Source organism: Phaethon aethereus, assembly GCF_964289735.1.
Source record: "Phaethon aethereus genome assembly, chromosome: 1".
In the NCBI taxonomy this organism is placed as follows: Eukaryota; Metazoa; Chordata; class Aves; order Phaethontiformes; family Phaethontidae; genus Phaethon; species Phaethon aethereus.
The window spans coordinates 96,960,817-97,104,995 of NC_138575.1; positions in this window are offsets into that span (position 1 = coordinate 96,960,817).

The following is a 144,179-nucleotide window of genomic DNA, read 5'->3' on the forward strand; positions in this document are numbered from 1 at the left end:
AAATTACTTGAGGGATGAGCAGTGAAAGGGCTATATTTACTGTAATACAGTGATATGACAACAGTTTGGCCTCTCTGAATCTCTAGATTGAATTGCATCAAATTCTTTCTACCTTTTTTTTTATTTGAGTTATTCAGATAATGCTCACTTTGCCAGGTCATATACTAGGATGGCTTATGGGGGAATTTAAATTAGGAAAAGGTTATGGTTTGTTGAATTGGAAGATATTCCCTACATGAGCAGCAATGTGGAGTGTTTGAGCAAAATGAGAAACTAATGCACAGCTGCTTTCTGAAGCCTAACCTTGAATGCTTTGATCAGAGATCAAAATATTGAAAAAATAAAAAAAAATTTCCAAGGTAATGCTGTTATTCATTCTGTAGATGTGGACTTACCAGGACATGTGGAGATGCCCAAAAGCTGGGAGTGCTGGTGTTTCCTGAATGCTGACAGTTGCAGATCTAACAAAAACCTCCCGTAGTGGTAGAATACATCCCAAATGCGGGCATGCACCAAGCTGGCGTGAAAGCTCTGTGGCTGGATGGCTTTGCCAGGCGCCCGGAAGCAGCACGGGCAACGGCACTGCAGCGGCACTGCTCCGTGGCAGTCTCACTAATACCGTCTCGTGTCCCGTTGGGGAGGGGAGCACACTGAGTTGGGTTAATTGCTGTGATGCCTCACGAGCTGGGCTGAATTTGCAGGACCACAGTTCTGAAAGTTGAATTGCTTCGCAGGGCTGCAGATGTCTTTGGCTCACCACATTAGATATGTGTATAAATTATGTCATGAAAGCCTGTAGTTATTCATTCTAGAGCTGCTAAGATGCTTTGATGTGCTTGGATTAGATGGTGAAGAAACCCTAGCTCAGCTGGCAATATCCCACAGAGGTTAGATGCATGCATATAGTATGAATATAAATTCTCTTTGAGGCCTTACAGAGAGCAGGGTTTACATACAGATCTGACTAACTATTTTGGGTTTCTGTAGGAGGATCTGAAAAGTGGAGTGTACAACAGAAAGACTGTATGAGGAGTGCCGCTTTGAAAATCACAGATAAAAACCTGCATGTGCTCTTACGAAGAATGAGTAAAGTATCATTTTGTTCATGGTGGACATGGGCAAAGAAAAGGTCATGGCACTTAGCATGGAATTTGCAGTGGCTTTGTTTGAAGGTAGCGATGAATGGATGGGACTGGGATGCCAGTGATTTGTCTTGAGTCTGAGGGAACTGGAACGGAGCCCTGGTCCATGCCCTGCCCTCCTCTCTGTGCATTGTCCTTTTCTTGTGTCTATAAATCACTCATAAGCGAGAGGGAAGGTATATTTATAACGCAGATAAATCAACACTTATTTATACGTTTATAGGCACAGGGTTATCTGAATGCTGACAGTTGAGGGATTCTGTGTGAAGGAGCACTAGTCAATATGTTTATTCTCTTCTAGATAACAGCAGAAATAACAAGCCCACCATGAATTTTATTAAGCCACATTAATTTTCTGTCTATTCTGGGAGCTATAGGTTTTTGATGGTGTTTGTTGGTTTTGGTTTGTTTGAGGGGGAGGTGTTATTCTTTTTCTTGGAATGATTTCTGTGTCAGCTTCAAAATGAGAGAGATAATTTCTTCTTTTGTGACAACAGTTAAATACAGTTTAAAAGATCATAGCCTGGATGTAATAGCCAGATTCTTGGAATTTATTAACTGAGGAACTAAGCAAATAATTTGAAACGAATAGCTTTTTTGTCAAATGGACCCTCCAGCATTCTTAATTTTTTCACTGGGCAGATCATATTGTTGTTGTCATTGTTTCTATCAGAGTAGATAATACTGCTTTCAGCTGAGAGTTTTTTAGAGTAAGCACTTGTCCTCCCAGAGCAATAAGAAATGTGACTGCATGGCTTGTTTTGTTTTATTTCTTTTTGGTGGTTGTTTTGGTCCTCGTTTTTTTACATGTCCTCTTGTTTAGAGGGTTGGTTTGCTTTTCAAAACATACCTGTAGCCGTGTATGCAACAACATCTTGAGCTTGTTGGACGGAGAGTGATTTACTGTGTGGTCTTGGACCAGCACCTCAAGAAAGCTCTGCCTTAAGCTTAGATCAGTTCTATCCTGCTTTGTAAGGAGTGTCCCTGTGCCAGAGAAGGGCAGACCTCAGCTGCAGTCTTTATCCCACTTTTTAAGTGGTTTCTTAGGAAGAGCGTGTTGAAGAAAAGGAGGAAGACTTTTAGTTTCACGTTTTATTGCAAGCAATGCGTAAAGTAGAGCTTTGATGTATATGCAATATTTCTGAGAAGATGTACTAGAGAAACAGTATGTAAAACTCAAGTTTTTCAAGTGATGTGACCCTCTTTACCAGAAGCTTTGCTTTGTTGTAGTCCAGAGATAAAAAAATGTATGTTTGAGGCTATTCCTTTATCAGTACTGTCTCCATTGCCGTATTCCCTGTAGGCAAGATATTGAAGTCAACAGGTGAAAGGAAAAAAATAGAAGGGAAAACTGTTACTGTCACTGGTCAGAGACATGCAACAGGCAAGTGGTGGAGAAGGATTAAAATTTGGATCACTGACAATTCCCTTCAATATTAAGTCATGGACCACATGCTTTTCTTAAAATGTTTTTGGTATTTACTGATATTCTTCCAGTATTGCTATTTATTCCAAACTGTATATTGTATATAGTCTCTGTAGCTTTTATTGAACAATAATTCTTTCTGATTAGCTTATTAAGTACAATACTGTGGTTTGAATGACATAGAGGTATATACTTACTACTTTTTTAAATGTACTCAAATTTCATATTTGGCTTCTTCAAATTTTGTCAATTCTTCCTGTGAACACTTGTCTCTCCAAATGTTGATTTCCTAGGTCTTGGGGGGAGGCGGAAGGTGGATGGAAAACATGTCAAAGAGCTTCACTGAAAACGTGACAATTGGTAGGGTTATTTTGTGTAGAGTTAACTGTTACTTGGCTCTCTCTAGGACTGACGCACTGGAAGCAGGGGAGAAAATTACTTACGATAGGAAATAAAAGGTCAAAATATAAACTTTGACTAACTAAACACGTAAAAAGCCGCAGCAAGAACCCGATATTTATACTATAACAGTTCCATTATAATCCTGGCAGAGGCAAAATCAGGACAGTTTTGCTTCATCTGTACTTTAGAGCCACAGAGTGTCATTTTTCACTGCAGGTTAGGGGCTTTTCATGTGCTGTGAGAATTAGTGGTTTGGGGGGTGGCAAAAAACCTGCCAGGCACTCCAAGTTTGCACAGAACGAAGTGCAAAATAATGTTTCTTCCTCCTACCAGCTTAAACCTAAAAACAGCCAGCATTTAGTCTGGATCAGTTTATTTCTATTTAAGAGGGTTTGATGCCTTCCTCCGTACTCCCTCTGAGCTAACTCCTGAACTGCCTGCAGTCATTTAGGGGACGTGCAATGAGAGAGCTCCCAAATGAAAAGGGAAATCATTACATGAACATTTAATAGCAGTGTAAAGAGACAGCAAGCAAGGATATTTGTGCCAATGTATACAACTATGGATCATGTTTTTAAAAGCACTTATTTAATGATTAAGTGTTTTAAAATGGTGTATTTTTTTTCCTCTCATCACTTGCAGATCTTTACACGCTGTTTACTTAATAGAAAGTGTTGACAACTTACCTAAGTACTTTGGGGATGTGTGTATGCTTATCTAAGCATGAATTCTGGGTAAAAGTAGTGGGAGAGCTAGCTGCAAAATGAGTAGTTATTTAAGAACGTGATGCTGCAGGTCCCAACATCTAAGGTTGCAGAAAATTAACCAGTGCGGCAAGAGCAGGATCAGCACTAATTTCAGGTTATTTTTCATTACTTACGATTTTGAACATCCTGAATTCTTGTATGAGAAGCAAAATCAGCTTCCAAATGAAAAGAGGGGAAGTCAGAAAATGCATTTTTAGATTAAAAATTATCTGAGTCAGCGTAGATTTGTCCAGAACAGTCAAAAGCAAGTCATTCCTGCCTTTCAAGTTAGCAAGATCATGCAAACGCTTAACATAAAGGGAGAGAAAGAGGATCTTGACTAAAGGACAGCCTTGATGATGGTAGAAAGTAAAGAGTGATTGCTTGTTTGAAACAATAGTCCAAATTTGACCAAGGTAGAAAGCCAGGTAAATCAGATGTGTTTAATCCTAGTTTGGCATACATTCCCCCTTTTTAAATTTAAAAGCAAGATAAGATACAACTACTTTAAAGATAATTAGAGGATTTTCATTTTGTTGGGAAGAAAACTAATGGTTCTGTAATGTCTGCAGATGACTAATTGTGTTGTGTTCCTGGAGGAACCAAGTTACTCCTCTGCTTTTAAAACTGGAAAGATAATAAAGCCATTTAATGTTGTAAAACTTAAACTCTGAACAATATCTTTACCTATGATTGCTTCAAAGTTATAGAAGCCTCAAGCTAGACACCTATCAGTGCTATTAGTTTTTTATGGTGATTTTTGTTGTATGTAAAAAACCAACCAAACAAAAACCCACAAACAAACCAAAAAAAACCCCACACAAACCAACAACACCCCAAACCCAAAACAAACAAGCAAAAATAACCCACCCCAAAACACCTTTTTCCCTGAATTGTACTTGTGAAACATCACTTCTGAGATGTAACACAGACCAAGATTTATCTCTCGGCCATTTGTTCCCTGCATTAATCTTCAGGTCTTTTAATAAAGGCGGGGAACAAAGGGTCGGGATGACTCAAAGAAATGATAATGGGATACACAGAGCCTTTCACCTGTAGGTCATTGGATCAAGTCCAGCCGGGATGAATGTTACCTCAAAGCTTTTCCACCCCTTTATTACTCTGTGGCTCTAAGGGATATAAACTGAAGGATCTTTTTCTGCTTTCTAGTAAGCTGGTGACCAGTGCTGAAAAAAGCTACTGCCCTGCGATCCAGGTCAGTGGCGAGGGCAGAGGTATGGGATTTGCCTTCCACGTCCGGCTGCTTTGACGAGTGACTGAAACACGTTGATGAGAGCAGCAGTGGAACGTGCTTTATTGCTGCCTCCACTGTGGTGGTTTTCCTCTTCATCTATGAAAGATGTTAGTTCAGCCCTCCGAGCTCAGTAGCAGCATAGTGGAGGGGAGAAGAAATAAAAATAGAAGTGGGATGTATCTAGATCTCCAGTGACATGGAAAAAGTGCAAAAATAAATGAGATCTCTAGCACTTGCTTTGGGGGATTTCCCACAAACATAGAGCTGTGAGTATGTGTAGCCCATGGGAATAGGGAAGTGATATCAATGTACACTTAAGTTGCTCTGTAATTTTCAAGACTTACTACAAAAATGTATAGAGTCTTGTAGAACCCGCTTTAGAGGTGAATTAACACAAGACTTTCTGGCTCCCGTAAACTCTTACTCAAATGAAATAATGGACATAACTTTCAGCTATGATAATTGAGCGTCTAACACTTGGTTTACAAATGGTTGAAAGTATGTGGGCTTTTATATATGCATGCAAAGGGTTTTTTGTCTCCCCCGTTTTTTTAAAGGACCCATAAATATACTCTGTAGCTATTGAATAAAAGAATTCCAGAGTAAATATAGATCTAGGAAAAGGATTTTGCCATGTCAAGAAACAAAGTTGATTGCTTTGCATATTCTTCTAACATAAATGTCATGCTGTCTCCTGTAAAAAATTGTCATATGTTTTTCCTGCATTTTTTCCTCTTTCTTTTAGAAATGGGCAATTGTACGTTCAGCTGCCCTTGACTTATCAGGGAGAAAACGACACGTAGTTCTACTTCTGTCCACTGCAGTAAGGTCTATCCCATTTTGATTTCTCCGTTACCATCTCTCATCTCTCTCACTAAAACTAGCATAGTAATACAAGTGTAAACAGCTCAGGCACAGGGCTCTGTGTTTCATTTGGCTCTATTGGATGAGCGCTTTAAATGAAAACTTCTTCCGCATGTGTTAACAAAGAAACCAAAACAAACGGGGGGGAGAGAAAAGAGCTTCATCTACTTCTTTGTTTCATCCATTGGTTTGTCTAAAACTCCAAGGAACTCAGAACTGAATGTGAATTTTATGTTAACTAGACTATCAGCAACTCTTTACGCTTTCTGATGCTTGCAAAATGATACAGTAATTGAATTACAAAAGCATTTGTAGGTTGGTTGGTTCTTTTTTTTTTTTTTTTTTATGTGACTGCATTACCTGCGAGTGACTCTGCCAAATCAAGGCCTGTTTGGTGTAGTACCCTGTCTCACAAGAGCTGAAGGTGGGTGCTTAGGGAAGAATATAGGAAAAGGGTAGGCATGTGATACTTGCCCTGAATATTTCCCCCAGCCCCCAAAGTATCTTCCCTCTGACTCGGGAAGCCAAGGACTTCCCGAGTCAGAGGGTAGTTTCCATGTACTTAACAGCCCTTAATGGATTTCTCTTCCTTGATCTCATCCAGTTTCATCGTGAGACCATGTAAGCTTTTAATGCATCCCAGCATGCTGTGGCATGGTGTGTCACGGTGAAACTGCGTGTGTAGAACCCGCAACAGCCCCCAGCCATGCGCACCTTCACTTGGGGTTACCTAGCTCTTGTGTTGGGAGAGGCAGGGGACAGCCCATGTGGGGCCATCCTCTTCATGTGCTGTGGCATACGTACAGTGAGGTACATATCAGGCCTCGGTGATAAACTCCTCTAAGACTTTTTTTTAATTCCCCAGACTAAGGACTGGACTTCGCTCTTTTGCTTCTGGTTTTCCTGTAACACTTCGATTTGCCTATTGTTCCTCAAAATTTCTTTCAGGTTTTAACAAAATCGAGCCTTGTGGTTAAGCCTTTTTAAGCTGTTATTTTAAACAGGAGGCCTGCCAACAAACAGCCCAAAGCCCAAAGAATCTAGGGTTCCTCAAAGGACTTATTTAGCAGAGGGTTTGCATGTACCTATTTCTGCCCAAATACATGGTCCTAATATTTTGAAAATGCCCTTCATGAAAAATTGTGGGGTTTAGATGCCTAAAAATGACTGTAAGATATTTTAGATAGAACAGATTTGAAAAAATGCCTCTTGGGACAGTTCCTCATTGCTTTGCTGGTATAGTTGGTGCCTGAGGGAAGACAAATGCATTTCCACAGTAGAGTTCCTTCACAGAATCACAGAATCTTTAAGGTTGGAAAGGACCTTTGAGATCAAGTCCAATAGTCAACCCAACACCACCATGCCCACTAAATGATGTTCTGAAGCGCCACATCTACACATTTTTTGAACATTTCCAGTGATAGTGACTCCACCAACTCCTTGGGCAGCATATTCCAATGCTTGACCACTCTCTTGGTGAAGAAATTTTTCCTGATATCTAGTCTAAACTTCCCCTGGCATGACTTGAGGCCATTTCCTCTTGTCCTATCGCTAGTTACTTGGGAGAAGAGACCAACACCCGCCTCACCACAACCCCCTTTCAGGTAGTTGTAGAGAGCGATAACGTCTCCCCTCAGCCTCCTCTTCTTCAGACTAAGCAACCCCAGTTCCCTCAGCCGCTCCTCATAAGACTTGTGCTCCAGACCCCTCACCAGCTTCGTTGTCCTTCTCTGGAGACACTCAAGCACCTCAATGTCCTTCTTGTAGTGAGGGGCCCAAAACTGAACACAGGATTCAAGGTGCAGCCTCACCAGCGCCAAGTACAGGGACACATTCACTTCCCTACTTTTGCTGCCCAACTATTTCTGATATAGGCCAGGACGTTCTTGGCCTTCTTGGCCACCTGGGCACACTGCCGGCCACTGTTCAGCCGGCCCCCCAGATCCTTTCCAGCCGGGCAGCTCTCCAGCGACTATTCCCCAAGCCTGTAGCGTTGCATGGGGTTGTTGTGACCAAAGTGCAGGACCCAGCACTTGGTCTTATTAAACCTCATACAGTTGACCTCAGCCAATCTATCCAGCCTGTCCAGGGAAACTCCTGGCCAGGGAAAGTTGAACAATGAGTCTACTGACTGTAAAATAATCAGTAGGTCCCTAAGTACTGGGAACATTACCAAAGCTACGTATGTGTGTGGCTGTGTACTTACAGATAGTCTTCCCCACTGGAAAATGCATTTCTACCTTGATAAGATCTAGTAATGTCCAGCAGCCCCCATCACCCCTCAAGGCAGGTCCGGTTGGTGGTGAGGCAGTAATGAGACACAAGCCCTGAGGACTGACTCTCACTTGATGTCGGCTGCCAAGCCTGCTCCCTGCAGCCATCCCTCTGGCTTCCCTCAGAAGGAGGGAAGCAGCACCCGGATGCACGACCTGGAAAACTTGAGTGCATGCCGAACTGGAGATACCCACATACCGCAGGCACGGCTGGTACCTCCTGCAGCATGTGCCCGCCTGGCCAGCAAGGACCCTGGAGTCTGCCTGCCTGGAAGGAAGGAGCTGTTGGCACCTGGTGAGAACTGTCCTTGCAGCATCCCTACCTGACTTGCCATCCATTTAGTGTTTAATCTGCTAGTAGATTTTTACTCTCACAGTTAAGGTTGTTAATGATTGATTAACCCAGCTTGGTATGGACAGAGCACACCAGGCAGTTATAAACAAATTGCAATGATTTCTCTGATGCTACCTTCTGTAAAACGTACTGTCTGGTGCACAGATGAACAGCAGTGGCTCCATTTCTGGTCTTGACCCTGAACTAATTAGGACACTTTTTTTGCCTGGTGCGGTGGGTGTTTTTGTTGGCGTTGGGTTTTTTTCCTGTTGTGTTTTGTTTAGTTGTTTGTTGTTTTGCATTTTTTTTTTAAAGGAAAACATGTTATGGGACTTTCTGCCCTCTGCAGCCATGAGGGATTAATCAGAGGTGTGAGAGCCTGCATACTGGTTCTTGAGAGGAATACATTATGTTTGCCAGTGTGCATGTGTGTGATAATGAGTTTTGTTCTGAGGTTTATTTGGGTTTGGAGGCTTGGTTGGTCTTTTTGTGGGGTTTTTTTGAGGAGAAGAAGGTAGGGGTGATCAGATACCCTATGCCTTTCCAGTCTACCATGTTCTTTAGTGCAATGTGTAGCTGGTCGCAAAACAGAAATGCGTGCTTATTATAATGCCTGTCTGATTTCTAAGTCAGGAGAAACAAAAGAAAAAGATTTGAGCTGGATCTAAAGCTGCTTTCCATGAGGGTATTGTAGAAAGAAGGGTAAGCTCTGCCTGTAGAGGTGGCAGAGGTTCCTTCCCTTTACATGTTCCTGCTATATCTTGCTCTTGTATGTGTAGATTGTGCATCTTTATCAGAAGGGATCTCTTCCAACACACGTGGGCTTGTTCAGCTTGTACAGAATGCAACCTTCAATGATACACTGATCATAATAAAGTTTAAAAACAAGCTTCCTATTAGAGTCCATTTCTGATGATCACCAGGAAGCTCTTCTGCATCCTGGCCACTAAAGAAATAAGATATTAGGAAATCAGTAGCTAGGGAATTGGGAATTGTGCAGAGGCAAGATTTTGCTGTTCAGTCATCAGCAAAACTTACTAGAGAACTTCTTAGCAAATAGAAGCCAATTTGTGCTTACAACTGCATGCGTTCATTTATCCAAGCCACTTGGTGTTTGCTCCATGAACATCTGGAAGGAAGATGAGGGTGCATGTGGGGAGGAATGCTTTCAAAAGAAACAATCAACACTAGAACAGAAATCAGAGCTTTTGCATTTAAAACAGCTTTTCTCTGAAACTGGAGACTAATGTGATTCCAGGCTGCTCAGATTCTAATGTTAACGCGTCTCTTTAGGTTTTGATGACAGTTAACATAAATATTAATGACAATTTCATTAAAACTTGATTTCATACAAAAGTGGATTATTCTTTTTATTCGTTCCCTTGTGTTAACTGTTGTTCCCTGCTGAATAGATGCAACGTCGTGCAGAATTGCCATGTATAACAACTACTTTATTACGTGTGTGGAAAAACAAAACATTCTTCAGATTACAGGCATTTGCACAGAGCAAGAGTAGGGTGAGCCCACATCTGATGTAATGACTATCAGTTATCTGGCAGAACAGAGTAAAAATGTCACAGAAGAAACTGGAGAACAAAGCTGAAGGAAAACTAGTATAGCAGGTGAACAGAAGACTAGTAAGTTTTTAGTAAAACATTTTGCCTTTTGCTGCCTCCCTTTTTTAAATATTTATTGCCGTGGGTTTCTTTTCCTCAAGTGTGCATATCATGACAAAAGTAAAATTAATTTCCAGCTATGTGATTAATATTAGGTTCACAGGGTGTTTTTTATCTTATGTATCTTGTTTGTGTTTATGTAGCACTTGTTGATGGGCTAGCTAGTTTTCTTCACTTTCTCTAATAGCTTTACTGTAAATGATTCTTTTACAGAAAACATATAAATACTATGATTCCCAGCATTATGATGTCATAGCACCTATAAATACTCAAAGTACAGAAATGCATCCTTCTAAATGGAGAGTTTATAGTACTCCTGTGGATACCTTCCAGCCAGAGGATGAGCAGCTCATAATTCTTTTTTGACAGAATAAATAGGAAATCCATGATTCCTATCAAGTTGTGTAGCAAGACCCAGACTCCCCAATCCATATGCCATACTTTGCCTTGTACAAGTTTGAAGCGCTAGCAGATTTAATTGTTATGCTCTGGGGAATCTTCAAAACTACTGTTGGCAGATACAAGTGATATTAACAAGACAAATATGTCTCAGTATATTTACCTGGTGATTACTGCAGTTTCAAAAGTAGTAAATTATTGTATTTATTCATCTATGATGCTTGCATGGGAACAGGAGGCAAGCTGGATTTTTTTTTTTTTATTTTTATTTGAGGGAGTATTAAGGATAGGGAAAGGGGAGGAAAGAAGCAGGTTTGGATAGTGTTAATGGAGGCAGTCAAGTTGCATAGTTTACCATTAACTCTGTTTCAACAGCAACATTTAAAATCACAAGGTTTTCGTTCTGTGTCTGCAAGTGATTTATAATGCCACATACCCTATGTGATAGCATATGTAGTCTCCAAATGCTTCATCTGTGTCTAGGCGTTCTGGTTTTTAAATTACTGCAATATGTTGAGCAGGCAAAGGACTTACGTATAACTTGATTTTGTGTGTGTGTTTGTTTATATTTACAAAATGTTAAATATCCTATCTCCTTTCTCTCATCTGCACTTCTCTTTTCTTCCTGTTTATTCTCATCTCTTCCCCAAGACATTAATAACTAACACTTTAAATTGTGCGCCCCTATATGTTTTGACTTTGGTGGTAGTTGGCTTAATGAAACTAAATTAACCATACAATTTTCAGCATAAAATCTTCAACCTAAAGCTGTTCATGAGAATGAAACTCTCTTTCCCCTTTCCCTTCCAGCCAACCCTGTTAGGGCTGGGTTAGCCCATGCTTTTTGAATACCAAGCTTCATTTGAGTATGAGCAGATGTAGTCCTGACTTGTTGCATGGAGGCTGAGTGTGGGTAATGTGACCACTGATGTACTAATTCTGCTTTTGCTTATTTTCTCTCTCAGATGGATTATTCCCTAAAAGGTGTATATTATGTTGAAACCTTTTTATGGGATTCAGGAATTTATGGCAGCGAGATGCTAATTTTCCAATAATGTACAGGAGATCACAACTGAAATTGCAAAATCAAAACTGCAGTTACTAGGAAATTCCAGAGTTAAACTTTAAAAATTAGTTAGACCTCTTTGTATAATATCTTAGAAGGTGGTATTCTATAATGTGTCTAATTTTTTTTTTGTCTGTGAAGCCTCATCTCGTTTGCCAGATGGGCAATGCTTGCTTGATGAGCAGCTACTTTGTTTTCTGCCCATCATTCAGTAGAGGTCTCTAAACCTCACCTGTTACATGCTATTTAAAATCATCTTGGGAGACAGCGTTAGTGTTTGTAGTGCTTATTCTAGTATCTGCATACTACAAGATGCTTATTTTCAGAAAAATGCTGTGAACTGAGGTGACAGTACTGGAAATAACACAAGAAATTACCTCCTTTGGGTGTCTATTTTGTAATGCTTAAGGAATTTGGTTTTTTCTTCTCTTTTAGCATACTTAGCATTAGTTAACACTATACATAGACAACATGTTTATAGCACTTATTCTTTATATATAGAAGCACGATTCTCATTGAGCAGTTCCCAGAGTATAAGCACAATTCCCAGCTGCAGCTGTGAGGGCTCAGCACTTCTGCAAATCATGTTTCAAGCTGAACATGAAAATGGGGAACACATGATGAGTAACCAGCAGTAAACCACTCAGTTTAAGTGACTTGCCTAGCTTGACATAGGAATATTAGTTCTAAAAGAGTGAGAACTAACATTGTTGGGTTTTGTTTTTTCCTCCGTAAATTTTCCCTTCCCTTTCCCCACCATCCCTTCTGACCACAGAAGAACAGGGAGACTCCAGGAAACTTTCATACTAAATCTGGAGGGGTGAGAGCTCAGCTAGCACAGACTTGGCTTCTTCTTCCCATCATAACCATGATTCTTCTTTACCCATTGATCCTTGCTTCCACCCTGCTTGTTGTGAGATTTTTTGTTATTGTTGTTTTTCTGATAGATCAATTTTTTTTCTCCTTAATCTTTTTACCCCATTACTTGTTTCCCTTGTTCAGCCTGTTCCTTCTCTGGCTGCCCGGTTTTTCTGACATATCTGCAATTATAGAAAGAACATCTTTTTTTTAGTTCTGCGGGAAATTTCTACACAACTATGCAGCATTTTCAGCTAACTCAAGACTTCTATTAGTCAAGAGAACATTTAGAATAAAGGTCTCATAGAACTGCTGGAGACAGTGTAGCTGCAAGGATAAAAATCAACGTAGAACTTGGCTCAGTGTTAGTGATAGGACGCCTGTGATTGCTGGGCTTACAAACACTTCTGGTTTTTCCCCCACTTGCGCTCCCTGGGCATGCCTGTTTTGAGGAGGAAAGAAGCTTGAGAAATTTTTAAAAACTTTCCCTTCTATGGCAATGGGCAAGCCTTCAGATTTCTGTGTAAACAAAATAGTATTAGGTGAATGCTGCTGGCAAAGCCTGGAAAAACACACTGTGTTTATTGTTCAGTATAGGAGAGTATTCTGTTGGTGTGATTGGTAGGAGGCTCAAGAAGGGATAAAAGGTTTTAGAGAGTATTATCTCACATGGTAATGTTTTGGAAATATCTGCCCTCAGTCAGATCAAGTCCTTTGCAAAGACAAAGAATTTGTGGCTCAGAAATGTTTTCAGGAGCCTTGGGGATAAATGGTTTCTGTCAGAGATGATTTAGCAGCACCCAGAGGGGAAGTGATTCCAGCTGATGCACCATAATCATCATCCAAAACACCTCCTGAATTTTTTTGTGCAGTCCCAGGGGGCTGCCGCACTGCCAGCTCTCCCCACAGACACCCAGCCAAAACGCCACACGCCGCTGCCCTTTTACTGCAGCGCAAATCTAGAGCGTCTGCTCTAGAATCGCAGAGACGTATCTGACAGCAGAGGATAGCGACGGGCTTAAATGGGTCTTGTGGGGGGTTATCCGGTGAACTGGTCATCTCTTTCTGTTCTTCTGTTCTTATGGCTACTTTCTGGTAAACTGGGGGGGGGGGGGGGGGTTGTGTGTGTATGGCGGATGGGGCAGAGAGCAGATAAAAAGCATGAAAATTCTCAATTTTTTTTCTGATAAGCACCTGGTGTTTTCTTTCCTTTCTAAGATGACTGTAGTTAACTAGTAGATGCCCAATAGAGGATTTGGAAAATGTAGTATCTTGCTGCAAAGTCTTTCCTATAACCACTGTACTTCTACTGGGGAGAACTCATTCTACATGACTGTTGTCATCTGGTGATCATGCTCTTACTTACTATCTATCATCAAAACACCAAGTAAACTGTCAGATCTATCGGTCTCATAGCTCTGCAGCTGCCCATTTTGAAGACCTCCATCTTACATACTACTTGCTTTGCATCAATTGTCTCTGTATCTTGGAAGTCATATACTTCCACTTGATGCTTTTGACAGACAGTTGACAAATAGCCTGGTGAGAAACTGCAGAAGTACATAACCCTGACTGCGTAAGGGACCCTGTAAGAGATCTGCAGCCAGCAGAACTACATGGAGAGGAATAAAACTGTCTGCACACTTAATCACTACTACCATTTAAAAAAAAAAAAAAAAAAAGAAGGATTTCTGATTTCCAAAATCAGCTTGTTTGGTTTTTCCCCTACATGTAATTTTTACCATGTTTACATTCTTGCACATACTGTTACTGCATTTCCACTAGCATGCTTTAGCACACTTTAGCCTTGCCTTTAATACTGAAACCTTGCCCAAGTTTTACATTGCTTGCCCTCTGACTCCAGCTGAAGGGAAGGAACTGCCTTTGCTTACGTGATCAGAATTTACATTGCTTTCTCACAAAACACAGTGGAGACATTGGGAATCTTGATTTCCAGCTTAAACAACACTACTTGTTCATTCATACCTTCTTCACCTGGTGATTAGCCTGACCACAGCATCCAGCCATGCACTTCCTTTTGTATCCCCCAGTTCTTAGGGGAGCAGCTCTTCTGCCTCCTGGCTGTGTAGGGATCAACAGACCCAGGCTCTGATGCGCATCTGGCTGTGTCACAGGGCTCAGGTCTCGGAGAGCTTGTGAAGGGTGAGGTGAAGAGCTGGAGCAACACAGCAATGTAAAGGCACAAAGCCTAAGGTACTATCTACTCCAGCAATTCTTAGAGAGCAGCTGAGGCCACTCCCCAAATTGTTTGTTGTGAGCACTAGGATGGGACTTGGTGTAACTAGGTGTGGACATTTTGGACAGGGAGGTAAGCCTCACTGTGCAGTTACAGGTTGTTTTATAAAAGAAGCAAAAAGAAGTGTACGACTGTACTCTGATCCCTCTTTCAGGTTTTTCTGACTCAGTGGGCAGCTAGTCTATGGTGTTAGAAATTCAGATTTCCATTGGTTTTTCTGAGAAGAGGGAGGTAATTCTGATCATATAATTGGTGGTATGGTATGCTCACTTTATATATATAGTACTCATACATCTATGCATCTGGTAAGTCAGGCATCTGTATTTAAAACTTACCACTTCCACTTGCAGCAGATATAGCGGGTTATGTACTTTGTAGAAAGTGCTAATTAAAGGTCTTAGGTTGCTGTCAGATGATTTGAGAATATTCTATTCCTTCCACTGAAATAAGCTTGTGAAGTAGTTCATAGAAACTTTTACTTAAGTGTTTAAAAGACTTATCCTGTTTATTATGCATGCTTTAAACCAGTGAACCTACAACAGGGCATTTTACCTTGGATGGCAGTTGTCCTTCCTTTTGTGAAGATCAATCCTAAATGTCCTACATGGGTTTTGTGTATTGTAACATTTTGCGCAACCTTATTTTTTATTCAGCTTCAGTGATATGAGTAATTCTCTGAATTAAATTGAGATAACGCTAGGTTTGTGTGGAATAAACATCACTTTAGTATAGGAAAAGAAGAATAATTGAAAGAGATGTTCACTGACATTTTCATATCAAACAAAGTAATGCTCTGTGACTCTGCCAGCAAATATTATTTTCCAGCTCTGTCAAACAATGCCTCTAATGTAGCGAACTAACTATTAATCCTAGGTCGATAACTACAGTCCTGTTTTTCTTGTCTCTGTCCCCAGTGAGTCCAGTCAACAGTTTCTTTGGTCCCACACACGCTTGTTGAAAGACCATGTGTTCTTGAGGCCTTATCAAGAATGTATTTGAGCTTATCTGTGCTCTCCAGTGGCTCCACAAACCAGCACATTGTGTTGGGTGTTTTCAGGATGTCGTCTTTGGCATCCAGCTGTGGTTGGACGGTTCTCCCTAGCGTTGGCAGTAAGTCGTACAGACCCCTCTCTTTCTGCTGTTCCTCTTTTGTCTGACTTTCTGGTTTTCTTGCCTGGGTGCCTACAACAGGTCTTATGTAGCTGAGCTGCCCTTGCATAGTCCCTGGCATGGAGAGCTGAGCTCTGCCTATGTTTTGGCATCTGTGTTGCTGCCTAGCCTGTGAATCCATGCTTTGCCATAAAACTGCAGTTTCTCATCCTCTGATTTTTTTTTTTTTTTTTTTTTTTTTTTTAAATCTAGTCTGGTATCTTTTTGTCCTCAACAAACCCATAGGTACAACAATACTTACGGAAGTGAGCATAGGTGTGATATGTTTCCACTTCCTCTTAACTCTCGAATCGCTATGGCCTGTGCCCCAATGGTACAACTTTTTTTTTCCCTGCAATGCTCCCTTTTTCTTTTCTGAACCTCCTGTTATAGCCTGCATAAAATGGCCATCTCAAAATTTTCTCAACCCTCACCATCGCTGTAAAGCTCCTACCGTTTCTCAGTTATGTGATCAGGATGCTGCTTCTAGCCAGTCTTTTTTCCCCTCTTTCTTTCTTTCTTTTTGCCTACTTAGTTCTCTGAAGTGCCATGTAATGAATGGAGTTAGAGACAGAAAAACACTCCTTTTGACCTGAAATATTGTTTCCTACAGTATATTTTTTTTACTACTTCATTGAGTCTTGTTCTAAACATCTCGCGAGATGGGATTCCTTCTGGAGACAGTTCTGTGGTCTAATTCATCTTGGTTTTCTCCCCTGCTGTTCAGCCTCAATGGCCCATTTTTTTTTAAATGGCTTCCCATTACTTATAGTTATATCCTCGTAGACCATTCAAGTGCTCTTGCATCTTCTGGCTTTCTACACTTGCCATGCCCTTTCAGTGCTCCTGTTGACATTTTTATGCCTGATTCATTATGGCTGTGCCAAGTTGCATATTGTTGAGGTCAAATTTGCCTTTGAGTTGGTAATTTGGTGCAGAGGTGTAGCAGAGCAAAACTGACACTTGGCAGTGTGCAGGTTTCGGCTGTTCTTTTAACTTTTTGAATACCCATGCTCCTTCCCGTTTCTGTGTACTCACCCCCTCTTCTGTACATTTCTTTCCTGTTGTACTCCAGTGAGTTCCCCGCCACACTAATAGCAGTTTTTTCTCTTCCTCCCAGCTTCCTGCTTTAAGGTACAAAGTGGACTTCACAGAGCTTTTACTTTCTTGTGGCCACGAACCTGCTTATTTTAAAGTGGACTAATCTTAAGGAATTACCAGTGACCTTCAGTCTACAGAGTTATCATAATTGCTTTTAAGTATATTTACAACAAAACTAAAATCCTTTCTAAATGACATCCTGAAATACTCCAGCTCGGTGATAAGCATGTTCGTCTTAAGAACTATTAGAATTTCTTCTTTCAGCAGTGTTTTCTCACTTCAGATTTTTATCAATTTAAAAAACCACATTCTTAATGCTCATGTAATAGCAAGTGGAATTTGGCTTCTACTCCATCTTCCATCTTCTCTGTTTAATTAATTTATTTATGTGTATATCTAATTTAAAGGCAGGGGCACCAATCCCAGACTACTGGAACCTTAGAAATTATTAAAATTATAATGATATAAAAGATGAAACTAGCTGTATTGGGTTTGCGTGGCAAGGTTTTGGTAGCAGTGGGGGCTGCAGGGGTGGCTTCTGTAAGAAATTGCTAGAAGCTTCCCCAATGTCTGATAGAGCCAACGCCAGCCGGCTCCAAGACAGACCCACCACTGGCCAAGGCTGAGCCCATCAGTGACAGCACCTCGGGGCTGACAGAGTTAAGAAGAGGAAAACATGGGCCCACGGCATTTGCAGCCAGAGAAAGGAGGGAGAATGTGTGAAAACAGCCCTGCAGACCCCCCGGCCAGGGCAGCAGGAGGGGCAGGAGGGGCTCCGGGCGCCGGAGCAGAGGTTCCCCGGCAGCCCCTGGGGAAGCCCGTGGTGAGGCCGGCTGTGCCCCTGCAGCCATGGAGCTCTACGGGGGAGCAGATCTCCACCTGCAGCCCGGGGAGGGCCCCACGCCGGAGCAGGGGGATGCCCGAAGGAGGGCGTGACCCCCTGGGAAGCCCATGCTGGAGCCGGCTCCTGGCAGGGTCTGTGGGCCCGTGGGGAGAGGAGCCCAGGCTGGAGCAGGTTTGCTGGCAGGACTTGTGACCCCGTGCGGGACCCAGGCTGGAGCAGTTCATGAAGATCTGCAGCCTGTGGGAAGGACCCATGTTGGAGAAGTTCATGGAGGACTGTCTCTCATGGGAGGGACCCCAGGCTGGAGCAGGGGCAGAGTGTGAGGAGTCCTTACTCTGAGGAGGAAGGAGCAGCAGAGACAACGTGTGATGAACTGACCGCAACCCCCATTCCCCGTCCCCCTGTGCTGGTGGTGGGGAGGTGGTAGAGAAATCGGGAGTGAAGTTGAGCCCAGGAAGGAGACGGGAGCAGGGAAGGTGTTTTAAGATTTGATCTTATTTTTCATTGTCCTACTCTGATTTTGACTGGCAGTAAATTAAACTAATTTCCCCAAGTTGAGTCTGTTGTGCCCGTGACAATAGCTGCTGAATGATCTTTCCCTGTCCTCATCTCAACCCATAAGCTGCTGCTGGTACTTTCTCTCCGCTGCCCAGCTGAGGAGGGGAGTGACAGGGCGGCTTTGGTGGGCACCTGATGTCCAGCCAAGGTCCACCCACCACACTAGCCAATACTCTGTTGCAACTGTTAACTGCTCTCTTGGTCTGTACTAAGCTATTACACAGTCTTGTCTCAAAATCCAGGGTAAAGAGAGAATTTGTAAAGGTAGAAACCAGTAGAAATGGAGGGATTTGGAATAATTTCCCAATTTGACACAAGAACCATTACAGTCCCTGGTATTTTACAAACTTTTACTGGTCCTGTTGGTCCCTTATGTCCAGAAATACTGCAGATACTCTGGCAGTAGATTGGCAGATGAGGGAAGGAAAGCAAGCTTCTAACTTCCACTCCTCTTTGTAAATTTGAGTGATAACCTCTGTTAAAGCAGCATTCCAACCTCAGCAGAATTGGATTGATGCAAGCATTATGGCAGAGTAATACGCAGTTGTAAAGAATGTTTACAGTCTTTTGGCCAGCCAAAGAATGTAGGGAGAAGACTCATTGGTAGTATTGCTATAGGATGATCCAGTGTTTCTTGCAGCTCCAGATGAGAATCTAGAAAGCATAAGGAGACACTGGTGCCTTGGGCTGCGTAAGAGTAACATAATCCTTGCTTCATCTTTCCAGCTAATTGTCCCTCTAGCACCAGGTTGGTAAAGTGGCTTAATATAGGGTAGGAAAAATTTATGGCTGCATGTGGTGAGCATACTGAGAAGATCAGAGTGCTGTGGGCCACTTGGAAGAGGAAGGAATAAAGTAATCAAATAGCCTCCCTTGAAGGTTTTGAGACCAACTATGAAGCTGTGATTAAAAAGTTGTCGGGCTTGCTTTCATTTTAACTTTTTTTACTCTGGGAGACAGTCTGTATATGATACCTGATATGAGACAAAAGATCAGAAACTACTGCAAGAAGTGTGTGGGTGCAACCCAAATAATCTTATGAGAAACAGAAGATTAGATTCTGGGTGGAAGTTGCCACCATCAGGAGATGGGTATCCTGGGGGGCAGGTACACACAGCTACCTTTGTGGGGGTTGGCAGCCTGAAGAGAAACCCTCATGTTCTCCACTAACACAGGACTTTGTCTATTACACTGATCTTTTCCGTAAGTTTGAATCACAAGTTTTGGCACAAGCATGTCTGATGTGTCTCCGAGGGAACAGGGTCTCTCTGCCTGTGCACATCCTATGAAGGTTACTTACATGCAAGGACAGAAGACCTCTCTGCTCCAGATTTTTCCTCCAGACATGTCACATGTCTGTGACTATGAAATATTCTTCTCTCTTGAGTGTAGTGATATACTGTATGTCAATATATCATATCACTGGCTTTTAAAACACAGTGTACCAAAGCATAAATACACAGGGGGATCTCTTTTTAGTAGTGTGTGACTTTTAGTAGTGTGCTACCTTTTTATCTCTTTCTTATGCTTAGAGGGGTTTTGTGCAGGGTAGGTTGTTTTTCTTTTTAGGTGGGTTTTTGGGGGGTTGGGTTTGGGTTTTTTGTTTGTTCCCCTCCTCCACTGGAAAGTACCAGGCAATTGTCCATACTGGCAAGAAATAAGAAAGAGAGAGGTGATGATTTATGATGCAACCAGACTTCTATCCTTCGCCTGTATGTAGTAAGCCTGGGGCTGGGGTGTGCAACAGAACAGCTACCGATGGTGGGCAATCTCCTGCTGTGATACCTCAGAGCTTAAGGTTGTTACTTTTGTCTGCAAAATAACAGTAAGAAAGATCCATGTAAACTTGATTGAGTGGTGTATAATTTTTCAACATACTGAATATATCATCCTTTGGGAAGAATCTCATGGTGTAAAAACAAATCTCTGACATATTTAAAAGGTTTGAAACTGGATAGCACTTAGCGAGTCAGTCAATCATTTGCCTGTTTCTGTCAGAGATATGTTAATGTCTGATTAGATCCACTGGGGATTTCACGGTGAGATACTGGTCATGTGCAATGCATCCATAGGTACTGAAAGCTGTATTGGTCCTCCTCCTCCATAGCACTGGAAGTAGGAATTACATTATAGGGCATAGGCTTTTTATTATTTACTGGAGTAAAATACAGATTTGAATAGAAATGTGGTTCTATTTTATTTCGCCAGTTGGGGACATTTCCTTTTCCCTGAAAAAAACCCACTGGTACATATCCTCAGCTGGAATAAATTAGCATGGCTCCATTAAAGCCACTGGAACTGAACAAAGCTGTGTGACATGAAGTGCTGACCTTTGGCGTCTTTAAGAGGTGATGCTAAAATATAGCAGAAAGCACAAAATTCAGAGTAGCCCTGTCTGCTGGTAAGAAGAATGTTATTGGCTGTGAGAAACTGTCTAAAGTTGGAGTGGAACTATATCCAAACATACATGTACCCTTTCAATTTTCTGAAAGGAGAGGGAGGGTCAGGAAGTCCTGAGGGGTCATAGAATCATATCATAGAATGGTTTGGGTTGGAAGGGACCTTAAACATCATCTTGTTCCAACCCCCGCTGCCACAGGCAGGGACACCTTCCACTAGATCAGGTTGCTCAAAGCCCCAACCAGCCTGGCCTTGAACACTTCCAGAGAAGGGGGCAAGCAAAAGGTCGCACGCAAAAGAAGACAGCAGCTGTGCGTGTGACATGTCACGCTTACTGGAGATCTGCTTTGGAGATGTGTCTAAGAACAAGTCACAAACTCCTACCTACAGCTTGTCTTTGCTGAGGTAAAAATCTCATTCCAGGCACTCTTTATACCCTTTGGTCAGTGTGTAAGGCTGCATGGGAAGGTTAAGAGAAACAAAGGCAGGTAACAGAAAGAAGAGAAAAATCTGTGCTTCTGAATGTGAAGATTTACATTTTGGAGAGACAAGAGTGTCAGCTGATTCCATATGGGAGGTGAGGGTATTTTACAAGGGAAAGTCAACAAAAATGAAATGAACTGGACTTGGACTTCTAATTTGCCTTGTTGGATATGGCTTTGGTAGAAGCTGTATGATGGGAACACGTGTGAGAATTTTGCATTTTTTGCTTCTCCAGGCTTTGTTCTTCAGCTCTGCCTGCAGTATTAATCTTTGATTTACTAGAGTTTTCTGAAGCTGGTGTAAGTGATTAGCATTACTTGCAAAGGAAATGCACCTAGATTAGTGTGTTTGCAGAGGAGACATTATTAAGCATGAAAACAGATGAAGAGAAGCAAGTTACTAATGACACTGCTTTCAGTGTTAAAGCAGTCTGATAAGGTATGTCTAGAGCAGGGAGCATGTCTATCCTCATAGTTTGCACATCATTTAGCACACGGATTATGATAATTAATCGTTTGGTGGAAGACAACAGGATGGGATTTAAACGTGCATTTCATAAACAGATTTGAGTTTCAAAAGGATGGTCCAGATCTACAGTACTGTAAATCAGAGTCGCTTCACTTTCTTAAGAGAAACTGGGTGATTTTGTGCCAATTGCAGGCTTGATACCATATTTTAACAAGTGACTGGTGTTGAGAATTTGTTGTTGTTGTTGGTTAGTTGGATGGGGTTTGTTTTTCCTTTTTTCATTGAGAAATACAAATAGGAAGAAAGGAAATGTGGAAGTGTGAGCACTTCTGAAATGAGGATCTCTCTGATCTAGCACTCGAACACACCTAAAAGCCACTCCTTGTAGATATGGCTCCTTGTACGTTTGCAGACATTAAATGTCAGTCTGTGTTAATACCTGCACAAGCATTTTTAGGTATATCCAGATAAAGGCTACTTTGGGGCTGATGAAAAATTCTTGTGCATTTTCCCCATGCAGCTTTAGAGCTAACAAATCAGAAGTGTGCTGGTGCCCCAAAGTCTGGTATCCAGAACTGCTTCTGAGGTTGTCATGTGTCAGTCTCAAGTGGACAGTGAGCAGCTCCACTAGATTTTGTGAGACCAGCTTTGCTGTGTCTCATGCAGTACAGCACAGCATTACCTTTCTTGAGAAGCCCTAAAATCAGTCCAGTTTTTAGGTAACTGTTATTTGGTTTTTTTATGTTCTCCTATTTCTGTTACCTAATGAACTTTCATTACATAATAAAAGGTATAACAGAAATCACCTGTATCATATACTGTTCCTTCATTTGAGCTGTGTCGTGATGCTGTGTCATGCACTTTAGTAAAAATTCTGATAAAAAATGTTCCTCCTATCTTCTGGAAGTCAGGTCACATCACTTAAATCTATACTTCTTGCATAGTAAACATGCAGAAAGTTTTGGTTATTCAGTTCTGCAAAGCTGCCTGCTTTCAGAGACTTTTAAAAAAGGGCATTTCAAAATCTCAAAAAAGACTACCTGGTGGTTGCTGTATCTGTTACTAAGGTGCTGCAGAAGTGCAGGTTTCATTCTTACATCCACATTAAGAGTATCTATAAGTAGCTGAGGTCAGGGGGGACTTTCTTCTTTGTTTCCTGGTTTTATTGGGTGTGTGTATCTACATGGACCTTCAGAAATGGAGAGAGAAATCTGACTTAATGGCAGACCTGGAAAATGATTTTTAGAATACTGTAAAGCATCCACTTACCAAGCTTTTCTTTTGAGAATAGAGAGGGCAATGATCATAGTCGCTGTATTAGTTATGTTGGACATTAGACACAAGTCAATATAAACTCATTAAGTTAAACCTGATGTTGAGTTTCGCGTCTGTATTGCTTGGAAGAAAACTCCCTGGATTTAGGACCTGAAAGAGCACAGGCTTTTAAACAATACTGGATCTGCAGATCCTCAAAGATTTTCCAGAGACCTGAGCAAACATTCAAAAATTTCACAAGTTGTAGAACATATATGGACTAAATTTTATTAGTTATCTTTCAAATGAAAAAACAAACTGGCCTCGTCTCATTAGAAATTAGTGTAAAACCCCTTATTTAGCCTGTTGCACAAACCTGTGCAAGTCCACAGGGTTGGAGCAATAAATTCTTGTGTTTATACATATTCTGTGAATTTATGTATCAAAGAAACATGAGAATTTCTTTAATTTTCTTGTGCTTTTTTGATTTCTGGTACTTTTGACAACTCAAGATGTTGCTGACTGAGTTGCAGGCTATAAATGTACTTGTTTCAATTATGCTTCTTGGTGGTTGAAAGGAGTTAGCTAGAAAATGCTGAAACTTGCCACAAGACCAGTATTCCCAATTCTTGATTCGCATGCTTTCCCAAGTTTTCTACCAATGTTGTGGTGTGTTTTGATTCACAGAAGTTTTTACTCAGATTTTTTCCTTGGCTTTTGAGTTTGGTCTTTTAAATTTGCTACCAAAATCCAGAATTTTGGTGTAGATCTGTGCCAAGTTGTGCTGCTCAAAACTTAGTCCATGTTTGGAAAATGTACCTGTGCTGAGGTTTTCAACAGAGCCATCTGAGTTTCATGATTAGAAAAAAGTAAGCTGCAGCCATAACAGCTTTTGAAATAAATTAAGATACCAGAAATTCTTTAGTACTCAGTCCTTGAATAGGGCTTCAGTGAGTGTCCATGGCGTGCAGAGGTGTGCAAACTGCCTAACAGTGTGGCTAATTCCTACCTCACCTCGATTCAAGCACCTGATAATAAAGGAGAGGGGAGTAAGCAGAGAAAGACTGCTGTACAAGAATATGACCAGGGCATAAATACCTAACTCTGGATCAGTAAATATTCATGAAGAACATATTGGGCATTTATAGGTTACCCCCAGAGGCAAGTAGTGACTCACAGTGATCTGCCAACCCTACAGACATGTCCTTAGAGCTCCTAGGAAAATAATACCTCTCTCAGATAGCTGCTTGGCACCAGTGTATTCTGGGCACAGTGCTTCTGCCAGCCGCCTAATCTGTAAAGCCAGCTATCCTCAGATTTTTCCCTTCCTGGCAGGTGAATAATGGAGCATCTACCATACAAGTAGTCCATCCCATGTCTTGGAACTGCTCTTTCATGACCAAGGACCTTCACTGGCTTTTGGGAAACTAGTTTAAGTGTCATACTGCAAAGTGACTGTCAAATGAGTGTGTGATGTCCATGGTTTATGGCTTTAGAATGATCTAGGGGACTGTGAAGCACGTAGCTCCACAATTTTTATTGTTCTTGGCTTTTACTCTTTTGGCACAGAGTGACTTTCTAGGTTTTTTTTTTTCCTTGTTAATTCTGATTGTGGTCAAAAAGATGGTAGAAAAAGACTTTCAACAGTTGAATAGTCACCAATAACATCTCCAGTTCTTTTGCCTTCACCCTACAGCAGTCTCCTGGTTGCCTTTGCTTCTATTTCACATCAGGGGTCCCCTAACAAAATGGATAGCATCTGTCCCATCCCCAGGAACGTTTGTGTCTCTTTTAATACTACTTGTACCTCACTTCAATTTATGTTATGTTTCATTTACTTATAATATCACACAGTGCACCAGAAGTACCACAAACATCTCTGGTACAAGGCAGGTGGCCAGAAGCCGCTGTCTGCTGAGGTACATGTTTTGAATTATCTGCCGACAGATGGGAATTGCACAATTCTCTGAGCCTGGGCTATTAGCATATACTTGTTCTTACAGGGGGAAAAAAAGATACTGTTTTCTTTATCTTAACTTAAAAATAGCATTATGTACACTTTGAAGAAGCAAAATGTAAATGCCAACCCCAAGAACAAAGATCTTGTTCTGTTCTTCGTGCCATTCTGAACTGAACGTTTTGTAGGGCTTTAAAAATTGTGTTGTTCTGGTATTTGCATGTCTTCTTTTGCAACAGATAGATTTAACATGTTAACAGCCCTAAAGTTTGCATTTTTTCTATGCTGGTGTGTAATAAAGTATTACATTATATGGCCTGTTGAAGGTAGTGTTTTCTGGTCTTGGTAGTCTCAGCTATTGCTTCTGTCTCTCGCCTCTTTTTTTCTTCTTTCTTTTCTTCCTCCCCCTTTCTTTATGATAAAAAGAAGTAAATGTAGTTTCTTAGCTCTTACAATACCTTTGACAGGTAGCTTCTTGGCTACCTGTCAAAGTATTTAAGTGCCTCACCATTTTAGCCATGCACTTTCCTAATTCACTTGAATAAAGTTTATTATACAAGATTTGATTAGTGACTGTCAGCAGGTGATTTTCTACTTGCTGTGTAATGATGGGCTGTTTTCTTAAGGGTTCTCACGTGGTAGTGGTGCCTGAAGTTCAAAAACACCATGCCACTGCTGCTTATTCTCTGATATTATGATAGGGTTGCAGTCCTTAAGCTGAGGCTTCAGATGACTGCCACAAAACATGCATACTACCAGAAAGAAGAATTCTTTCAACTTAGTTATTTAATGACAAATTGTTTTAATATCTTATACTTCTGTTAGGGTTTTATATGTAGGTGCCTATGGTAAGAAGCTACTGACCCTGCTCTATCTTAAGGGTGAGATATAATGATAGTGACTGTGAGGATGCATGAAAGAGATACTTGTGTGATGATATTCCTCTTTTTGAGTACCATTTTTAAGCGTTTATAGCTAGAGTGTGGAAGTCCACCCTGAACTGAGACTTGTCTTTTATAATAAGATTTCTTGTTCAAAGGCTCTTTTATTCTTTCCCAATTAAACTATACTGCATATTTAATAGGCTTAGCTATGCAATAAATTACAGGTGTTATGGTTTCACTTTTTTGTTAATTCAAAAATTATGATATAATTTTTAAATTGAGCTTTGCAAGTCTCTAAATTGAACAGCTCCCTTTGGATGTATATAATTCAGGCTTGCATAAAACATGAAGCCCATGTTCAGCCATATCGTCTGAATCTATGAATAATCTTTTATACCCTTTGTGGCTGTTGCCTAATATTTTGAGGTTGTGATCCAACAAAACACTTACATGCTCATAGAAGTTAATATTTCTGTTGAATAAAACACGTGAATCCTGTCGGGTTGGAGCCAAAACAGCAGTTAAATGTGAGGAGAAGATTCTTTGTTGTCACTGCATTTCTTCACTGGTATAATGAGATGATACATTGCCCTTAGTACATTCATAAAACAAGCACAACCATTTCAAATTCTGATGGTTTATGATGTTCATCTGAATGTGTGAGTCTTTAGAGTACAAGATGGGAATGACTTCGAGCTTTAGAGAAGGATGAATTTTGGACAAAATTTGAGGATTTTCTGTAGGATATAGTATGAGGTTGTCTTTTTGTAGGAGCTGAGGAAAGGATGTTCCGTTTTATTAATGGTTTCTTTATGTGTTGAATAAGGTTGTTGATTTGCTCTGAGATTGGATTTTCAATTTATTTGCCAAGGATTTATAGAAGCACATTATATAAAGTCAAAGCCGGAAATCGGATAAAGTACAGCCCAACCCAATTAACACCACTACGGTTCTTCTCCTTTGATCAAAGAATGAGAGAAAGCTTTGCTGCTACACGTCTAGTGATATTGAAAAACTGAACAGGATCCCCAAACATCTTGCCAGTTCTTTTGCAGAGAGAGCTGTTTACTGCAGCTCCCTCATTTCTAAGATATTAGAGAGACCTAGTGTGCTACCAATGATGCCTCCTAATGTACTGTGAGTACATTGAATCCCTGCTCTGATGTCCGTACAGCAGGCCTGCGACCGGCTTGATTTGAAAGCACTTTCACCTCTGCAATGACAGAGAAATGGTCTCCTTTATTCTTAACAAGAGCAAAATGTAGGGCTCAGCCTAAACTTTTCTCTGAGCTGTATGTTACGCAAATAGATTTCCCTTTAGAGAAGGGGGGTGCAGCAAGCAATGTACAGACTGGGGTCTTTTAATGTTTCTTCAGGAGGTTGCTTGTAGCAACTGAAATGGAGGGAGGGTGACTGCATTGATCCTCGAACTCTGTACATATATGGCTCTGGGGGAAAACTAGCACCTGCTGTCTACGTTTAAGGTCCTGTTTGAGATGCGTAATTGGAGTGATAGGAGTCATACATTACCTAATGCTAGTGGAGTCTGTTAGTGGATCATCAGCAATCAGTGTCTGTGTCAAAATTTGCAGAGGTCAAAGAGTGTATAGATTTGACCTCTACCCTGAGTCACAAGGAAGTCATTGATCCTGTGCTATTAGCATTGTCTCTTTGACATATCCAAGCCTGAAGCTTGTTTTTTAAAAGCTACTTAATGCTGGCAAACAGCATGTGCTGGGCTCTCATTTTTCACTGCCAAGAAAAGGGAAGTAGAGCACAGAGAATTAATTGGTGAGACATTCTTTGAATGTAAACTTTGAGTAGCTCATAGATAGTCCTTCCTAGTAGAGAGAAGCCCTTTTTTTCCCAAATATATACCTTTCTCAGAATAGAAGCAACAGTGGCCAGATTAACACAGCATCCTCTGCACAGTCTGCTCTCTCTGTGTTCAGGGAGGGCACGATGAAGATCATCCTGACTGTGTTGTGACATCTGTCACATGTAGTTCAATGCATATGTAGTTTCTCTATGAACTCTTCATTCTATTTTTTCATGATTTGCTTGTGAACTCCTGCTGGTCCAGTTGGATTTGGTAGTTCACTTGGGAAGGTGATAGTTACTCCAGTCCCAGCATGAGGGCTGCCAGAGGGAGAAAATAGTCTTTCCCCCTGTCACTTGAGTGACAGAAGTTTTGGTGATGCCATTGCATAGTTTCCCTGTGAGCTGGGTAGCACCAACCTTCTCAACTTACGTGCATACGTGTGATAGTCAATGTCATAAGCCCTATAGAGTTTTGGATTCTTACCAGTGACTATTCTGGACAACTGACTTAGCTTAGTCACAATATACTTTTCTCTAAAATGGGGAAAACACTATTTTATTGCTCCAGAGGTATGGTGAGTCATAATTACCATTTTGTAAAAGTTATGTGAATGCATACTGTGAAGAGGGTATAATACCAATGGCACTGATGGGACTGGAGCATTCTGAGATTTAGTGGCTTTCTGATTTTGTGAGAAATTAGAAGTAGGGGTAAATATATCTTGCCAATGCCATGCTCTGCAAGATTTCAGAGTTTCTCGTCACTGAATCAACTTCATGGGAAGTCAGGAACAATCTAGTGTTGTTGCATTTGCAGTATCTTTGCAAGCCACGTTTCTCATTTAGTGCCAATCTGCAGGGACCTTGCAGCCCAACCATCTAAAATACAATGATGGTTAATGGCTCTGGGAGTTGGAGTTGATATGGCAATGGACTCGCAAAAGTCAGCTGATCCCTCTTCAGCCTTTTGATGCCTTTTCTGAGTGATTTGATTTCAAGTGAGACTGATTCCTACCTATAGATGTTTTTAGAATTTCTATGGAAAGTAAGAAAAGAAAAAAACCATGATGATAATTTAGTTTTATCATGTGAACTTCTTTTCTTCCTTACCTGTATACACAGCTGGCTAATTGGCCACTCTTGTACCTCCTCATGGGGGCTCTCAAGGTACAACACAAAAATACCTATAGGCATTTTGGATACAAACATATCTGCATTTACCTCATTTTCTTCACTAGAAAAATAATAGAGGAAGGGTTTGGTGAAAGGTCTTTGGTTGTAAAGGATTTTGATAAATTTAGGAAATAAATTACAGTTGTGTTCAGGGCGATTTAAGTAAAATAGAGATGATGAAGATGATGACAAATCTAGCTTTCTTCATGCTAGCAGAACAAAATTCAATTCAGCATCAAAGGAGGATAAATAGGGATAAATGTAATGGCAACCTTTTGTTCTGTGAATGCTGTCACAGAGGGGTTGAAAGCCTGAGCAAATAATGAGGCAGAAAGAGAAACAGCAAGTGTATGAGGGAGACAGCACAGCAGAGAGTAGCAATGGCTAGAAGGAATGTCTGTCGTAATAATCGTAGCAGAGACAAAGGGAAAGCCCAGGAGCCAAGACAGCTTGCTGTGAGCAATAATCTGAATATAAAAGTGTAAGGTCTAGAATAAAAGATGGGATTCAGCAATATCACTTTCCTAAAACATCCTCATTCACCTACTTCTCACTTAAGTGGTTTGATTACTTTGCAGCTAATTCCCCCCACCCCCCACCATCTTTTCTTTTCCTGTTTTGTTCTCTTTCTCTGTAACTCTTTAAAGTTATTTGAAATTTTAGCACAGTGGAGGAGCAGCCAGGCCTTTTTCTACCTTCCAAAAGCTCAAGTCTTGTTAGTTGCTGCAGTTAGTCTTTCCACCAATTCCAAGAATCATGCTTTATAGGGTGAAAAATAAATAAAAGAGCAAGTCAATAGTTTCCTACACAAGATATTCATTCAAGAAAACATAAACTCTTTTTCAGTCCTGAAGTGCATATTTTGGATTTAGTTACAAATACCCAGCTCAGGACTTGCCGTTGACTGTAAGTAACAGAGCAAAGGTGATAAAAATCATCAGTTTTATAGGATTTTTTTTTTTTTTAAGTTCTACAAAGAACTTGAGAGTGTCGTTTGTTGGGTTTCCCTGTTGCTCAAAGACTCTCCATCATACAGCAAGTATGATGTGCTTAAGGAAGTTAAAAGATGGCATGGTTTGCTGATCTCAACAGGTTTTGACAGCTTTAAGATCCGTTTTGATGAAATGGGAAAAGACCAAAGAGCACCACTCTATTGGGGAAATATGACAACAGGTAAGTATTTGGAGAGTGCATAATTACCTGGGAGCATTAGGCGTGAAAAACGCACATCCCAGTTAGCAGAAATGGCAGAATGACCAAAGAAAGGACTACTGCTGGTTTGCAGTTAAAAGAGAAGCCATCCCCTCGGATTTTCGAGAGGTCAGAGAAAATGCTGCCAAATTTGTCATGCACTTGGATTTAATTTTTTTAAGCTGTACATGGTTAGTTTCCTGTTATATCCATGTGGTCCCAGAGAATCACCCTGAAAGGATAATTATGAAGCATTTATTTAATGAATACCACCAAAGCAGCACCAAGCAGAATCGGGATCACTTTAAATGGGAGGCTGTCTGGATCCTGAGAAACATGATTACAACGAATATTTGGTGAAGAAAAATGTGAACTTGCAATTTTCCCTTGACTAACGATGTAGGTGTATTTCCATATGTGGGTATTTGTGTGAGGGTGCAGCAGAGCTCTAGGTAGCCATGTGATGAGAAACAACTTGTGTTAATGGGGCTGGAACATTTGCCTTGACAGCTGGGAACATGTATAAATCTTTATTGTGTTTTATCCTATTTTTTAAAAAAAAATTAGTGAGTGACAAAATGGCTAATTGCAGGTTTGATTTTATTTACAAACTTTATAAAATCAAATAAATTACAGCAACTGTTTAGAGCTATTAACTACACTTATTGCTGGCAGCCATTGTTCAATGATGGCAATATATTCCACCTTACAAAAAAAAAAAAATGCTAATATATTCAAAGTCAGGGTTATCTGAGGTTCTAATTACCTTAAAGTACCTCTGTTAATTTGCAAATTAATCACATACCTCAAACTATACAAAGCAACAACAGCCCATAACATGATCTCATACTCTTAACTCAGTATAATCCTTAAGATGACACAACATAGAGTTTAAATGTCTCTATCTAAACAATTTGACTTCAAAACTGCCCGTCTTCAGTTGGTTTCTTTGTGACAACCTTCCTGTTTTACCTTGAGCAACTTGTTCTTAACATGGGAAATACGAATGGCAGCATTTTTCCACCTTTTTGAAGTACCGATGGGAAAGACATATGAAAGATAGTCAGGTGCTTAGATAATTCAGTAGTATTATAAAGTCCTTCAGTATCCCAAGGGAAAAATACATTTGTCTTGTCAGAAATAGATGTCTAAGGTACTATTAGATGTAGAGAAATTACTTTAATTCCTCAGTGATATTCATGTGTAATACATGATACTTTTTGGACAGGAATAATATTGTATAATTTCCAGGTCACGGGAAATTTCACTTTTTAGAACTTCCCATGGACTGAAAATGCAGGTTATTTTGTCAGAGACATGGATGGTCATGTTTCCAGACCATACAGCAAGGTATGTTCCCCAGATCCTGTAACTGCAGCAAATCTGACAAAAAAACATCAACATTTGTAGGAGAATGTTAGAGATGGTCCAAAGGCTCACTTAACTGTCTTGGAGCTGTACACTGAAATCCCACGGACCTGGGAGAGTCTGCCTGGTGGGCTTGTTCCAGAGCTGCCCATCCTGCGAGGTTGAAGAGCATTGACTGAACATTGCGAGTACTGCACCTAGAGCGGTCACCTGGCAGGCTGTCCCTGCACTGGGATTCAATTTGGGTGATGTCAAAGCAGAAATACTCTTTTAAGACCACCATACTACTGGAACTGGGCTTCTTCAGAGTTGCGTGTCCTGCTGGGAAAGTGTGCAAGCCCCTTTCCAAATTTATACATCACTCATACCTGGAATTTTAGTATTTTAGATATTAAATTTCGCTATTGGCCTCATCACTGAGCAGAGTCTACACAGCCCAGGTTGCTGCAGCCCTGCCCTGCATGTCCTCCCATCTGAGAAGACCTTGGAAGGCAGCAGCATGGCCCCCTTCACAATGCCTGTGTTTGTGGAGGGGATTATCTCATGTTTGATACAAGGCCCTTTCCAGCCTCTTCTGCTGCTCTTGCTCTTTGTAGCCATGGAATTGGACTGGATCTAGAATGAACCTATCCTGGATCTTTCTTTTTTTGTAATAAATACATTTCTGATCTGTTGTGAGCAGACTGGAAAAGGTATCGGCTTTCTAGGTGGGGTTCTACAGTGTCTTTTTTTGCTACTAATGATGTTTTCTAAATCTGAAAAAGAGTTGGGAGTATTGGGAGGAAAAAAAAAAAAAGAAAAAAAGAAAAACTCAGCTTGTGCGAATGTCATGGTTTAGCCCCAGCAGGCAACTAAGCACTATGCAGCCCCTCACTTGCCCTGCCCCCCCAGAGAGAATCCGAATAAAAACCACCTAGGCTGAGATAAAAACAGTTTAATAGGACAGCAAAGAAAGAGGAAGTAATAATATTACTGATAAGGAACATACAAAAACAAGTGATGCACAATGCAACAATTGCTCACCACCCGGTGATCAATAGCCTGTCCCCAAGCAGCCATGTCTGCCCCCCAGCCAACTCTCCAACTCCCTTTTTATATACTGAGCATGATGTTATATGGGATGGAATATCCCTTTGCCTGTTTGGGACAGCTGTCCTGGCTGTGCCCCCTCCCAACTCCTTGTGCACCTCCCCGCTGGCAGAGCATCAGAAGCTGGAAAGTCCTTGGTTTAGTATTAAACACTGCTTAGCAACAACTAAAAGATCAGTGTGTTATCAACATTATTCTCATGCTAAATCCAAAACACGGCCCCATACCAGCTACTAGGAGGAAAATTAACTCTATCCCAGCCAAAACCAGGACAGTGAATTATGAAAAAGTCAGCTTGTGTGAATTAAATTTAAACGTGATAAAATCACTGAACAGGTGCATCTCTGGTGCAGGTACATAAATTTACTTTGTTTGCACATAACATATAACGATACTAATACATGTCTCTTAAAAATATATGTTTAATGCTATAGACTGCAAAAAAGCATACTTTATCTAGCAGCATATACCATTCAAAGCAAATATTTTAAAGGTAATAGGCATGTTTTGCATGCAGAGAGGATACACACAAACCCAATCTACAAAGTGGATGAATCCATTATGTAACTCTAAAGTTGTCAAAGTGATCTATTGTAACTGTTTCTACTGTCAGCTGTTCCACATAGCACAAATTCAGCAATATACTCATCCTGATAGGGGGGAGTATTTAGGTATTATACCAACTATTTATTAACTTTACTGATTTCTACAGCACCTATTGCAATGACAATTTTTGTTACGGGGATTAATGCAGAAAAGACGAAAAATGCAAAAAACAGAAGATGAAAATCAAAAGCTAACAAAAGAAGTGTCGTGTTCATGACCTGAATATAAATCAAAAGCCGTGAAGGAATGACATGGCTCAGAGAATTGCTGCTGGAGGCCAGTCTTTCATCAGGGGGTCATGTTTAGAAACTAGAGCAGGTGGGAGGGAACCAAATGTTATTAGTGGTGGCTGCTTGTAACTTATGTGAAAGAGATGTGCTCTCCATTCAGTCCCTAGTATGCTGCAGACAAAAAAAAAGATCTAAATGGGCACTAATTTGAACCTCAGTGGTATTCTCTGCAAAGAGTTTGTGGGCTACTTTTGTGGCACCCAGAACTAGCTACTGAGTGTTTCTTCCCTCTTTTCCCACAGAAGATACTTCTCCAGGCTTAGGAGTGAGGCAATGTTTGAAAAAATTTTCCTGTCATTGGTGATGCTACTTTTTTTCTTGGCATGCTAGATATGAATTTGCACTGCTAGAAATCTAGCAGTTCAATACAAACGCTATAAAAACATTTTAACAATATTCTGGCTGTGAAAGTTAATTATCTCTTGTAGTGTCCACTTTCTTTTTAAAAGGCAAAGAAAAATATGTTACTGCATCCTGACAGTTGTGCTTCTTCCCAAACAGTAGGAAAACTCAGAGTTTGAGCCAAGTCCTGCAAAACTTATTGTCCATATCATGTGTGTTAGGATTTCACAAAAAAGAAAAGGTGCATTAGACAGCATAGTCAATGTATGCAAGTTTGAAAGGAATAACCACTTTCATGCCACGAGGCATAAAATAATAGTAAAACCAATGGTTTCTTTGCTTCTTTTTTCTGCATTTTTAGTGAGTGACCCATGCAGATTTCTTCTTTTGAACACATTTCCAGTTTCAATAGATTTGGGTACTGGCACAATCCAAAAATACATACAGCACTACAGTTTGCTGTAGTTGGTTGGAGAGCAATATGGTTCTGTAGAAGTAGTAAAAGAGTGCAGCTTTCACGTTTGTTCAAAAGTGGAATCAGAGGGAGAGAGCAAAGCATCAAGGAGTGCCCAGTGCCTCGGGTGCAGTACCTAGAGCTGAGTCCATGGTCTGAGGTCAGGACCTCAGTGGCCTAATCAGTGACTGCTCTGAGCTCTCTCTCCTGTGTTTTTTGGAGTTGGGGTTGGGTTTTGGGGGTTATTTTTGTGGTTTGATTTGTTTAATTTTACTACAAAGTTTGCTTTGGGCCTGTAGAACCTTCCTGATGAGTGCATTACTAAAACAGATAAAGAGGTTTCTACCAAAAGAAGTGTTTTTCCAAGACCTGCCATTTTTTTCAGAGTAGCATTTAACTAGATAAAATAGACAGTAATTAAACATCCTTTAAGCATCTCATATTTGTAGATAGTGAATAAGAATAACAAAAGGTGTCACTACTGAGCAGTTGAATGTTGCTTCATGCTATCATTGGCTCATATGAGAGATATGTTACAAAGGACGTCTTAATATTTTTAGTCTTTAAATTACCTAACTTTGCTTTGTAATTTCCATTAATTTTTCTCTGGATTACTGTTCGATGTAGAGCAAGGTTCTCTCTTTTGCTTTCTGCAAATGCCAACTCAAAATGTGTCCTGTTCCTGATTATTTTTCTTGGACCATGGGAGCAGAAATCCTAAACAGTAGTTTGGGTTCGTAAAAGAGCAAGGTGAGGAGTAGGAACCTGATAAAAGTCTTGGCTGGATTTCAGGAAGGAAGGCGGTTTTATCTAAGCATCAGTCAGCTACACCTCTTAGGAGATCTCTGGCTTCCAACAGCACTGATGTCTTCCCAGGGAGCATCCCAGGGTGCTCGCCATTCTGGTAAAACTTCACAGCCGTTCCTGGTGCTGGGATCTCAAGTTGCAGCCTACTGGTTGCTTCACAGTTAGAGAGCCAGACCTACTATCCGTGTGTCAAGTAGCATTACAGACATTAGTTCTTGTCCATCTCTCTTGTGGAGATGGAAGGGAATTTTCCATGAATCCTGATATTTTGGGACTACACACTGTCTCCTGAAAAGTAACTCTGTGCAGGGGAAGGACAAACCGGACAGGCTGCACGGAGGTTGGCTTTTTGGTGATCTCCTTCAAGGCCAGGTTTTTCAGAGCTGTACTGTTGGCATTTTAGAGGAGGTGTGATGGCTCCACGTTTAATATCTGTGAACTTGCCTCTGTAGACTGGTGTGCGTCTTGGCAGAATTGGAAGGCTAGGCCAAGAAAAGGGCCTGCCAGCTGAGTGCCGGATGAGGGTAAAATGCACCCATCCGTGCAGCCACAGCATGCCGCTAAATTAAGTGAGTTTGTTAGCATACATGGAGAGCGATATTCCTTGTTATGGTTGGGAAGAAATGTCAAGGAGTGAGCTCTGTGTTTCAGTGGCATTTTCTGCAGAGCGTGTGGAAATTGCTTTGTAGCTGAGTTGTTGGTTTGCTTGGTGGTGTTTTGGTTTTTGCTTTTCTTAAAAGTTATTTAATATAAAGACATCCTGAAGAGTTTATTTCCAATAAGTTCCGTTAGGAGCAAAAAATATATGCCCTGCACTTTAAGTCCTGAAAGGTCCTTCTTCAAAGCTCCAGATGGGAACCCCTGCATGAATGTTAATGCACGTGTTTTAAAGTGTGAGGGATTCTGTGCTTTTTAGTGAATTCACCTTGACTTTCTTGAGTATCGCTGTGAACCCTTTTTTATTGCCTTAGTGAGAAGTAAAGCTGGTTCATTACAGTGTCTTCCTGAAAAGCATTATCCATCATGGTATTACTGCTGAAAGGGAAGGAGGATCCTGCTTACTTAGAAATATTCCTTTGGCTGTGTTTGAATCACTGTTATTAGTAAGGCTGCGTTTGCAGAGTGCCAGTTTATTCTCCTCTCACTTTCTGTGAAAGGTATCTGATAATTTTGAGATTTGTTGAGCATCTTGGGCAAAAAAATATGCTTTAAAGCCAAAAATATATGATTCAATGAAATGATGTTATAAAAAATTTTCTGACTAGTTTTAGTGATTGTAGAATCATGTGCTTCAAAAACTGAAATTTATCTGTGAAAAAAGGAACTTTTTCAGTGAGGACACCAGTGGTCCACTTTGTCTCATGTACCTTTCCAGAGGCATTCTGGGGATCTCCAGCCCTCTGCCAGCTGATGTTGAGAGACAGACCTACACTGAACCAGGGCTTTGCTGTTAGTCTGTTCAAACAAGGAGTGTGAGTTTAGTGAACTTGTTGCTCTATTTTTGTTCTGCAGCAGTTTTGTGTGTATCTTGTGTTTGTATTACTGATTTAGATCTGTAATTTTTTGCAGGATTTTTCATTATGTGGTTATGGTCCTTTGTGTTGCCAGCCACTAACAGAGGGCTTATTTCTTTAATAAAACAGTTATTTGATCTGTGTATCTATCTAAACAAAATACATGCTAGGTATCTGGTATTGGAAAAACAAATTGTTCCCAGTCATCCTGTGGGTAATAGAAATATTTTAAAGTAAATTTTATCACAAGAGTATTGAATTTTTACATATTACAATTTTTTATATTTTAATATTTATTTTTTTAAAAAGCTAAGCAAAAAAATTCAGGTATCTTTTCTACAGATCTGTGCGGAGGCTCTTCTAAGCACTAGTATGTGTTCCTTGCATCTTTCTGTAAAAGTAAAAGCATGAGCATTATGATCAGTTGGAATATCACCAGGTTTCATCCAGAGCACGTCATTGCAAAAATGGTGCAGTTCCTCAAGAAGTAAATGTCAGCTATGCTATGCTTTTATGACTTTTATTGGAGAGAGTCAAGTTCCACTAGATAGTATTTCAGAACAGCAGACAGTTGTAGTCACAGTATTTTGGGATAAGATGGTTCCTTTCTGAAACTCTCTTAAGATTGGTAACCATACTTGAAATTGCCTTTATAAGTCTGTTTTTGATAAAACAGTTGCTTCTAAACTGCATCTAGCTTAGAAGTTTTTTATATTAATAAAGGTTCTTTTAATCCTTCCTGATTATTGAAGAATGTCATCCTAAGACAGAAAGAAACTGCATGCAGTTCAAATAGATTCAGTTAATTTTCTTGTGTGGGCTAGCATAAGGAAGCATGTGGTTCTCCTGGTAGTCTGTATGATATAGGTCCTTCAGTGTACAGGAATGTAATTTAAAGGATGAAGCATAAGTTTACTTAATGGGTGCTGTGGTCATGCTGTAATGTCACCAAAATAATTTGTCAGACTAGTGTTTCTATGTTGGCAACTGACTACTTGTTCCTAACTTGATAATTATCCTAAATGATAATGTTTTCAATTTAGAGTATCTGTAACATTTATTACTAACATTCCAAAAGACTTTTTTTTAAAGAAATTGAATGACAGTAGCTCTATTAGATGCTCCATAGGATCTCTGAAAAACATTGTCTCTTTTTCTTCTGAGTCTGTGTTACCTAAAGCCATGTTTATATTGCAATCATCATTAGGCCTTCCTCATTTCTCTGATTTCCTTCTCCCTCCTTCATCTGTCGTAATAGTCACAGAATTAAAAAAAAACTACAAACACCAAAACCCTTTCAACTGAATTAGATCACAATTTGTGATGTATTGTTGGGAGTTAATCATATGTTTTTATATTCTGTTCCATGGAAATCTTCATGTGAAAAGCTTTTCTGATAATGGGTTGTCTGTAATAACCTGTGGTTCTTTAATCCCATATCACACTCAGTCATTGCTCTGTCCTACCATCTCTACAGAATCTTCTTGCTCCATAGAAACTTCTTCTAATACCAGAATAATTGTGTCCAAAAGGTTTAATCTTGTTTTGATATCAATACCGTGAAGAATTGAAATATTGACCCTTCTATCTTATCTACTATTTCATCTGCTAAGAAAAATGACCCACTTATTAGATGGATCTGGAAATAATTTAAATATTTTTATTAATAAGCTGAATGTAATTAATAGAAGTAATTGTGCAGCATGAAGTAGTAAACTATTGAACATAAAATTTTAAAGAATCTATAGATCGTAGAATCACAGAATATCTTGAGTTGGAAGGGACTCATAAAGATCATGGAGTCCAACTCCCTGCTCCTTGCAGGGCTACCCAAAACTAAACCATATGACTCAGACCATTGTCCCAATGCTCCTTCCACTCTCACAGGCTTGATGCCATGACCAGTTCCCTGGGGAGCCTGTTCCAGTGACCAATCACCCTCTCAGTGAAGAAACTTTTCCTAGTGTCCAATCTGAACTTCCCCTGATGCAGCTTCATCCCATTTCCTCATGTCCTATCGCTGGTCACCAGAGAGAGACCAGCACCTCCTCCTCTGCTGCCCCCCTTGAAGAAATTGTAGGCTGTGATGAGGTCACGCCTCGGCCTTCTCTTCTCCAGGCTGAGCAAGCCAAGTGACCTCAGATGCTTCTTGTAAGTCTTGCTCTTTACTAGATTTTACTGTTCATGATGCTGTTGTCACCAGTAGCAATATCTAGTTTTTCCTCATAAAACATATTTTTTTTAATGTGAAAAATGCGAAATTTGGAGCCCTTCAAAAAAGGGGGTGTTGATATTCTCCTTTCAGTGAAGGAGTCGTTTAACCTCTGCACTGACTTCAGTCCACAAGGAATCGGAATCCAAGTGCTCACCTTTTGGGTGATTGCCCCAGCTTTCCACAGGCTTTTAGAGTTGAGTATCCTTACAGATACATGTCCCATCCTTTAGACTCATGAAAGCTGTTGTTCTCACTACTTGGTTATTTCTTTCCCTCTCAATGACTTGTTAAGTATTTTACACAAACTGGAAAAATAACAGCAGGAAACAAGAGAAAACCACCTCAGAATAATGGTTGTGAGCACACTCCGGGGAGATGTAACCTATAGGTTCAAATCTTCCCAATTAATTGTGTGGCTCCCAAACGCCAGACAAGTAACTGACTAAAAAGCTAAAAAATAAAGTTTTGAAATGTTTCCAATAATAGAGGAAGGTGAATGCCATTTGTGGTTTCAGTAATGGTAATTTTACCTGAATTTATGAACAGGTGATTTAGCTTGCTGTGTCTGATACAGTTGGCTCCTTTGGTGATTTTACTGTTTTTCTAAATGGTGATGTAACTGTACAAACTTTTTTTTTTTTTTTAAACATCTAAATGTCTTGAATAACCTTTATCATGAGATCAGACTGAATGTCCCCTTGGCTATGTTCCCTTCAGCTAGGTCCTGTACACTGTGGAGTTCATGAGAACCTGAGGGTTAGTCATTCAGTTCTATTTCCTGCAACATGCCTTCTTCCAAACTGTTTACCTTGATCACAATTTTGGCATGACAGGTCTTCATGGGTGCCTGAGTTTGTGGGGGACTGGTGTGCTGCTTTGGATCATTTCTTTAAAGTAAACACCCTAAACAGTGGAAAGGGCTTTGAATCTCAAAATACAGGAATTAGCAGGATTATAAATTGTAGACATCCAGCATCATAACTCTGAACTCTTATCAGTATGGAAAGAGCTCAGAGTAAAACCAAATTGAAATAAGAGATTTGTAAACAAAGCTGCCCCCTACCATTTTTTTGTCCTGGTGGAGTGAGTCTTCCTTCCAGATTGATTCCAAATATAGCAATGTTCAGCAGCTTTCAGTTTGCAAAAACTCTGTACAACCCCCTCTGGATCCCAAGGCTGATCCTTCTGAGACCCCAGCTACCTGGCTCTCTGCTCCCAGGTTATTTCAGCAGCTTCCTGTTCTCCACGTCTGCCTCAGATTCCTTTCAGGCTTTCACTCTTGGCTTGCTCTTGCCTATCCCACTGCAAACAGGTCCCCACAACCGAAGCAGGCTCATTCTGCTCTCTGTGGCAGCAACCTTCTCCTGCTGCTGCAGAAGGGTACACCTGACTGTGTGGCCAGGGAGCCTTCCTCTTAGCCGTGGTCTTCCTCCAAGTCCCACAGCCTTCCCTGTGAGCGAAGACAATCTTTTTCCCAACAGCTCAGGAGAAGTGAAAGTGAGCTGTAATCTGTTGAAATGGATACTGCCCATTAGAGGCTTAAGTCCAACAAGCAGAACACTGTTCATTTTACTCTCTTTAGCATCTCCAACGTTGTGGTAAACTTGATGGTTTTCTGAGCTGCAGTCTGAGGAGGAGCTTCAGATACTTCTGGAGGTTCACTGAGTTGACACAAGAGTGAACCAGATTTCAAAGCAGACAAAAGAAAAATAAATATAGAACCATGGAATCACAGAATCATTGAGGTTGGAAAAGACCCTTAAGACCATCAAGTCCTACTGTAAACCTAACACTGCCAAGTCCACCACTAAACCATGTCCCTAAGCACCACCTCTACATATCTTCTAAATACCTGCAGGGATGGTGACTCAACCACCTCCCTGGGCAGCCTGTTCCAGTGCTTGACAACCCTTTTGGTGAAGAAATTTTTCCTAATACTCAATCTAAACCTCCCCTGACACAACTTGAGGCCGTTTCCTCTCATCCCATCACTTGTAACTTGGGAAAAGAGACAGACACCCACCTTGTTGCAACCTCTTTTCAGGTAGCTTATTTCAGGTATATATTTCCCACATTCCTGAGCATACTGCAGTATTCTATATTTCATGTTCAATTAGCAGATTAGCAGAAGCCCAAAGTCTAATTTGAACTAATCAAGCACAACTGACAACTGCAATAAAAAAAAAATCTCCTAAATCAGCTTTATGCTCATTACTAGAGCTTAAAGGCCCCAGCTGAGAAGCCCAAGTGCACTAAAGCCGTTGTACAACCACACAGTAGGAGACAGTTCCTGCCTCAGAAAGCTTGGGGTTGAAATGGATGAAATACTGTTGAGCATAGCATTATCACTCTCTGATAGAACGGCTGAATTTAACTGACACACTCCCTATCTCAAGGTCAGAGAAGGACTATGACAAGACTGGAAACTGAACCAAGATCTTCTGAGTCCCAGCCTAGTGCCTGAGCCAGAAGACGATCCTTCTAACCATGCAGAACATCACCATTTGTTTTCATATGAAGTGCTCTCTTTCATGACGGTGGTTCTCCAGCACCTTTTTGCGTGGCTTTCCATTTCTGCCACAGAGCTTTCCTCCTCTAGGTGCTATTCTGGCAACACAACAGCTATTAAAGTAAGCCATGTGCATCTACACTCTCTGTAAGCAGTTTTCAAAGGGAAAGCTTTTGAGAACAGTATCCGGCACCGACCAGTCCTGCACATTTTTTTTCTCTCTTAAAAAAAAAAAAAAAAAAAAAAAAAAAAATCCTTTCTTCCCCTATTCTGTCCTTTCTCTTTGCTTTCTACAGTCTTACAATGTCAAATTCAGTGCAAAGATGAAATGTTTGGGGCAAATTAAAAAAAAGTCAGAAATTCGCAAAAATACTATGTAATTGTTGTAAGTAGATTTTGCTATGTGCTGCTCTTCTGAAATCTTCCTTCCCCAAAACAAAAGCAAAGCAAGATAGAGCAATGGCATTGTTTAGTGATCAAATTTATTTCCTTCTCATTCTGACAAGCTTTTAGGTGTTGCTTATGTTCAGGCAGTGAGCATAGAGTTTACCTTTATTATTAAAATGCTAAAAAACCATAATTGGTTGCCAGAATCTGATTCCAAAGTAAAGTTGATGTTATCAGAGGAAAAAAAAAAATGAGGGCCATTTAATCCTGTCTTCTCTATTTCTTTCTCCCAGATACAGAGCTTTACTTGCCCTTTCCCTAGAGATAATGAATTCTTGCAAGTGTGAGATATACAATATGAATTCAAGAATAATATGGCACAAAGGTTCTTGAAATCAATCCTGAAATTCACAGTATTATTGCCATTTAAAAACATGGACAACTGTGAAATAGTATTTGCTGATCAAATATTATATCACCCATTTTTCTTATAAGGAAGGGACAGATGTTTGTTCAAAACAAGTCTAATGGCATCTTGCAGAGATAAGAGGACCATTGCTTAAAGAATTTTGGGGGAGGATGAAGTAATGAATTTAATTGACTTGTCTGCATGCCTAACAAATATTTATCTTCCTGTCTTATAAATGCTGTAACGGGTTTTCTGCCTAGGAAGGAAAGCCACAAAAGTGGATATAGGGAATCTTGACAGGGACAAGTTTTATTAAATAAAACAAGAATGAAAGAGAATGAGCTTCAGTAGTTTCTGGGGGGAGACATGTCTAAAAGCAACATTTTGTGAACTGGAGTGGTCATGAAAAATGAGATTATCTTTTTATGTTAAAAACGTATTTGTAAGCAAAGCGATTCTTTGGCTTTTCCTATAGTTGATTTAGGAAGAAAGGGAAGCGGTTTTCAGAGGTACTTAAAAATAACCGATCCAGCAGCTACGTATGGTGTCGGGGAAAAGGTGTTAATCCATTCATACCATCAGAAAGAGCTACAGGAAGCAGAGGGAATACCAGTCATCCCGCTGCCCTCCTCAGCTCTGGCCTGCTAGTGACACTGCTACACCAGGGACGAGACCCTCCGTGGAAACACGGGCGGCAGCAGGAACGGGAAGCGGTGACAGGTGAGCGAAGGGCTGACGTATGTGGGGTACGTATCGGTAACGTGTCCAGAACTTCGTTGCTCAAAAAAAATGTCAGGTTAGAAACCTGGCTCTAGTAAAATTAATCAAGATGGTGTATGGAAATGTGCTACACAGCTGAGAGCGTGGGGAAAATCCCAGTTGTAGATTAACCACAGAGACGGTAAAATGAGACCAGTCAGGATCTGCTTAGCTCACCCTTCAAAGTGATGGTACACATAGATGTTTACTTTGTGGATGTGATAATAAAATTAAATTTTATTTTTCTGGTTGTAAACAGAAAAAAAATGCAGTGTTGATGGATTGAATCTCTGGTTTAATCCAGCAGGATTTAATTCCAGCCATGTATATAGTAAAGTATAACCTTGCCCTTACTGGAATTTTTTTTTTTAGAATTTTGTAGACCTGCCCATTGCCTGGTGCCCCACTTACCTCAGTGGAGCAACTGGAAGCCTTTTAGCTTTTAGCATTTATTAGATTTCAAGCACCTAATCCATAGCATACACAAGCAATTGCTTTTCCTAAAGAGCACTCTTTCAAGGTAATCATGATGGTCAATAGTCAGTTACCAATGCATAAACTATGCAGCTCCTTTTATTTACAATAAATCCCGAGTAATAAGCACATTTCAGAAACATTGTCATGTTTAGCCCCAGCCGGCAACCAAGCCCCCCGCAGCTGCTCACTCACTCCCCCACGGTGGGACGGGGGAGAGAATCGGAAGAGTAAAAGTGAGGAAACCCGTGGTTTGAGATAAAGACAGTTTAATAGGTAAAGCAAAAGCTGTGCACGCAAGCAAAGCAAAACAAGGAATCCATTCACCACTCCCCACGGGCAGGCAGGAGTTCAGCCATCTCCAGGGAAGCAGGGCTGCGTCACGTGTAATGGTTTCTTGGGAAGACAGATGCCATCACTCCGAACGTCCCTCCACCCCTTCCTTCTTCTTCGTCCCAGCTTTATATACTGAGTATGACGTCGTATGGTAGGGAATATCTCTTTGGCCAGCCTGGGTCAGCTGTCCTGGCTGTGTCCCCTCCCAGCTCCCCGTGCACCCCCAGCCTGCTCGCTGGCAGCCCAGCACGAGAAGCTGGACTGTCCTTGACTGCTCAGCAACAACTCCAAACATCAGCACGTTATCAGCATTTTCTCATCCCAAATCCAAAATACAGCCTCACACTGGCTTCTGTGAAGAAAATTAACTCTATCCTGGCTGAAACCAGGACAAACATGAAGTTCAGCCATGGAGCACCTTAGATAGAAAGAAGGACAAAACCTGTTGTATAAATCTATTTCTTCAAATGAATCACCTCCCCGTTGGCATACTGTCCCAAGTGGCTATGATGGGACTACTCAGTTTATTTTTGCTGAATCCCACATGCTTCTGGCTCTGTTCAGCCGGAAGCAGGTCACTGGGTCCAGCCCTGTACATCTGCAGGAAAACGTGGCAACTGGGTCCAGGCGCTTCCCAAAGTGGGCACTGACTGGCCATTCTACCAGGCAATTTAAGACTCAGCTCAGTGGCCTGGGAAAATAAGCGGTAGTCCTGGGATCTCTGCCAGGAGTGGAAGAGAGAATGCAAGAGGGATTTTGGTGAAGCATGGAGAAAACCAGCTTGTATGCTAATCAGCCATTTTAATACCTTAGGCTATTATCTATTATCATATCTAAAAGAATGTAGAGGAAGTTCTTTCTACTCTGTCTCTCTCCACTTCTAATATGAAAGCTTGGTGCATCCTTATTTCATTATTTTCAAAAGGAGGAAAGGAAGAGGCAGCTAAAATCTGGAATTTCTTACTAATAGCTCCAAGAACTTGTTTCATCTGGCCTTTCTACCTCCCTACCTAGGTCCTGTTTGTGAATAAGTTGTCCCAAATAAAATATTATATGGTATCTAAGCATATGATTAACAACACCAAAAATAAAGTAAGATTAAGGATTAGTTGATATTGTTGTTTTCCAGCCATGTGATAAAGCTTCGTGAGCCATATCACTGATTAGTAAAAGCATGATGTTTGCTTTGTTGTGTACAAAATAGAAGTATCCTACACAAGAAGAGGAACATAGTCAACTTCTGAGCAGTAGATTCAAATGGACAGTTTGAAATTTGTACACCATTTTCCTCTTCCAAAAACTGAGTACTGTAGTGCCTCAGTGTGAAATGTCTTACACCAGAGTGTGAACTCTGCAGAAAGCCAGCAGTTTAAGATGGACCCTGCACCAGCCAGAAGGCCAAGAGGAAAGGTAGCTAAGGTCAGCCCATGCAGTGTGCAACCCTCTAATCCATGAGAAATCATGGGGGAAAAAAGCAAGGAGGAAGTCTTGTATTTCTCAAGAGCTCACTGACTCATTTAGGGCTGTAGGAAGCACCTCTGCTTTCTCAGGTCTACATGCAAGCTACTGTATTGCAAGCATGTATTGCCTGCATGGAGATGACTGGTGTTCAGCTCTGCTTTTTAAAATGCAGACAGCGAAAGAAGGGTGCTGGTCATAGCACCAAATTTTATGTAAAAGTCTGGATGCTTGTCAGATGGATGTTGCTACCAAATGTCCAGATGTGAATCATGGGTATATCAGTGTTTTTCATCAGATGTTTGCTGACTTTAATTTGAACTAACTTTAAGTTATCTGGTTACTTGCCAACATCAACTTAAAAATACTGAAGCTTCTATTCTTTTTGTGCCATGGTAGGGCTTCATTAAGAGAGATAGAAATGGTCCTCAGACAGAAGAGATGCTCTCATCAACTGCCAAAGAACTGACCTTCACATTTCTGTGCTGTTCATTATATATCAGGCTATGATTTCCACTCCTCTCTGTTGTCATTTTTGTTATTGACAGCTTTTCTGTTCCTCTAGCCTTTCTCTACTCCCAGGCAGCAGCTGGTTCAGAGTCACTCTCTTTTTAAACTTTTGTGAGAGGAGGTTGGTAAGCTGCCTCTAGTGATTTGCTCTTCAGGAGTGGCTGCTGGAGAGCTGTTCTGAAGAAATCAGTAGCAGACCTAGGCCAAGTACAAAATCTCCGCTCTCCTGAATCTAAGCCTACGTAAGTCAAAATGTTACCCTCTCTTCCACATGGTACTGTTTGTTGACCATTTCAGTAATATGTTCCCTCCTCCCATGTCTTTCTATCTGGTGCTTTGTTTACATGCTCCTGTTGTGGGTTGTTGCTGTATAGCTGATCTCCGAGTATCAACTGAGTTTGTGGCGTTTAAGTCACTGGCTGAGAGGTGCCATTCTCGGCACTAAAATCCAAGATCTGAGTGTTTTCATTATGTCTTATTTTAGAAAACAGCTTCCAGTTTAGATTGTTCACTTTTGACAAGATAGGATAGCAGCTGGAGGAACTATTTAATATATTTTAACATGAAGTTGAAAGGAAAAAAAACCCCTTTGTTTCAGCCAATTTCTGAATCCTAAGAGGGCATCAATAATGTTCATCTTCATTTTAACAAGAGGCTAACAGAATCATCAAAATGTACATATTGTCTAGAGTGACGTTTCATGCTTACAGATTACTACAACATTTCTTCTCGATGTTTTCCTTCTTGTTTGCAGAAGGATTCTTCTGCTTCCTAAAACTAGTCTGAAATCATGCAAGAAGAAATAGGTGCCTGTGCAAACAATTTCTGTGAAAACAATGGACAATTCACAGGAGGAAGGTTATATATGGCCTTCAGGGCTGAGACTAGATATCTCGTAGTAATCAAAATCCAGACAGATTATTCATTACTGTGTAGTAAACTAACAAAGGAAATCTTTCTGGGATAAGGATTTAAAGCAGAAGTTCTTTGAGACAGGGCCTATTTCTTCCTATATCTTCTGTAATGTGTCTGCTTGTTTCACAGCACATACATGAAAACATTTGTATAGTTCTCAACATGACCTTTTCAGGCTTTTGCTAGAAAATGGTCTGTAATGTGCCTCATGCTGGTTTGCCTTTTAAAAATAAAAATTTTCAACTGACTTTGATCCCATTCACTTAACTGTTTTGAGCAAAATGTTACCAGAATATTTAGGACACGGATTTACTGTCTGTGCATGGTATCTGTAATGACCCAGTAGACCAGAACATCTTCAGAAGAGCTGTCACAATCTATCAAGTCAATGATCTGTGAAATATAAATTCTCCATGGAAGTTGTTATGGGCCATTAAGTAAATAATAATACCTATTTTATAAACTCTATATTAACTTTATATTTATTACAGGAGATCAAATTGATCTGATAAAATAAAAACCAGCCTGAGCCTCCAACTAAAACTTAAATTTCTCTTATAGTGAAAAATCTGTCATTACATTTTCACACACATTCTTGTTATGAACATCTAGTATAAAATGGTGTACAATTGGTATAAAATGCCAGAGTACCCAAACAGTCTATATTCATAGCACCTTGAGCCTAGTTTTGACAGCAAAGTCCTTGTCTAAATTAAAATAGGTTAATATAATAAGTTAAAATAGTCTTCAGCTGAGCTGAAGGAGAAACTTACTGAAATGTGCACAAAATTCCAAAATACAGCAATTAACAAAGCTATTGCTCTGAATTCTCTCTGAGTTCTCTGTAAGGGGAATTTTGAGAGTTCCATTCCAAGTGCTGTATCAGAGTGTTTCTAAATATTTAATGTTTTTTTCCCCCTGAGGTACAGGGCAGGACTCTGATCCCCGTGTTTTATGAAGGAGAATCTGAATCACAAAAGTTAGAATTAATGTCTCCTAATAATAATCATCTAGAAGTTAGGCGCTGAGCCAAATTGACTCTCTTTATAGTCTCAAAAGGAGAGAAACATCCCCATCGGCAGGATTAAGCCTAATAGAGGTGTCTGAAGCATACGTTTATGCTTCTGTTGAGAGCTGTGCTTGAGTTGACAAAGCCTCTTGTCTCCAGGCTGTTCCTTCAGCCTGCCTGGCTGGTAAGTTGGTTTCTACTTGTGGCTAAGTTTCCTTGGCAAATAGAGTTGCTTTGCTCCAGAAGGGTTCCAGAGTACAACCCAACACACATTACCAGGGTCAAAATCCAGAGACCCTAAGCTCACAAGAAAGGTCTTTAAACAAATGTTACAGTGTATGGAAGACCCAAGGTGTTTGGGGTTGTTCTACCACTACCTGCTGGTAGGTAGAGGTTAGTGTGATGAATGCCACACAGTATTTATCTGAGGTAGCACAGGAAGTCTTGAGTACAGCAAACAAATGAGGTGGCTATACCAGGTTGCATGATCTAACTACAGTATTTAACCTTAATATTTTTAATAGTGGTGTATTCTCTTTGGAACATTTTTCCTTTGATGGCATTGTAGAGCCCAAGTTTGATTCAGACATCAGAACCTTCTATGGGTGTTCGGGTGGGGAGAATCATTGGAAGATTGAACTGAGTTTGAAGCAACCATAGAAAAGGATAAGGGAAAAATAGACAAAGCAAGCACTAACAGATTACTAGAATCAGCTAGTATTAGCAATGTAAGGTCACTGCCCGATGAATTAGCTGAGTTTCTAACAGTACTGGGAAGACTTAAATTTCTTTGGTACCTGATGACTGACAAATATGACAACCAGTCTTTACAGCAGTGTAGGGGGCCTTGAGGCTTGATCATTTTCCCAGGCTAATTAGTGGAAACTAAAAATGAAGTATATAAACACTGAAAAACTTGACCTACTTCAGAGGAGTCATCATGATTTCTTTAAAGGGAAGTTCTGCTTTATAAGCCTGTTGGTCTTCTTTGAAGGGCCCAGCAAACATGCATAAGAATGGATTTATTAATATAGCCTGCTTTAACTTTTAAGGGGCTTTGCCAAAAGCTTTTAAGGAAACCAGGCTGGCACTGGGTAAGATAAATTATCATGGATAAATAATCAGTTAAAGATGGGAATGGAGTCCAGCAGTCCAACAGTCCAGCAGGTCAGTGGAGTTCTGCATAGCTGTCTCTTGAGACCTGTGGTGGTCAACATATTCATAGAAGACATAGAAAAGGGGATGGGAAGTGGTGATGATACAAAGGTTTGTCAGGACAAGGGTAAACTGAAGAGCTGCTGAAGGATTTTGTAAGGCTGAAAGACTGGGCAATAAAATTGCAGATTAAATTCAATGTAAAATGTGAAGGGGTATACTGAGGAAAGACAATCTAGATTCATGTGTGAAATGGTGGACTCTGAACTGACCATTACCATTCAGGAGTGAGATCTGGGGTTGTGATACCTGTAGAAATGTAGGTATTTTTCATGCTGTGTAAATATTTTGTTAGACAGTTAATTCTTTTTGTAGCCTTTTCGTGAATGTATCAGATGGCACTGCCAGTTTGAAAAATAAATCATCATATCTTTCCATCCACAGTGGATAATTACTAGCATGTAACTTGGATTCCATTTAGAACATGACTGATTACAACTAAAATTGTATAGCATGACTCATCAGTTGATAATTAGATCTCCCCTCATACCGTACCTAAGTCGTGTCACCATAATCTATAACGATAAAGGAAAGAATGACTGATTTCATGCTTTTGGCAAGTAGGAGCTACAGTTTTCTAATACAGTCACAATAAGGAAATTGATAGATTTCTCTTGTATTGACTTGCATCTTTTTACACCTTTTATTCAAAGCATTCTTGCTGTCCTTTAATTGATTCGTTTTCCTAATTTCCCCTTCAACTTCCTGTCTTACACTCATATTTCCCACCAGCAAGCAAAGACAAATGAGAATCAAAAAGGGAGCTACGGCTTCAATATGGACAGAATTTTTAAAAAGAATTATATGACAGAACACCAGCAAAAACTCTGCTGCCAGAAACCACACCATATTACAAGTATTGCACTAAGAGGAGCTGCTGCTGTAGGTGCTATGTTGAAATAAGGCTGGTAAATGTTAGGGGGTGATGTGCTATCTCAACAGAGTCTGGATCTAGAGCTTGATTAACCAAAAGTGCAGATGAATTTAAATCTTGGGGTTTAGCTTCAAGCATGGATAGTCAGTTTGCATGGTTCTGCATTTGTTTCCAAGAAGTAGGATGGGAACTGTGACGGTAATCCTTTAAGCATTTTGATGCATATTTAACTTTGTGGGTTCTTTTTCTCTCATTAGCACAATAAAGCATTTCAAGTAATTAAAAGATGAACGTTGATTTGTGTGCAAATTTTGCATGTCATCCAATCTGTCTTAGAAGCAGTGAAATAGCCAAACGATATTAGTGTGTTGAAATACTTAGGCAACAGAAGCAATGAGAATTAAACAGATGAATACTTAACAACATCATAACTTTATAGCATCTGCATGATGCAGTCAACGTGCAAATATTTATATTCTCCTGTAAGCATGAAGAAAGATGGCCAAGGAGATCACTTTCAATCCTACTTTCCGATGTTTACTAAGAAACAAATTTCATCTGCCCACATCAGTCTGAATCCTGATCCGCATACTGAGTCCAGTAGGTCTGCTTTAAGTAGCAACTGTAAAGCACGTGCGTGACTGCCTGGAAGAAAGGAGCCTTTGTGTTTGACTATACAGTTCTCTGATCTGGTTGCAGATTGGAAGGAATATTAAGGATCCCTTTCCATCTGACTGATAGCTCAAATGCAGAGTCAGGGGTTTTGAAGGATGAGAAGCTTATTTTCATAACTAACCTTCAACTGTAATCCCAATGCAAACTTAAAAGATGTATCTACACATTAATAATACTTTAATCATTTCCAAATGCAAATCAAGATGCATAATTTTTCCATAAATCAACACTGCTATGCGCTTTATGAAACTGTATGTTCAATGCTATTCTCTGGAAAAACTAATTAAAATTGTCAGTTGATAAAGTTAACAAATGATACTATTTCCCACGTAACACTTGGTATAAAATATTTAGAAGCTAAAACTAGTACAACAAATACATTGAGAAAATCCACAGGTCAGAGTTAAGGTTATACTGTAATGATGAAAAATGCATTCCTTTTATGTAAATGTGAATAATATATGAATAATGTATGTTTGTTATGTAGGCAATGTAAAATTTATTATGTTCTTTAATATTCACCGCTTGGGTTTTAAGTGCTTTGCTTTGTAAATGATGCAATAGGTAAGTACATCTGTGTCATTTAACAGCCTAAGTATTTTGTGTTAGAACAGAGCTGTAGTCATCTGCAAGGTTTAGAACTGTTTTAAAGACCCTTAAAGTTTCTGTGTGGCAGAAATTTAAACCTGGTGTTTTGTTTGGGATGCTTTGAAACTTTATGAAAACCTCCCTAAAGAGCCTGACACTTGAAATAGTTGAAAGATAACATGTATTCCACTAGTTTCAGTGAATTCCTTTGTGTATCTAACACCTACACGGAGCCGTGAAGATCTGTTTGTGTGTTTTCTGAGGTTCCTCCTACTGGTTTAGTGCTTCAGGGCTGCTACAAGCCGCTTCCTCTGTTCCGGCAGCTGGTCAAGGGCAAAGCAAATTCTTCCTCCCTGCGATGGTAGTGTGTGTCATATTGGGTATTATTTTAAGACGTGTACTGTAGGAACTGGAGACTTTCTCAAGAAGGCAGTAGTTTAAAGGGTTGTCGGCTTATGATGTAACAAGTTAGTAGTGGAGAGCCGGTGCCTAGTCCAAATCACAGTCTAATGTGAAAACTGAATGAGGTGAAAAGCGTATTCTCTTTCTTCCTAGTATGCTTTCTTCCTAGTAACGAAGGGCTCTAGGGCTAGTCCTTTCTTTGCAACAGCCTTCAAACAGGAATGAAGGAATGAATGAATGAATGAATGAAGAAAGAAAGCTTGTAGCTGCTTAAATGAGAGAGTCACTGGGCTCCCTGTGATCTCCCAGAGACCTGGGACTGTGAGCCCTGGCAGCAGGGTGTGGAGTGGCTCAGCTCCTGCAACAACCCCTTTTCCCTTCTGTTTTTGGAATGAGAATGGGATTGCTGCTTTGAAAGCTAACATATCCTTTTACACATACGCTTTTGGGAAACAGCCTAGGTGAGTAATGGTTGTGAAGCAATGAAGCACCTTTGGAGTGCTTTAAATCCAATTTCTGTCAGACCAACAGGGGAATGCACAAGAGCCCGGTTCACCTGACATGGGAAATTTAGGCCAACGTGGACTTTTCCATGAGGAGAGGTCTTTGTTGCCTTGCAGATCCAGCGTCCAGCTTTCACCTGCAGATCCTGAAGAGCTTTAAAAAAGGAGGCATCAAAATTGCCACGTATGGGTGCTCATGCAGCTTTGGGAGAGTGAGATGGCTTGTCTGGGGCCAGCATTACAGGCAGGATTAAAGACCAGTCTCTGCAAACATTTGGATGTGGTTCTAAAAGTTGTCTATGGGACACCTTGTTTCCTTTTTGAGTTTTGCTTCTCCTAGAAACATAGAGGTTTTGAAGCTGAACAACGAGGCTATTTGTAATGTATTAGAAATAAATGGACGCCATTTATGCAAACCCCACAGAATATGTGGACTGTTTTACAAGTCCTTAATCATTCAGTGTTCAAAGTCACTCACCAGGGTGCCATATGGGCGGCTTGACAGGAAGAAATCAGGGGTTCCTTGCAGTTACAAAGTCAGTGTAAGATACATGCTTACAGCTCTGTTGTGCTGAAAATAGTCCTTGTTAGCCAGCTTTTGTCAGGCTGAACACAACTGCATTTTTTGCTTCTAGTCTTGTATTCACACTGCCAGATGGTACTAAAAAGGAAAAAGAGGAAATGAATCACTCTAATAATTTTCGTTGTTGTCCCTGCCACTGCGTGTCTGCTTCATCTGGACGAACGTTCCCACGGGGGAGCTGGTGATCTCCAAACTATTTCAGACTGATCTCTCTTTCAGCCCAGCTTTACCAGTCCTCAATTCCACAGAACTGTTTTGTCCAGAGGTCCGCATAGTTATGCTGCAAATAAAATCAATGTCTTAAAATCTTCTGAATTTTCCTCCCATGCAAGCCCTGATGAGACATCTGATTTATTTAAGCACCTGCCCCTGGCAGAGTCACGCTAAACTTTTTCTGGCTTTAAGTGCTGTGAATTCTAAGGCCATGAGTCATTTTTCATACCCAAGCATGGATGGCTCGACACCAGCACCTGAACACTATCACTGAGATAGCGAACGGTGCCTCTGTTGTTAGAAAGGTTAGCTATTGCTGTGTAATAGGAACCATGTTTGATGGCTTTCTTATATTATTTACGTTTCCAATTAGAGTGATGCTAAAACTTTCATTTATAAATTAAAGCCAAACAGCTGTCCCTTTGCAGCATGTCTTATTTTTCCTGGTGTTACGTTGGTCTTGTTATAGGCTTGGAAATACCAACATTGATACTAAGTGCAAAATTCAAACAATAACAAGATCCTCTTCATTCCCTAAGCGCTAAAGCAATAAAAGTTGCATATCAAGAGGAATTGAATGGACTAGGCTGTACGTATTAACCTCCAGAAAGTGCATCTCATAGCCACTTGTAGTAACAACCAGAAAGCTGGAAGCAGAATTCAAAATCGATACGTGAGACTAATCCCGCTCCTCCAGAACAAAGTGGAAGTGTCTTAGGTACTTGAGATGAAACCTGCATCAGAGCAAAATACAAAACTACCTGAAAAATCCAATCTGTCCTAGTCCATTATTGTTGCATCACCCTTGCATGATTAAGATATAAATCCAGTACTTCATAAGAAGTATTTGTTGAGTCTTAAATCCTTGACATCAACGCGCTCAGCCTAAAATGTAGTATTACCATTTTTGGTTTTTTCCCTTCCGTAACAGAATGCAGTCAGTTGGGAAAGGAGCATTTCTCAGTTAAGTTCAGTGTTGCTTGCTGTTTGCATTGTACTGGGATCTGGAAGTCTCAGCAAAGACTGACTGCAGCCAGCAAGCCGTATGTGGTGGCAAGTGTTGCACGGTTGTGTGATTCCTGTTGTAATTAACTTGTGTGTCCTTGTGTGATTCCCACTTTAATGAGGTTGTATGTTCTGGGTAGAAGAAAGAGGAAAAGATGATATGCCCATTTCACCAGCAGGGACTTCACACAGGTCGAAGGGCTGCATCTTAAACTACAGCTCTTAAGTTTGGTTGCTTCAAGATGATCCTCCCTACCTGGGTTTTTAGCCTCCTGTTACAGCCGGCAATTTCTCTGATGTCTTACCTGCATGCAGCTCCCTGCGTAACAAGGTCAGGCTCGTTTGGAAGCAACCCGTGGAGGGGGTGTTCGAACCACTGCGTGATTGGGTCTGCCTTCGATTCCAGCTGAGGCAATTCTGAAACCGTTGATAGGAACACATCAGAGTGGATACGCCTAGAGAAAGAGAATGATCTGCAATATTCGGCAACCTTCTTGACACTTTCTGACACTTGCTATTAAAGCGTATTAGGCTCAACATGCATATGCCTCATTTTCAGAACCCTTTCTCAACATGTTCACTCAATAACAGTTTCCAGCATATTGTACTCTTGTGTGCTGTTAATAGCTGTAAATCTTTTCACAGCAGAACTGCCTGCTTCAGTGGTAGCCAGGGCATTTGATCAAAGTTTTCTACCGGTGCCTGCTAAAAAGCCACAGACCTCCATTAGTAGGCAAGGCACTGGCTTCCACTCTTTCGCTCTTTATGGCCGTATACAATGTGCTGTCTTAACCACTGCTCCAGACAAGATAGGTTGTTTTGAGGCTTTTGAAGTGGCACAGAGCAACTTTGTCAGTTCTGCTGTGGTAGTTTCCCGAGTAGCAGATAAGACGAGACTGAGAGCTCTGTGCTGTTCCCATTATCTCCTCTCGCATCCCTGCTGCGCGCTGGCAGTTGTCCGGTTGCATTTGCAGACCCGCTACGAGACTGAATGCAGCTTCTTTAATACCTTCTTAGACCACAGTGGCTGACAGAGCCCCAGGTCATTTAGCTAAAACATGCAAAGAAGCAGGAACGAGCCAGCTGTGTTTTCCGGCTCTCTTTACAAACGTTCCCAGCACTGCAGGGAGCTGTTGCCAGCCCTCGCCCCCCCCAGCCCCCCCCCCCCCCCCCCCGCTTTCCCCCAATATTTTCATTTGCTTTAAAAACAACAACTTGACTTAGTTGCAGTCAGCCGCTGTACGCTAATGTGTGGAAGTGACAAATAACGCCTAGTGTGTTCTTTGTAGAGTGCATTCTTCTTTGAAAAGGTGAATGCAGGGTAGTTTGAATATTGTATGAGATCAGGCACCAAACTTGGAAAAATAGAGGGGTTTTTCCCTCACTAGAACTCATAAGGGGAGACAGTTCAGAAAGCAAGTCTCAAGTACGTGTGGGAGAAGGAGAGAATAAGCAGCAGGCTGGAACTGAATTTAGCTGTGGAGCGAAGCACCTGAAGTGATCATCCCCTCCTGTTCCTTTCCCCACACCTCACGGATTTCTCTCTTCGCAATGACAGTTTTAAAGCTGCTGCTGCTGCTGCAAAAGCTGCAACAAGCAGCAGAGAGCAGTACCGAGCTGCTTGTCTCTGATGGAAATGGTTGCCGTAAGGACAACTGGTCTACAGAAGAAGCAGAGGCCCAAAACGCAATGGTAATGCCCTCTCTTCGCTTTAGAAACGGTTGTGAGGGTCTTCCCTTCTGGTAGCTGTGCCTGGACGGGAGATGGAGGGCTGAGGCGCCGGGAGAGTTTGTCACCAGTCCCCTCGTGCTCCGGGGCTGCGTCTTGTTGGGCTGAAACTGGGCTTTGCTTTTCATCAGATTATTCCTTGGTAAAAGCTTTCAGGGTCAGAGCAGAAAGGAGGTGAATAATAAAGATCTAAAAGGGGAGGGAATAGAGAGAGTGAGATGGGGGGGGGGAGGAAGGTGTGTTTTAATTCAGAGGTTAAATTGCCACTTACAAAGCCATATTTTTTTGTCTGTTTTAATGGAAAGTAATCAACAAACATCATTAAACTGATGAGGCTGCCTTCTTTAAGATCAAGGCATTTTTTAAGTGGAAGTGCTGAAGAGTGTAATTTTTTTTTTTTAACAAGAGTTTTGTTTTTCATTAATGAAATAAAAATCTCCAGGGGAGGAGGCCGTATAGAATGAATTATATATTCCAGATTTCATATAAATGGTTTAGTGCTGACACATGCTTTGTGCTTCAGATGGAATAATGAATCTCATGTGATTTAGTTCAAATGTAGTTTGGGACCACTCCTGCTTTCTAGGGGTGGGAGGAGGGCTGTTCATCAGAAGCACTAACCATTTTAGTTGTGTTTATTTCTTAGCTCCCCTCAGCATTTTGTCTCTGTGCGTTCCCCCTGTACTGTATAGCACTGCAGATACAGAAAGAGGAAATTAAGATGTTTGTATTTTGCTTGTCTACATTGCATTTTCTCCACAGATGAGCTGTTTCCCATGAGAAATTATTTTGCATAACTCCCTTAATGCATACTCCTAAATTCACTGGCTATCTTCCAGTGACAAAACACATCTCAGGTTCAAGTACGTAGTGAGCCTGGGTTTATACTGATTGTATCTGCAGGTTGTACACTCTGTTAGTGAAAATCTTTCAGATGCCTAATATGATGTTAATGTTTTTCCTGTAGTGAAAGAAAATAGAAATCTGCAAACTTCTGTCTTGTGAGTTCCGACCTCATCTCTCTTTTTCCTCTATCAGACAGTTAGGGATTTTTTAATTTTTTGTTTCCCCCCAGCACAAAGAATTCAAGAAACCAGGTGTGAACTTGCCAGTCAGCTGTCTGTACATCAGTTTATCTGGATGTTGTGTTCTTTACACTCTTATCTATGTATTAAAGGGATAAAGGTGATATATTTGTAAGAGGTTTGATGTGATTTTATATAGATTTAAAAGATTTCTAAGGGCTGTAGTTGTAGTAGATCCTGTTGAATGCAAATATATATAGAAGTGTCTTCCATGTTCTAGTATAGATTTTTATAAGCTACCCGTTTATCAGTTTAGTAGCTAAACTTACACACATTGAGACACATTTAAGCCTAGGCAAGGGTGAAGGGGTAGCTACAGTAATCACCTCAGCTAAGGCCTTTGGACGTGTTTGGCATGTCAGCATCTCTGCTTTTATTATTCGTACTAAAAGAATGGTGCAGCCTACCTCATTGTGGAAGCGGAGAGTGAAGTGAAAGTTCTCCTAAGTCTGCAAGCAGCCCAGAAAACAGATTCACAGAGGCTTAATGTCTCTCATTCAGCTGCATAAATAGTATCTGAATCTTTCTGGTCTGCTCCACTGCTATTCCATTGATACCACTCCAGAAGCAGACCTTGTCTGCAGCAGATGAGAAAACCACTTTGTTTTCTTACACTACATGGCATTACCCTCTTGGCCAGTCTGGTCTGGCTGTTTGGTGACATCCTTGCTAAGCAATGCTCAGGGGCTTAGTTAGGTAACATGCCTTCACCTTGCTTTGTACTCACGTGCTCTTTTGGTACTCTGTGCTGCCAATCACTCAGCTAAATTTGACAACCATAATCTCCAGCATGAAACAAAATAAGAGAACTTGTTTTATCCAGCTAACACTCAATACCTTGAGAACAAGCTATGTGAATTTAGCCCTGGTTTGTATTTAAACTAATATATTGTTCTGCCTTTTAAATTTCAGAAAGGTTAATGTATATTTGCCCAGGATCCACAGACCAGAGCAACAGCCACCTGCTCATTAAATGAATAACTGACGTTTATGAACATTACATTCGTAAGCTGAATTTTTATACTATGCATATATGTAGGGAAATGAGCTACAAAACAAGCTGCTTGTAATACTGCATCTATTTAAGTTTGCAAGGATCAATAAGGCTTTACCTAGACACGGTATGCATCATCTTTCATGTGCTTCTGCAGCAATAAGCAATAAGTTTTGGTATTTTGAAAACTGCTGGCCTAAAAAGGAAAAATAGATGAGCTTTTTATTATTATTATTTTAAAATATTCCTGCAGATTTTTCTGTAGGTCAAATATAATGTGCTCTGAGCATCACCACTTGGTTTCAAAAGCAATTTCATGTAACACTTTTGCAAAATGCAGAACTTTCTCAAGAAAATTAAACAGGAATAAAAGCCAAGCCTCTAAGGAAGATTAACCTCTGCTCCAGGAAAAGACTAGGAACCTGGAAGTATGCCAATTCTAGGTGTAGGAGTGTATGAAGAAGCAGGTGGTGTATTCCGGGTAAGACTGAGCTGGGAAGCAATATGCAGGTATGGAAAGAATTGTTTGGAAAGAATATGTCTCCTATGAGGACAGGCTGAGAGCGCTGAGTTTATTCAGCCTGGAGAAGAGAAGGCTGCAGGGAGACCTTATTGCAGCCTTTCAGTACTTCAAGGGGTCTTCTAAGAAAGGCGGGCACAGACTTTTTAGCAGGGCCTGTAGCGATAGGACAAGGGCCAATGGTTTTAAACTAAAAGGGGTAGATCTATGGAAGAAATGTTTCACAATGAGGGTGGTGAAACAGTGGCCCAGGTTGCCCAGAGAGGTGGTAGATGCCCCATCCCTGGCAACATTCAAGGTCAGGTTGGACGGGGCTCTGAGCAACCTGATCTCGTTGAAGGTGTCCTTGCTTATTGCAGGGGGGTTGGACTAGATGGCCTTTAAAGGTCCCTTCCAACCCAAACTATTTTATGATTCTAATAAGAGAACTGTATTGAATTCATGCTGGAACATTTTGCGTTGATTTTGCTGGTCTCTTTTATACAAGGGCTAGGATGTGCTTAATAAACATTTCTTCTTACCAATGATTTGTCTCTTTTTATGAGTAGGTTTCTCTGAGCATCCAGCAGCTTGTCTAGGAGTGGGGGATTGTCTCTGCCACACCATAAAAACTATAGTTATCTGCTCAGAGCCAACGTATTCTCTGACTTTCCCACTGGGCATTTGTTTGGCTTTGGTTATCTGTGTGTTCTGGTATGAGTTAGAAGCAGCAAAAGATAAAATTGTCAATGCTCTTTCAGCTGTTATTTTGCTTGTAATGCTGCCAGAGGCTGTATTTTGTAAGGCCAACAGTCTGACCACCTCAGGATCCTGTGTCCATCATTCTCCAATCACTGATGAGTAGGACTGATACTACTTCCCTAGTAAACTCTGGCACTCTGTGTTTTGATGTCTTTCTCCACTACAACTGTATTTTTGAAAAAACAAGTGCCATGCTTGAATGCCCACTGCAAACTACCAGCAGCAGTTTTCAAGTCATTTGAACAGTGATCCCATTAAAAAGACTAACAAGAGGCACAGCAACATCCTGCCTCACCTCCACACCCCTCACTTGCTGTTTTTGGAGATAGTAGTCCAAGGGAATCTCAGACCTAGAAATACCCAACCTACTGTCTCTCTTCCTCTTTGCAGCTAATTGTAAATTAGCTTGAAGCACTGTGTCTCCATGAGTAGAGTAGTGAAGGGATAGTTCTTAAACCTTGGTAGCTTTCTATCTTCGACGCCTCTTCAAAGTGACAGAGCCTGGAGGATGGACAAGATAGACATCGAAGAGGAAAAATGGGATGGATTAGATGGATAAATCATGATTTGGAAATTTGGCCATCTGCTCCTCACCTTCTCGTGTGAGACTGCAGATAACGAGTTCACATCATGTCTGCAGAATGGAAAGTGAAGGTATGGATTCTGAATGGAATCTCTGAGTAAAGACTGGCTTTCTTCAAGGATATCAGAACTATTTCTTCATAGTTTTTTCTCAGTCATTCAGTTGCTCTTGATGCTACCCTGTGCCTGTGTGTGTATATACACACACACATATATAAAAACAAAAAAGGATTTTTATAAATGGTCTGTGCACATAACCATTGAGAAATACCCATCCAAACCAAATCTCACAGTTTTATTCATAGTCTTTGTGCGCCTGCTGCCTAACAAAGGCTCAGTTGCGTACTTGTTTCCAGACTGGATGTATAGCTATAAAGTACATTGAATCTAAATCATATTTCCCAGTAACAGCAATACGATACTTGAATGTAATGGTTATATTGCTGAGATAATAATATATTGTGCAAGTCCTGGTGTCTTCAAAGCCTAAAACATTTACCTGCAAACAGAATGACAATTCTGTAGCTAATCCTTCATAATTATTTGTGGAGAGATTTCAGCAGTCATCAAATGCCTGTCTTAAACCATTCTGTGGGTGGATTCCCTCTGATGACTCATTTTCCTTGATCATGATTTTCTATACAAAGTCCTTTTCCACGTTTTGGCAGTAGCATGTCATGCTATGTTGCATCTGGTTGTGTGTCTCAGTCATCCAGGATTTACGCTACATATGTATTGCTTGTGTTGTAAGTAGTAAATGCAGAATACATTTCGCTTGTAGGGAGAGAGAATGGGAATTTGACTAAAACCTTTTTTTTTTTTTTAATTAAAAAAAATACAAGAAATTATTCTTTGTGTCTTTAAAATGGCTGGAGGGTTTTTTTTAGTTTTTTTCAGCGTGGAGTGGCCTGAATTGTTCACAGTGCTGTTGACTTGCTATGTGAGTAGGAAGATTCTCTGCTTAACTCTCCGATCCTGACTAGATGTCACCAGCGGCTATCAATTACCTGACATGTCAAGAGTATAAGAAGAGTTATCTCTTCAATTTTTATATTTTATAGATGCAGAGAAACTAAGAGCTTCAAATTCCACTTAGAGATTTTTATCTCCAAGGTCTTCTGTACTGTACAAGAAGTCTGTTAGATCCTTTTCACAGTTCTCATCACCTTTGTTCTGTTCCTGATACATTCTGGTCCTCCCTGTCAAATATTGTCTTCCTCCACCTTCAAGTTATTACAGGGCAGCTACTGTGTATTTTCCTGAGTGACTAAATATGAATCACTTCAAAGAGTATGAATGTTCCCCAGGCTTCTGGAGGGGCCACTAATGAGCAGTATATGTTTTTTTTTTTCCTTCTTGCCTCCATTTTGTAGCCATTGTAAGAAGCATGTCCATCCTACACCATTCAGCTTATGTAGGAACACCTTATTTTGCATGCAGGTAGTTTGCATATCTGTGGAGCTTTGTGCTTCTAGTTCTGAGTGAGCTCTGCTATACATCTCTGAGGTTTATACTCATGTTTGTTGCCTTTATAATCTTTTCTGTCTAAACTCTTAAGCTAAATTCTGACTGGGAACTGAATACAGCTAGAGTACAGGTAGTTAGACCTGTTTCCTTCTGCCACGCTTGTTTTTTTAGGGAAAAAAAGTCATGTTTCAGGCAAAAATTAGGCCTACACTGTAAGTATTGTCACTGTAACAGAAGAAATAGAAGAAATCATTAACCGTGGAAAAGATCAGTACTGGCTCAAACTTACGGTGTTACGTGTGCTTGTACAGTCAAAGCAAAATGGTGCATTGTCTTTGTTTCACAGCTTGCTTTTTCAAACTAGGAGCTGGATTACATTGTTGAGACAACAGTTGGTATCCAAAGTTGCTAGTGAACTTTTCAGTTATTTGCCACCTCTGCTTAAAAAAAAAAATCAGTTAAAAACATTTCTTGTTTAGCAAAAATTGTCTTCTGCTAGATTTTATCTGAGAAGCAGCTCCCAGCGTGTATTAAGTGCAGCTGGTGGAGAGATTCCCTCTTTCAACTTTGTACAAAGTAACTAAGGACTGGTATTCAAAATCACCTGAGATGAGCCTGTCTTGTACCCAGTGTGTATGCCCTTGCATCGGAAGGGAGGTGTGTTGTTCAGCAAGAACTTCTCCTCCTGTTTACACCCACAGAAGAGGGGTTGTATCCCTTCATCCCTGTTCATCAATATTTGCACTGCACCGTTCTTCTGGAACAGCTGTAGCTACCAGGAGGGAGGAGAATCACATCTCCTCCACCCACATACGCATGATAGCAGAAGTATCAAGTTAAAATAAAATTCTGTACGTAACGTCAATTGGGGCAACTTGTTTTGTTCGACTGGAGGGAATGTCACTGTGATACACGGACTGGTCACTAAACTGGAATCTACACTAAGAACATCTGTTGGCATTCTCTTGCTGGTAAAGCCATCATGGCACGGTGAAAGCAGTGCAGAAACTTAGGGTAAACATTGCTGTAGCTGCTTAACTCATTACTGCCCTCCAGCTACTTGTTGACACTCCTCTGCTGAAGGTCAGTGCCCCATATAGTTAGCGCAAGGGGTATATGCTGCTTTGATCAGTTGCTTCTTGGCTTAAACCAAGACTGAAAGTCAAGTAGGCACTCGAACGGATGAGCTCACAGGAGCAGCTGAGGCTTGTGTGCGTGAGCTTCTCTGATGAATCTGCCATAGAAACTGTTGCTTGAGATAGGCAGAAGGGGTTGACCACTGAAACATGGCAATGGAGCTCAGAGAAAATGTTAAGTGAATTTGTTGGTCATGAAAGCAGCTGTTGAGCATCAGTATAACCTGAAGTTTATTAGCAGCTAACCTGTCTTTCAAAATAGTATTTATACTTCTAAATAGTACAGGCACTTTTGGAAATATTACCCTTTTCTTCATGAAGAGAAGAAAACTTTCTGACAATTGTATGATGGTCCTTTCCAAATGTCTGTCGGAGAATTACCCCATCATGTAAACAATGCTACAATTATCAGAAATCTTGCAGTTTTGCCAAACTAAAAATAGTGAAAAACAGTTTAAATATTTTACAGCTGCACCGCATTACACAGTAGTCTCATACTTAAAAACACAGGATGTACATGACTACTTACAAGGAAAGTTAATTAATTTGCTTTTTATAGTAGTTTTGTCCTTAAAAAAAACTTGTTGACTACTTCATAACTTGTGTATGTTTATTTCATGTTACTGCTAACAGCTTTAAGTAACAAGGTTTTAATTTGGTAAGGATTAGAGTATTACACAATTAAACATAATTTAAATGACCTTTAAACAGTTCTGAGCGTGTTTCTTTTTCCTTAAAGCTGTTAATTTGTGTGTCCAATAGTGATATGGACACTCAGAACAACAGAAAAAAACCCCCAACAAACAAACAGAAACAGGAGAAAGTCAAAATAATCACCTCTTGCAATTAGTGTGTACACTTACAGCTGTTAAAGGGAGTGGGATACCAAGAGAAAAGAAAAATTGAAGTGCTGTTACTCTGCTACTTGAAAGCGTATGGTGCTGTGCACATATAAAGATTTTTGATCGGAGTGTTTTGTTTTTTCTATTCTTAAGCTGGAAATTATTTAAATTTCGTTTTAAGTTGATTTGAAGTCATTAGGACTAATCACTTATTATTAAGCATGTCTTTAAGTGGTTTCTTCACCAGAGGTAAGTTGAAGTACTTTGTTTTCCTGAAATGGAGGCCAAAGCTCTGCTGGTGCTTCTCACAGAAGCCAGCTCAATTCAGATCTGCTTTCTCACCATGTGTTGTGGTGTCACCTAGGTCTGGACATCAGTCTTTCTAACTAGCATATTCCTAAAACTGTGAGTTTTCCTCTCCCAACCAAACACAACGTGATACAGAATTTCTAATGCTTGTAACCTCTGTGTGCCTCAAACTCATGATGAAATTTAGATTATTTTCTGGGATTCTGTGTGCTTTTGCAGGCTTAACATGCTACCTACTGTAATGTCAAGAATTATTAAGACTATTCTTTTAGGGTGTGCTGTGTCCTGGGATTCAGCGGGCCCAGCCTGCTGCGGTTGCTGTTTGCCTAGGACAAGTCAGCTCTTTGCCCATTTTCATCTGTCATTGGAATTTGGAAAAAACGTCTTTTTGCTACTCTTGGGCTGGGATGAAAATCTCGCAACTCCCACAGGCTTTCTCTTTTACTTCCAGTTGTGTTTATGACCATTACTCTTTATAGTGCTGATGAAAAAGCTGTGGCCATTTCTGGGACCCCAATCCAACTGGGATTTTTTTTTTCTAGGTATTTTCATTTTCATATCTTTTAGGGACTGTGATGTGAACATCTAACACAAGCTGTTTTGGGGAAGAGAATGTCAGCAGAGGCCAACTCACACTTTATTATTGCTCTGCAATTGTGTGACCTAAATATATGTTAGAATTTGCTTCTGAAGCCATTTTACAAAACTCTCATACATTTTGAAACTGTTTTCTGTCAATGCTTCAGATGGGTAATAGTGGATAGCAGTGGTGACATGTCTAAACCTTCATTCTGCTTCAATTCATGCTCATTAAACTGTGTGCTGTGGTCAGAGATTGTGAAGATACAATAATAGTGAAAGATTTGAGATGCACAAGTATTTCTTTATCTGTAGCATCTATCTCTTGGCAGAGAAGGACAATATTGCTACAGGGAAACTCTTGAGCTGTTTATTCAGGTAGCTGGTTGAGCATTTTTTTTCTTTTCACCTATTTAGTTTTGCTGCTTTTTTTTTCTTTTGAGGAGGGAGGAGTTGGGAGCTATGGGGGTGGGTGTTGCGTTTTTTTTCTGTCAACACTAGCAACAAGTCTACACCTACTTTTGTTCATTTTTTCTTCTTTTTTGTTGGTTTTTGGGGGGTTTTTTTGTTTGTTTTTCCTAGTGTCACTAGTCTTAACGATCTTTTGCTTAACACAGAATCCTTGCAAATTCATTTCATATCCTTCTAAAGTTAGCATGTTTTCTTTGGTATACCTTTCAATAAAAGTTAGCTGCCTCTCAATAAAATCAAACCTACTAAGTAAAAAGCACTAAAATTGTTGATAAGTCTGAGGGGGAAACTATCAAGCTACTGTGTGATCAAATTTTTAATTACTTTTCCCCTTATTTGGGATTTTCAATATAAATGAATTCTCTTCGTGACCTGGAAAGCTGGGCATTTCTATCTCTGTCCTCTGTTCTGCAGAGGGCTTCCCAGTTACGGGAAATAGGACCTTAAAATTCTCATGGGTTTTGGCTAGCCTTCCTGGCAATGCTTAACTACCCTGCTGAGATGGAAGACATGGTACTGTTTAGCCAAATATTGGATATATTGACTTCTGGTTTCGTCTAGGGGAGTAGGATGATGCCTCTTCTATGCCTTTCTGCTTTGTTCATCTACTGATTCATGGAGATCATCTCTCTCTTCTACATGCTCATTCCTTCCTACCTGTAGCTTTTATATTTTTTCATTGAATTGCATTGGAAACCCTTCTTGATTTAAAATTAATAGAGGCCTTATTGGTTATTCGTCTTCTACTGAACCATATTCTTTGCCCCTGTGTACATCTCTTGTGTAAATCCCCAGTTATCTTGTCCACTTGGTCCATCAGTTGCCTACTGTGCTATTTCTCGACCAGTTGAAAAGCTTTATTATTTAATGTGGTTGTTGCATAGGTGTTGCTTTCCCCCCCCCCCCATTTTGTAGTATTACCTTGGCTTCTGTTATTTGCCACTGATTGCCATTCGTAGGCTGTGGAGGGAGTCTTTTTGGCAAAAGCTGACCTTTTGGCAAAAGTTCTCAATGTCTGTCTTCCTTAGGATGTTTTCCTGTAATGTTTTGAGTTCTCCATCACTGTGACAGTGTCAAAATATTGTGTCAGAGCACTGTGACTAGACTAATACAGAAACTTCAGTTTGCTTTAAATGACTGCTATTGCAAAGCTAATTTCAGCTGGCTGTGCCAAAAACAGATTCTGGGTCTTCCAGCACATCTGAGGGTTTTTATCCCAGATCCATCACAACAGCTACTGAGTCTCTTGCAAAGAACTCAGTTAACACCTGCGAAATTGCAAGATAGGCTTCTGTACTTTCTGTATATTCTATTTAAAACCATGTGTCTCTCACCCTTCCTTTTACATGGAATGCAGTTCTCTTCAAACTTGTTTAATACAGTTTCAATACAGCTTCTTCTGCCAAGTTAACTGAAAACTATTAAAATCATCAAGTGCTTCAGAGTCAACTATTGTCAGAAATAACACCCCTCCCTTTTCTTTTCTCTTTTCACCCACTGCTTGCAGACAAACAGAGAAGCAGCGTTTAAATCTTTTTCACTTGCCTTCCATGCTTCTGGAGAGTTTCGATTCTACTGTCGAGCTTTTAACCGCTCTATTTGTGGAGTTTTCTGTGGTTTACTTCAGCTGTAGCAGCATTTGTTGTTCAGAAATGAGTTGCAGTGAAGAGAAACATAATAAGGCTCCTTCATCTATCGTTGGCTGCTTTCTAACTGGCCTCCATTGCTTAACGCCTAAGTCTGCCTTCTGATAGACCACACTTCAAATTATTTAGGCCAGGATCTAAGTTTATTATAAAATCCACCAAAGTTTTCACTGAACACCTCAAGGGGAATAATAGGGAGGCTCAAGTCTAAACTACAGTATCTCGTGCAGCATCCCTTAGCCGTGCCATGCTGCTCTTCCCTTGTTAGTCCCACACCTGTCTGCCAGATCTTACACAGCACTGATCCATCCTTCCTTCTTTCTTTGGAGAAGCGATTTTTTCTTTTTTGACAGTTTCAGAATGAGTTGGGATCCTCTTTCTGAGGAAACCACTTCAGGGACATGCTTTGAATATAATCTCTGGATATACAGTATCTTTGGACAGAAACCCAACATTTTCATTCACTTCTCCTGCCCATCTTGTCCCTACAGATTCATACAAGTAGCCTGAAACTGGCAACCAGCACAATCTTTTCACTTTATATACCCCAAAAATAGTTCAGCCAAAACGTATAATTAAATAAAAAATATTATAAATTTTAACTAGCTTTTCAGATTTCTCTGTAAAGTGAAAGATGGGAGAGGTGTCATTTGTCTTCAGAGAACTTATGGTAACTTGAATAATAAAATTCAGAAGTAGGAAAATTGCTATTATATATGAATAATTGTGCTGAGTATTTCCCAATTTGCGTATTTGATGCCATATCAAAATATATTGCAACGTAAGCCACAGGATTGAATATAAAAAGAATATTTTTAATTAGAAAAGAGCTTTTATTCCACTTTCGATAATGCCTATCAAAAATATATTTTTTAAAAATCTGCACTTTATTCAATTAGAAGAGCTCGATTAATCAACAAGAGCCAAATGAGTTCTGTTCAAACTAATGAAACATAACACCGTTTACTCCCTTCATCCATTCATTTCTTTGGAGGTCAATTTTGTGACTATGCTGCTGTAAGGCTATTTCAGTATTGTGGGTTTTTTTTTTTTTTTTCTTTTGTAATGCATTCCAGTGCCAGTATTTAGAATGGAATTGCAGAAGGATTAGTCCATCTCGCAATTAGTGCATGTATAGCCACCAGAGTGCCTGGTAATAACAGCTTCCGACAAGAATGGATGGTTATTGAAATAGAATTCTATCTCCTGTAGAAATAGTGGGGAATCAATAAATTATTATTCTATAAATTATTAAATCTATAGACATAAGATGACCATAAGTTCAGTTCCTTCTCATTAATTAATTAAATGAGGACATACGCCCATTGTTACCATCTGTCTATTAATTTAATAATTTATTGAATAATGGATACTGCTAATACAAGGTTGAACATGATGATATCCATCTTCAGTGCTACTTCAACATTAATGAACTTGACACTACATCAGTCTACTCCACCCTTTTGGCAAATGTCTGTCTTTAATATGGTCCAGCACAATGTGTTTTCCGGACTTGTAATCTGGCAGGTACTTCTTTTCTGACAAACTTCTGTTCTACAAAAAAATTGGCTTCAGAACAGGCACTTTTTCTAGGGCAGTGAGGTACGGTGAGGCCCTAAAATGGTACCATGAAAATAAATAAAAGAAAAGGAACAGGGCTGATGTGTTTAAGCAGGCCAGCTAAGTAACCCATTGTAAAACTGTAGACTTGCTGGGGACAATTGGCTAGCTCTTGCAAGAATCACTTCATAGATACCGTAGTCTTGAGTTTGATGGTAAATCTCCAGATTTGTTATTAGCTCTTCATACAAGATTAAAAGAGTTGGTATGAGCTCTCTTAATGCCATCTTGCCCTATTGCTAAAAAAGGAGACAAGAATTCGTTTCAGTCTTTTCAAACTCTGTTGCAGCTAGGATTTTGAAAAGTTGTGTACTAAATATTACACTTTGTTGCTAGTAAGGATGTGCCTTGTCTCAATTTCTTATCCAACTTTCTGATTAAACCAAATTTTACTTAAACACAGCAACTCTTGAATCTAACAGAAGTCATTAGTGTTGTTTTCAGTGCTCTGAAAAGAACACTTTCTGGTGAAGTCGACTTCAAGATAACTGTGCTGATGTACTGATGAACATCATTAAAAGCTAAACCAAATCGAATGAACACTTGCATATCCCTGTGACCTCCTGGATTGTGTTGTATAGACCTTCAACTGGCTCTTGCAGGCTATATTGATTATATATTATCACATACACGAAATGATCTTTGAGAATCACATTAACTAGATAAAGGGCCTAAATACATTTAATTGAATTCACACGCTTCTCTTCAATGAAATGAAGGGATGTCAGAAAACAACTTACATTTGAATTTTTTTCTCTTATCTACAATGATTAATCAAAATTTTATTTTTACTGCTAGATAATCACAGTCATAGAGTCATGATGATATCAAATGGAAGATTATATTTGGAAAAATTCACTAGTGAGAAAATTAACTGAGTTATAACTGGTTTGGATCTGCATGAATAAAATGGATAGAAAGCAGCAAGCCTGTACTATCATACAATGGAAGTAGTTCAAATATAACAGGCCATATTTTGATGCATTTAAATTTCCTTTAGTTAAATGGAGATTTGTAATGGCTACAAAAGAAAAAAAAAGTTATTTCATCGTACAGTGGTTGTTATTAAGACTTCATATACAGTTACCTGTGCAAGATATCTACAGAAGTAAAAAAATATTAGTTTTCTTTAGTTAGTTGATCTCTGTCGCCAGGTCTGTGACGTCAACAAAATATTAAAGCTTGCAGATTTTATCCAACAAAGGAAAATTAAATATTTACCTACAAGAACAGGCTTTGGGAATTTAGCATATGCTTTGTTATTTTGCTACCTAAGGATAAATTGCAAAAAAAAGATACCTTACCCTAAAAATGCATTGACGTTTTTAGAAGATTTATCTTGAGCAAGAGCTTCAGAATCTGACTCCTATTGTACGGTGGTGGATACTGAGTCTTGTGTGGTGCCTGCAGATACGACTAATGGCATATGCATAACGATATAGCTACAGCAGTGGCAACATCAGCATAAGACTAGGCCTATAGTCTTCTTGTAAGGAAAACTATTGAATACATTCGATAGAAGTTTTCCTTATAATGGAATGCAATTTTGTACCCTAATTTGGACTGAAATACAGCTCCTGGAACCTATGAAAAGACTTGTAGGAATTTCAGTGGGAGCTGGAACAAGCTCATGACATGCAGCAATATGTGAGGGTCCCCCCTTTTCCCTCCAGAAAAATCCTATCCCCCTCTAAATCCAATCCAGGCAGTGAATGTATTAAACTTGAATTATAGTATTGCATGTCACCAAAAGAACTGGATGAGACTGTGTTTTGTAACCTCATCATCAGACTTCCAAACAAGCACGTATTTTTCTAGATGTGGCAACAGATGGCTCCACTTACCAAAAGAATACAACCTTATTCATATTTATATTCTCTTAGTCACTCCTTCAAGCCAAATTCACTTGCAACTCAGCCCACTAGGGAAATTAAAGCACAGCCTGAGACAGCAAGACTGGGGGTTAAAAGAAAGGCATACCTGCATTCATAAGAGGTCCTTGCCAGTTTTACCCTGTGCAGAGAACTGTTGTAAAACCTGCGCTACAGGTTAGCCCTCCAAAAAGGGTATTGAAGGAGTAATGAAGTGACATGTATGCTTTGTGCTGTCATTTCAAAGAAAGATGAGTTTTACCTTCGTGGCAATTGTTCTAAATATGCAACAGAAGCTTTACCTCTCAATCAAAGATAAAATATTTTAACCACTAGAGGGTTAGCTTTACTGCTGCATATGCATTTTAGAATTGTAGAATGTATAGAATATTTCATGTGAAATGTGCATTATACTCTTTTATATGTATAGATACAGATGAAGAAAAAAAAAATAGGAAGAGGAGAATGAAACATGAATGAAGGAGTAATACCCAGATATGTTACCCATGAAAGGATGAGTACGACGTAACATCGTGATTTATTAGAATAATGGCATAGAAATAGACTTACCCTGTCATAAACTCATGGGCAAGCTATTTTTCTCTTATGCTAATCATAAATCACCATTTTGCTGTTATGCTTGAAGAGAAACACCTCAGAATACCTCAGGCAGTAAGTGGGCAAAGTGGTTTTCATCCAAAGGTCAAGACTGAATCTTACAGAAATTTCCATTTTTATGCCATCTGGATGCAGATAATACAGTATAGTATTTAGATCCAGATGACTCTTAATAGCTCTGGTGATAGAAACTCCCCTAAGGGTGAGAGTCTTTAACAAGAAAATGTCAATGCCCCACTCAATAAGAAATAATTTTCTGTGAGACCTAATAGTGATTTAAGTGACCATTGCTGGGATTTCATGATACAAGTATGTGATGTATCATCAATACTGCAACCACAAGTAAGATCTGTCAGGGAGAACTGGTAACCAGATGGAAAATACTGAGTTTCTCTAACTCCATTGATTAAGATGGTCTTGGTTAAAAGCCAGGAAGTCTTACATAGCACTTTGAAACATAGTCCTTGGCTGCTGTTTGCCCAGTTGTTATATTCAGTCTAGATCTTGGACTCTTATCTGGCCCCATAGCACTAATGGAGAAGACCAAGCAAGAAATCTTACTGTTCTGAAGATGCAGTCTAAATGGCCTGTGACATAGCTACAACACAATGAATTTTGGATTGGAGTTAGTCCTATGCTTATTTTGTGGGCTGTCATGGAAAATACTTGATATGGCTTGTGATGTTGCTCTGCTGTCTTACTACTTCTTAATGATGTTGATGACTATCCTTGCTTGATGAAGGAAGGACTGTTGAAGAGGTCATAGAAAAAGGCATCTCTTTCCTCCTCCCATCAGAGACTGTGTGGGGTGCCCTGAGCCCAACCACTCAGCCACAGTGACAAAAGTCAGAATCATGCTCCAGTTCATTTTTAGGATATATTTTTTCTCCTTTTTTTTTTCTTCAGGAGCCTTGAAAGGGCAGCTACATGCAGGAGAGTGCTGGGACACCTCTGGACACTGCAGGTATGAGACATATCTTTTGGGGTCACAGTTTTATCAGGAACTCAAATGGGCAGAAGGATGAGAGACCCCACACAAAAAGCCGGTGACTTTTATTTGGGAATCAGTCTTATTGATTAAACTTTCTGCTTCCACAGGTCATTTGTTTTCAGTAATGATAAGTTTTTTGATATTTTTGTGAATTCTTGTTGTTGCTAATAAGCTACTGGATTATCTAGATGCTACCGGATCAATCACAGCTGGTCCCATTCACAGCCTCATTTTCTTGTAAATTATTTGTACCTTCTCCTAGACTGAGAACAATTTTTCTTCCTGTATACCACTGCTACAGCTTCTCTCAGAGGAACTCTTCTCAAGGTCACCTGCCTACCCAATTTACATTACTTATTAAATTCACATACAGCCAAGAATTTTTAAAAGAAATCAGGTTTGTGACAAATTTTTGGCCATGTAGAGAAGTGCATGGAAAGATAGGACAGTCCAGTTACCATATTGTGTGGTCTTCACCTTTACTGATGCTGTGGGATACAAGCAAGTCTAATTTTGGGATGCCTTCACTTTTCTGTTCTAGAATTGTGGATTTTTCAGAATTATATATGTAATTGTTTTTAAGAGATTCAGGAAAGCCTCTATAAATTTATTTTAGACGTGAAACAGGAATCTTATTTTAGATGTGGTCTGTAAACTGCGTGAAGAAAACTGGTTTATATTTAAAGTCATGCAGCCAGAACAGCAGGCACTGGAGCAGGATGTAGTCTGTGCCTGTAAGCTGCGCTCCCGTGTCGGATGCGACTGTTCTGTTGCTTACCAGGAGCGCTCCCCGGAGACGTGAGTCACCGTTGTGCTATTATACCAGGCTCTGTACAAATATGTCTCATGGTACAGTTCATGCTGTCAGTATTCACTCTGGGAAAGGGAACATTGTAAGTTCTTCTCAATAATAATAACTAGTTAACTTAGGGCTGATGTGTCTCCTGCCTAGCTCAGCCATGCAGGTTAGATGGAGGAGTAAAGTTTCTTCCCTGAATCTGCACAGCCATGTAACGTATGAATAAATCCTGCTCAGCGGGTGGGAGTTACAGAAATGCTTACAAGCAAGTATCCCGAGAGAAGCTTAAAGGAGGAGAAAATGGCTCCCTTTCCCCTTGCACACGTCAACCGCAATGTAACCCACTGGGACCAGCAGGATGTTGGGAGCCAAGGAAGCTGCCCTCGTCTCTGCTGCCCCAGCAGCTCCCCTGCTTCTAACAGCCTTTTACCGGGGGGACGTGCGTGTTTCCCGAGTTCCTCTGAGGGCTGCTTATGGACTAACACAGTTCATGCATCGCCCTTTACTCAGTGCAATGTCTAAGGGCACCGTCCAGTTCTGAAACTGCAACAGTAGTAATTAAAAGGAACAAAACTGAAAGAATGTAATGTTGCTACTAACCATCGTCTAAAATGATACCAGTCTGTAATGTACTGTAATTAATACTAATAATTGTGAATTAATGCATATTTTAAGTTACGGGAAAGAATGGCCTCAAGTTGCGCCAGGGGAGGTTTAGATTGGATATTAGGAAAAATTTCTTCACTGAGAGGGTGGTCAGGCATTGGAACAGGCTGCCCAGGGAGGTGGTGGAGTCGCCATCCCTGGAAGTGTTCAAAAAACGTGTGGATGTGGCACTTCAGGACATGGTTTAGGGGACATGGTGGCGCTGGATTAATGGTTGGACTTGATGATCTTAAAGGTCCTTTCCAACCTAGTGATTCTGTGATTCTGTGAATGTGCTTTCAAAGTGCTACACTATCAACTGTCTGTCTGTATCAGTGATTTGACACTGAAAATGCTCACCAGAAAAACCACCTCTTGTCAGTAGCACAACAGATGCCCTAAGGGGCACGCAGAAGTCAGAAGACATTGCTTTCCTGCAGTGTCAAGGCAAACCTTGAAATCACTTGAAGCAGCAGTAGAGGAAAGACTGTGTGCATTTTCTTTCTGCCATGAAGGTGCTTTGGATAATACACTAATCATTTACTTCTATTCACCACTTTGTAAATTTGTTCAGAGTTGTTTACAAATAATGAAACTAAAATGTCTCTGCAACAATGTGAATATATAAGCCTTCTGTCTGAAAACAGCATAAATATTTGTCTAAGCTGGAGCAGTCTTTTTTTCTTAAATATAAATTTATTAATAGGAAAACCTTCTGATAGGCATTTCTTTGTCCTTACATAGGAGAGCCTCTGACCTGCTGGAGTATGTGTGTTTATCTCTTCAGTGTGTTTCAAGTTCTGTACCTTTTCTACATAGGATGAGTCTCTTCTAGCCCTGCAAAAGCAACACTTCTTTCCACTTGTAGTTGCAACAGTCTTATGAGAGTGGTATAGCAATTATACCATAATACCCCTCAGAGACATGAGTGGGGATGGTTGCCCCAAAACCAGTCATCACTCCAGAATGATTGTTCCTTCTCATAAGCAAGAGCCGGTTGGGAACTGCGTATTTGAATCTCAGTTATGCCATTCCATGAAGTGTGAAATCACATTACATCTATCTGTAACATATAGGGTTTACTGTGTGAAGAAGCTTCAGACAGATTCAATGCTGTGCTGCCTGGCAGTAAGGAGCATTCTGTCTTGCCATGGTTTAGCAATTTGTTTAGGTCTTACCCAGGTGCTGCAGTAGTCACTGACAGCCTCTGATTACTGTCTGGGCAGGTGATGGTTGTCATGGGCCGTGCTCAAGAGAGAGTGGCATTTCCAAAGCAACAGGAGAAAGTCAATAGATGAGCAGGGCAGGAAAGGAGACCCTTGGTTGGAAATAGCCTTCCCCAAAGGTTTTGGGATATAAAGAGAAAGATGAATACCCAGCTTATCAACTCTGCATGTAACATAGTGGTGTAGGACTTTTTGTAGAGTTGGATCTCCAGCCCTGGGTTTGTGAAGTGCCTGCATGAGCTTATCAGTAAAGTACTGGAGGGGAGGAAAAGCTTTGGGTCTAATCTCACTAGTAAGTGGCTATAATATATCTAGGGTGGGTTGTTTTTGGGGTTTTTTTTTTGTTTTTTCCAATTATGTTCACCAGTTTCTATAGCTTTGCAAACATGCTATAAGCATTTGCTTTCTGCTCATGGATATCTTTCCTCTTTCATGGTAGTGATATGCACAAAGGTGTTCAATTCCTTTGCACCTGAGGAAGCTTTAGTCTGGGCTTGCCTGCTGTGTCCAGCACTGCCCTCTGAGACCTCCAGAGGTTAGGAGAGTGCTCAGGCCAGTTTAAAAGCAGACTGTGGCTGAGGAATAACAATTTGCAGTGATCACTACTAGTCAGTGTCTGCTTCTGGCATGCAACAAGACTAGGGCATAGGGCTGAACCTAAAGAGTCCTAGGGGAGCAAGTAATGTATGATAAGGAATGAATGATGCCTGGGAAAAAGCATTAAGAAGGTACCTGATTTAGATTAATCACAGGTAAGCTCAAGGATGTCACCACAAAGGGATGGTGGAACTGCCAATTTTTGTGGATAGAATGTCAGAAACTTTGTTCAAGAACACTTGTTCTGTGCATAAAATTGAGACTTAAACTTCTTTAACTACCTGTCATGTTTACTAGAAACCTGGGCTGGGTTTTATGTTCAGTGGGGGTTGTTTCCTATTTTCTTATTTCTGTGAAAAGTTAGGTGTTTATAAGGTATTGAAAGTACTCTTAATAGAAAAGAAGAAAAAACATTCAAAGTGCCAGCCCCTCCTCTCCCTATTCTTTCTCACCTAATCAGTCAGCCAGTCTTAGGTGATTGCATCTTAATTATACTTAAGCACACTGCATTTAATCAAGATTAAACTTGCTTTTGTAAGTCGTAAAAATTAGTTAGTGGAACACTTAAAAATAGTGTAATTTTTAGTTGGGCACTGTATTTACCAACAGCTATAGAAAAGGAATAAAACTGTTTATTAGGCATCAAAATATATTTGTGAAAGACAGGCTCTTTCACAAAGCTCACAAGCTTTCAGCTCAAGGAAAAGGTACAGATTAGACTGACGGGAAGTGGGGAAACCAGAGAAGGAAAGAAGCAGGGCAGGGGATTTTATGTATATAAATCAGGAAAGAAAAAACTTTTTCAATACTGTTGGAAAGGTGAATAGATGTTCATTTGGAATATGGGTATACATAAAATTCACAAAGGAAAGAGAATATCATCATACTGAATCCTCTTTTATTAATCATGGGCCTTCTACTTTTCCCTGTGGTTAAAAAAACGCATAGGATCAAATCAGTAACCTCAGTAACAAAAAATATTTCTTCCATGAGCAGTTGTAGCAATTCAGCATAGGAGCTCTGTGTAATCATTTCTCGGTTTCGGCAATCATCTGAATTTCTGGAGGTGGGTAAGGCGGGTCAGTCAGGGAATGGAGCTCCCTTGGGAGAGCTTGGGAGTCTTCCCCTCCGAGCTCCAAGTCTGGCAGCGTGCTGCCTTGCAAGCTTGGTCGCACCTGAACTCAAGGCGTGAAGTTCTGTTCTCCATACTGCTCCTAACTTTCTAGCTCTCGTTCAGCCATACTGGCAGGTAACGGAGAGCCTGGAAACCCTTGAATACATATGTCCCTTAGGAAGCTAGGGACCTGAAATACTTTGACCTGTACTCAGCACTGGTGAGGCTGCATTTCGAATACTGAGTTCAGTTTTGGGCCCCTCACTACAAGAAAGACATTGAGGTGCTGGAGCGTGTCCAGAGAAGAGCAACGAAGCTGGTGAGGGGTCTGGAGCACAAGTCTTATGAGGAGCAGCTGAGGGAACTGGGGTTGTTCAGCCTGGACAAGAGGAGGCTGAGGGGAGACCTTATCACTCTACAACTCCCTGAGAGGAGGTTGTAGCAAGGTGGGTGTTGGTCTCTTCTCCCAAGTAAGAAGCAATAGGGCAAGAGGAAACGGCCTCAACTTGCCCCAGGGGAGGTTTAGGTTGGATATTAGGAAAGATTTCTTCACTGAAAGGGTTGTCAAGCACTGGAACAGGCTGCCCAGGGAAGTGGTTGAGTCACCATCCCTGAAGGTACTTAAAAGACATGTAGTTGTGGTGCTTAGGGACGTGGTTTAGTGGTGGACTTGGCAGTGCTAGGTTATTGGTTGGACTTGATGTTCTTAAAGGTCTTTTCCAACCGAAACGATTCTATGATTCTGTAACTTCCTTGTAACTTCCCGCTGAACTGAATTTAACGGGAAGCTGGAGGAAGAGAGGAGGGCTCATGTTTTTTCCATGGAAGATTTGGAAACTTTGTGTGAGCAAATCTTTACTCTCAGCGTGGTAAACGTTTGAGTACTTTTGGTAAATATTCAGAAACACTGCTGTGCCACGGCTTCTCCCAAGTATGACTGGGTCACCGTGTAGGTAATCCTGGTAGCAGCACGGTCGTGGTGGAGGAATGCTCTCCTCGTCAGGCTGGTGTGGGCTGGCTCTGCGCTCCCTCCTGCTTTAAATCCCAGGCTGGCTACTAGTAGCCCCTATTTATCCCACATGCCTGTGGCCAGCATCAGCACAGCGCTCTGGGTGCAAGTGGGGATGCTTTTGTTCATGAGAAGCGGAGCATCAGAGAAAGGACGTGAGCATTTCTTTTTTTACTCTGTATTTAATGAGGTAGGGAAGAGTGGCCACGTGTATATGTATTTTTTACTTTCTTGGTGTGTTTACCCTACAAACATCTGAAGCAGCTTTGAATTTCGTCTGTTGTTTGCATGGTTCGGGCAGAGATTTCTGAGGCTCTGTGTACCACAGCTCAAATATGAAACAGCTGTTATGCTTCTGGATTTTTGTAACATTGTTAATATAATTAGGTTGCATACAATTCACTGTTCCAATCTAATTTTGCAAGGATGCTGCTTTTGACATTCTGTAGAGAACTTCATCTTCCCTCTGTACGGTTGAAGTTTAAACATCTTTTTCTACCACCTGAATGGTTTTCTTGTGTTTTCCTTTGGAGAAACATTTCTTTTAAAAATTTCATCTCACAAGAAAGAGCATCCCCAAAACATTCCCTGCTGCATGCACATTCAAAGGGTTCTCTGTTCAGAAGCAGAAGCCTAATTGTTAGTGAGTCACTTTTAATGTCTGATTCAGTTAAATGTACTGCAGATGAGATCTGAGCAAAGATAAAAGGAACTTTAATTCTGAATTCAGGAGAACCGCTTTACGGTAATAGCTTGACCAGGCACGGGAGGAGACCCTTGATTTGCACGTGAAGTTATTGTTTTAATATCTCTTTTGAAACGAACAAATTTCACTGTTTAATGTAAACTTCACTCCGGTTGGGTTTAATTCAGGATAAATGTTTTGGCTTTCTCTCTGCAGGCATAATTTGCTACTGACACATGTACAATGGATCTAGTGCTGTTATCCTGTTTTTCTTTGTGTCCTTTAATCGCCTGCTGATCCAGTATTTCCTCCATTGTTTCTTCTTGTGTAAATAATCACTGACCTCATCTCACCTCTGTGCACACTGCAGGGCAGCTGGGAGGTTTACACGTGGGGCTTCTCTCTCCCTCCCCTCTCTCCCCTCCCCGCCCCCAAAGTGCCGTGGTCTGAATAGTGGTTAATGAAATTTACATATTCATGAAAATAAAGTCTTAAGCGCAGGAAACCAACACGCAGTGTTGCATTGATATTACAAGTTCGACAGTTCGCTGTTTTAATGCCCAAACCATTCTCATAGCTGTGTCCATAGTGAAGATAAGTCTTCCAAGAATGCGCCCGTGCTTTTACGTGCAGAGCAAGGACACCTTGGGTGTGTGTTTTGGCCTCCGTCTAGTGATGTCAGACTACTTAGGAACGTAAGTTTCATAACCCTTTCCCATCAGTTGTATGAATGAGGTAAACGACACAGTCCTCTCTTCACAGATGCCGGCAGATGAACTGACTTCTTCACAAACATACAGCACTTGTGTTGCAGAGCCAAAAATATTTCCTCTATTAACCCAGTCCTTAATAATGAGATTAAGAGAGGATTTTGCTGGGTACGTCTTCTGTGGAAGTTTGTAGAGAAGCTTTGCACAGAAGCTTTAAATTGTTCAAGGACATATTCACAGCAGGAGTCTCCTGATTCTCAGATTACACCCAGTTCGCATATGTGAATTGCGTGACTGGTATAGAGTGCAAACCTTGGGGGTCCTGTTGTCTAGGCACTCCTTGACTCTGTGTTCTACAAATGGAGCTGAGGGGACCTCAGAAAGTTATTTAGTCCATCTCCTTGCCCCAGGAGGAAGTATGCCTGGGAGTGTTTTTCTCACTTCTAAGTCTCCTGAGGGACACACCACAACCTCCATATCCCCACTGTCCTCATTTACCTAAAATTTGCTTGCTAGAAATGTAAGCCCAGTATTGCTTGTCCTACACCAGTATATGTGGAAAATAGTGTGTTTCCCTTCCTCTGTGCCTTTTTTCTCATTTTCATATCTGCACACAGTTATAAGGCCACCCTTCAAGCCTTCCTAGGAAATAATACCAGTCCTTCCTTGGCAGTTTCCAGATCTCCAATCTTTCTTCTTGCTTTCCTTTGTAGTATCTCTCATTTCAAATTCATGCAGGTGACCTCCCTCTTAATCAATGTCCCCAGCAATTTATTCCACTTTGTAATGGCTTCATCATGTGGTTTGTGACATTGGTATCAGCCAGTGCGTGAGCTCCAAAGCATTCACCATGAAGGAAGGTAAAGAATTCCACTTGATGAGTATCATTTTCTGAATTTCGTTGACACCCATGTAAGCACTCCAGTTTTGTTGGTGGATTTCTTTTTATATCCTCCTTATGCTTCTGTCAATCAGTCCCCTTGTCTGTATAGTTCATCTATTTTGGGCATCCCTTTGTTTTCTGTTTGGGGGGTGGTGGTTGTTGTTGTTGTTATTACTGGGTTTTGTGTTCTTAGTGAAACTTAATATATACCTGTATGTTAGTGCTGACTTTCCATATTTTTATGATTACCTTATACTCTTTGACTGTGTCCCTTAATTCAGCTTTACTCATTTGAATATGTCTGATCATAACCTAAGCAAGCCAGAAGCACCTCACTGATGAGAATTCCACCAGCTGGACAGTAACATTTTCATGCCAATGTTTCTTGGCCTTTATGGCGTGAACATAAGCAGAAAACCTTAAAAGAACTAATTCTGAGCATCCTTCTTGCACGTTTTCACGTGTCTGCTGCCATCATCAAAAAACTACACAAACCTAGTTCTGTCTAGTTTCCATTTTGCTGAAGCTCAGAGGATGTGTCTATGCAGAAGAAATGCTTTAGCTAATGCAGGTAGCATGCACGCTGGAGGCAGAAATCTAAGCTTTTGGTACAAGAATTCAAGTCATCTGTCCTTAACTGCTTGCTTTCATTATGTTTTAATAGTAAGAATAAAGTTAACATGAGAGCGCTGCCCTGTGTTGCGATCACGACTCTATTTTGTAGTATAGGCATAGTCTATAGCATTAGGAAAGAGAAATTTTGCTCTACAGCGTTGTCAGTTGTCCCCATCTTTTCGTTAATCATTAATTTTAAAAAGGGGGTATGTCATCTGAATCCCAGAAAAAGTACTCTAAAATTTTAACATTTAGCTCTACATAAAGCCTGTGTGAATTTAACTTTTTCTCTGCAAACCTTCAAATATCCTGTTTTAGCACATGCCCAGGTCATCTTCAGTCACCAGTCTACGTGTCCTTTCCCCACCCATTTCTTTTCCCTTTGGTTATGGTCATGCAAAAGGATGGAGGAAAATCAGTATAAGGCTGATTATCTTTCTTTCACATAATCTAATACATGATTGCAATTTTATCTAATAACTTGTCTAACAGCTCTGGTTTTAATTCAGGCTTCAGAAAACTTTAGCTAAGTCAAATTCATCTCATGACCGCCACGTAAGTAAAGCATAGACAGCTGCCCTCATTTTGCTGATAAAAAGTAACTTTTTAAGTTGGGTCATTTAGTCATAGGTTGATATGGAGAAAATAGACTGGTTGAAACATTTATTGTCTCAAATAGTAAAAAAATACGTACAGCTTCAGCCCTGGTAGTGACATCAGTGGTTGTTAAAGGCTGGGGTTTTTGGGTTACCATTGATGCAGCTTCCATGCAGTCAACTGAAAGTCTCATACTGGCTCCAGAAAGACTTACATCAGGCTTATAGGTAAGAGTATACAGCGTATGTATAATTCCTTTACTCTCAACAAGTACATACCTTTTCTCTCTCTTGCTGTACCCCTGAAAGAGGCCGAATATGGAAGATGGTCCTTTAAACCAGGCAGATACTGTGATTGTAACATGAAAGAGGAAGCCTAGAATGCTGAGAGGATCTTTTCTTGAATATAAAAATGAATGTATTTTCCAAGCCTACCGTCATCATTTTGTTTACTTCTGAAGCCAATAATTTGCAGGGCTGGTGATCTGAATACCAGCAGGTTAAAGGTTTATATGAAGGATGTTTCTCATCATTAATTCAGCTCAAAAGGACGTGCATTATAATTACAATTCTAATAATGACATTTGACTGAAGATAGAATATTGTTTCAGATAAATAAAGGGAAGCATTATTGTAAAAATTGAAAGATTTAAGGGTTTAATAAGATTAAAGTTTCTCTTACTTTTGAAGGAACCATAAAGAAATTAAAAGGATGCTATTGAAGGGGAAAATGTAGTGAAGCACATAAGAAAATAATTTATCTGATCCTTCAAGTCTTAGAGGCACAAAATGAAAAGTGTAGTGAAAAATAATGGATTTGTAAGAGAGAATATTGCAACTTAAACATGGGATTCTACTGGTTAATATCCAATTATGCAAGTAGTTCAGACTAGCCCATGTCTTATGCTTTTGTGCTGCATGTTAGATATCAGGAGAGGGAGCAGATTGTCTTGTTTTTAAAAATTCAGTGTGGTGTCATATGTGAAAGTTGAGCTCCCTCTCCTCCCTCTTGGAAGCTGTGCTTGTGCCTTTTATTAGCTGAAACTTAAATAAAATTTACAATGATACCTTGGTATACAGTAAAATGTGCTCTGACGTCTGGGGAACATGCTCGCGGCTGATACCTAGGGAATGCTAACAACAGAGGTTAACAATTCCCGACCCTCTCTGTGGAGTATTTCATTTTCGTCAGACAAAAGCCAGGGCTTTCAGACTTATTCTGGCAGGAGTTTGGGGTTTTTTTAAGCCCTTTGGTAGCATATAGCGGAATGAGCAGAAACGCCAGCTTCATCGTGTCACCCTCAAAGGAATTTTTTTCCCTGGAGAAGCTGTCAACATTGAGCATTTGTTAACTAACAGGATCAGTGAATAGTGAGTAACTCATTTACGTGGCATGCAGCAGCTCTCTATGACAACCTTCATTTTTCAGTATTGTGGGTATAATAATGAGTCTTATCACTGCCGTCGCTGGGGGCAGGCTCGTTCTCTTTCTCTCTTCATCCTCTTGAAGTGGGCAGAGGGAAACATGGGAACAGTACCGCTGAGGAGTAGTTGGTATAAGATAGTAAGAAATTTGCAGCACCTCTCACTGTTATTTTGCAACTGGTTAGAGGCACAGACAGCTTAACTGTTGACAATTTACACGGTTGGGTTTGGAACAGCCGGTTTTCTGCTGTCATAACTGAGGACAGCAGATGTTTACATCAACAGGGGAATGTCTGAAAAACAAAACATAAGCGTTCCTAGCTGCCTGATCAAGAACTTGGTCCTGCAACCAGTGGTATGGGTGGGCACATCTAATAGTGTCACTTCAATGAGAAAAGGCGAGCCTGCCCTTCTCCCGTTACTCGGTGACGGATAGACAGGCTTCCCACAGCGCTCCGGCGGGGGCTGTGTGTAATTACAACTCAGCGTTGTTAGCTGGCTGCTAACTGTGTGCCGTGCCACAGGTTTCTTGGTGGGAACGACCTGAGTCAATGGCTCCCCAAAAGCAAGTATTTTGAGTGGCATCCTTGAAGGTGCAGAGGGCATGGCCGTGCCAAGCGCGCTAGTGCCCAGTGCTGAACAGGGCAGAACGGTGTGAGGCACTGCAGCTCTTCCCACGGCCCAGGGTTCTTCCTTTCTGCCAGGAGACGTGCATGTCTCACGGTGGGACACAGACACTACCACGCTGAATTCAGCACGCTCAGCCAGGGAGTCACTTAGGCTGAACTGATAGGAAATTCTAAGATAGGGCTGGGGTTTGAATTGTGCAGAGCCGAAGGGGATCTTTTCTCCATTTAGAGCAACAAAATGACATCAAGTCTGTAAAGTAGACCCTCACGTCCTTTCCTTGGAGCCTACAGCAGGGAATCTCTCTTTTCCATCACTCTTTTAAAAACAGGAACAGATGTTGCTGCCCACACCTCTTTCCAATCCCTTTTATTCCTTAGCCTTTTTGTGAGCAAGCTTGCACAGGACCTGGAGACTTAAACTTGCTTCCCTGCCTCTTGATCTTGATCAAATTCAAACTTATCTCTCACCTCCTCCTGGGAGAGGCTCCGACCCACCAGGTGTTAAGAAAGTCTGGATAAAGGGTAGAATCCATCCCTGACTGGCATGAAAACCGTGCCACCGTGCAGAACAAAATGCTGAATGACTGCAGAAACAATGTGCAGAACTATCTTGTGGTTAGAGCAGTTAAGTCTTTTACTAGTTGACTATAGCAAAGGACTCTGTCTTTCAAGCTAAATAACCATTATCATAAAACTATTTTTTTGCAGGCACTGTCAAGATTTTAGCACTAGCTAATGTGTTGTAATGGGTTCGTACAGAAGGGGGGGAATGGATGTATCCCACATCCTCCTGTAATGCTGGGTTGTGGCACACAGTAGGACATGAAAATGGCTATCACATCTGCCTTTCATCAGATGCCAGTCCAATAAATTCTCTGGGAAGCTTGGGAGATGTAAGCAGAAAAGAACATGTTGATTTTTTGTATCTTGATCAGGACTGTGTGTGAGGCAAGCCAAAAGTCTACAGCAGATCCGGGTATGCCCAGGAGCAGGGTTTTAGGCAACAAATACACTTTAACATAAAACTGGGATAGTTAGAAATTTTAAATGCTTCCAGGGTTCAGTGGTGTCTTGGTAAGACAAATCTCCTATTCTGCCCATATGCAGAGTACGGGCACCAAAGTTCTGTGCATATTTATGATGTTCTTTTACAAATCTGTATTTCCAGTTTTGTTGAACATCGGACTTCAACCATAGGCAATGCCAGTTGTATGAAAATTACCTGGCCTCATTCTGAGAGGCCCTGTCCCTTTGACTAGCTCTCAGAAATATTACAATTCAGTGTCCAGCTATTGAGAGGTGCAATTCTGAATGCCTTTAAAAGACCCTGGAATAAAGTAACATTGAGAAAGGTGTTGTAGAGGCCAACGTATCTTTATTACACAGTTCAATAACTGCTTGCACACTCCATGTCTTCTGCCAACTCTATTAGCTACTTGCTTTGAGAAGTAATACATTTGACAAAAAAAAACCCACAAACCCCACCATTCTGTGTTCCAACAGCCTACAAATATCCATTTAAATATATTTCTACACAAATTCCATATGTTGACAAGCTTGTATTTGAGAAAAAAATGCATTTCTTAATCCTGTATTTCATTTTCTCTGTTATGGACTAAATCCAATTGCCTAGATGGGAATAAACCTTAGTAAAAGATGATATTTGTCTTTGTTAATCATGCAGAACACCCACAGCTCAAAAAAATACTGAGATGGAATAATGCAGCCTCAATATCCATCCTAGCAAATACATTCTAGATGAAATGGGCCCCATGCTAATAGCCAATCTGATCATTTCCTCATGCAGGAAAACCTGCTGAAAAACTTTATAGGCTTTTTTTTTTTTTTTTTTAATGCCTTCAGTGGTTCTCCTGCACAGGTTTTTCACCGTCTTTTCATTTTCAAAAGGTGGAGGAACGTCCTTACTCTCCCATGAGCACATGTCATTTGCATAGTTCATCAATGAACTTCGGGTGCTACCCAGTTTTCTCACAAAGATGACCTAGATACTCCTCCATGGTATCTGGATCTCATTACAGCTTGTCAGGCTACTGGACAGAGTCATTGTGCTGGAACTGCCCTGACGTGAGTTGTAGCCTTCACCCATGAGGTTTTGCCTTTGCCAGAAATTAACCTGCTCAAACAGAAATTTGAGGAACTATTAATGAATACAGTCGTTAGCATGTCTTACCCTTCTCTATGCTGGCTGCAAGATCATCTTTAGCATTGGTCTTGGATGACATGACTCCAGTATCATGAGCATCCTGATCTTATTATCCTAAGAAAAGCAAAGTCTTCGAGCAGTAACATTTTCACAAAGGTGAAAATAACACAGGAAAAATAGAGCACCTCTGTACTACTTATTTACCTGGACACCATGGATATTTATTTGATCCATCTAATCTACCCCCACCCCTGCTCAAGGCAGAAGGGGTGATCCATGCTTTGTTGGCTTAGCTGGCATCTAAGCTCTGAAGTAAAACTGTCTGGTTCTGTATATTCCCTTTCCTGGGTCTGGAGGCTTACTGAAGGCCAGACATTGGTAGGACTGTTCTTACTGCCCATTTTCTCTTTAGAAGTCTCCCCTCTCTCCTTGTGAAATAAATTTATCATGTTTTGTACAGGGAGATTATTGTCTGAGGATTCTGCTTTTCCTTTTATCCAGTTAGTAAGCAAATTAACAATATTGACTCACACACATATACAATGAATGCATAACTATCCCTTTTTGTCTTCTACTCTACTACTTTCCTTCTTTTCCCTTTTTAATTCAAATTAAGTTTGATTTAGAACAGCTTTTTTGTCCATCAGTCTATGTTTCTCAATCTTTGTTGTCTTGAATCTCTGTTCATGACTTATTCCTTGCTGATGAGTAGGCCATAGTCATTTCAGTAGACTCATATAACATAAGTAACATATTCTCATTATAGGCATCTTTATCTCATTAATTTACCTTTTGAATCTGTTGGTGTTCGCCCGTTGTTAAAAATTGATCATGTTTTATCCATATGATTTCTTATTTTCAAAATCAATTTGGCTTTATTTAGTAGATTTCTTTAAAGACAAAAGACTTACTATGGTTCATGACAGCTTCCATGTTTGTATCAGGCAGAACAAAAAAAATGTCAAGGTGGAAAAACACTTGCACACCAAGGCATAAGCTGTACAGTTAGCTGCAAAACTTCAGTCCTAGTAATCTTTTTGCAACTACTGAGAATCACTTTGATGCCTTGTGGAACTGGGATATCAGTTAGATGAATCAATAGTTTAACCCAGTGTCCTAATTCTTATCTCCTAGTCACACAAATGCTGTCTAGGAATTTTAGTCAAACAAATCTCCCTTCATATATTATATCCAAATTACCTGTTTGTATTACAGATGATGTCCAGTGACCACTGAGGCCAAGATAGGTAGTGGTAGGTAAGAGTTAGGACTTCATTTTATGTCACTGAATAGCCATTGGCCATCACTGGCATTGTGGGATTGTTCAGTTGCTAGCACAGAATACTTCCTCCTTGGAAGAATTAAAATAAGAAAGGCTGAGTATTGAAAAAAAAAAATGCACATTTCATAAAGTTTTTCAAGATAATTACTGGTGCTAAAGTTCTGGGTTTTTTTAGGATTCACAAAAGTACTTGCAAATAAATTGCTGATGAACTGAATGTACATGAAGGACTAATTTTGACCTCCTTGAATAATGATAGCGCTAACTTGGTACTTTCTTTTTGTGCATATGTTAATGAATGACTTCTTGTGCTACTTGACTAGATCTAATTTGTAGCATTCTTTCATGTTCCAGGCAGCCAAGTCACATTTTCCCTCCTAAGCATAGCTTTAAGATTACCTATCCCTTATAATCGCCTATCAAAAGAATTTTGTGATAGTATGATGAAGAATGGTGTATTGAGGTATATTTCAAGGACCTGAGTGTAGCACTCATTACATTTTTCCTTTTAAGCACAGTTCTAGAGGTTCTTTTTAAAAGAACTGAATGCTCAGCAGAGATGCCATTTTGACTTAAAAAAAAAATTATCTGCTTTCGCTGATAGAATTAATGCAATCCAAATAATAAATGTTCACTCTTTCAGTAACTGCCGAAATAATGCATCTCAACTGTGACACAGGGAACTGCCTCTTTATCAAAATTAATATCCCACAGCAACTGGGAACATGATGTAAAAACCAGTTGTTTCAACTGGAATTCTTCCAATATTTTTTTGAAATTGCTAGAACGGGTAACATTTTAATTGTGGTTTCATCCAATGCAATGCTTTGTAAAATTTATGTATTTTGTTTTGTGGACTTTAACATTAGGGTTGTGTGTGGGGGTTTTTTCTGTTTAATTTTCAACTCTTCTCCCAAATCAGGCTTCATTCACAGTTTCATTAGGATAGCTATTTTTCACAGTGAAAAATGCCTAAATGGAAATTGCTATGTTTTTGATAGTTAAGCCATGTTTTCTCAGCAAAGGAGTCTATTTTTGTGTGACACCTGTCCTATTTATCTGGGAAAATAGACTGATTTGTGAATTTTTAATGAAATCCAAAGAACCTTACATTTCAAGTTGGTTTTGGTTTCTTACAATACTTCTCTCACCCACCCTCTTGGAGCTGGACCAAGACAGAGGATATCCGCATATGTTGTGAAGTCACTGGAGTGAAATTCTGGCTTAACTGACATCAGTAATTTTCATTAATTTCAGTGAGACAAGAACTTCTATGGTGAGCAGGCGACTAACGGAAAATTGTATCCAGCTAGCGGTCCAGTCAAATAGAAACTTGAAATTCTCTTTGAAAGTCTCTGTTATCTCTTTGGCTTCTTATGATCACACCTTCACATAAATGATTTACCAGCATGTTCACAGGCAGAGGATGCCTTGGACACATTTGTATGAAGGTATTTTTACATTAATATTTCTGTTGAGTCCTGTCCCAGCTACTTCTCTACATTTTTTTTTAAGATTTTTTTTTTTTTTTTACACTTTAAAGTTACCAGAAAAAAAGTCAAAATGAAAGAAAAAAAACCTAGGAACAGAACTATAAAACTTTTGTAGACTCAACCATTTCAGTGTTCAGGGTAGTCTTTAAGAAGGTCCACAGGCTTTGCGGCTGCCCTGTCTCCTAGTACGGGTTTCCTTCCATGAGTTACGTGACCAGCTGGTTATGGAAATGGATTCAATGTAGGACAGATGATATGACTAGAACTCCAGGGACTGTCTTATCTGTAGATGAGAACTGGATGCTTTGAGTAGTGTTTTGGCATAGGAGGGGTGCAGGGAGTAGTCCAATTACTTGCAAATACACAGGTTGCCCTGAGCTCAGTGGCAACAGCCAGGGGCAGTTCTTTCATCTGGAGATCTGTAATCCCCTTTCTCCAATGCTTTCTGAACTCATGAAGCTGTCTCTCGTGTCACAATGGCTTCCTCATGACTATTCTGTTTTTAAGCCCACAGTGTGCAAATTTCAATCTTTAGTGCTTACTTCTCCAGTAAAATGCCTGTAAATATATCTAGATCTTTACTGATTTTCAGTTATATGGTACATGGTGTGGAACAATAGTCACCTTACTATCTCAGTGCAAGGACAGGCATGGGTGTTCTTTCCATGCAGCTTGAAAGAAGGACACTTAATACATGAATTATCTCTATCCAGTCTTTGGACTGAATAGTATTCTGACAGCAACTGCAATCAACTTTCAGCATGAAAAATCTTCACATTTTTTTTTAAACTAATACATAGAAGTAATCTAATTTTATTTTAAATCATACAGAATGGACTGCAAAACTTGTGAGAAGAACATAGTTGTATTTTGTAATATTTGACTATGATGAAATTTGCAGTGCAGACAACAAATTATGAACAGCAAATAATTTGCAAGCATTTCATAGCCTGATACAATGCATGAAACATATTTCTGAATGATTAAATGATGATTCATATACTGTGAATAATGATTTATGGACAGTTCACAAACAGAGAAATTTAGTGGTATTAATTGATTGCTGTAGATAATTCAGTTCAGTCACTCATGGTTTGGATGGGATATAAATTAATAATTAGTACTGTATGTGTTTGAAATCCATTGCAGATGCCCTCAGAGCATCTAGGCTCCCTCCTGTGAGAGTTCTTAATTCAGTCTGATTTTTTCATGATTGCTTTATGTGTTTGTTACTAGTATTTGCAGAATGTTCTTGATGGCATTTTTGTTTATTTTGAACAAAAATACTACCTTAGACCATAAAGGCAGCACACCATTTTTTTAATGTAATATAATTTTTATGGTTAAGCTTAATTTTTACTAGTATTTGTAACTTTCCTGCAAACAATTCTCAGCACATAATTAGATTGTGTTGACTGCTGCTCTGTGTTCCAGCTGATGATTAGAAATTGTACCGAATTCAAAACATTTCCAGCTCAAGGAAAAAATTTTATTCACAGACTAATATGCAGTTGGATCCTTTGTCCTAACTTTTTAATGTTTCCAATAGATGCCTCTGGGCAAACTAGAAGTACTAATAAATAGGATAGATAAAGAAAACTATCAAAACCCAGCTGAAATAGATATAGAAAAGCAATCAAAAACATTTGCCAGTGCTCTGGAAAATTAGACATTCATTACAAAGTCACTGTACAGTGTAACTGTGAAGCAATAAGATCACTTACGTGCAGAAACGAATTACTTCATAAGGCTTCATTTATAATCTGAATGTTTCCATAAAGGCCAAATATTCTCCAAAGAGATTAAACTCACCTTGATTCCAGTCTCTGGTATGACTTCAGAAAATGAAATGTACTGATTCACAAGTGTTATAAGCTATAGAAAGTGAGCCATGATATGGCTTAGCTTAAAAGCACTGAGAAAAGCTTGCAGTACTGCCACAGGAAGGCGCCTTCACTTGCAGAGTAGCTTGGCTAGCCTGAAGGGATAGGGTTTTTTCAAAAATGAATATGTGAGAGGTTGGGGACCCAGGCATTTCAGTCTATTTATATAAGATTTCAAGTCTCCGTGTCCCTAAGAGTGAACTTGTGACTGAGAGTAACAGAGTGTGGGAGGAGGAGCAGAAGAGGAAACCTTGTGTTGATCATGAAGAAGCATCTGGAGACACTGTGAGGCTCCCAGTGGCCTCTGGATACTAAGGCAGTCCGCAGCCAAACAGAGTTAGCACTTTCTAGCCAAGAGTAAACAGAGAAGTTTGTGGCAAAGGTTGTACAGGAAGAAGCAAACTGGAGCAGTGAGCACAGCCATAGTGCACTTTGGTGGCAGATGGACCAACAGAAGTACCAGACGTGGAGGGACAAATTCAGGTTCCCTATTACCAGCACGAGTGATGGAGTGGAAAGCCACCACATCAATTAACGAGTACCTGGGTGAGATGCTAGGAGCAGAGGTGAGGAGGTTTTTAAGACTTTTACGACTGAAAGTAAAAGCCTGTCTTGGAGGGACAGCACAGCAGTCTAAAAGGTTGTGCAGTATTCCTTCTGTTAGTGAATGGAGGATCCTGGCCACTTCTAGATGTAAAAAAGCCTTGCCAACAGGTACTGAAGGATGTCAGAGGGCTTCTGTCTGGTGGGCATCTGGAAGAAAAGGTCCTTGGATGCTGTATGTTTGCTCTGCGGGTTAAGGACTGCTGTCCATCTTGTATCTGCCCCTGGTTCTGTACAGGCTGCATGGAGGCAGATTGACCATGAATTGGTGCTGATGCTTTGCAAAACCTTAAACATAGTTCACTGTAACCCCTGGTGGTGTTGCAGTTTTTCTAGCTCTATGTGTGTATATATTGCCTCCTGCTTCACTGTTCCAGCATTGCTTGCAGAGAAGTTGGGAACTTCATTCTGTGGTCTACACTCCCCTTTTCTCCATCCCATGCCAACACCTCTCTTAAAAGCACCATAAAGTTATAGTCATTTCACAGCCAACAAGCATGTGTGTGTGTGATTATATACCTCCGTATGTGACATTTTGCTCTTCTCTTTCTCCCTCTATTTTATGTCCATCCCACTTGGTTGCATGAATTGGCGTTTTAAGAGAACTATTTACAGCACGTTAAAATAGTGTGTGAAATGGCTGGAAACACGTTCTTTAGTGCATGGGCAGGTGAATGACTGTATGTATGTGAAGAAGAAAATAGGGTTTGCTTGTTTCATCAAATAGCCAGAAGCATAGGGAGGGGAGAGAAGGGAAGGAGAGGAATGATCTAGGGAGTAGCTGAGGTAGATCTTCACCAAATGGAGATCATTTGTGTGAAGAAGGTAGGGAAATAGTTGGAGATTGATGCAGCAGAAGGAGAAAGAGGAGAACAAAGCTCTGGCTGGGGCAAAAGAGGTTGCTTGATGGGGAGGTCGCAGCAAACAGGTGATCATGATGGCAGGTGATCAGGACAAAATGAAGAAAGTCTTATAGTGTCACTGCAGCTCCAGCAGCTGCTCCTGCCCGCTTTGGGATCTGACTGCCTCTTCCCAGCACCCTCACCTCTTCATTGACACCTGCTTACTAATGGCTGCAAATTGCCTCCGAGCACCTAGATGTGAAAAGGGTCTCCTGAGCTTAAAAGAGATGCCGGGTAGGAGAGAGAGCCCCACCCGCATCCGCATCTTTTATTTCCTCTCCTGCTGCCATTTCAGTACTCTCATATCACCCCGCAGGTGTTCCCATTGGCACAGGCTCTGGCTGCTGTCCTAGAGCAATCTGGGCATCATTGCAGCTTTACCTTTCCAGGAACAAAGCCCTCTTGCATAACTGCGGTGTGCCCTTATTCTGTTAGGTCTCCTGCTGCCTTGGAGCCCTGCCTGATTGGAATTGGGTCCTTCATGGACAGAGGCGTTCCTGTTCAGAGCGTTCACCCAGCGGTGCTGTGAGACCTATGCAAGAATAATCTTTCTCATTTTCTGGAATCCCAACTCAGAAACAAGTTCTTAACAAAAATGAGCACAGCAGAGCACCTAAGGAGGCTCTGATAGAAGCTAAAGCTAGAGAAAATGAAGATAGCTGGGTAGTATTACTGCAGTGCTATTTATTCTTTTATATGTCCTGAACATTTGTAGATTTGATTTAAGGTCACTGTAAGGCAAGCTATAGCAGAAGTACAGATTTAGGATGGGGAGGATGATGTCTGTTAGTTGTTCATTCCCTTGGTATAATCTGCCCAGTCAGATATGCTTATGTCAAATTAGAATATGAGGCTTATGTTGTGCCGTGTGTTTATCCATCTCATGGATGGGCCACTAGAAAATGCATTGATTTTGCGTGCTTCTGTCTTTAACAGTTTTCAGAGGTAAATCCTGCCATGCCAAAGTCTGATTGTTTCCCATTGCCCAATGCATTTTTATATCATAGAAATAAATGACATCAAGTTTCTGTAGCCCTTCCAATTGCAACCCACCCCCCAACTTTGTTCCTGTGATACATGCTTTTTTTTTTTCCTTTGCTGAATCAGTATTCTTTAACAAAAGAATCTGAACCAAGAGACTCCCAAAAGTTATTTTATTTAACTTTTAAAAATCAATTTTTCTTAAAGAGAAGTTTGTTTAAAATGCAATAATCAACATTTCTACTGCTGATTGTTATGAAGCGTGAATCTAGAGTAAAAAAATCTGGAGGTATCTGGTTTGCATGAGAAAAAGGAATGGGGACAAAAGTAAAATTTGTAACAGTGCCAGCATACAGCCAGGGTCTAGGTTGCTTTGCCTCAGCATGCTGGCTTTGTCATGTAACTTGGGGCTCTTAGATATAAGTGAGCGTAGAGCCCCAACCCTGTGCTCTAGGTCGTGAGCACAGACAATTCTTGTCCTGAGTCATTTGTTGATGTGGAAGTCATTTCAATTGCATGGAGGAAGTTGAACAAACTCTTCTCTGAGTGGTAGTTCAGAATTTCAGCATCTGTCACAAGACTGGAAAGATCTATAGTATGAATATCAATTTCCACTCTCATACCTTTGTCCACTTTGGCTGATATATCTAGGAAAGACCTTCAGAAAGATGTTTCATAGCATGTGTGCACACCCACTCACAGAAAAAAACTACGTATTGTCTATCTACATTGAGGATCAGAGTACAGTGGCATTTGACGTGATATTCAATTTGTCTAAAGAATCTAACTGGAGGGCATTTCTTCCAGGTGTGATTCTTAGCTCAGTGAGCTAAGTTGCTCTCTGAAAGTGGGTGTGCATCTCCAATTATTAGAGGAAGAACCCAACACAAGTGGGCCCCTGAAGTTTGGATGGTGGTATGAATCCAGGCTGTTGTCTTTCTCAAAACACAGGCATAAGCATTAAGAAATTTGTATTCTGAAGTAGGTGTAATGTGTATTGTCTGGTTTTCTGGGAACTTATCTCTGATGACATGCATTCCTTCTTGTTGCTCAGAAGAATGGTGGCTATTTGTGTAAAGTTAAATAGGATGGAACCATATCTGTACAAGCAAAGTAGAATAAGAAATGTCAGATCTGAAATTCTGTCTACTTAGGGGGAAACTCTGAACAAATTTTGCTTCAACTTTTTTCCCACTTTTTGTTCTGCCAGTTACAAGTGTGTGGGTTCCATTGGATTGTTTTAATTTGATTTAATAGAACAGAACTATGCCAACAGTATCTTTCCAAGACACTTTTCCTCTTCCAAAGTGAGTTAATTTTATGATATTATCATCATTATTGATCAATTTCTGTACTTTCAGTCATGAGCTTGCAAATATTTTCCCAGAAAGCTGTTCTCCATTTGATTTTCAGTTTGCTTCTGAAAAGGGAGTCCACAGAAATTTCAAATTTTTCTGAGTGGCTAACTGCAAACATGAAAGGCAGACAGTGCTGATGCTGAACTGATGTCTTTCAAAAGAATTCCTATCAGCATCAGGATGCTCTTCCTCCATTATATTTTATGTGTAGTTAGCATATCCAGGCCAACACTAGTGATTAGTGTTTACCTAATTTACAGTATCTGTGATATCTACCTGTACATATTGGCCTCTTGACATGTCTATGTGAAAACCCTCTGTGAAACTGTTAAGCAAGATGAAGAATACAAACTGTGTCTTGCCACAAGCAGGTTATTTAGGGTTATATTTGGGGATTTGGAAGCTTACAGCAACAATTTTGGGTGACGGAAAGGGACGTGTGCTCATGATACCCACTTTCTTAACACCACCGACAAAAAAATCCCAGATGACTAAGCAAAATAAAGCACAGAGGAAAGAATCTCTGAAATAAACAGGGAATTTTTATGAGGAATTTTTGAAAGGGCACAGGCTCAACCTGGCTACAGCAGCATGTCATCTTGCAGAGAGATCTAATTCTTATTTGTTCTGACTGAGAAATATCTCATCGTATTTACCTGCAGATAAGAGAATGCAAGATAGAGGTTCTTTCTTGTGGGTGGAATCAAGCTGAGAAAGGGAGAAAATTAACCCAGCTTGTCTGCAGCTGTCATGAATCAGAGCTTGTAATCATTTTATACAAGCACGGGCCCTTCTCAGTGATACACAGATGCCCCTTTAAGATTATTCTGTTGCTGCATGAGTTCCAGGTGACCTGGCTAAAACGGTTAACTGAGTTTTTGGCAACATGTAGTCACTTTGCTCACATCTGTGAAAAGTAACTAGAAATGCACTGAGATTGAGGAACCAGTTGGAGAACTCTTCTAGTAAACCATTACTGGTACTTAAATCCAAGAGACTTTTAAAACACATTTCAGTCAAGAAGAGTCATGTAAATGAGCCTTATAAAACATGCAAAGGATAGTGAAAAAGGCAATAGCTTCATGTTTTGAGCATGGATCAGACTACATTTAAGCTGCCTTTCACCTTGAAGTACATTTGAATAGAGGCATATTGGAATAAGCCTAAGGTTCCTGAGTACCTTTCCTCTCAGAGGAGGATTTTGTTTGCCATTCGCCATTCAGAAATTCTGATTTAGCATTGTACAATTTGGAATGATCCAGTTCTCACTGTCCAAAACAAAGTGAAGCTGCTTTGCATAGAAATTTCTTGAGCAAACTTTCCATCTGTTTAACGTATTAAGTACTTAAACCCTATCCATGCAATAAATTAATCTGGTTTCATTTTTTGAAACACCTACATTCAGAAAACTCTAAAAAGAGTAGTCAGTCACCTTCCTCCTTCCCCTTCAGGACTACTTTTAAGTACAAGCGGTGAAAAAAAAAAAAGTACCTTTGAGATGGATTTCAGCAGTTTATGAATTGATTCCCTCTTGTGATGGCCCAGTGGGATGGGAGGAGACTGGATGACAAGAGATTTCATGGGCGTGTAAGGCAAGACGTATGCACCCAACCTCTTTTTGGGATAGGGGGTAAGGAGGAAAACTGCTTTTGTGGGCTGTCTGCCTTACCCAACGATATGTGGTGTGATCCATGTAAATGAATACCTACTAAGGACGCCGCAGAATACTGCTTAGTCTGTGTGGAGTGATGGAGCCAGAGGCTGAGTAGCTATAACCACCCAAGAAGTTCAGTAATAACCTCTAAAGACTGTTACATCTGAAATGCCTTATTCATGTTATGAAACCAAAATCATAACAGTAAAAAGCTGGAGTTGGAGTATGTATTTGGCTGAGTATAAGGAGTGCAGCAGCCTGTTGGCAGTTTCATTTGTACCTGAATTACTGTAACCTATTCCTGAGTCAGGAAATAAGCCAGAAATTTAAAAAGCTGGATGAAGGATTTACGTGTTTAAAGATCTCCGATAACCTTGCTGTATCTTTAAAGCCTGTGCGGAAATAGGCTCCTGCATAATGCAATGTATCTTTTAAATTACATAGCAATATTAATATATTTTTACTTTTTCACCTTAGTAGGACTACTTGGATCACATCGTGAAGAAAAGATGGGTTGTGTCCATATGTAAAACGAAAAGCTGGTCAAGATCCATGCACTAAAAGGCCATGCATTCAGTAAAAGCATTTTTTTAATCATACTGTACTACTTAGCGTATTTTGTATGCTGTTCGGCATACCATGCTTGTTAGAAATATCTATAAATATATGTTTTCTGATTTTTAAATGAGCAAGAAAAAACCTATACCTTTAAGTTATGACATTCATATTACATAGGAGTAGGAAGGTACTTTGCAAGTCAACTTTTAATCTGGCTTAACAGTGCTTCAGTTCTGACTTTCATGGAACAATGATACATTGAACTGTTTGGATTGTTGTTCTTTGCAAAGGACAGAATCCTCATCATACAAACATTTGATAGCTTGGTCTGTTAATTTCTGAGTTAAAAAATAATAGGTCAGATGGATTTGATTTTTAAAAGCTTATTTGGAGGTAGCAGAAACCACTTGTTTGAACAATAATTCTATGGGTAACTAAGCAAGCATTCATTATTAATGGTTGTGCCAAACGTGGCATGTAATTAAGGTTGCAACATTATTTCCATTTAAATCCTAATCTGGTGTTCATATATGGCAGCTCAGGCTCCTGCATTTCTGGAAAGTTCAGTTGATTGCAACATGTCACTAAATGGCGATGCATGAAAAGTATTGGCATGACTGGGAACCCGCGTGCAGACTAAAGTCGTAGAACTGCAAGGAAGAGTGCGCTAAATTAAATACGTGCTGTGGCATGCACAGCTGCAGGCACAACGCTGGGGAGATGGGCAACTGTCAAATTCTCAAGCAAAGACCATTTGATAGTCATCCTTGCATTTTTTTCCTGTGACCACTTATGCAAAGAAATGCAAATATGTGCCTAGCTGGTTGAGGAGAAAATAGCATTCTTTAAAGTATTTTCATGCAGGTGATGAGACCTTCTCAGCAGCTGAAGTGCTCACAGCCTGAGATACTTAGGAAGTGAGATCAGTAGGGACTATGCGCTTGGGACAGTAGATGACAATGAATGAAAATAACAATTTAATCAGCTAACTCCAGACAGAGGGATGGGGAGGAGAATGAGCTAACATTGAGGGATTCTGGTGAAAGGATATGATAAAGCAAAACTGTAATATAATCAGGCCTTCGGGTAAGAAGCCTAGATGTCTGAAATGGAACTAGGATCTGTGACTGCAGTCGTTATGGATAGGTCCGTGAACATAGGTGTAAAAGATACTGCTTTGGGTAAAATCTACTACCCTTTGTATGGCTTTGTAACATGTAGCCTCACAGGGTGCAGTCTGATCCCTGCGCATGAAAAGTTAAAATTCAGATAGTCAGGTAGATTATAATGATGTATCTGGTAGAAAAGATAAGGAAAAAAAATCCCCTAGGCCTGGTTGCCTTCTGCCGCCTCTTTTGGTCAATGGGTGGGTGGGTATTTATTTTCCTTGAACATAGGCACTTTGCTGGCACGCCTGAGTTATGAGGCTGCTATCCCCTTATTTCCATTTGGTCATTAGCAAGAGCTTGGCTCATCCAAAGATTCACAGAAGCCAAAGGATCGTTCCAATAAGAAGCCTGAATATTCTGTTTGCATGCTCATTTTGGGGCAACTTCTCAATGGAGACCATTCTCTCTGCTTCCTTCCTTTTCTAACTTTGAGCATTTCTATGTCCTTGACAATCATCCCTTCTAATGACAGTGAAGGTTCAGGAGTTGTTACTGTCATCTGACAGAGGACTGTTAAATAAGGAAATGGCATTACAAATAATTGTAGTCATTCAGATGACGTAAGTTATGTCCACACTGGCAACCTTCAGGTATTGCCAGAAAATAAGAGAGCTCTCCAGGCACATTCTTTGATTGGAAGAAGTGTTCAGGTTAGTTTTTAACTGATGGCAGGAAATGAATTGAGAAGTCTGGGGTTAAATTGTGAAAAATACGACACTGAAAGTTCAGTATTAAACTTTAATGTTTCTCCATTTTGTTTAATATTTTTAATGTGTAAAGTACTGGAAGCTACTTTTCCTCCTTGAAGCCCCTTCAATTCCACTAATAAAACAGTAGAAGACGTGTATCTTTAAGTACAAAATTATTAACTAGTAATGCATTTTGGGAAAGTGGCTTACATAACTAATGTGATTGTACTGGCTGGAAACTGAAATATTGGCTGGAATTTGAAACAGTCTACGCTGGGGATTGTCTCTCTCAAAACTCCTGAGGCAGAGAGTAATAATACCAGCACCTGTATTGCTATGTGCTCTGTACAATTTGGTCTGTGATTTTTCAGAGCTATTGAACACCTTCAACTTCCTTTGAAATAATTGCTGACTTACAGGACATCTTAGAAAGTTTGGATTTAATTTTGGATTCCTTACAATTCAAAGGAGTGTTTGTTCTTTTATTTGGATGAACTCCACTGTAGTGTCTGTTACATATTTTCAGATATGGATTTATACTGAGGTTACAGAGTTCCCTTAACCTTTGATATTTAGACCTGGGCAACTGGCTAGCATCCATATCTCAGACAGCATCTCTTTGCTACATCCACCAGCAAACCTTGTTTGCAGGAGCATAATTGCAAATTTCAGGATTCTTTGGTTTATCATCCAAAGCCAGGTACATATTTCCGTATAGGCCATTATATCTAGATATTCAGAGGAAAACACAAACTCTGATTAACTTTTGCAAAAACCTCAGGAACATTTAAAAGTAGTTTACATTGCCATTTGCAATATTGTTTTACTAATTGCAATTCAGATTCTCTACGCACTGTGGAGTTTAGAGGTCACACCATAAGGACACAATGTACGTTCAGAGAAAATTTTCAGACTTTCACACAGTCCAGGATGGTGGAACTTAAGAAACTTCTGTTCAGCCGTAAAACTCCATATGTGCTGCTTACAGATGAAAAATTTAAAGATTAAATGATCTGTGCGCTTACTTTAAGTTCAGTGTAGAAATAGGTTGAGGCTTTTTGGGTGTTATTTTTCCCTTAGATGTCGAGTATATTGATCTTGATGCACAGAAAGCCTGAAACCAAGATTTACTTGCTGTTCCCAGATTTAGGAAGATGGATAAGGCCTATTAGGTCGACTAGTCTGCAATCCTGAGGAGATAATGCAGGATGCTACATTTTCCCGCTTTTGCTTCCAGTTGATCCTGAAAGTCTCAGCTGGTGGAACTTCCCTTGCATCCCGCAGGTGGAGGCCTCTTACCGTGAGAAAAAAAAAACGCATCTTGCAAGGCACTTAAAATGCAGAGCCCCCATCTTATGCATATTCTGCTGTGTTGAATTTCCGGGATAGACAAGAAATGTGGGGCGAAAAAGGAGGATTTAATGATCTGGCCAAGTCACCACAGCTCCTTGTGTAAGATGTCTCTACCCCAACTGTGCGTGTGACCCTAATAAAAATGCAGCTGCAAGAGTGGGGGTTGCCAGCTGGAGGGAAATTATGAATCCTGAAGTGAAACCAGGTGGAAAGCAGTCTGTTAGAAAGCTTGGAAACTGCTGCCAAAAAATTATGGGAGTGCTCTGATCACCATGATTTTTAACAGCAATTAAAAGAACAGCAAGGTTATAATAACACTTTTGCACGCTTCATGAGAAGGAGGGTGAGTAACACCAGATTAATGAGATAACAAGCAAAACTGTGATATTGTTATTGATGATTGAATTACGATAGACTTAAAACTTGGTAATTTTTTTCCTAAAAAGTGTGGTTATAATGCAGTTTTGGTACAGAAGTTTTGGTAAATGTCAGAAATGAGCAATGTTTTGTGGGTTTTTTTATTTGTTTGTAAGCTTTGGTGACACATTGTGAAATCCCCTGGTGTAAGCTTGCTTCTATCGGTACTTGGAGGGATGGATATGAGAGCAAGGGGAATGTTTTGGGTTAGAAAACAACACTGAGAAAGAAGGGCACTACACAACTCTGATTTATTCTGGATAACTGACTGTCTGTGGTGGTGTGTCATTCTGTACTGAGTGAACACCTCAGCAAGAGTTCCACCTCCTCTCTGTAAACCTGGTAGTTAAGCCAATTAAAAGTACACAGAATCAGCTGTAGCGTGTGCTTCTAATGTATACCTTTAAATTGAATTATTATCCTTCAAGCACTCTGGAGCAGCATGTGCTTTGTTAATCAGGCACCAAGTAGCTGTGGCCAACTTTGTTTTTTTCCCCATTCATGTTATTTGCAAGTAGGAAAGAAAAGGTTTCCCTTTGGGCAACTCACGTGAGGCAGCTTTCAGATACCGTAGGATGTGTCCGCTAATTTCACTGGTACTTTCGCAGTGCCCTGTGGTGTCTAGGAGCCAGGACTGCTCAGAAGTTGTCAGGGTAGCGCAAGTACTATCAGAGAAGAAATGCACCCACATCCATGTAGGTGCTCTCTGCAGATAAGCAGGGGCAGCTACTGGTTTCCAGGGAGGATAGATGCCATTGCAAAGGCTGTAAAACTTTGAGCCAATGAACAGGAGTGGCTGGATTAACTGACTTTTAAGAAAAATAATTTTCTGCATCGGCCAGTGTGCAGGGTTGGTATTTTTCATTCACAGTAAGCCACTGTTTGCCATAGAGAGGTGAGGAAATGAAGCAGGAGAAACTGAGCTGAGGTTTGTGAAATGGGCAAATATTTAAATTAGTAAAGGCAAAGACTTCAGCAGCATCCTCTGAAATATTATATATGTAGGGAAGTATTAGGCCAGTGGCAAATCTGCTCCTGGCATGTGTTACATACTGCCAAACTCAGAAAATGAGAAAATCAGTCTAGTGTCTGTTGTTGCCTGGTTCTACTCTCTCTATGGATTTGTATTCACATATGAAAATACAGATCCTCAGGTTGGTTGTGAATAAACATTAATTCATTGATTTCAGTGTGTTTCCACCAATTTATCCCAAGTGAGAGACTGGCCTGGATTTAGTGGAGGTAGCAATATTAGTGATTTGTCCCCCGTTCTCTTTCCTGAGAAAAGTATTCTAACAGCTGAGAAGCTGGTAAGTCATTTGAAAAGACAAAATATAGGTCTTGCCTCTAGAGCTTCTTCACTGCAACCACTATTGTTACCTCTGCTGCTTCCTGCTCAGTGGGAAGATGTGTGTAAATCCCCCGTGTAGATAAAGCCCAAGTGATGTCAGATCAGTAACATCCAGTATTGACAGTGTAGTCACATTTTCTTTACTGAGAGAGAAAGAAATCAAGGTCACCTCACAAAAGAAGGTTTTGCTTTCACCATATATTTGTAAGGGGGTGGTTTGGTTGCTTTGGGGAGTGAGGATTTTTTCTTCTCTCCCTCCTTTTTTTCAGGCAGTTCTTGCCAGTTGAAGGCCAGTTTAAAAAAAAAGACAAATTAAGAATGCCTTTATTCTGCAGCTGATAACAGAAATTGCCAGGCAGGGTTCCCAGAGACTCAGAAGCAGGGACAAATCTATCTGGGATCCTAGAAACACTGCTTTGCTCTGGCAGAAGTTTGTATCACCCCTGTTGTTGCAAAGAAAATAGGTCAGGGTCAAGAATTTGGCGTTTTTCAGCAAAACTTTGTTTCCTCTGACAATTTCCAGATAGATTTGCTTTGATGTGATTGAGTCAAAAGGACTAAATTATCATCTTGTCAAAGCTACTTCTCTTCCAAATGCCTATTTAAAATACAGTGGTGCAGATGCTCTTTGCCTTAACCGGGGTGTTTCATGCTGTTTAACTTTCTCCTGTTCTCTCCATGTTCATTCCCATAATACTGTTGATCTTTTTGGAGGAAGAAACAAATGAAATAAAGTCTGAAACAAGGTGGCCCTGCAAGCCTGTGCGGGGGAATTTGTTGCATTCCTTGCTCAACAAGAAAGTCTTTGAAAAGAAGCAACTGGCGCTGCAGTCATGGAAATGCTTGGAGACCCATCCCCTCCTCCTTCCCTGCCATATGCTGTGTCTTCCTGGACCCCTTTGAAAGCTGGTCAGCTAGACTGCAGCAGGAGGGAGAAGGACAAGCACCTGGAAAGCCAAATGGTGCAGCTCCTCTGTGAACGTAGGCTTGAAGACTGGTCAGGGCAACCTCAGAAGAACTCTGTGCAACAGCAACAGACCAGTTTATGTTACTGGAGGGAGCACTAGGGTCAGGTCGACAATCTTCCTCAGGGAATCATGTCTTCTGCAAATTATAGAGGACAAAGGGAGAGAAAGGCCGCTTTGCCTTTGCTTCATGGAGTGATACCTCCCCTCATGTTGAAGCTCTCTTTGTTGGATAGTTAGGGCTCAGGGCACAAGATACACCCAGTGCAGTCCTGTCCTGCAGAGGCCTTTCTGTAGCCATGGGAGAACAAAGAGGTAATACTCACACCTTGGCAGCTGCGCCAGCTTTTTTCGGGTCTCCTGTGAGGCAGCAGCACCAAAGCGTGCTGGTGTGTAAATGCTAATTATAATCTAGCCCTGTGCAACATTCTGTTCTGATCTCATGCACCTGAGCCTAAGATAAATGTGGGGGTTTTTTAGGTTACAGGGATGTGATTTATTCCTGTGGTTTTGGTTTGGTTTGCAATCTACCCTAACATCTTCTCTCCATTTTCCCTGCATGTAGATGTAGCATCAGGATTAATTGTATCATAAGCTCCAAGTTATCTTTTTCATACCCTGCTTGAAAGTGCTTGCTCACGAGATGGCATTTGGTTGAGTTGGAATTGCACATACTATGGGTGTAATTCTCTGCTCTGCAATTTTTTTGCCATTTTTGTTTTGTCGGGGATTTATTTTTGTACTGTTGAGTGATATACAGTTGACTTAAACTTTATAAGGGAAAAGAAGACTTCTCAGCTTATTCAGTCTTTGAAGGTGATTTTTTCATCCCTTCCTGTGTAAAACAGGGTATAAATATTTGACCAAAACCCAGATGTCAGCTTCATAGCCTGGATACCTCATCTTCAAATTAAAGGCATATTCACTTCCCCACTTTGTCATACAAGGATAGAAGTGTTGCCTCAAGATCTAATTCATGCTTTGAACTTCTGCTAAAGATCAGGCCAGCAACCTTCCTGATCCGATCAGTCCAGTTTGCCAGCCACAGATGGGCCCCTATCATCACCTGTCAGGCTGTGTGCTGATTTTGTCAGTCCCAATATCCAATTAAATGAACTCCAGTGGGGCAAAACAGCACAGGGTACAGCATGCTTCTGGTACGTTCTTGACATCTCTAGGTGCAGTTGTTTGCCTTTGAGGAGGAGACTTCTCCTCCTGTGGCCTCTGTGCTCAACAGGGATGACAAATTTCATTACTAGTGTTAAAAATAGTAATGGTAATATCATAACAATACAGATCATCTCAGAGTGTGATGCAAACCTACCAAAGCATTAAAAAAGCTCTTAATATGGAGAGGAAACTTGCAGAGAGGTGTTTTGTGAAGCTTAGAAACACTACAAAGGGTTTATACTTTTTGGATTCACCAACCAGATGTCTTTTGACATCAGGTCAAAAAACATTTGAACAAATTGAACATTTTTGTTCTTTTGACATCACGCTTCTCACAAAGCAGTGGGCAGCCTCCCATTTTTTCTTTCCGGTTGGCAGATGCCTCTTCCTTCTTGACCCCAGCCCTCTTTCTTTTCTTAAAAAAAGAAACCCGTAAAAAAATTTCTTACACACATTAATGTAACTGATGCCTGAATAAAATAAAACATCCAGGTTGTTTTAATGTTGCTTGTGTTGTCTCTCAGTATTCATAGTAAAGATGATTTTGAATTCAGCTGAATGGGAACTTCCGTTAATGCGAAAGCCTTGCAGCTCAAAATCATTTGGTAGTATTAGCAGCAAGGAAGGACAAAAGAAAAAAAAAAGGAGATGCAATAGCACTTTTCACATAAGTGCATTCATACACTTGAAATGCATTTAGTTTTGAATAATGTTCAGAAGCTCCAGCAAAGGGAAAAAAAATAAGAGAAGAGAAACTGTTACCCATTTACCAACTGGAGACCTCATTTTAGTACATTTAAGAACCATTGTTGCACCTGCATTTCCTCTACATTAGAAACTCATTCTCTCTTAAAGGGGAAAAAAAAGGTGTACGTATTCTTTTTTGAAAAGGAGGACTGACTTTACGCGCAGTCCAAGATATAGAAAATCTAGATGTATTCATGGCTGCTCCCTGTTCCTTGACCTGGAAGTTGATCCAGCAGTACTGTGGTGAGGTTCTGTATCTGCTTTTCTACTTCATCTGCTTTCTCTGCCATAACAGTTAGTTTCAATGTTATTTTTGTGCATGTCCCCATTTTCTTCAACTCTCTACACCTTCTCCAATCCACAGGAATTAGAAATGCCATAGAAATTAGAAAAGCTTTCAGATTGCCATTTTTCTTTATTTTCGTTCATGCTTTCTACCACCAACACTTATTTTATTCTTATTTTTACACCAAAGTCTGCCATTCAGACCACAGAAACCCCATAATGTCCTTTTGCTTCACTATACTCTGAGCTGGAGAAGAAAGTATTTGCATCTAGTTTTCTAGAAAACAACTGTCAAGTCCTCACTGTATTCACAGATACATGCAGATAGCATCCAGATAAAAAAGGACAACTTGTGATGCTTTTCTTTGACCTAAGAACTCATGTACCAGAACCCAAATCTTAAAACAAAAGTAGTTCCACCTGCTGAGTACAGATGCTGTTGAAATGCCCATGATGCTCCAGAGTAGATTTTCAAAACAAAGGTACAAATGTAAATTTTAGCTGAGTAATTGTGACGTGTTGATGTAAGATCCTCCGTGCCTATTCTGCAGACAAAATGAATCTGTTACAGCTCTCATTAGTTTAAGCATCTTGTGTTTGGGCCTGCAAGTCCCTGCTTCATTCCTTGGCCAAGGTGGCAGCTACTCCAAGAGGTTTCTGTGAGGATATCATATGAGGAACCTTTTAATTTCTTCTTTTTTTAGTTTTATTTCTGTTGATTGCAGGTACTTGGCACTAAGGATTATTTTTGCTGTTGCAAGTACGTGGAGTGAAGTACAATATGGTCTCTGTCAGCTGCTTCGGTAGGTTTTTGATATAATGGTTTTACTTAAATCGGTGTTATCAAAGACACGGAGATCAGGAACAGAATGGAAGGAAGGGCTTGCCGGGAGGGTGAACAGTGGCCTCCACGTGGAAGGTTTCAATACAATGTAAATCGCAGGGTATTCATCTGGAAAAGGCTTGGAAGCAAGAAAGAACAGAGACACACCAGTCTTTTCCCATCTGACTGTTAAGTAAGCTTACTTGAAGAGATGTTCAGTGAAGGGCTTTCTCCCTTATAACTCTGCTTTTTCTATTTTCTGAGCCTGCAGCAAAATTGTAATCCTTTCAGAATGCCTCCTTTAGCACAGCTGCCTACAGGAGGGAGGATAAAGCCCAGTAGCATTTTCAGCAGGAGTTCTGGACTAGCACTGTGTTTCAGCAAAGACACTATTAACATCTGTTTATCTGCTGTTCGTGGTTTAAGTCTCAGTGGGAACTCATCTGCTGGGGGGAAGGTTTCAAGTAAGGTCAAGCGAGAAATACACTCTGCCCCACCCCAGGTTGTGGAGGGTTTATTTTCACTGTGTCTTTGTTGGTTTGCCTCAAGCTAAAGTACAAAGTCATCTGGGCTGAGAAACGCATGTTGTTCATTGTGCACGAGAGATGGGTATTGCACGTGTGGGAGGCAGCACTGCCATTCAACTTTTCTCTCCTTCCAGACAGTAGTCATACTTGCAATGAATCCCTCTCTGAACAAAAAAGTTACGCTGATACGTATTAGGCCTTGGTAGGTCTTTTGTTCTTCCTGCTGTCTTCCAAATACAGACAATTATCTTTGCCTGTATTGGTGATTTCTCTGTACTGGTGATTAATTATTTCTGCTGAGCTGCAGTGGGCTTTCCTGTTAAAAGAAGAAACAAATAGACGAGCAAACCGTGGTTATGGGTTCAAGTGATATAAAGTTGGCCAGGTGGCAACTTCAATTAGACCAGAACATTTCGTAATTTGGGAGCTGAAGTTTCCTTTGCCAGGGTGTAAAGGTTGGAAGTCTTTGCATAGACTCCAGGGAAGGACAGAGTGGTATTTATTTTAATGTTATTATTTCTACACATCAGGAAGTGTCTGTTTGTTCTAAGGTGGCTGAAATGGAGCTAAGCACTACTGTTAATATTTGCTTTTCAGCAGGTTTGACAGTGACCTTCCTCCCCCAGTTCACCCAAATGAAATTAAAAGATGGAAGGAAAAAAGTTGTAAGCTCTTGAAAAAGACTGTCTTCAAAAATCATGCAATAATGTTGTGGATGGATTTTAAAATAGGGCTTGTTAAATTTATGATCTCTAATAACATTTGTAGTTACAATATGCAAGCAAAGATAAGGCCACTCTAATTTCATGCTTCAGGAGCTGAGATGATTGCCCACGGGGGGTCAGGAAGGATATTTTCCCTCCATGCATACACAGCACTGCACAACTGATCGGGACCCATAATCACCAACACACCCAAAGAACATGCCTAGCTTTAAGCACATGCTTAAGTGATATGCTGAGCTGGGGCTGTCAAGCTTTCTTATTACCATGGGTAATATTAAGTGCTTGTGTAGCATTCTTCAGTTTCCAAATCCTCTAGAAATACTGAACCAAATGCTGCTCATTTTGATAGTAAATCCCTTCAGTTTGGTTTGGCATCTCCAGGACTGCCAAGTGCCAGTTGTGTCATCTGATTTGTTACCTAACACATCTAGTTCTCTAAACTTCCCCAAAAGGACTACATATACATACATATACAAAACATGAGTAGTGCAAGACACCTAAAAGACTTTGGAGTACTCCACTAGAATGAGCAGCTTTCTCTAATCTGAGGTTTGTGATCACTTTTCAATTTCTGAGATAATGAATCACTGGTGACTGAAATATAGGGATCATATATATATGATATATATGTTTACCATTCATCTATGTGAATGGTAAACAACCAGCAAAGTAAAATGAGCATCCTTATCTAAAATTACAATGTTTATGAGAAAAAATAGTGGGAAGGATAGTAGCAACTAGCCTTTGATTTCAAAGCGGTTGCATAGATATGTCAGGAATTGCTGAATTTTTAAAATACTTTTATAAGAGACTTGCCGTAAGTTTTTCACCATTCCCATTCAACAGATGGAAAAAATAACGCAAAGCAATGAAGTGAATTGGTCAAAACCTTGGAGTGTTTTGGAGAGATTGTGTCATTTGCCAGAAAAGAACGTAATATTTGATCTTTCTTAAATGGCTGCTCCTGGCTTTTCACGTGGGAAGAGAAAAGGAAGTAATCAAGTTATATATCTATTCATATATCTATTCACTTCATATGAACATAGAGTGAATACAGATATTTTCGTATCTATTCATTTTACACAAAGAGGCTGTACTGTACTGTTGGCTGATAAATGTTTTACAACATAAGTTACATTCCATAGTTATAAGGAGATATTTTAGCAATTCTGGTCCAGTTGGATTTGTGGTAGGTATTAGGAAGTTTAGAACTTTTGACATCATAAATAAAAGCGACCCTTTGGCCAATTACCTGCAGCCTCTGTTTCTCAGTAGCCCAGACAGCTGGCAAAACACAGGATTTGCCTTCTCATGTCAGTCAGTCTCTGGATGGAAAAAGCAGCCATTTTGACATTCCATCTGGGAGAGAGATGCACCTGGTACAGGTTTTGTTTGATAGGAGTCCATTTATTTCTCGTTGGATTGCTTGATGTTACGTTACTGTAATTTTTTACCTCACCCACATGCTCCTGTTGCTACTCCCCTGGGCTCCTCCAAGGAGCAAGAGTAGAATTTAACAATTCCTCATTCTGTGTATTTCAGTCTCATTAAAATCCTGTGTTTACTTGTTTCAAGAGCCGAAGATTTGAAAATTCAAGGCATTTGAGTCAGATTGCCAGGCAAGCCAGATGCCATAGACAGAAGGAGGACACATCTCTCTACTCCATCCCTGAGCAACAGCAGGAGAGTAACGTGGAAAGCATTTGTGTGCCCTCAGCCTTTGATCAACTTCTGGATATATCATTTCCCTGCACTATGTGATGTCAACTAGATGATCCAGCCGATATAGCTAAGGCTTGCAACAATAATAATCTGAAGAGCACTCCTTCAGAACCCCACACAGTAGGAACCAGACTACTTTTGACTATTCTGTTGCATTTTATTTTCATCGGATATGTGATCTGTGGTGGGCTAAGAAATGAGCTCATTTTCACAAAGTGATGTGTCAAAGCAGTATCAGCAAAACAACACGTCAGCAGGTATATTTTGGCAAGGGTAAGAATAGCGGGCTTGGTGGGCATACTGGGGCTATTCTTACAGCTGCCTTTGCTACTGAATGCCTCCCTTCCCTTTGTGTTTGCAGTCTCTGAGTCTTTAGTGAGAAGACGGGAGATTGACAGGTCTCTGGCTGAGATACAACCCATTCCAGAATTTCCTCTGTGGGAACTGCAGGTACCATGTTTTCAATGTACTGTAGGTGACAGCTTTATATTAAACCATACAAAGAAATTAGTGAAACTAAAGCTCAGTGTCTCCCCAAATTTGTTGATTCAGGCTGGTCCAATTTTGAGCAATTTTCTTAGCGAGCAGCAGTGTTTATTCTCAGTAGCAGCCATTCATTTATTCCCATTAGGACAACATGGGTTTTTGGAGCCAAAATGTAGTAATGTGACAGAATCCAATTACCCACTGCATGCTTGGCGACATGGGTATTGGGGAACACATGCCACCCATCTCAGCAGTGATACTGTCCACCGATTAATCCCGAGGGAGGAAGGTTATAAAGGGGCCAACAGGAATCTCTGTGTAGTGAGACCTATTTTAAAGTGATTTAATTGCCAATAGCCAACTTGGAGTGCAGGGTTTGGTTTTTTTTAATTACTACTGTTATTATCTTTGAATTTTTGCAGCTCTTTTTTATCTGTGACTTTCATTTTTACCTAGCTTTATATCCAGCTTTTTTGCATCACCTTAAAGTTAAACATTTATAAACAATTGGAGATTTTGAACAAAGGAGAAAGCTATATACAGAATAAAAGTAGTTGCAGTAGTCTGTGAAAAGTGGGTCTTAAATCTTCAACTTGAAATGTGGTGGGAGTAGATGTCCCACATCTGTAATCATGAGTCTGATTATGCCTTTGTTAGAGATACTGAAATTGGATACTATGCAGAAATACCAGGCTAGGCAGGGAAAGGAGTCTGTATTTTATCTTTAGAATTAACTGTATTAAAATTGAAAGGAAGTTCAAGAAATGCCTGTCAAAAAGCTTTGTATTTAAAACTGTCAGCAATCTTTATAACCTCTGCCCTGTCCTTCACTCTTTTTTCCTTTTCTTTTTCTAACCTTTTCTACGTTAAGCTGGAGTAACCACTTCCTGATTTTACGATTTTGTCGTTAGTTGTGTTTCAGAAACTTACGTGTTGGCAGTAGCGTGCTTCAAAATGCAGCATCCCGGAGGAAGCGAGCATTTACCCTGTATTATATTGCATCATAATACGACATAGCACAGCTTGAATCGCGCACTCCAAATCTATGCCCTAGAGTGAAGTGTGATTACCTAAATAAGCATAGAAAGAAGAGGTTTCAGAAAGTTAGAATTAACTAGCTCCTTGGGGCCAAACTGATATTCCCGTCATGCACTCCTCCTCAGCACAGGAGCCAGGAAAACAAAACACTGCTGACTGGAGGTGCGATGTGTTGTGCTCTGTATGTCAGTGTAGCTGGGATATATATGGAGTTATGCTGTGAAGGACACAAAGGCCAGACAGGGACCCCTGTTTTAAAAACTTTCTGGACTGATATTGAACCCTGTCACTGCTGATAAGCTCGTGGGAGGCTGCAGGAGGAGAGGAGGGAGGCTGCCACATAGTTTCACCCTATTCAAGAAGTAAGTACCCGTTACATCTAGCCTGAATCCCTAATGGTAAGCGGAGGAATGATAGTCTAGGGGTTGGGATGAAAATTTGTGATTCTGGAGCTATGAGTTCAATTCCTTCCCCTGTCTCAAGGCTGATGCTTGATTTTGAGCAAGTTGCTTATTTCCTGAATTCCCATTTGTTCAAGGCAGGTAGTAGTAGATTCCTGCTTGCCTGGAAATAAAATTGTGTGAGAGAGATTATGAGAAATAGGGTGTTTTAGAAACCAGAGGGGTAGGTAGAGGACTGAAATCTAGTTGTGGAAGTCCTTAGAGGAGTTGCCCTTGAATTTCAGTTACCTGGTGTTGGTAGCCTGGAATATTCCTGGGGTTTGTTTTTGGTTTTTTCTCTCTGTCTCAGACATGCTCCCAACAGAGGCTCGGGGCGTAGCCCTGCTGCAGTAACTCCTGCAGTGACAGCAAAGAAAAAGGATTAATGGCAAGTTGCTGGGGGAGGGAGAGCTCATTTGTGTGAGCTCCCTGATAGACATCCCTATTGCCGAGCAGTTCTTCAGAGCATCTCAGCAGACGCTCTGTGTTTGTTTCAAGCCAGACCTGACTTGTTTGACATTGGGCTAGCAGGAGAATATGAAGCTGACACGTATTTCTCTCTCTACAATATGACCTTGATCCAAGGTTCCTTCAGCTGTAAGAAGTTGATCCAATGTTTCTGCAGTGCTTTCCTATCCCAAAGGACAATGTTTCTTAGAATCTCTGTATGCCCATCGCAAGTGAAAAGCAGCTAGTTTTCAGGCAGCAGTTAGCAACCAAACAACTCCAAATGTCACCACCCTTAGTGAGAAGACATTTGATCTACCATTTGCCCAAGGACATTTAGAGGAAACCCCTGATGCTATGAAGAGTGCCTTGGGACCATTCATTACCAAGACTCAGAACAAAATGCTTGTTGATTGTTCACAGAAGTATATGTCAGTAAGAAAAATACTTCTTTCTCCAATTTTCCTGAGGAGTACTGAGATGCACGTTAGAAAAAACAGAGCGGCAAAAAGATTCTTTCAAAATAGGACGTCCACCCCTGACCTCCTGAACTGAATGAATCACAGGCAAATCCCCCTTAAAGGCTACATAATGTTAAGCCAACAGTTTTTCCACAGTTTTGTTAGTGCTGTCTGTAAAAAATGGATGAATAACGCTACCAGAAAGAATGGCTTTGTAGAGAATGGTCATCAATCACTGACCATTCCTTAGCTATAAGCATTTGCAAAAGAGGTAGGTAGCGTGGAAAGGATATTCTTGTTGCATCACCTTGGATGACCTGATTTTAAACTTTACTTGGGTTAGAATGCACTGAGTTATGCTATTTATTTGTTTAAAAAGTAAAGATGTCTCTTCATTGTTTTAGGCATCCAAATATGATTAATCATGCTATAAATAAAATGAAATTGTGTGTCACTCGTATTAAAATCCACTCTAACTGTCCAGCTGTTACCTTCATTATCTGTCTTCAGTAGACACCCTCAGACAGGTTTTGGTTCCGAGACAAAGTTTGTAGGGAGAAATATTAGCTTTTAGTGCATCTACAGGTACTATTAGGAGAAAAAAAAAAAGAGCAAACAAAAACCTGACTGACACAGAAGGAAAGCAAATTTTATTATCTCCCATAATTTCTGTTTCAGACCTGAAGAAGGGCTTGAGTACCTGGAAGCTTATTTGGTTTTGCTAATTTTATCAGCTGTTTGAATCACATTCAGAAAGTTATCAAATCCAGGCTATTTTGAAGAGCATGTTGGAGAGGTTTTTTGTAGGGAGCTTCCTATCGGATATCCCTTCCTACCTGGAAAAAGAAAGGAGACTTCAGGTGTATTGTCCCTGATGGGCTTGCTGGAGCAAAGTATTCTGTAAGAGTTATAATCCTGTTGAGATTTTACAAAGCAAATCTACAATAATTGCTGGTTGAGAAGGGACAAGGCAGTGCTACAGAGATTGCTGTCAGGTAACAGAAGAGGTTTAATATTTGCATTCTACCAGCTCCTGCAGCCCCAGGCAAAATTGGGAACTCCAGTGTTCAAGGCACCGTAGAACTGGAGCAGGTATATCTGGTTTATGTGGTTAAGCTAATTAGATCAGGAGGTCAAAGTCTAGTGCCTCGGCTCCCTGTCCATTGCAGCTGCGTGTGTCAGATGAATGAGCCACAGGTCCCCCTGAGCAGCCTCCCGGTGACAGTGGGAAAGACTCCGCAGAAGGGTGACAGCCCTTCTGTGGCGTGGGAAGGCGGGGAGGCAGCCTGGCTGCTTGAGAGACTCATGGAAACGAAAGTGCAGGAAATGCACCCTTTCCTAAATCAAGTAATTAAGAACAAAAAGCATCAAATAAATAAAAGCAAACGACCACATATACCTGCCTTTTGTGTAACTGAGTGACAGTCAGAAAACTCACCAGGCTACAAATGGTTCAAATTCTTGTCTTCTGCTTGCCAGGAGACAACCCGAGGTGATAAACGCAGCAGACGGGAGGAGAGGGCTTGCCACTGGTGCATGACAAAGGGCATTTCTGGCCCCATGGAAGAAGATCATTCCTCTGTAGCCATTCTCAACACTTTCCGGTGACATACTGCTTTTCGTTCATCACCGAAAAGAAAGGCTCACTGACACCAGCACACACCCCTCTCCCCTCACCGCATCTCCCCAGTCACTTGAGGGAAAGTTCTGTCAACAGGATTGTTTTTCTGGCAGGTATAATGGATGTAGCTGGACCGTATACAATTTACTTGGCTGGTAAACTTCCCACCTGCCATTCATTTACATTATTGAAGTTTAGACCTCAGATGCCATACCTCCTTTAATTTACTGTTTGACTCTCAGAAGTAGCTGTGGTCCTCATGGTAAAGATGTGTAAGGTAAACACCAGCAAGAAAAACCAGCGCAGTTGTTAATTGCATGGTGGGCTGCCACGCAGTGGGGAGAGGGTGAAGTCAATCTTAAAAAAATATAGCACAGGTGGGGAGGGCCGCGAAGGAACTGTTCCTATCTTACACTGGCTTTATTCTATATAACCACTTCAACTTTACTGGATTTATTCCAGGTTTACGTAAATGGACGTAATACCAGGATTAGGTGCAACTAAGGGTGTCTGATTAATTAGATGTCTGACTCTCACTCAAAAGGTGTTGCAGTGCTGAAATCCTAATCTTCAAATGAAACTTATGCACACTGCTAGATCTAGCAACGTATTTCAAGAAGAAAAGAGCTACTTTAAAGCTTTTGAGCTGGAAACTTTGGAGTTGCCTGTGCTGTTTCTTTGTCTAGCATTTTCATTATTATGCTAGACAGTAAAGAGTTAGCTAGTAATAAAGAGAGATTCGAGGTTAAATCTGTGATAGCTCTGAAATCAGGAACAATTGTGAGGTATAATTAAGTTGAAAAGGCCACAAAGGAAAAGTTTCTAATTTTAACATAAAATACATAGCTTCAGTTATAAAAAAAAAAACAAAAAACCTTGGCAAATTTTAGAGAGCAATTGAAGAAACCACATAAGACTCATAACTAATACATATCAATTTTCAGAAGTCATAAAGATTGATATTTTTTTAAAGGACTAGCTGAAAGACTGTTTTACTTTGAGTAAGTTTTCTTCTGTGTTCCAAGAACTCTTTAATTTCTTAGTGTGTGTAATTTTTTTTTCTCCTAGTATTTACTTAGCATGGGAAACATAACACACTGAGTGCTAGCTTTGTGTAATTGTAGGTTTAAGCACTGATCATATAAACAGTTAAATCCAGGTTGACTAACACTAATACAGATAATTTTCACAAACTCATCACAGTTGTGTTCATGAGTAAAGCCGTGCATGCTTGTTTAACTGTACGATTAGGGTTTAGGTCTTCTTCCACAAGAGAATCATGGAACTACTCAGCTGTCCATTGTGTCTATAATTTGTTCAGTATATTAGCTAGATGCAACAGTAATGGTCAATAAACCAAAAAAATCTACCTAGGTGTTCATATTCAGTTAATCTTTATATGATATACTAAAAATAAAAATTATTACATAGATGATACGTACAGTTTTCAGTGTTTACTGACAGTAAAGATAGCCATGAAGCAAAACTCTGTGAGAGGTTGGGAGGGAAAAAGTGAAGCTTCAGTGCAGTATGAAACACCTCTATCTTTGTCCGTGTTAAGGAAATGGTTTTAATTCTTACATTGGTTTAGAGTTTTCCAATACACAAGAGAAGAAAGGAAAGGAAATAAATGTTTGGGAATTTTTCTAAAGTGTGGTTTCAGATAGACTGCAGTGAAGTAGTAATAACTATAGTAATAACATGTGCATCATTAAAAACACAGTAATCAACACTTGCTGCACTAGACTTGCAAAATTCTTTTCCTTAAAATACAGTGGCAAATTTAACAACTGTAGAGGTGAATATTGATTTAGTGATTAGGGTATTTTTGGTAATGGTGTCTGGTTTTACATGATTTTGCATATCTTATATCACTTGTAAACAGCAAATGTGCTGTGTCTAATAACAGTGAATGCAGAATTCTCCTGGAAGAACAGAATAGTAGCTGTATGAGTCAGACCAAAGCTCGGTCCAGCCCAGGATCCTGTCAGTGGCAGTGATTAACTGGATACCTAGGAAAAAATGAAAGACTCTGACAAACATGTTGTAGGTAGCTCCCTGGTATACAGACCCAGTTACCAGCTATTTCTTGGACAAACGTTCTTGCGCAGAGGTATTTATTTCTGTATTGAATTGCACTTGTTGGATTTTCATTGCATAAATTTGTCTAATTGCTTTTTTGAAATCATGTGAAATTTTTAGAATGCACAATATCCTGTGACAATGACATGTATTCTCCATGGATAAATAGTGCTGTTCATACACTGTTTGTGGTTTGCTTCCCTCAGTTAAATAATGGTGTGCCAAATGGTTAGCAGCTCTGGATTTCACAGACCTTTCCACTGAAAAATCATTCGGTATGTTTTATGTTAAACCATAGAAATTTTTTGTGTGCAAGTTCCAGTTAGCCTTCACTTATTTGTGTAAGACAGTTGAGAAGTTTGATGCAAGGCCTTCCAGAAATAGAAATATGCAAGCGTTACCAATGCTTTAAGGAAGAGGCAGACAGAGCTATTTGTAACATGGATAATTGTGTTCCACTTATTTACAGTTCCTTTTGCAACTTCACATGTGGTGGCTTGGAAGACTCTCTTGTTTAAATTTGTCTAAATCCAGAATAACTAACTACTCTGTTGTTTCATAGGTGTAACAGAGACCCAATTTCACCCAGTATAATTTTCATTTCCTGACCTCATCTGTAGCTGTCTTCTGTTAAGCAGCTGCCACGTTTCATCACAGCAATGGGTCATGTTATATCTGCATAGCATGAGAGATACACAGCACTGAAAATAACATCTTACTATGCTTCTCAGGAAAACAATGCTCAGGCAACATTCGTTTCTCTACATGGATGCAGCTGTGCAGTGAAACAGGGATGGCAGACTTGCGTCAGCTTACCAGACCCTGTCCTCTTAGATAACTCACTTTTTGGTTCAGATGGAAATACGCAGCGGTAACTTTACCAAGTCACTAAGGGCCCTGAAGCATCCCCAGTTAACAGCTAGTCCTGAGGCCCGTGTCACAAGATAAGAGAAACTGTGTAGCTCCCTCTCCCTCTTTCTTCTCCTTTTTTTGCCTTCATGTTGGAAAGGAAACACATCTCTATTCACGGTTCTCCATCAGTGTGGTGATGTTTTATTGACAGGGCATCAAGGTTTGGTTTTTTTTTTCAGGTCCTAGTGGTATTCCCAGTGCATAACAGCAAGAATGGACTAAAAACCTCAGCTAACTTTCAAGAGAATCTGAAGGCTAGTTCAGTTAGCTCCTGGATGACTTTAATTTATGTGGCCAACATTAACTGTGAGTAACGGATTAAAAAGCCCATGTAAGTACTGATGTTAGCAACATTTCAGCAATAACACTTTTTCATGAGTTACTTGTTCCTGAGCAATTTCTCCACTGTATTATTTTAGGCAAAAAACACATTCTCTTTGTGTTGGCTATGCATATGTCTGCTGATCAATGCAGAAGAAAGACTAATACTACTTATAGATGAGTCTCTTCAAGCCAGTCCATCCCATGCATTATTCTAGGCTGATAGAAACCCAGTAGAAATTTCTCCCCTGCAGAGTCCTCCTTGTGTGCCGTCAGTCAGCTGCTGTTCTAAATCTGCTCCTTCTTCTTTATGCATTTTTATTCTTTCTCCTTCTGTAGTAATCAGCAAGTTCAGAAGACTTGTGTTTCAGCAACTGTTGCCTAAAATCTGTACAGTAAATAGTCATAGACATACATATCAATGTACAACAACTGGAGTAGTCTCAGGGACATTGTTACTTTCTGCCAAGTGAAGAGGACGCATAGATAAGTATGGCTTTGATGCCTGGCTGGTCTGGATACGGTGCATTACTCCTCTTGACCATTCTGTCTTTCCTTCCTCTCTTTGCCTATCTATAGACTCATTAGAATCATAGAATAGTTTGGATTTGAAGGGACCTTTAAAGGTCTATCTATCAGGCTTCATGGTCTGGGAGACTGCTGGCGAAGTACACTACGACCAGTCTCACCAAAATGCAAGCAGTTACACACTTAAGTTTCCCTCCCTAGCAGTTGAAATCCACTTGTGGTGTTGAAAGGCTCTGGAGAGCAACTGGGTGTCCTGTGGTCACAGCTATTTGGTGCCATCAGAGTAATGCAGTGTGGCAGGAACATGTTCTCCACTCTTCTGTCCCCTGCAGGTTTACAATTTAGCAATACTAATTGTTCAATTAACAATATAAATGAGCCAAAGGCCTGTATTAGAACAGTAGGCAGAGTTCAGATATTCTTTATGTGTTTTCATCTCCTAATTAACGAAAGATTTTATTTTATTACAGTATGGAAGCATTGCTTACTGACCGTTTGCACCACTAATTACTACACACAGAGAATAAATGTGGTCCTCCTATAAATGTAAAAACGATGTCTTTTTCCCCACATATATTTGTCTAAGCCTAAGACCACTGTATGGAAAGGGAGTAAGCCTTCATTACTTTACTGCAGATGTGATGGCTGACCTTAAGTGAGAAATACTACATGAATAAGTAGGCAAAAACCGCTAAGAAGGGACACACTGGCTTTTATCATTCCCACAGAGTCAGGTTGCTCTGTCCTTCAGCAGCTATCTTGTATTGTTAGCCATGAGACCTGCAGTTAATCAAAGAAGGTCTCCTCTGTATTTGGTATGCCCATGACTCTGGGAAAAGCTTTATCTACGGACAGAAGGACTTCTGTTTTTGAAGTTACCTGCCACAGATGCTTGTTGGTGCACAGTAGGAGCTAGAAAGAGGCAAACGTAAAGTGAAAAAGAGGGGAATGAGTAAAGAAAGGATACACCTTGAGGACAGAAAGAAACTACTTGAATCCTTTGACCCTTCTCTGTCTCTTGCCTACCTAGAAGGGAATGTGAGAGGGAAGTGAAAAGATGTGTAGAAAATGTCCAAGCAAGTTCTCTGAGTCTATTCTCTAAGGCTCCATCATGTTATTGGCAACACAGGGAACAATCTAAACCCACAGAACAACCCAGCTGTAGTACTGGCGTTTTCTGTTGTTGTTGTTTTTCTTAAATCTGGAGTGATAACCATGATAGCATCAGTGTGGTCAGGCTATAATGAGAGGGGATATTTCTTTCTCTGTGCTATAAAATATTAATGTCTTTGAACTCCATGCTAATAAATATAAATTAATAATGCTATAGAAACCAGCTGTCAGTCTGGCTTGCATTCTGGTAAGATAAAGGGACTTCAAATGCTATTTTTGTCCCATCTGAGCATACTTGTGTGACATCTTTACAGGAGAGTCTGGGCTTTTTGAGCGCTGTAAAAACATATATTTTGCAAGTTTAAAATTCCTGGGCAATGGATTTTAAAAGCTGTCTTGGGACTTCTGAGTGCAGTTCCTCAAGAGTAGTAGTGGAAGGCACGAGAACGAAAAATTGCCTAGATTCTGATGGAAATGACAGTGCTTATGCTGCTTAGGACCTTGCATAATATTTGGTTAAAGTGGCCTTGCAAAGGTTAATCTTCCTTGAACAAAAACAAGAAAAAAGTTGTCCTCAAACCCTTTAACCTGATATTTATTTTAAAGAGTAGTGGTTTTCCAGTAACTGCTTGCACTCAGGGGAAATGGTTTACAGTAGTGCTTCTGCAGTGCAAGCAGTACATGCTGCCATTTCTACTCTCATGTTATGCCTGCCACCCTACCGTCGTCATCTGGCTAGAAGACTGCAGCCTTTCCTGTTGGATTTGGCCCTTAGTGCAGTCGCCCCTGCTTCTGTCATTTTAAGATTAAATATTCGCACCATCCTTTAAATCATTTGGAAGTCACAGGTAGTGAGGAATGCAGCTATTTATTGTGGGAAATATTCTGTATGGGCAAACGTGATCCCAGTGCTCTAGAAACTGTGGGCACTTTGAGCTGAAATTGAAGTTGCTGGCTCTGACATGGGACTTGATACATGGGGAGATTTCTCCTCTGGGCCATGCTGTAGCAGCTGTAATCCTTAAACTAGAGCTTTCTCGTTATGAAAGAGGGGAGCAGCTCTGACAGCTCTGAGCAAACTGAAATTGCTGCCTGTCCTGGGGTCAAAAATTGCCTTTCTGTGGTGACTTTTCAGGCTGCTATAAAAGCTAGCTGTTTGAAGAGTATTTGGAGAAAGCTGAGAGCAAACTTCTCTCAGCGATCATGGGAAAGGAAGCAATTTCTCTACATTGTTGCATACCCACTGAAACGGTTAGATTAATGCTGCTGGATTTTGTTGTATTGTATAAATTAATGAAGGTGCTATAGGAGCCTGGAGTCATAGATATGCCTTTTTATTACTTTAATTATAAATAAATTCTGTAGGCGCTGCAGTATTCCGTATAAATGGCAAGGGAAGTGATGAACCTTCACAAGAGTACCTCCTAGCTACGCGATGACGGGTACGGGCAGGTGAGCGTTAGTTACAGATTTCCAAGAACTGTTTTTCTATGATCTCAGCATCAAGACAAACACTCTTTTGTCAAATACACATTTTGATTTCCACAGAGTGATAAACTGGTATTACCTCAGCCTAGCTTAATCTTAATTACCTGTGATTTACTTCTACCCCCACGAAAGGCCACATCAGCTGTCACCGCAGAGATGGGTCTCCCATGTGGTGAAGGAAGCCCTGTAATGCATAGTGCCTCCTAGCAGAGTGCTGCCACTGGGAGGTGGGCTCAGAGCACCACGTTCAGAACAAGATATCCCTGGATGGATGGAAAAGAAAGTAGCATGATAAAGAGAGAGCAGCATGTTAAGGCCATCGATTGCTTGGATAATGGTTATCAGAGCTGGGTTCCTTTGCTTGGCAAGTAAGGAAGAGGTTCTCATAGGAGTGGCACAGAGAGATCTTTTTGGCAGAGCTGGCTGGATTTTCATTAATCAAAATTTGCGACCACAGGGATGGATTTCTGTGACTCAGCTGGTGGTTCATCTCACCTCTGCAACCCTACCCTGAGGGAAGCCTGAGAAAACCAAACCATGTGAGAAGGAAGGCACACTTCCTGAAGCCAGACAGGGAGTCATCCCTGTTGTAGTTATATACTCTTTATTTTGCATGGTAGTTTGTTTTCACTTTAAATAAAACCGACAGGCTTTGTTTACTACAAACATTGCTATAATTCTATAGTAGTCCAACTTCCTTGCATTGCCCACTCTATGTACTCACATGCATACACAGAGTATGAAGTCAAGCTGGCAGCACACAGTGTTGCATGAGTGATTAAGACAAGTGATAAAACCCAGAAGCTAATGACTTTGGTGAGGTCACCACTCTGGAATTGCTTGGTACTTCCTGCAGTTTACCTGTTGGTCAGGTGGTTGGAAAGTTCTTGGTACAGCTTATGTAATGTATGTGTGCAGGTATCCTCTTACTTCCCAAAACTTGCTAGTGGATTATTCACGAATTATTTGTAAGGTGGAAAACAGTGCAGTCGCCCTATGTTTTCAGCTATCCAGCTGAGCATACTTTAGATACAGTTAACAGGAACTAGTCTAGCTCTTGTTGCTGATAATAAACAGCCTTATAGCAAAAGAACAATTCTTTTTTACTCCAAGTGGGAAAAAAAGAATACCCTAATCAAAGTATTTCCACTGTACAGTGGAACCATTGCCCAGAGAGGTTGTGGAGGCTCCCTCCTCAAGCATGTTCAAAACCCAACCCTGTGAGCAACCAGCTCTGGCTCACCCTGCTTGAGCAGGGGAAGTTGGATGGGATGATCTCCAAAGACCTCATCCAACCTCTGCTATTCTGTGATTCTGTAATCAAGTAAACATAGCATCTCACAGTACAAGGGAATGCAGGCTGTTGCACTGCATATTAATTGTTGATATTTGCAGGCTTAAATGCTAAAGGCTAGAATTTTGAACTTGACATTAGTTTAAATTTAGAATACTGAATTTGAGTCAAAAGAATATACAAGTATAAAGAACTGTAGATGTCACTCAGGAAAAGGACTTGCAAACACTTGAGCAGGGAGCTGAATCACTTCTCACATCAGTGAAAAAGTGAAGTAACTGTAGAGGGTGAATCTGCTCTTCAGTGTCTTACGATATGCAAGTAAATTATTTATCACCTTTTTGGGGAAAGAAACATTCAATACCAAGAATGTCAGTGAAAAAAAAAAAAGTGTTCTCAACCTTTGTGCAGGGATAGTAGTTATTCTCATTTCCACATTTCACTCTCTGATTACATGAACATGACAGAGTTAAGAGGTTTGCTGTGCATGCTACTCTGAGAAGAACAGATTGGAGCAACATATCTATTTTCTCAGCAGATAAACACGATTTTTTTCCTGGCGGGTGGTTTCGCAATTGTATTTGGGCAGTCAGCTTTGCATATGGATGCCAGAACACCTGCCACTCAAGAATATATTTATAGAAACTGTAAACTAATTAATTCCCTTAAACATCCCAGTGGTTTTTAATGATCTATTGTGGTAGCCTGTCCAGTGGGAATTACATCACCGCTTTTCTGGAGCTAATTTGCTTACCTGCTTCCCTCTTTCCTTCTACCTTTCCTTTCTTGCCACCTGCCTCCAAGGCAACAGTAACAAAACGCTGTTCCTGAAAAGCCGTGTGTCAAACCCCACTCCTCTCCGAGACTGAGAAACCTTGCTCTGCCTGCAGGGAGCTGCCTGCCTCCACCCAGGGCTCCCAAGGCTTGAGACCAAGGCAAGACCTGGGCACCAAAACCTTTTCATGAAACAAATAGTTTCAGAAGGTGCAGAGCCAGCAGCTCGCTCCCCCCCCCCAGCTCAAGGTCTCCTGGCTAGAAGCTCTGCTGGTGAATAATGAACAAGCTCCTTTCCCACTTGTCTTCAAGTAGGGTCTGTGGTAGCCTCTCTCCCTTAGTGTGTGTGCTCCCAAAAGGCTGTTCCTCCCTCAGCGAGAAGGGCAAACGTCCTGCTGCTTATCGGCATGAAACCTCTAGGAACTTGATACCTTTGAGACCGCTGCTGCCCTGTCAGATTTGGCAGAAATTGGCCACATACAAGCAGTTATGAAGAGGTAAATGGACAAGCGAGAACACCATATGACTGCATAAGGTCATTTCAGCAGGCGTAACGTATGCCAGGCTAAAATCTGAGGAAGATTTGGACTTTTCTTCCAAAGATGGGAAAGTAGTGTTCCTCCTCTGCAATTTTTTTAGTCATCCAGTAGCTCTGTGGCTCCATGCCTGTATTGTTCCTTCGTTTCCTGACCCAGTGTTCAAGAACATGTATCATTCCTAGTAGGATACCACCCTATCTCAGCCTAGAAACGGGTTATGAAGTGAAGGGGCCCTCAAACTTTCTTTTTGGAGCTGTTTCATACTGCTTGATATAACTGTGAGTTTGCTGGGCTAATGCAAGTGTCAGCATCAACTCTCCAGCCTAGTGATTATGAAATTTCCCTGGGAATGAGAATATCTTGGATCTAGTCCCGTTTCTAGTTTATATTACTACAGAAGAGGATTTGTGAGGAGAAGGAGAAGGGAAAAGCGGGGACGGGAAGCTCTTGAGCAGTACATGTGCTTTAGGTTAAGGTACAAATGCAACTGTGCTTTTGTCTACCTATTTTAATTTCTGTCTCCAGTCTTCCAACACATATATACAACCAGACACTAGCTGTGTCCGTAAGTAAATGTTCGTCCTGGATGAGAGCTTACACCTGGCGTAGGTGCAACGTCAGTTTAGTTCTTAAGGACTTGGATTCAATGTCTTCCTCTGCTGCAGACTTTCTATGTACTTTTGCAATGCTACTGCTCAGGAGAGGTCTGCAGTTTCCTACATTGACTGTAAGGAGGGAAAGTAAGGAGACTAAATTAGTCAGCCAAGACTGATACCTTGAAACTCGTTGCTGTAAGGGCTTTCTTCATGTTCTCTGTGGCTTTAGTTTCCTGTCTATAAAATGGGGATAATGATTCACGGGTGGATACGTTACAGGCTGTGAGTTGCTCATACAGTCCAGCTACAGTAGGCTTCTACCTTGCCTACACATTATGCTTGGGTACTGTATAAGCAGCTTCTATGAGTTTTCTAGAATAATCTCTGTTGTGAGCTGTTTGGATAGTTGTAAAATGCAATGAATAAATTAGGAAGATGTGCTGACTGAGCAGGTAGCAATAACATCAAGCCCTTTACTCACGTAATAATGCTAAAATGTCTGAGACTTTAATCAGACATTATCCTATTATGTATGACTCTGGTTTAATTACATAATTATTTATTTCATGAATACGTTTACTTTTTTCCAGTAGATACACTATTCAAGCTATAGGATTTAACAAGCCTTACTGAATGTGGTCCCATTAGATGCATCATCTAATGAGAGTGTGCCAGTTTCACCTCATTTTCACAAACTAGAAAAGGCAATTCATTGTCTTAATAACAAAACTGATGTTAATAACAATAGATTTGGCACCAAAATGCATACAGAGTCACTTCTGGGTGGAAAAGAAAGCATTTAACTGGATAACTAATACAGGGTATAACACTTTCGGAGGAAAGATGTATTAGCGAGTAAACTAGGATTAACATACTTGGTCTTATTTCTCAGCTCAGTCTCAGATTTTCTTCATGACTTTGGTCAAGTGAGCTGAAGATTTTGTGTTGCCATGTTACTTAAACATTTACTTACACCCTAACATGGTGATATGATGTGCACAACTCTTGACCACAGAATCCAAAATCATCAGAATGCTGTTTTTTACCTTCATGCCAAAATGGCTCAATTCACTAGATTACGAGAAACTCAATTTACTAAACCACAGTAACCCCATCAATCTAAACTCAAACTCAGTGCATTTTTAAAGGAGAAAGAACATATCTTTACTTTAGACATCCTTTTTTCCTCAAGAGTTTCTGTGAGCAGTGATACTCATCTTAGCAGGAAGACAGGTCTGCAGCTCTCATTCCTAGCTGGCATTCCTCTTCATGCTATCTGTGTTTGTATGTCTTGACTACCAAGAAAATTAAATTAAAAACATGTATTGATCGATTTACTTTCTGATGTCACTCCTTACTGTTTGGAATAGTGCACATGCTCAGTGTGCATCTGTTCTGCAACATTAACAAGGGGTTGTTTTGTCATAATTTTTCTATACATAACCCTTAGTGTTTGACTGTTCTATATACACCGTGGCTCAGCTGAGATGCAAAATTCGCTTGCTGGATTAGGTACCCGGCAAGTGGAGTTTTTTTTCACAGACTACAGCATAGTTCTTCATTCACTTTTGTTCCATTCCCCTTCAGTAGATTAATTTTTCTTCATTTGAATGTTAACTGAGAGATAAATTTTCATTTCGAATGTATTTATCCTCTTTACTGACTTTCTAAATAAATAGAAGTTGTCGTCTGTATACTTGCCATCAGTCCACATCATAAGGTAAAGCTCACTTGTGCTGGTGATTGCTGAAGTAACTGTACAATGTGCTGCATTCTGTAGCTGCATTCACAAAAGAATATTGGTTGTCAATTCCATATTATTCTGTTGCATCTTGGATCTCTGGAGCAGCATTGTGGATATTTCTCAAAACAAGTAGAGCATTATGAAGTTATTATCAAAGCCTCGGATGTAACTTTAAGCTGTGTGGGCTCATTGGTGCCCTATCTCAGATCCTTCAAATTCTCTGTAATAGGACAGCAGAACACCTTATACTGAAAAAAAATCAAGTGGCTGAAGAAAAGCTGTCAGGTGATTTCAATCTGGTTTTTTTCTTAGCCAGGTTGAAACAATTTGCATCAAGTTTATAGGTGTAAATCAATGTTTGTGCCTCATGCTGAATTTCAGCATTTAACTGAAAAATGTGAATTCCTTTTTTGGCCACCCCTGTTAGAGGGTGAAATGGGAGCTTTTATGTAGGGTACTTCTTTGAGAGCTGGATTGTCATGTGTAAGCATATTTAAAGGCCTTTTCATCTGAAGCGACTATAGATTCTTCTACATCCCCTGTCCTCCCAGAAATGAAGCTTTTAAGGGGGTTTTAATTTTGGGGGTTTTTTTTGGTACCAGTGAAGTTAATAGAATTTATCGATACTGATATTTACATGTACACGTGCATAACTGTAACATAGCTTGGGCCTTTCCTGCTTTAGTACAAAAGCATCTTCTAATACTGCCTGTATAGGAAGAGTCTTCTTGTGTAAGGCAATGTATTGACTGACTAGCTGCATCTGACTGGGTAGCTGGACCCCAGAATACCCCAGCTAAATAAACAGAGGCTCACTTCTGTCAACATGCAACCAAACCATACAACACAGATAGGACAGAAACTGGGGAGGACATACTAAAATTTTCACAGACTGAGCTAACATACATATGTAAGAAGAATTTTGAATTGTAGTCTTTAACCAAAGGACTGAAGTTTTAACACTTATGAAAGAACAAGTGTCACTTCTGCAATTTCTGCAATTTAGTTTTTACGGGTGCTTAGGCTAAGCATCAAGTTTGTGGAGTTTTTTTAAACTTAGAAAGGAATTACCTTGTCTTACTTCTTCCTGCTATACGTCGTACATAGTAGTTCTTAACATGAATGTGATTCTTCCAGATATCATTTTATACTCATGCTATTTGTTGTATAACATGGGAAGATGCTGACTAAAATCTAAAATGCTACAGAGAAAATTAAAACCATCAAAGTATTCATTACAGTGCCCTTTCAACTTGATGAGTTGCCAAATGGAGCTAGCTGGCAAAACTACGACTAAATAACTTGTGTTGGAATTTTCTCTCTCTCTGAGGTTCAGATCTACCACAGATAAGGTTTCGCTGCAGCAATGAGTAATTTCTTGCCAGTTTCTCTGTCCTCCTCCTCGGTGGTCTGCTAAAAAAATTGCTGTTGCATTGGCAATCTCAGGGCTGTCAAACAACCAATAGGTTATTTCATTAACTGATACAGTGTCAGGGCCCCGTTTCTTTTTGCAGATGGGGCTTGCTTCTGAAGGCAACCAGATTTCCAAATATGAAAATTCTCTGAGAGAGAGGATTTCCTTTTTCCACATAGCTCTATTGCCAAGGCAACCCGCCAACAGAGAGTACTTCAAAGAGATTGGATGCTGCTGTTTATTTGAAATAAAAGCACGATCAATAAGAATATCTAACAGTGAAATGGTGAGAATGTACTGCTTTATGATAAAGCAATTTTTAGTTTGATACATTGAGAAATGAATGTGAAATGAAAACCTTCAGGGTTAATTTAACAAAATCTCTTAAAGCCTGTGAGATCATTAGGCTCGATCAGCTATTTGACTGACAGTTACACATGCCACTTACGAGATGATCAGATCATGTTAACACACTGGACTACAAATATGGGTGAAATGACCTCATATTGCTTCATGATGAACAGCTAAGCTAATGCAGAGCTATCAGACAACAGGAAGAGATTTAAATAAAGACTCCTTTTACTTCAAAATACATGTTTCAGCAGCCAGCAGATAAAAATGGTGATGGAAAAACTGTGACTTGTGGAAAAGATATGGAATTGTGCAAAGTTTCCTACAAGGACCCAAGAGAATCCATTTACTCAGGTGGCTTGTTGACTCTCAGCACATCCGCACACATATGCCCCATAATGCTTGTCAGGAAAACTGCACCGATTTTTTTCCAAAGGCAAAATTACAAAACTTCAAAGAGCACTTACTGCATTTTCTGTCCCTGTGATGAGATGACATTCATCCAGATTGTCCTTCAAAATGTCGTATTTTGACATTGTATTTGTTCAGGAAGCTGGCTGTCCCACCAACTAAAAAGTGCATGAAGTGTTCCTCTCTATCCAATGGGTTGTTCCCTGACATGAGGATGTTGGACTCAGAGGCTGTTTCAGGCTGTTACCATTTGGCCAGTGAGAGTATCTCCTGGCTGGTAGCAAATCAAGCTTGGTCAGTGACAAGCAGCCTATTAATTCCATTTCTTCGAATTTTTTTCTAGAGAAGTCACTATGAAATCCAGAAAGCAATACAGCTGTCAGCATCTTGAATGAAAATGACGTGAATTAACTTTGTCTGTGTTTCCAGGATCCAGTCACTGAAACTACGAAACTCACTTTGAGGCGAAATGTTTGTGCCAAAAGCATAAAACTTATTTTTTGTAAGCGAATCTTCTGTTATCTGTCTCAGAAACTGCATACCTGTGCTAAAGACTTTCAAATAACTGTTGAATACTTTTGTTCCGCCGGCAAAGTAATGTTTAGCCTTTGGTTGTCAAAAGCATTTAGATAATGAACACCCATTGATTCCCCCATAAAGGAATATAGGAGAAGAGAGATTCTCAGTCCTGATTTCCAAATCCTTCCACTTAAATCATAACAATAAAAAGAGCTCACAAACTGCACGTCAGAGACAGCTCAGTTTATGCATTTTGTATTGCTTTTATTTTGACTTAATGGGCATGCTGTTAAGGCCAAAGTCTCGGTGGAATACAAGCTGTCTAAATGGATGCAGAGAACCTCTTAGGCGGGAGCTGCAGAGAAACCAAGTGGAAGGCAGGCAGGTAAGCAGGCAGTATCCTGGCTGCTACCCTGCTCTCAGAAAAGAGCATGTGCTATAGATCGAAACTCCTTGCATCCAAGAGGAAGCTTTCCATTAAGCTCCAGGAGCACTGTAGCAGGCCTTGTGTTCAAAATCGTGACCAAATTACGGACCCAGTGCATTCAGTCTGTTAACAGCAGTGTGCTCTCATGAAAGAATAGCCACAAGAATGACTAAAGCACTCAAAAATACACATTATGGTCAAAGACTCCAGCGGGCACAATCTGTGTATACTAACAAAGACAAGGCTAAGGGGGGACTTAGTCACAGTTTGTAAGTAACTACATGGGGAACGGCAGTGTCACAGTAAAAAGCTCATCAGCCTAGCAGATGAATGTATAAGAAGAGCAGATGTCTGGAAATGGAAACAGGATAAATTTAGACTAGAAATCAGGTACAAATATTTAGCAGTGAGGTTATTTAACCTTTGGAAGAACTTAAACTTGCCAAAGAGTGTGGTGGATTTTTCATCCCCGCAATTTTTTTTTTTAACCTAATTTGAACATAATTCAGGGAATCTCTATTGACTGTCCTATACAGGACATCAAGCTAATGAATAGGAATGTCCCTTCTGGCTATATTGTGTACAAATCCATTCTGGTGGAAGCACAGAGCATTCTGCCTTTGCAAAATCAGGAAATGTAAGTAAGTACCTGAACATGAATTTTGGCTAGATGTAGTTGGGAATTTTTCACCGAAATTATGTTCCACTCCGAAGGGTAATTTCCAAGGGGGCAAAAAAGCATGATAGCATTTTTTTAAGTGTCATATTTTTCTGATGGAGAATTAAAATTAAAATTGCTATTTTATTTCATGTTAGTTGACCTGAATAAGAGTATTGATTTTATTTTGACACTGATCTAAATTATTTTGCTCCAGATCAATAGTAAATAAATATAATATAAAATAGCATTTTGCCATAGATAAATTTTACCTTTATAGAACTTATTTTCTTTTATAAACTGGGTTTTTGGTCGAACATGTATACTCTAATGCATTTTCTGGAATCATAAGACTCACCTGAGCTAATACATGCTGTTGATGGCTATATTTTGGTCCTGATGCCTGTCTGCCTATTATGGAGAGGGGAGGCAAAACTGGATTGAGAGAATAAGAAGATGAAGTTTAATGCTGAAATACAACTCAGTAACCAAACCCCTTATTTTTAAGAAATTCAGATGTTTAAGCTGAATATGTCAAAATGGGACCTTTTGACATTTCTGGATGCATTTTGTTCCTTGGAATTTGTTCAATGTTTCTATTCTGTTTCAGGATCAAACCAAGCATTGCAGAAAGTTTGACTCTGATTTTTTTTTTTTCCTCAGTTCCTGTTTTCAGATTCATTTTCTGAAAATTTGTCATAGATGACTCAAGCTCATGGCAATACCAGTTCTACTATGGTTATGCTTTTTCTTTATTACAAAACAACTTTTCTGGATGGAAGGTATGCAGATTCTATATTAAAACTTGTAAAAGCTGAAGAAATAGGTGAAACATTGAAGGTTGAGCAGCCATAAGCAATTCACATAAAAATCAAAATTGTGAAATCCTTTGTCTCATCTGCCCTCCAGTATATCCCCTGGAAGAGAACACCCAGCTTTCCATATTAACAATTTCTCCTCTAAACTAAAAATTCAGACTATTTCCAGCTCTCCTTTAAAACGCCTTCTTTTCATTGCCCTTGGAAATATTGTTGGAGGCCCAGGCAGGTTTGGCAGTCTCTCCGGGATTTAAGGTAGAGTTGATTAAGTTTTAGGGAACACAGAACAGTAAGTGTTGTTGGGCTTTCAGAAGGCGATTCTGGAAGTAGAGAGTGGTACTAAAAGTAGAGACTCAGGTGGTGGATACTGGAAAGATGCAGGGAGGAAGAAAAATGTTGTAGCACAACTGTGGTATAATATTATATCAGACAGTAGTGACCATGGTGGAAGAGATGGCAAAAGAACAGTCTTATTAGAATTAGTTAAGAAAGAGGAACTGTGTTTAAAATATATTAACATCTTTAATATCTGTTTCCTGGAGGAGAACATTCCTTCTTCTTCTTTTATTTATATCTCCTTTTTCCCACTAAAAATAAGAAAATAATTTCAGTGAAGTAAGAATTAGTTTTTTTTTTTCTTATCAAAAAAACATGGGAAGATAGTTTAAAATGCTAACTTTTTTTTTTTTTACTCAAATATTCCTTAGAATGGGAACACTAATTTTTTTTTCCTGTCATGAAATATTTAGTCAAAATAATGTTTGGCTATTTCTTTGCAGTTGACTGTTTCAATTAAACTAAAAATGTAAAAGAATTCGGAAATTCTGTTTTGATCTGCAAGGCAAATTATATGACTGTCTTGTACTTAGAAGTGGATTTGCTATGAACAGTTCTAATCTGAAGGAATATCTAAGCTTTCAGGTTTTTTTCTTCTGACCTGATCAAAGTGCCAGGATTTTGGAATATTTTATGAAGGAAAATGTTTTGAAGATTTCTTGGACTTAACTATCTTCTCATTATAATTTAATGGTAAAATTAATGTAAAACTCCCAATTTTTCAATTTTAGGAAAAAAAATCAGTGATATGGAAACTTTTTGGAACATTTTGAACAAGTTGTTGTTCAAAAGGAGTTGCTTTATATTCCCAGAAATCTAGTCAGTCTTACTCTAATTCCATTCACACACCTTTTTAAAAAAGCATGTATTTGAGGTTTCATCAGCAAACAATGCACAGAATGCAAACGTAGAACAATTTAGTATGGTGAAACAGCGTATCAATCAACTTACCCACTAGACAGATTACTATTCACTGTGTGTCTGGTCATATAGTTAGTTTTATTTTTCCTGAGATACTGTGGACTATTATAGTGTCCTGTGGTTACTTAGTAAGCAACTCAGGTCACTACTTTTCATTCAAATAGGGTTATTTTTTGAATGAAGGTTGAACTATTGAAGTAAAGAATATTAATTATGAATTCAGCTGTTTCTTCTGTTTTTGAATCATTCATGAATTAGTCCTGATTTCTGTGAATGCCATTTTTATTTGTCAGTAGTCTCTGAATATTTTCAATAAATAACTTCATGCTTAAGGGTTTTTTGAGCACTGTTTGCCTTGAGGTTATTCATTATTTATGATGAACTATTAGACATATGACATAGTTTAAGCAACTTGCCTGGAAGACCAGCATATTTTAATTATGGAAAAAACAAACATTAAAAAAAAAAAATTTAATCTGGTAAAATGCTTCAGTCCAATATACTTATTTGCAGAATGGTTAATAGAGGATGCATCTCACCTCAGAACATTTTCTGTGAGGATTTGGTAACTTTCTCACAAACAAAATCTCAGCGCATTGATCAAATAAATTGTTATAAATCAGCTATCCGTACATGGTAGATTTTATTTAATGGGAGCATGTAAAATATGTAAATATATGTTTATAATTGTATTCATGCACCCTCTTTTGTATGACACTGTTGATTTAGTACTCCACTGAGGTCCCCTTTGGTGTTTACATTTGCTTTCTCCTGTTGTTTTATACCTAATTATTAATTCAAAATTTGCATTAGTCAAGCGATGGTTTGCTTTCATTTCTGCTTTACTTTCTTCCTTTACAGTTAATAGCACCGTGACAGTTTTGCCAATGAAGAAGTTAGGCATGTTTTATTCTCCTACATCAGAACTCCACTTCCCTGTCCTCATCCCACCCCTCCAAATGCAAAACAAAATCAACAGCTGTTTAGACCCAAATTTTAATTTCTAAAATACAACAAATAATGTGACTTTGAAATTAATCTGCCCAGTGGAGAAAAGGTTGGGACTGTTTCCTGTTAGCTCATTTCTAATGCTGAAACTACTAAAAAAAGAAAAAAAAGCTGACTTACAACTTCATAAATAGTTTGAGTGTCCAAACCTGTTGCATATGGCTCCTGCTTCAGTGTATTGCACGGCCTTCTGAGCTGTGACCTGGTGATTTTTATAAACTCGGAGTGCTGTCGCAGGTTCAGACTGCATGCTGTTATCTTCCAAGCTCTGCCAAGATACATACACAGAGAGAGCTTGTGTGCAAGAACACATCTTTGGCTGTTTGACACTAAAAAACAACTCTCTGAAACATTAAAAAAACTAGGCACTTTCTAGACATGCAGAGATGTTTTGAAGGATGCTCTTTGTGTGATTTATTATTTATTGGAGAATTGTATCAGACATACCTGTTGAGGGAAATAAATAACTTTCAAGTAATATGAAAAAGGGCAGTACTTTTTTTTTTTTTAAGGATTGGATCACGGTGGGTATGGATTTTTCAAAAGTCCTGATCATTTACAGTTCCACCAGAAATCAATGGAAGCCACAGCTGTTCAGCACCTCTGTAAAATCAGACCCTCTAGGAAACAGAATAGTAATGGCAATTACGCTATCAAGGGCAAAATTACTAGACCTATAAATTCTTTTGCTTCACTGCTGTTCTCTGAAAAGTGATTTACAGAAAACGGTGTCTTGGGGATTTCCATTTTAACGCAACTCTGTGACTTTGTAGCTCGCTTGTTCCATTTCAAGGGAAGAGCACATTGCGGTTATACCAGATACCTGAAAGTTAATCCATTCTTTCACCTTTTTTTCTCGCAAGCACTGTCAATAAAAGTTTTTTGGGGTCAAATTCTGTCTCATAGTTGCTCCTGCTATCACTGTCCTGTTACAAGGGAAAAGAAATATAGGGCTGTAGTTAATGGCACGATGAATATGACAATAATCTCATGCTTTTGTGAAAAAAAAATGACCACCATATTGGGGATGTAAGCAAGAGTAATATTTGTAAGACACATGGTGTAATTTTCCCATTCTCTTCAGAATTTATGAGGCAATAGCTGAAATATTCAGCCTAATTCTGGGTACGGCAGTTCAGCAGAGATTTGCATCAGGAGAAGAGAACTTAGAGAAAAGAGGAGAAAAACACTAATTGGGGCATAATGAAGGAAATGGGTTGTTTCGTTGCTGCAGGTTGGGAGCAGCTGCCAGCAGGACTGTGCAGGTAGAGCTGACCCTACCTGGAGAAAGGGAGTTTACCAGGTCACCCTTCTAGGTCCTTCCTAGCCCTGTGTTCGTTGTTTGCATGGTTACTCTGGAAAAGCCTTCCATGAATCTCGTTGGCTTGAACCTAAATACGCAGAAAAGAATACGAAAAGAGATTCAACAGAGCAAGGAGGAGCAGAATCTGTTCCTTACCTGAGCCTAACTTCTCTCCTCGTCCACTCTTGCTGCCCTGACTAACTGCTGACCTGCCTGCCACTCCTGAGCAAGAACATTTTCTACCTTTTCTTCATTTTCTTGTGAGAATTTTTGACAGGCGCTGGCTGTATCCTCGATCTGCTTATGCTTGGCTTTCTACTAAGAAAAAAAAAAAGAGAGAGAGAACCCCTAAATCTGGACAAAAAAACTAATTCCTATACTGCTCTGAAATGCTGATAGCAGCTCTGTTCAGACGGTCCTGTTTCAAAACCTGTTCTGACAGACCTGCCTCCTGTTGTTGCTCAGTGTGAGCAAACTTCTCACTTGCAGACAGTGAAGGAAAACAACCGTGTGTAATGACAGACTTTCTGGCAACTGTGGAAGATCCTTAGTAAAACAAAATAAAAGTTGGGCTTCCTGTCACAAAAGGTTTCAGGCTAGCTCCTATTCTGAACAGGGGTGTAACACTGAAGTTCTCAAAAATATTTCTAATTTAATAACCAAGGCTGGAAGGGGAGGGATTGAGTCAGCAGAATTTTGTCATTAATTTCCTAGCAACTCAAAACGTGGTGTCCTTTTCAGCCCCAACTTCCCAGTGTTTTAGAGTTTCAGGGAAGTCCTTTTGAACTAGAATACCTCAACAGTAAAAACAAAACAAACCAAAACTTTTATAAGTGGGGATCCTTGTAGAAACAGAATCCTTTGCCGGCAAAGCATTTCAGTTCTGATGAGCCAACAAAAAAGTTCCATTGTTGAACTCTCTGACTTTGTTCCTAACCCTGGAAACTTGGTTGAGTCAAATAGCAGACTGTAAGTACAGGCACCCTCTTGACAGCACATGTATTGGTCACCTCATTCACTTCAGTGGATGCCTTGCCAGCAGGCTTTTGACTTCCAGATTTTTGTTGCAAATTACAGCTCTCCAATGTCAGCTTTAACCCTCCCTCTGCCCTTTTCTATTATCTGTATTCTTTTTAATTAGGTGGCACAATTTATTTCCCTTAAGTCAGTGTGATGTGGTAAAAGGTCCATACTCGGTGCCAAAATTTTGTTTGTAAAACAGCATTTGATTCCAAATAAATCGTGTTGTCCTTTCTTTGTCATGGTGCAGCCCATGATAGTTTAGACAACATCTTTGCTGACTTCATGCTTTGTTATGACAGCTTGTTTGTCCCTCCCAGAGCCAGATATCAACCTTATCCTCACCCATAGTTATTCCGTGGCATTTCAGAATTTAGACGGCAGCTGTGTTAAATACGTGCAGAACCTCTCCATGCCATTATCAGAGAGACCTCTCCCTCTGTGTAATGGCACTTGTTAAATCAGGATCATTTAGCTGTCTCTGGGCTTGGCCTGCAGTCCTCTGCGTATTTGGTTCATTTCAGGGCGCGTGCAAACGTTACAGGAAATCTCATTCCTAAACAGCATTAATACAGAACACTGTTTTCATGCCCTGTTACAGGACTCTCATATTTCTTATTGAATCAGCTGATAAGAAGGAAGGGAATGGAAGAAAGAAAACATAATGCATGCATATTCTTTCACCATAAAGAATACATTAAGCAAAAAATCCCAGCAACGGATGACTAAGAAATAGTATGGGGATCTGACAGTGGGCTATCTATTTTGGGGAGGGCTGTCCTGATGAAGCTGGAATTATTTCTATGTTCTGCCCAAACTTAACTTGGAATTAGAATCCATCTCAATAGCAGCAAGTACCCAACTTGAAAGAAAATAAAGTTATGAAAGTGTTTTGCAGTATTTCCCATCTCATTGTATTAGGTGATGACAGGTTATGTTGTCATTCATTGGGTCACATAGCATCATGTTGAATATAAAGGCAATATTATTTAATGCAAAGTGATTTGGGAGGAGTGGAGGAAATGGAGAACCATGTTGTGAGTCTTAAACAAAACCTTTTTTCTTACTCAAATGGGAAAGACTTCCTTTTGGTGCCATGAAGCTATGAGCAGTAGTTCACTGAGTGCAAATACATTTGAGCACTTGTTGGATCTGGGCTTCACAGGTTGCTAGCTTGGGAATGCACATAAAAATGTTTTCTATGCCACCGATATACTTCTGCCAGTTTTATTAGAACTGGATATGATGCCTCTAATTATAAAGTGAGATTACTAAGAGAAAACCCTGCTGAGATCCCATTATGATGGATATTGAGATAGTGAAACAATTACAATGGTAGCCCATTGTATTTCATGAATGTCAAAATAAACGAATAAACTCTAGCCAGTGGATGTTATAATGCTGTTAAACAAATGAGATTAATCCCTGAAAGCGACTAACACATAAAAATGTGTCAATTCTCCAGGCCTGATCCAAGTAAGGAAACTGAACTGAAACTATTGGAACAGTCTGCAAATGCATTTAGTGGGCATCGGAGCCGCAGCTTATTCTAGACCTGCATGTGAATTGTTCTGCAATGGACCATCTGGTACAATAACATGCCTCATTTCATTGCTCTGCACCTTTCATTTCTATAATTGTTAGAATAGAACTGATCTAGACTGATAACGCGTAAGACAATCTATTATCTCTACTCCTAGCTGCCTGGCAGAGAAGTTGGGTAGAGCTATCTAAAATAACTTCCAATCATTAGCCTTTATCAGCTTCAATATAGCCTTCCAGGAAAGTAAATCACCGTGGACTAGATCATCGATGTCTTCATTTAGCAGAAGAAAACCAGCTGTACGTATATCATGATGAGAAGATTTCTGGTTAACCATGTGTGTTGAATAAGATTGCATCCATGTTTTTGAAACCTGTTCCCACAAGTTGTAGCCAAGTGTTTATGGAAGGCACATTGCTTTCTAAGATGTTTTCATTTTTTCTCAACCCATTAATCTGTTATCATTCAATGGAATGTGTTGGATTCCAGTGCTATAAATATTTGGGAAGAGGGCCAAACACACCAGTGTTACATTGATATAAGTCTTATCTAGAAAAACATTTCTAGGTTTACTTCGTAAGTGAGAGAGAATCAGGAAGTTAAATAGATTCACTTTTCAACAAGCCACTAATTGGTATAACTAGAATTTAACTGTGAACTTTTAGAAGGCTTAGGACAAATGGGACATGAAATGTCCTCTCCCATTCCACACTTGTTTTCTCTATCATTTACTCAAATCTAGGGAGTGTTAACGTCACGGTGCGTGCTAATTTTTCATTAGAATTCCACTGTGGGCTAGCTTCTGACTAAGACCAAATACTGGGATTTTCAGGCATGTCAGATTTTAAGTCAATCGTTGGAAAACGTGGCTGGCTAACCACAGTTACCAGGTTCCAGCGAGGTGCTCAAGCATGTGTCTAACTGGAAAGATGCAAGTGGTGACACTGATGGTCAGTGGTGAGGTGACTCTAGAGATCACTAGGTCTCTACTGTATCAATGTTTCACCACTCTTGCAGACTTCATGCAGCATCTAGGGTGCTTTGGCAACTCAGGTTTGCAAAACCTGGTTAGCCAACCCTCCAGACATTATCAGTTCAAAGAAGATGCACCTAGTTTTTGTCAAGGAGCCCTTTAGCACTGATGTATTCAGAAACAGAAAACTGGATGGTTTGGAAGTTCTGGTGTAAAAAATTCTGTGGGCATTTGAGATTTTAGGAGGCAAGCAGGTGCTTTGAGAATGCCTTTTGTACTTAAGCTATAATGTAGGTACCTGAATTAAATTTCTGGAAATGGCTCATATTCAAGTACTTAACTGAATCAGACCTTACTAAGTTTAAAAACTAATAAGTAAAAGTGCATTAAGGGTTAATGTTACAGCAAGTTCAATTAATGATCCACGACAACTCTGCTTAGTTACAAACCATTATAAAGAAGATGCAAAACAGCCGTTATATGCAGTCACATATAGTAGTGTTATTTAACATGTGACCCAGCGGCTTATATTATCTAGTGCAGATGTTTTCAATTGAAATAAGCACATAAAACTTGCCATCTCCTGGCAGAACTGGTAGAATGTTATTTCTGCAAGAAAAACAAATTCTGTACTGCACAGACATTTCATCTGTCACAGCCATGATCCATAAAACTGGAAAACTTTTCTGTACTGAAAATCTGCCTAACTGAAAAGGAATGAGAACAACGTGCATTCTTCACCTTTATCTTTTATTTCTAAATGTCTCTGACATATTAATATATACAGGTGCTGGATTTCTTTATATAGTAAGAGATCAGATACTGTGGATTTTGCTGCAACTGGTTTTAAATAAAATTTCCTCTGAAAAATGATGTGAATATAAATACTAGAGCTCTGATCCCCACCTATGTGAACCAACTTGATGTGTAATTAGTGTAATGCTATATAAAAGGCAAATGATTAATCACACGACTATTAACAAAGTGAAACATTACAGTTTTTCATTTGTTTTAGGGTTTTATGTCCCGTGTCTGGGAGAAACTTCAGTTAGAGAACAAAGTTTTGCCCCAGCAAAATTCTTCTTGTACTTTTAAATGAATATGGTCCTTATACTTTCTCTCTGGCTGCCTATTCCATAGCCTGCCGCATTCTGGAGTAGAAGTGGCTGCATTTCTGAGTGAGTAAAGTTTAAGTGTTCTGCAACAAAATAGTTTTCATAGCACTTTGGGATCCTTCTGAAATAAAGGTAGTGTTACATGTTGAAGAGTCATTTTTAATTGCAGGTATGAATAATACTATTTACTTGAAATGACTGCTTATATTTTAGTAGACAATTGTCTTACTATAAGATAGCAATAGTGAATTATTTAAATACAGCACTAGTCAAATATCAGACATCTTTGCTCTTAATTATTTTTTTTTTATCCCACTGGAGTGGTAAGCAGCTGTTACAATACAGCCAGCTCCTCTTCAATAATAAAGATGCTTCAGTGTGCTGTTAAATTCCTGGATTTGTGGGGACACAAATCAGGATGTCTGAGAGAACAGGAGACAATCATGTAAGTGGGACATTGGAACAGATGAACTTTTCACAGAAACACAACCAGTTGGACATAAAGACAAATTTTCTTTAGCCTTTCCTGCATCTCGCAAAGTCCACCTGCACAAGAAATGACGGCACACCCCTCTCCCAGTGGAATTTAATGGTGAATCCTACTGTTGGAGAACAAAAGACAAGCTATGATTTATGTGTATGGAGGGGAGTTACTACCCACTCCTACCTACACTTTATTTGTAGAATTTCCCTTTCAATACATTGAAGATGACATTTGCCTACAGTACAAAGAAGGTTTTTCCCCCAACTTTTCTTTAAGTTAAAAAATAAAAATAGGGCCAGATGCTAAGAAGAGAGTACAATTATTTGAAGCAGAAGTATTTTTTTTCCTTTCTGTTTCTGTGTAGTACCTAGCCAATGTGATCATGACACACACATAGTAAAATCACAGTAAGAGTAATCTAGCGTCCACATAGGCTTTATAAAACTGTAATATGATGACAAGGTATAGGTTACCCAGTGAACTATAGATTGGGTTAGGTGAAAGGTCTGAATAGCCCAATATCCTGTGCCTGACAGGGGTCATTAGAATATACTTGTAGTACACAGAGACAGCATTCATAAGAAGGTATATTGGTGTCTTTGACTTCAGGCTGGTGCCCTCTTGCCTATCCTGGATTTTCACTCTGTCTACTCCATAACACAGTTGGAAGAAAGAGAGAAGAGCAGGTGGAAGAATTAAGTAAGTGGTTGGTTTTAACCATGTGCTTCATATTCTTTCTTCACCCTTTTGTTGTCCTCTTCCTCCAGAGCTACAGAATCAGGTGTGGAGTATTAGTACTCTTGCCTTTTTCTTCTGACTTTAGCCCAGCTGCTGCATGATCTGGTGATTTTCTGAAAGCTCTGGTTTCTGGACTCAAATTAATAGGTAAGGAAATCCATACTTTTCAGTAATATTCTTTGTCTGTAATTGTGGGAAGAAAATCTCTGAATTCTAACCTAGGTGTATTTTTAAGGTGCAAAATCCAAAGGACAAATAAAAAGGCACAGTTTGTCATTTTTTTGTCCACCTTAAAAATTTTTGGGGCAGACTAAATTTTTAGTGTGTTTGTTTTTGTTTTTTTTTTTGTAAAATGAGTATATTTTCCTTTTTGGAATCTGCCTCTCCCCTCTTATGTCTGTGAGTCATTAGAGAATGACTGGAAAAAACTGACAAAGGGTAGTAGGAAGAACTTTTAGAAAATCCAAAGTGAAGAGTGAAAGGTAAAAAGTAAAAGAATAATATTTAGAGCAGAGATTTTAATGACTAAATAGATGCCTGCATGTGTGCAAGGTAAGGAAGGAATGTCTGAATATCACAATGTAATTCAGTGCAGAAAGATGTGAAATCTCTTTAAAGAATCTAGCTCAGGTTATAGTAACAATTTAGACCCCATAGCATGGAGTTCACCATGGGATACTTTACCCTGTCAAAACGTTAAATGGGTTAGCCGAGGCTGAATGGTGTATTTCTGCACCGCTCTGCAGCACAGGCATTTGCAGACGATAACACTATGATTTGGTTATGAGGCCTTTATTTGTACAAATTGCACCTCATTTCATGCATGTGTTCTCTTGCTGGCATTTGTGGCCCCAGCCTGAATTGCCACACTGCAGTGGTGGCATGAAAGTGTCAGCTCTCGGCCTGATCCCTCCCACATTGACTTTTTTGTCTGAACAGTTGTCTGGCTACCTGTCACTAAGGGAAATGCACAGCAGACCTTAATAAGAATTTGCAAACCTCAAGTTGCACTGTTGCTTGCCTACCTTGGGAAGTTACCAGTTAGACCTTGGTCCAGACTGGCATAAAACTGAATATTAACTTTCTGGTGGTATTATCCTGGGGTTTTGGAAGAATTGAGACAATTTCTGATTGAAATTCTTCAATGAGGTTTGGAAGTGTGAAACACATGGGGGCTTGCAGGGGAAAGCTACTTGAGTGGTTATTTGTATTTCAGGTACCATATGGCTCGTCTGCCTAAGCTTGTGCTGTAGCGCTTTGCTTCAGGTCAGGGATAGGTACTCAAGAAAGCAGCGTTAGAAGCCCTTATGCACATCAGTGTTACATAAATACGAGTGAGTAAGGACTGCAGATCAGGTCGAAAATTCCTAGGGGTCTGCATCTGCCATTGTGCTCACCTCAACATCTGTGACAAGAATTTAGATTTGACACATCCTTGGCTTGCAGAAAAAAATTACAGTGAGTGTGAAGCAAGACAAATCTAGAGGCAGCTACAAAAATAAAAGTCTCATGTGGTTGTTTACTTGAGGCTGGGAGTTAAATCCAAAGATCCTTAGTTATGGAGCTTTCCTATTTGGTATTTTAGTTTGTTGGGCAATGGTTTGTCAATGTTGTCAATGGATGTAGATCCACATTCAAACTTTCCTGAATTAAACAGAAAGCATAAGTGAAGACGACTCTTTTGGGATAAGCTCCGAGGACGGTGAATGCTCACTATACCTCCATTATACAAAAAAGGGGAGGTTTGTGGTGAAAGCACTGCAAAATGTAAGCAAGACTCAAGCCTCTATTCCTAGCAGTACTGGTGACCTTCATATATGTTGGTTTTGAAGGAGAAAACTGTAGTGCGCAGTTCCTTTTCTTTGTGGTGGGAATAATGTAGCTTTTCCTACCTAATAGGCATGTTTGGATAATTGCACTGAATGCTGAGATGCCACAGTGATGTGGCACCTCAGAGAAATCATTACAAATAATTTTAAAAGCCAGAAGATGCATTATTCCTAACTGAGAAATAGCAGTTATTTAAAAAATATTAGGGCTTATCAGTTCAATGCCATGTAAAAATTCTGTACCTTTCCCTGTTAGAGGCATATTCAGAAGATATTTTTCATAAGGTATTTGCAATGATACCCACTAAAGAGCAAAGCTGCTCTTCTCTGGCAGGCATGAATAGCCAAGATTGTCACACAAATTTCTTCCCTCTTGTCACCACCTTCTTTGGGATGCAACATTTTGCCAAGGGTACCTCAAGAACATTTGATCATTTGCAGTTTCCCTTATCAAATGGCCTACCAGTGACACAGAAGCTTTTGACTTCTAGCATCAAGATTTAAAAATAATTTCCATTCCCATTGAGTTAACTTGAACAGATAAACCATTGTTTAATGAAATGTTGTCCAGATAGATGCAGTTTTCCATCTCAACATGAGAGGAAAGTGTAATCACTTACACCTTGATAGTTTCCATGTCCATATCTAGACTGATGGGTAGAAAGCTGAGCTGGATATTCTGATAAATGGACTGTCATTCATGTATGTTTGCTGGTTTTTGGAGGGGTTTTTTGGAGGAGCTTTTTTGGGGGCTGGGGGTATTATGAAGTTGTTAAAACCAAAAAAATTTAAGTAATCATTTTACTCACAGCTGGGGTATTGATAAGAGCAAGAGCAGCATGTCCAGTATTTGAATATTGAGGGTTTGTGCTGCAGACAAGATCCAAGATTGTGGCTTTCTCCTCTAGTTGCTTGGCTACCACAGCACTGACAGTGCACTGTATCTGTCTAGTTGCATACAACCTCATTTGATGTCCCCACTTCCACTTCTCATGCATCCTGTAGCTCCATCCCAGGCACAGATTTAGTGGGGACAAAGAGGTAACAGCCACTGTATGCAGAGCTGAACTGGACTTCATCTTATGTGGGTGTTGGGGCAAGGACATGCTGCAGGGAGCTTTTTTTATCTGCTTGGCAGCAGAGTTTCTAGCCTGATGGAAAATTGCCTGTAATGGCGTTATTCTTCTGAGAGAGGGAAGGCATCTTGATCCAGGCTACCAGTTGCTCCACAAGACTGCTGTCATCATCAGGGCAGCATACGCCCTGCTGCTTAAAGGTGACAGAGACTTCTGCCAGGGCATCCTCCCAGTGGTTTATCTTCAGCATTTCAGAGTTTTTGTATTGAAATACCCTTGTAGGCCCAGCCCTCCTTTTTTGACAAGAAGGAAGAAGTAAGACAAACACCAGAATGTGGCTTTTATTGGTTAGGAACATCCTTAGCTCTTTGCTCATCTTCTGGACTCTTAACACAGATCCTCTGAATTTTTTATCTGGATACTTTCAATTACTCGAAGGACATTTCAGACAGCATGCAGACTCCCTTGGGTAAAAGAAGACACCATGGTATCTGAAGGAGCATAATGAGAGGCTTAAACCTATTATCAGTGTGGACACGGAGATCCTGTAGGCCATTTCTCTTCACTTCTGGTCCTTCTCCTTTCTTTTTTGGGCTTTTTTTTTTTTTGAGTTTTTGGTGGTGGTGGTTTTGGGTTGGTTATTTTTTGATACCAGAGTTTATTTTCCTTTTGGTGTTTCCCACTACTCCACTCTCCCATTCCAAATCTCTTTTGTTTTTAAATGATTAAATGATTATCAAATGGGCAGAGGATTTTTCAGCACTTTTGTTGCCATGGTGACTGGATGTAAGGGCCGGCAAAGGAATAGAATTTGAGCATCAGAAATAAAATTGAATGAAACTACTTTTGCTATTAGAGAACTTTGCCCACAATTCACTTTTCTCCAATGAAGTTATTTTTATGCAAAGGAAAACAAACTCTTATGGGGAAAAAAAAGGGGAGCAAAAGAAAACTTTCATCTTCTTTACTGCATCTTTTTACTGAAGAATTTTCAAAGCTTTTTTTAAGGTACCACTTTGGGACCATGTTTATACACAGTTTTTATTTCATCAGACTCCTGTGTCCCTTTTAGTTTGGTGTTTGGAGGGAGCTTTCTTTCAGCATCTCAGACTTGTATATTGTACTGGGGAATTCAAAATTAGGGTCCTGGGCTGTGACTTTTTCTGCAAGCTACACCCATGGCTACATAACCAGCAGTGTTTGCACTCATAAAGGAGCGGGCCTGGAGGAGGAGGAGGAGAAGTCGGAAGAGAAGCATTGTGAAAGGTTCCTCTCTGTCTCATATTACTTTCTGTAGTAATTCTTTTTTTTCCCACTCTGTTTCCAGTTATGTCTAGTTTGAAGATGGAAAAAGCAGCCATGGAATGGTTTTCTTGCTTCATCTTCTATCCAGAAATGATGGGCAGAATCTCTTCAATGAGCTATTGCTCCACCTCAGCAGAAAGAGTGCTGATTCAGGCCACAAAAAGACTTAGAGCCATCTACAGAGGACTCAGCTCTTGGTCTCATCAACCCTGAAAGACCTTTATTCCATTTTAGAAGTGTATTTTCTATCACTGTCCTCGCAGACTGTACAGACTCAAACCTCCTGCCCATCCTTCTCCACAGCCTCTCCCCAGGTAAGACTTCTAAAACTAGAAAAGAGTCAAGGCTTCAGCATGGGTAGGCTTGTAGGGCTCTGAGTAGGTGTATCAATTCCAACTTGAAGGTTCGGTGCCTTCATTGGTAGGCATACAACTATCTGCCATATGTCTAGGAGGGAGATGACAACATTGTAGAGCAACTTGCTCCTTCTCCCAAATAATCCTTCATTTTAGGGGTTTTTTGTTTGTTTGTTTTTAGTGCACTGAATTACTATAAAAGGTTAAACTGTTTAATGATGATAGGTAATGTAAGCACCCGTTAGCTTTTATATTCTCAAGTCATGCTTCTAAATAGTTCAGAAATTGCAAGCTTTAATGCCAGAAGAATATTTTTAATTGTTCTAATTGAAAGTAATGATTTAGGTAATTTTAGCTGGGGGAGGGAGCATCTGGATATTGTGCTGTTGGTGTTTTTTTTCTTAATACTGGAATGTGATAAGCTATATCATTCTTCCCCTTATTTTTCACTCTTTATTATTATTCTTATGCATTCTGTGTAGAAATGAATGCATGGACAAAGGTCTTGGTAAAAGACATGAAAAGACTAGGTCTTGGATATTAAATGGAAATACAGATGGAGAGTCAGAACTAAACAATTATTTCCCCATTCACGTAGTCTGGGTGATGTCTTTGTCAGGTATGCTGGGTTGGAATAGTCATGATGGGAACTAAATTAGCTGCTTACTCTTTCCAGCATGAGGAATTGACATGTTGAATATCACCCAAGGGAATGGGATGGTTTTTGAGGTTTAGGACCTGGCAGTTAATGTGATTTTTTGAGTATCTAATTGACAGGAGTGAGAGATCATAATATTTCTCTTCCCATGGAAACCTTATTTTTCTTTCTGCCGCCCTGATTCTCTGACTGACCAAATACTGAAAAATGATGAAGTTAAGGCAGGGGTAATCAGATATGTTATTGTTACTTGTCATTAAGTCATTCAAGCTTGTTTGAAAATTACCAGACTTTGCCCAGCTGCAATGTTGAACTCCAAGCACTAGGCATTATTTACCTGTACCAGGGAAACATTCTCAATCTGCTGTTCCTGGGCAGATGTCTCATTCTAGGAGGTACTGATGCTCCATTTTGGATGTCAGGACAGAGGGATTATACCTTAGCAGGAGACTTGACTTTAGCTGATACTTTGCTTTGTGTCTTCCAACAGTGAAGTATATCCTTTTTCTGTGTGAGTCACATTATTGCCTTGCTGGGACAGTTATAGTTGGATTCATCAGAAGATTAGTTTTTACTCTTTTTTTTTTTTTTTTTTTAAAGGTGAGTCAAAGGCAAAAAAGATTGCCTCCTGTCTTCCATTTATACCTAAAAGCCTCAGTGGGCACTGTTTTGGTTAATGTGGTTTGCCTAAAATGTGTGTGAGTTTATCTGAGGCTCTGTATGTCTGCATTTTTTCCACATCACTGGTTCCTCATTGATTCAATATTAATAGCAACTGTCATGCAAGAGACCAAAAAACATCTTTAATGTATTCTGGTGAGCTCTCTTTGTGGCTGTGTTGAGTTTTGAAATAGTTACACTCTTATTTCTGGAAGAAATGAGCAGTGTCATAAAAGAGCAAAGTAATAAGGTAATAGGCCCAAGTACTTTAGCCATCTCTTTCACATACTTGAGAATTTACTTTATTCTGGGTCCTGCTGTTTAAAACACAATAGTATTTTCTTGCCCACAGTTCTTTCTCTCGTTTTCTTTTCATGGGTTTACACTGATCCACGCAAAGTCTGACTGACTTTATATGGACATAGAAATAAAAAGTTGCTGCATAACTCTCTGATCTGCTGCAGTGACTGCGTTGACATTACGATGGTTTGGATCCCAATAGCTGCTCTTGAAAATGTGGTTGCCTTGCACACTGTCAGACCCTGAGTGTACAGATGGATGTCTGATGTTCAGTCTTGCCTAATTTTAGCTTGCATAGGCAAATATGTGCCTCCATTAAAACAGGCACTGCCTGGTGGGTGCAGAAGGTCCCGTGTCTCTGAGTTGTGCAGAACTTCTAAAATCCTTCAAAACTGTGGAGCCCTCTGACTAGGTGTCGTGGTTTAGCCCCAGCCGGCAACTAAGCACCACGCAGCCGCTTGCTCACTCCCCCTCCCACAGTAGGGTGGGGGAGAGAATTAAGAAAAAAAACCTTGTGGGTTGAGATAAACACGGTTTAATAGGACAGAAAGAAAGCAGGAAACAACAATGATAATACCAACAAAGGAATGTACAAGAACAAGTGATGCCCAATACAGCAATTGCTCACCACCCGGCGATCGACAGCCCGTCCCCGAGCAGCGATTTCCGCCCCCCCGGCCAACTCCAGTTTATGTACTGGGCATGACGTCGGATGGTAGGGAATATCTCTTCGGCCAGTCTGGGTCAGCTGTCCCGGCTGTGTCCCCTCCCAGCTCCCCGTGCACCCCCAGCCTCCTTGCTAGCAGGCCAGCACGAGAAGCTGGACTGTCCTTGACTGCTCAGCAGCAACCCAAAACATCAGCACATTATCAACAGTTTCTCATCCCAAATCCAAAACACAGTGTCACACTGGCTTCTGTGAAGAAAACCAGCTCTATCCTGGCTGAAACCAGGACACTAGGAATTACCTATCCATCTGTGTAACAGTCCTTAGCAGACTGGTGATTGTAATCATTGGCAACAGGGACAGAAAATTCTCCTTTTCCTCTGCCTTTTACTGAAGGATTGTCTTGGGCTGGAGTTTGCTAAAGAAATTCGGCACTGAAAGCATGTTGCCACAGGGCTTGATACACAGGATTTCAAAGAGCCACACTGCCCTACATCATCATTGCCTCTCTTTTTACAGGTCAGGATAGCTACAGAACACTGCCTGAAGTGACAGTGATGAATCATGTAGCATTGCTGTTAGTGTGAAATGGGGTGACTGTAATGTAATATGTTAGCATCTTAAAAACACGAACCAATTCACCAGTGACAGATGTGGTGATGAACATGTGGAATTAAAGTAAACAGCATCGTGTGTAAGCAATCAGTGATTTGCAACAATAAAACTTTCTGCTGTGAGTCCTTGTATTCTCTATTAACTCACCCCCGGGATAATTACCCTGTCTTACCTCTCACGCAAAAGCTTTGGGCCTGTTGATCTTTCTTCTGCTGCGGTAAGCCCTGTGCTTGCCAGGCGATTTATACTTTGCACTTCATCTTTTTCAGCTGTCCTAAACCTCTCATACTTAGGAAAAGCCAAACTTTCCAGTGTGCTGTGTCTCACCTATACAGACCAAATGCCC